Below are 144,179 nucleotides of genomic sequence, written 5' to 3' on the forward strand. Positions count from 1 at the left end.
AAGCATACTGAAATCAAAAATTTTGTTCAAACTCCACTGACCGTGTGGCTGCACGAACCTGCAGCCCCAGAAGGAATCTCAGAACCTTGGAAAAGCTTTAAGGCAGGTAGAGCTGTGGATGCATAGCTCTCCAGTGGACACTAAGCTGCCTTAAAGCTTTTCCAAGGTTCTGAGATTCCTTCTCGGGCTGCAGGTTCGAGCAGCCCCACGTTGGGCGCCAATATATGGAATATTAATCCCAATATTTCAGGGTGGGATGTGCCTAGGCCCGTCTGACCCTTGCTGCTGGACCAAAGGCGGCAGCTGTGGTGTTTCACCTCAGAGATACCTTTGGCTGGCTGGATGCTGCAGCTGGGCACTTGGAACAAATCCAGGCATAGTAGGAACTCAGTTTACCTCTGGTGGAAAAGGTTCAGGCGCCGGTGAAGAGAAAGGAGAGGATTCTATCGTAGAGTCGTAATCCAGAGTTTTATTGCAGGATGGTAGACCTCTGAAACAGCTCCCAATAGAATCAAGACCGCATGGTCCCATCTCCTTTTAAGCCCCGGGGACAGGGGGAGGGGAAGGGACAGGTGAGGGCCAACCAGGTGTGAGGAGGGGAAGGCTCAAGGGATGTAGATGCTTGGACAGGCCAATGAGCCCGGACCTGAGGGGCATCTTTTGAACTTCTGCCAACCACACGACACCCTTGCTGGAATGTTAAGATTGCTGGACAGCTCTTAGCAGGAGGGCACAAGGGGAAAGGAAAGGTTGGCACACCTGAGGAGTTGGGATAGGTGAAACAGGGAATGGCATCACACTGCAACAACTGACAAACACTGATTCTATAGTTATGAGTAAATAGATGTCTACTAGTTTTGGCTGGGGTAAAGTTAATTTTCTTCACTCTATCTTCTTAGAGATGTTTTTGTTATTGCTGAGCAGGGCTTACACAGAGCCAAGGCTTTTCTGCTTCTCGTAGTGCCTTGCTGGGGTGGGGGCTGGGGGCGCTTGGGAGGCTGGAAGGGGACACAGCTGGGACAGGTGAACCCAAACTGACCAAAGGGACATCCCAGAGCAGGTGACATCGTGCTCAGTACATAAAGTGGGGGAAGAAGGAAGAGACATTTGGAGTGATGGTGTTCATCTTCCCATGTTACACTGTTATGTGTCATGGGGCCCTGCTGTTCTGGAGATGGCTGAGCACCTGCCTGCCCTGGGGAAGCAGTGAAGTTATTCCTTGCTTTGCTTTATTTGCATTCTGTTCCTATTAGGGCTTTTGCCTTCCCCATTAAACTGTCTTTGTCTCAACCAAGGAGTTTCCTACCTTTTACCCTTTCAATTCTCTCCCCAGTCCCACTGGAGGGGGAGCAGCTGTTGGCTTGCAAGCTGGGGCTTGGCTGCTGGCTGGGGTTAAACCATCACAACATTCAAAACAGCTTAATACCACCAACTTTTCATTATATATATATATATATATATATAACCCATATAGATGGGTTTGAATAATGAAATTTCTCTGAATTAGGTACTCTAGCTACAATTTTATTTTCAGGACCTTTTCACCACCCATTGCAGAATTTACAGATGCAGGAAATGTTTGTCCATGTAAGCAGTGTTATTTTTAAACAACGTACTGGGAGACACCCTTGCCATCCTCTAAGTAAAACAGCCCTGCAATGAGTAGCAATCTTCAGATGAGTGAGGTTGCTTAGAACCTCATCTTACCTGACCTTCAATGTCTCCAGGGACGGAGTGTCTACCAACTCTCTGAGAAACCTGTCCTAGTGTTTCACCATCCTCATAATAAAGAAAATTCTTTCACATATCTAGTCTGAATCTACCCTTTTTTAGACCAAACTCTTCAGTGTAAAATAATACAGAAAGGTTTAATTTAAATAATGTTTATTGCCTTAAGCAGCCTCTATACAGACAGCATCTAATAAGATATATATTTTTTTAGCTTTTAGGTTTTTTTCTACATTTTAGTTAAAACCAGCATTTTCTTCATTCCTTCTGACTGGTTTGGGACTGCTGTTTGGTGTATGCTTGGTAGGTCAGCATAAACTAGTACTCTGCAAGTCTTTCTCTCATTAATATTATTGGAACTATCATTCACATCTGCAAATGTCCATACACCCATCAGATCCCCCATTTGGCACTGGTTGATGACTATGATGCAAAATGCCTTGTTTCTGTTTGCATTAACTTTGTGACAAAGAAGAATTATATTTTCCAAACTGTTTAAATTAGTTTCTTATGTGCCAGGAGCTGCTATGCATTTACATAAATTCCTGTTGCTTTTTCAGAAACTTCCAGCCACCACAGATAATATTAAATATGTCCTTAATAACCTACTAAACACATCGTTAAGTGCTTCATTGTAATGTCTGTTCTATCCTTTAAAATCACAGTTTTTACTTTCAGGAAGTAATGCTACAGTCAGACATCTGTTCTGGGATCTACTGTGTGGTAGGACTCAAATTTCAAAAGCATCCTCAATTAATTTCTCATGGAGAGGGGTGTTTTTAATTTTTTTCAAAAAAGCTTTTCAGAAGCAGAATCCTCCTGGGATGAATAAAACTCCCAGGTACATAAGCTTACGAGAAGCTACAATGCAAGTTCAATAAGTTACTTTCATAATGAAAAGAACCTCCATGTTCTGCACTATTAAGTAGCCTAAAGAGGCTTTTAGTTACTGCCTTCTGAAGTACTGATAGCTGATTTAGGCAAGAAGATTATCTAGTTCGACTTGATAAGATTATTGTAACGAAAGGGAAGCTGCTCTGAACAAGATTTTAGGGATTTTTGTGGAGCTATTAAACATAAAAATAATTTTTTCCTTCCCGTTAACATTGTAAAATTAAAATATGAGTGACTTTAAAAGTAAGAGCCTGCTCACTGGTGTTGCCAATAATGGCAAACGCAACCCACTCCAAAGTCCAGTAAGTAGTTTCAGAAATTTTCAGAAAGCTTCAGATTATTAGTGGAAGTGAAAAGTGTGGATACCATAGCCATCAATGAAAGTTTCCTGAACACTTTGAGGAAAAAAATGTAGAAAAAGTTACAAAGCTAGATCGACCCTGGAAAGACCCATAACACAGCAAAATATTTGAAAGATCCAACTTTCCCAGCAAACAGGAATAATTACTAGCCTATCATCAAATGATTTTAATTAGAAGTCTGTCCTCTCTTCTTTTTCCCTCCCACCTTTCACACCTAGTATAAGTGTACAACTAATAATGTCATGACTAATTAAAAGACCATTGGGACCCCTGGAAAATATAGATCAAGTTTAAGAACATAGCATTGAAAAGAAAGGGAACAGGAAATCTAAACCTGCCTTTTCTTATATTATCCATGAAGAAAACAGAGAGGTTTTACAATGGAATATGAAATACTGAAATGTTTTAATACAGGTGGAAGTCAAAGACAGCTATATACATTCTGTGCAACACAAACATATTAAAAAAATACTCTCTCTTAACACAAGCTTTATCACACGGGCACAATCCCTGGTGAACGCACTGCATTCAACAAGTTGAGTACTAGAGAGCACACGTTTTTCCCATTCTACTAAAATAATAAATTAGAAATCACAAAAATATGATTTTCTTAAGAACAGACTGAGTAAGATTTTCAAAAGTACACTATTTAAGAGAGACAGGTCTCATTCAATTGACTAAGTTACAAAATTCTTTGAAATTCTGTCTTGTATGTTGCAATATAGACTCTGTTTATACAGATATTTGAATCTGTAATAAATTAGTTTTCAATTTTTCTATTGCGATTCATCAGGATATTGAGTCAATCTTCAAATGCATGACAATAAAATACCAAAGTTTTTTTTTTTTTTCAATTAATACATAAATTGGGGGAAGAATTGTGGAACAACCGCAAAAATTGATACATGTATTTCCATTGTAAAGATAAACAACTTGTCTAGTGTGTTGTAGTCTGTAGTTTTAGGTACCAACAATGTCATAATGTCCAAGAGGAAAGGATTAATCACCAGCACATTACTGATCTGTCTCATTTTCCAGTTTTTGTATCTCATTTTGTCCAGCCTCTGCAAGGTGAGATAAGAGTCTCTTATACGCTTCTCTGTTGGGAGAAAAAAACCAAAACATATAACATGTTACATGTTACTTTAATAATCTCACACATCCTAGGAGTAAAAGTGTGTAATTCCCAAACACATTGTTTAGATATTGAGATATTAAAACATTTTAACTTCCCCCCCCTGCATTCAACTGCTTTTTTGCTGTGACTCTTTAGCATGGCCAGATCAGAGGAAGAACAGGGACTGCACTGTTTACAGCTAGAAATGTAGTGGAGTGGCTTAGAAGCCTACTTGATTAGTAAACTGCTGTGAAATACAAGTTCCTTATTTAAAAACATGGACTTTCCAAGGCCTAGATGATATTAGCATTCAGTCTTGATGATGTTTGCTCTCTCATTTCTGCCTAAGCAATCCCTGTGACTCTCACCACAGCACAGTGATGTGAGCCCCTCACACCCAACCAGATGCAGACCACCATCCTCAACCAAGGACAATAACTGTTTAAAATAAACCTGGAATTCAGAAGGGAACTGTCACTCAAGTGGATTTTCCAGAAGAGTGCATATGTGTTGATGAGACTTTTCACCTAAAGTTCATTCTAATACTCTCCAACCCAAACAATGTAATTATTGTTAAAGTACTGCCTCTGACATTTAGGTCTTTTCTAATTATCTATTTTTGTCATGAAATATTAACTTGAGCAAACAAAACTGCAGTTTTCATACTAGTTCCTTGCAATTACAACACTGGACATCACCACTATAAGCATTTAATGCAACTTCTGAACCTTACTTCTTTTATAAATACAGATTTGCACTTTAATGTCTACAGTAATTGCACTGAATATGTTAATATCATGTTATTTAGAGTCTAGGACCAAAGAGAGAAAATCAGGTGTTCTCGAAGAGAGAAAATTAGTGTTCTTACAATAAAATGCTCATGGATCACCTCAGGCTGCTGGGTAATGGAGCACATTCTAAATACAAATTACTAATAGAAAGCATCGACAACAGGTTAGCTAATATATATGGTTTAAGTGATGAGGATAAAGGAAATGGAGCTCTTCAGTAATCTCCAAGCATGTATTTCAGGAAGCTCAAACAACCTGCATGCTTTCAGCACTTTGTAGATAATGGGATGAATGTTACCATATTAACAGTATTTAGCAAAAGAAAAACAAGCAAAAATTTTAGCTGTGAAACACATTATCAAAAGATGAAAAGCAGGTTGTGTGGAAATCCTACATATAACGGTACATCAGGCTGATCCTGGGCAAATTCTCTTAAATAAAAGCAAATGCAGTTGTTGGTAGTGAATAGTAAAAAGTGAGTAATATAATTACAAATTAATTAAATACATTTTTCATTAAATGGAAGATGATACCCTGTGACTACACTTCAGTGTGTCATGAGTTAGTCTTGTACAACTCTGTTTTTTTATAGCCCAGGCCCTGCTGACACACCCCTCAAAACTTCCCCAGTGTGAGGCATGAGTGGATCCTCTCCTTTGAGTAGTCCCAGGATGTGCAGCAATGCAAACACTGGGGCCAGGGCCAGCTCCTTGCCCAGACCACAGGAGAGTCATGGGCAGCCTTCAAGTGAGCAGCACTAACAGGAAGAGCCCTTTTGGCTCAGGTGCCCCACAAGGCACAGCTTCCTGGAGTTTTGTAGCAGTACTTGCATAGATGCTGAAAGGTCAGTGCTGCATTTGCACTCAGACACCACCATCCCTGCAGAGCTGCTCCCCTCCTGTGCCATTTCTCCTAATGCCAGATGGATTCAAGTGTCAAATATTTCTGTCCTGAGTTCTTGGGGGACAAACCAAGGAATCGTGAGCCTGCTGTGCCTATTGGAGCCAGCCACAACTCTTCCAAGTTTAGATTATGAGAGAGCTCTTGATATTCAGTTGGGGGTATTTATTTTCCAAGCATCTCAGACCATACCTGATTATAGAATAATTTCACATATGACCCATAAAGTCCTCTAAAACAGGGACTAACAGGAAAATTCTTTGGGTAAGTAATTTTTAATTCTGTTTTGCAACGAACATTGTAGAGACAACTTGGCTTCACAAAAATTCTACTGTGGTCTGTGGACCCTAGTATCAAAACATCTCTAGAAATATTTAGCAAATATAGATGGCTTTAAACCATGAAAGGCTTGAGTTGAGGGAGATTTCTGGCTAAAACACTTAAAGTCACTCATTTTGAGTGTCTGTGCTGCTGTCTTATCACTGCTTGCTTTCAACAGAATAAACCTCTACTATTCATAGTCAAAAGTAATATTAAATGAAAATCAAACCTCTGTGCAGCATTTCTTCCAAGGCCTTGTTTGTGCTCAGAATCCTTCAGAGACTGTGTGATTGTGGGAATCAGGCTGGTAACTAAAGTCTGATCCAAGACTGCCACTGTCTCCAGTATGCTGAAAACCCGGTGATCATAGACAGCAGTGTAGTCCTGGATAAACTGCCTGGGGGATACAGGGGCATTTAATGCAGGGTCAAAACGAGATGCAGAGAACATGCCAACAACAACTGTAGAGTCTAATCAGAACACACAATCTGGCTGCATAGCAATTTTCACTTTGTTACACTGGAATACTCTACCTGGAATGCTTTCTCTAAACAAAGGATGGTTTTGAAGCCTCATGCTAAAAATTCCACACATTTATTTTCAAGTAATTTGGCAGATTCTGCTGTTGTTGCACCAGGACTACCTTGTTTGTAATGTGTGTGAATGCAAAACTAAACCATACATTTCTTATTTAATAAATAATAATTGTAATAAAAAGACTAACAAAACAAGAGTTTTAGATTCAAATTTGCAAAAACAATGTTGGCATTTCTTATAAAGCTCCCCTGGACCTTAAATAGGGCAGACCATTAGATGAAAGTACATCCATTTTCCATCCTGAGGACCTGAGGACTTTAAGGCTCACAGATTACATTCAAATCAAAATTAGCACCCTAGGGATGCCAGATCCCATGAAATTGATGTATCACATATAGACTGGCATTCCCACAAACACCCATTTTTTTTTCAGTGAGTCTCTCTCAAGGCTTTCACCTAGACCTAGCCCAATACAGCAGCAGTGCTTAAGGTTTGCAGAATGTCTTTGAGTGCCAGGTGATGCAGCTCTGCTACTGTATCCATGGAAGACACAGGATTCATTTTGCAGAGCTATGAAATAAGGATAATTTACATTATAATAATCTGTTATTGTCACAAAATCAAATAAAAAAAGCTAAGCTTGTTATATGAATATTAGCTGCACTTCAAATTAGGCACACACATCTTTCACAGCACCATCAGCATTCCTGAGGAGTTTTTCCCATCACAGGAGCAACACACCTCCCTACTATATGCCTCTCAAAATAGTACCTCATCCATGAGGAAGCAGGTATGCCTCTCACTTCTGTTTTTCTGCTCAGGCTTTTTGGCAAAGCTGTGTTCAAATCCAGTGCCAAAAGTATCATTACTAAAATACCATAAACAAGCAACAATGCAACATGTTCGGATAATGAGCTATTTTAAGAAAACATGTTTGCTGTCAATTGGCTTGCAGCAGCTTTGCTGCCAGTTGGCATATTTTCTGGTTACCTAAATACAGAAGTCAGCTGGGTGGCATGTTCTCCTCCTGACCCTGCTTGGCAGCCTTCTACCATGTACTGTACAATGTCTGTAGATATTTTTTTAACTGCAAAAGAAAAATCACAGGATTCACACAGAGCTCTTGAATTGACCATCTGGAGAATGTCTTTCATGAAGACAAAAATTTTTAAATGAGAAAAAAAAGGTTTAATATTTCTTTGATGCAAGTGAAATGATTGTGAGAGCACTTTGTTAGACTGTCTATAAAGAACAGAATGAGTCACGGGTTTATGCAAAAGTCTTATTTTCACCACCATTATCCTTTAAACACGCTATGTTTTTTTAGATTTAAAGCCAAGATATATACATTTAGAGGAAATAGAGATTTTATTTAAATCTAAGTTCTGTTTATATTCTTTAAGCATTCCTATTTGATTCAAAAGAAAGGTAGTTACAATATGACATTCTGCTCAAAGCTGTGTGGATCTACTCTGTAATTTCATTAGTGGAGATTGTTCTGAAATGCATCCTAACTCTGTTTTTTAAGGGAAAAAACCTCTAAAAAACCCGACAACCTGTCCCACTGTTTTCTCAGTAATTGTTTCCAAATAAATATCCAAGTTGCAAGATACAGCTCTTCATTTATAAATGTGGAACTGGGCTGCAAGGACTTTTCTAGAATGGTGTGGCAGAGCCCTGTCCAGGCAGGCAGGGAGCTGGTGGCTACAGCAGCCCAGGACTTCCAGAGCTTATTGCACCAGCACATTGCAATGTGGGTACTCAGATTTTAGCAGATATGGCTGGGATGGCAAAAGGGGGAAGAAAATTGGTGATGACTGAGCCAATTTCCTAAGCACATCTTGTCCCTGAAACTATTATAGACCAGATCAAACAGTACTTTATCAGAGAAAATTCCCAGAAGAAGTCAGAGGTGAATCCAAATTTTGCTTAATGCCTCTCTAGCAGCAAGAAATGGAAATTTTGAGCTCAGATACATTCATTATACAATGGTGGGGTGAAAAGAGTGCTTCGTTCTGTAAGTACCTAAAAATAAAGATGTTCTTGCTACAAAACAAAGCATGCTAAAAGAAGAAAGAAGACTCAAAGATACCTTCAGAGATGCTACTTTTAATCCATTTATAATGCCTCTATGGGGAGAACATAACACTAGTCTTATTTGGTCTCAAAACTTTAGGTGGAAGAAAAGTTCCACAATTGCTAATGGAGGAGATTATATGGGAAGGATAGGGAAAAAAGGAAATGCCTTCAGATTCCTGAGAAGCTGATTAGTTCATTAGAGAGTTAAATGAGGCAGGATTTCTCTGCCTGAGAGGCAAAAGTCCCAGACCAGTTAATGAAAAAAAAGCCTCATCCAGTTTATCTGGCCAGATTGTTTTATTCATCTCATCTGAGAGTCTTAAATACTGGGATGAAAGATGCTCAGCAGTGCAGAAATCTTGCAGGCGTGGAGAGATGTACTTAAAGCAAACAAACAGCTCACCTTGCAGCTCATTAACCAGTACCAAGCACTTCAACACAGCTGGGAGAACCAAGTCTATGTCACACAGTTCAGTGCTCTGGGTTCTCTGAAGTACTTCAAAAATGAAAGCAAGAACAGAGGCCAAGCGAGGAGGTGGAGCATGCCCTTTGAACTGCAGGTAGTTTTCCCTGGGAAGACAAAGCAAGCCAGAACAAAGTCTATGATTTGGGTTTTTTTTCCATGTAATGCAAGCACCGTATACCTTAAAATAACTGTGATATTTCAGCAGGAGGCCTATTACATAGATTTCTATCTTTATCTAGGCTTAAATAATGGCTTCTATTTATCTTAGTTGTAGCAATGACTCCCATTTGTCAGAGGACAGTGATATCTTCTGACTCTTCTGTTCAGAGAGGAGTGAGAAATAAGAGCCATCATAATTACAGTTAAAACCCAAGTGTGACTATTAAAAGCTAAATACAAAGGTAGCTTCATAATACAATTGAATTAATGAAAGAATCAAGATTCTAAAATACTAAACCAACATGCATACTACAGCTGTTATTTAATTACATTATTTAGCTTTATGTGCTTTTGCAAACTCACAATCATACTTGTGGTAACAGCTCTGCTGTTACACTGGTACTGTTATTTGATTTTTGTAAACAGTATGTTGTAACAGGACAGCCAGTGACTGATTTTGTTCTGTCAGAATTAACACAAACATCTCCAATATAAAATCTGGCACAAGGATAAAAGGTGACCTGTCAATCTGCAACAGGAGCAAATTTTAACATCACACACATGGAGTGTTCCAATTTTAACACATTGATTTGTTCATTTTCTACAAAAGAATACAAGAATATGAACTACTGTTGGTTTGGCACCACAAATTAATGGAATCTGAAGACACTAAGTTTTGCAGGTGAAAGAGAACACAGCATTTATTCATCAGTCAGCAAGAGCACTCCCAGAACCTTCAAAAAAACAATTTAAAATATTTAATATTAGGTACTGTTACCTAATTACCTAATTACCTACTGTTACCTACTCAAACAAGGCACATATATTGGCCAAGCAGCGCGTCAATTAAAAACCAGCATCCTTATTAAAAGCTCAGGAAAGAGTGCTTCTACAACTTTCTAATGAAATGTGACTTTCAGAGCTCTGTGTACTTCACTGGACTGCTTCAGAGCACTGGTGTGACTTGGCCAATGAAAGCTGTGACACCCACAGTTCTTGTATCATGTGGTCTGTCTAACTTTAACATTAGCAACTCTGAAATCTTCTGTCTCATTAATTGCTCTGAAAATTTCCCACTTTTTTTTTTGTGTGTTCTTCCACTACAACAGCTCTGTGAGCTGGGTAATACAATCCTGATGGTGAGGTTCCCTTTCCCCTGCAGCAGCAATATATTCACTGCTTTCATATGGCAAAGTGGTGAGCAAACTGCACCTATTTGTGTACAGACCCCATGACTGCCTCATGACCACCCAGCAATTTGGAAACCAGAGTGCTGCTCAGTTCTAACACATTCTTCCCAGATCACTAAGGAATGTTTCACATCTTAAAAATCACCAAGTGCATTACACCATTACACCTTCAGAACTTTCCACTCTTAATCCCCATGTTCACACATGCATGCACACATTCAAAAATAACTTTAATAAGATGACAAAGTTTGGGTATCCAAAAACATGTCAGAATTAAGATTGTGAAATCTTAATTGACTCCCTTAATAGGTGATAATACAGGCTTTACTTCAAGATTGCCTATCATATTTACCCAAGATTAGCACTGACATTATTTTTCTGATCAACATGTATACCCACTCTTTAACAAATAAAAATCCAATTACCATGGATATAGGCCTGTATTTGAGGGGGTTTAAATCCTTTCCCAACACAGAAAAAAAGTACAGATTGTTCACTACTCTGCAGTACATAAAACCAAGTGTCAGCCTCTCAGCAGCAGGAACAGAGATTTGTAGCTGCTGTTGACATCGTGCGAGTGGTGACAGCGCAGTGAACAAATAACGTCTCCCCGCCTCTCTGTCTCCCTCTTCTCAGTTTTCCATGTCCCCTGGGCAGCTGGCACACCTGTGTATGCCCTGACACTTAGAGAGCAACAAGGCCCCCGTGCACAGGTAACTGTGGCAGCTCTCAGCACTACAACTCAGTACCCCTAAATACAGCCTGAGACACACACATGATGATGTCTATTGGAGCATAATTTTTCTAGAAAAAGTCTTGCATTTCACATGACCTCCTGCAATATTTTTTGTTGTGGCCTAGGACTTTTATCCTTAATTAATCTCTCACAAATCTTTCCAATTTTACTCTTCTGATATATAAACACTGTCCTTCCTTTGCTCCCGGCCTGGCAACTCCCAGGCTCTTCCAAGAGCCACACCATCAGCTGAGAGGAAAGCAGAGGCCTGAGCTCATGAGCTGTTTGTGAAATCTGAATCTGAGACCTGAGTAAGTGATGATTGATACCCCACTGGTCCTTACCTGATGACATGCAAGGTGGTCCTGCGGAGGCGGAGCAGCTGGGGGGCGGTGATGGAGCTGCCTAAGGCAGTGAGCAGGGGATGCTGCCCAGCACCAGGCACAGTCGGGGAGGAAGGCAGGAATCGTCCGAAATAATGGCGAATGATGCTCCCAAGGAGCTGATTTAAATAGGCACCCTGTGTTTGGGACTGACAACATATGAAGGACAGGCCCTGTGGAAGAAAATTTTACAAAGTGAGGAATTAAATAAATCTTTAGCAATAGAGTTGAATAAATCTTTAACAACTGTATGGTAAACACTCACTACATGCTGTGTAAACTGCTGCACACAGAGTAACTATGCCTGACAAATAAGCATCGCTGATTTGCTGCAGACATGATGATCTGCAAATGAAGACAGAGGCAGGCAAGACTTGCAAAGCAGAGAAAAATCTTTCACTAGACTAATATATTGGTAGGTAAGCTTTGGGACATGCAAGCCCCCCTTCAAATTCAAAATAAAACCGTGGCATTTCAGACCTGAGAAAGCTTCTGTGCCCAAAAGCTTCTCATTTCTGCTTTCAACCCTGTACATGGTCTAACAAAGTATGTTAATCAGGTAAGATTTAAGATGGGACAGAAAGAATAAAAACCTCATCTGCTTGTAAAGGATTGTGTGAAATTTTGCATAAATGCTACAACAGAAAAATGAGCACTTAGAATTGAGCTCCAACAAGAAAAGATTTTCTCATAGTATGAACAAATTAGGGTAAATTAGGCACCATTTATAAGGGATTTAGAGGAGGTTTTAAACTCTGTTTAAGATAAGGCTAAAACTGCTGTGATTTATCCAATATAAGCTATATTGATCCAGAGAAAAATCTATAATGAAAGTACTTGCCCAGAAAGTGCTTATCTGAACTCTACCTGTAGTTATAGAACATATATATGGTCCATCCCTGAAAAAAAGAATATTCTTACTGGAATGGGTTCCCATAAGAGAAAGTTAAGATCTTGTTTCCTTCCCCCTCCTCTGACTACTGAGAGCAAGAAGAACAAATCACTAAGAAAAAAATAAAAAGGTCCCGTGATCTCCTATCTCAAGGGTCACAGTCAGCAGCACAAACAGAAGCCTCTTGAGAACTCAGCTTTCACAATAGTTTTGTCCAACAAGAATAATGCTGTAAAACAAGGTCAAGCACAGAGCTCCCTAGACAGCAATTTCAACAGTACTTCAACTTTCCATTAGCATTGCAATCCAGACTCTGGTTTTGGTAGGAGGAGTATCTGTCTGAATATTTATGGTTGCTGAGGTAAACTAATGCCCCTAATAGGAATGAACAGATCAAGTCAAGCTGCTTTTGTTCCCCAGCTATGGGAAAGGTGTATTTTTGTTGCTTTTTGTATAGAAGTCAAAAAACCCCCATTTCCTGACTCCCCATAAACATTTTCATCTGTACCTGTCTGTGTGAACATGACAGAACATTCAGGGGAACAAAAAAAAAAAAAAAGCAAAAAAGCAGGCTGAGGCATAGCTGAAGGTCTTGAAATGCTGAGTTCCCACCTTTGGTTCCACAGTAAACAAATACAGAAACATGAGATTTCAAGAAATGAGGTGCCTGAAGACTTGGTGGCTCTCTTGAATGCAGATTTGGCTTAAGGTTTTTAGCTCACATACTTTTGTGGTTCCTTGATAATTCTGGCAAATCTCAATGATAAAAAACCACACTTTCTGAACTGAGGCTTTGAGTAAAACTTCAGATTTTCTCCTCCTTTTGTGCACATAGAGTAAATTATTGTAGGAAAAAGCTGCTGCTGCTGTATCGGAATTCTTAAATAAGAAGTGATACTTCTTGGCAAGTAGCAGACTCAGAGACTGTTAGAGATGACAGACTATTTAGTGTATAAACTTAAGTGTTTGATGTTTTCAGTAAGATATTGCAGCAGGCATAAAGAAGAGTTGCCTGTGCTTTCTGTAGTAAAGCTCATACAGAAAGACAAAATGTACTCCATAATCCCAATATTGGAACTGGCACTCTTAAGACTAGACTGTTTTTAACACTAAAAGAACCCAGACATCTATGACAAAGTGTATTAATTTATGGGATAAAAGGGACACAAAGAACATCACAACCTTACAGAGGATACCTGCAGGAATACATGAAGGAGGCAGCACCTCTGAAGAACTAACAATGACAATTGCTAAAATGAGACAGTTCTTCAAACTGAGGATCAACAAATTATATATAGTATCAAGAAGACATCAGTTATTAACTAGTAAGAGTTACTGTTTGTAAGAATGATCCTAGACTTATTAAATTGTTGCAATAAAAAGAAAAGAATATTAGGATTTAGATATCTGAGGGAATGCTGACTAATTTTTGCAGGCCTAGTAATTTCATTTCAAACAAACCTAGCCTGATCCTTCATGAAAGCATTTTCATTTTTTGGGTTGAAAAAAATTGATTTGGAAACAGCATCCCAAAAAATTAGAAAAAAACCTTGGATTTCTCTCTTGGACAAAAAGACCTACTCACTTCAGGTCAGCGCTGTGTTCTTTATTTTGGACTCCTCCTTTTCCTTTCAAAGTGCAGAGAGCAACAGACCTGCCCAAGGTCTGACAACACTATATCCCAAGTGGCACAAGGCATGAATTACCAACACTGCACAGTAGGTGCAAATCTCCAGCTACAATGGCAAAACACCCTAGGCAGTGCTGGCCAAGGATGTGATTGCAAGGTAATCACACAGAAATTTCTTCTTTTAAATCCCACCAGTAATTAAGCGAGATAAAGGAAGCTGCTGTTCAAATGAGAGAAAAAAAGAAACACACGTGCAACTGGACTGCAACTCTGGAGCAGAGATTTGAAATCAATCACATCAGACCCCCAGGACAATCCCTACAAAGCAGATGGACTTTAAAGGGTTGGATAGAGTAGCTTTCTTTTCCTTAACTGTGTTCTTCAGCCATCTTCTGAGGTTAAGATTAAAAAAAAATAAAATTGTAAAGGGAGCAGAGAAGCATGACATCATCTGCTCTTCATTTTAGCAGAAAGGCAACGGATTCCTGTGTGTGTTCACTGCAGGAACCGTTTTGTGGCCAGAGCTGCCTCTTCTGATTTATCTGTATATCTGTAAATCACCTGTGGAGAGCAAAGAACTGATTAGTGTGGATTACTGGAACTATTCACTGCAGAAATGCCAAGCTACCTAATGATGACTTACACTGCAAGTCCCACTGTTGGAATAAATCTGCTGTCCACCAATTAACGTTGTACAATTGCTATTAAACACATATTATAATTCACAAAATGTACTGATAAGCTTGCTCAAATATCGGACCACAGATGTGGCTCATGGGAGGGCTTTCAAGGTCTGATCTCTGACAAATGCTGAGCCTGCACAGAGCCATTAAAATCACTGGGAAGTGCATGGGCCAAGCACTACTAAGAATGAAGCTCTTTTGCCTTTCCCAGTATTTAGACAGAAATCAACAAATTGTCTTCATTTGGACAGGATTAATACTGATAAATCAAGCAGTAATTAATACTGATAAATCTTACCTTCCCTGTCATTATGTATACAGTGCTTATTCCATGCACCCACACTGTATTCTGCAAGATGGATTTAAACTAATTTCTTCTCCAAAACAAGTTTCTTACACTGCTTCAGTCTTTTCCCATATTACTGGTAAACATGTACTGAAATTCTTCCAAATCATTCTCCAAGAAATCCATCAAGAGCAATATGAAACTTTCTATGATAGATTTTAGCAATCCACTACCACACAAATCAACTCAACTTCTTTTTGCAGTAGTGAAATACCTACAGTTAAATTTTACATACCTCACTATTTCATAATTAGGAACAGTCTCATACTATTGTAAAATGGCTGTTCATTCACATTCTTTGTGCTTTACTTTCCAAAGTCAGTAATTCAAACATATCTGAGGGCAATTTTTATATCTCAATAAAAATCTTACTTAGGTCATCAAGTATTACCAAAACACATGTGCAGTGAAAGAAATAGTACCCAGACAGTAACCCTTTAGGCAAGATAAAAAACCAAAAAATAGTTTAAAAGTTGCTAGAGCTAAGCTATTTTAGCAAGGCAGTATCAGTGACTGAGTTTGAAAAAAAGTCTTGATAAGCTCCCTGTACAGTAGAGACCAGACCAGCTGCCCAAAAACTGTCAAAAGGCAGGGGATATAGCCCAAAGTGCTATATAAGCACAAACATAACAAGTAAACACAGTCAATCTGAAGTGATGAGAGACAAATGCAACAACTAGTCTTAATTAGTGCCTTTGACAATTATGTGTGCTTGTGTAAAATGAAGCAAATAAATTTGTAGGTTGGGGTGGTGAAGGACGGTGAAATACAGCCATTGGTTCTGATGAATTGTGTCGTAATAAACTACACTGGGTGGAGAGAAGGAGCCTAAGATTAAATGTTGTCCTAAAAGATTAAAATATTCAGGAATTCTATAGAATTTCATAAAATTGTTGCATCAGTGGATATGTAAAATAAATTGCTACTAGGACTGACTTCAAACTCCTTTAAAACTCAAAAAATGGATCAAGTAAACTAGATTAAGATTAGCTGTTAAATACTCTGGAAAGAGGGATTTTTTTTCAGGTCATTGCTAGCAAAACTAAAATGTTTTCTGAGATCTGAAGCAGTTTTTTTGAGCAAAGCAGGAAAAGCCTACACTGTAGGAAGTGAAGAAAAAAAAAATGGAGCCTGGAACTTTTCAGAAGACTAAAGAAAAAAAAAATTAAAAAGGAAAGGCTGCTGAGTAGAAATTCCACTCAAGGGCTTTTATACTTTGACTATGAATAAAGAACTCGCATGTATAAGATGATGTTTTGCAGGGTCTCCAAATTCCTGTTCCTTTATTTTCACAACTGTGAAAAGATTAAGTTGTAAGCTGGAGTATGAACAGGGACAGATCTACAGAACAATGCTTGTCTAACACTAGGGTGAATTAAGACTCCTGTCCTAAAATACCAGTCTCTATCTCCACAAATGAGCACCAGGCACAGGGCAGCTCCCCAAGAGTGGCCTCATCACACATTTCACCTGCAGTTTTGTTAAGTCAAGGTGAGGTTATTCCCAAAGAATTCTGTTTCTCCATCTTCCCTTCCACATATACTGTTTGATCACTTTTCTGATATGCCCGTTTGGGTTTTTGGGTTTTGTTTGTTTTGTGAGGCTAGTTATGATTTGATTCAAGTCAAAAATTGCTATTCACAGAATCATTAAAGGAAATTAAATGAGAATGTGTATTGGGGTGAAAGGGAATGAATGTAACTTTAACCCAACTGTGAAACAATAACCTGAGATGTCAGAGAGTGCCTAGAATCCATTCAATCTCAAATGATCTCAGAAGAGTTATTTTTTTGTTGTTGTTTTTAAACTGATCTTGAAATATTTTTGAGTTGATTCGAAATTGGAATTTTCCCACTTTTCCACATAAGAGGAGGAAGTATTTTTGAATAAATGAAGCATTTTCAGACACTTAAAAATATTGGAACCTTGCAAAGACAAACAAAAATTAATAAAATACAAAAAGTGTCATATTGAAACAGGAAAAATAACTCACGAATTCTCCTCAGAATTGTTTATCAAATTTAAGAATTACTTGTTTTCTAGAAGTAGGGTCTGTCTAAAATATTTTGTCACACAAGATCATCTAGCATAGCTGGAAAGCACATGGACAATGCAGCAAACTGATGAAGAGTACAAAAGTGAGGTCTGGAAGTCAGAAACTGGCAAATAAAACAGGAAACAAGGGTACACAACACTCAAGACTTCAAAACCAACTCAAGTGGTTTCATCTGAAGGCTACATCTGTCTCTGCAGGCTCCAGAGAAACTGGCTCTACAACAGAAATACCAAATTAGTAAACAGACACTCACAGTCCATGCTAATACCATTGTCCAGATGGCCCTACATGTACACAGCTTCTGAAAATACCTACAGAGCAATAAAGCAAAACATACTGTACAGAGCATTGCACAACCATATTCACTTCCATATGACATGCCTTCGATCACAATGAGCTGCTTTTGAAACTAATAAATCCAAGTGATGTTTACAATGTCACCACTGCACTGTTTCACAATACAATCCTGCAATCAAAATGAAGACTAAGAGAGAAGGGGAAATGGTAAGCAAAAAAGACACAAAGACTTACAAGGAAAACAAGTCAACTTATTTATTTTCAAAATATAGGCCTTTCTCTTTCTCACCAGCAGAAATTAGTCTCTTTCTACAGCATCAACAAGCCTTACAGAGTTTCAAGAGTGACAGAGTAACTGAGAGAAGAGTAGGACAAATAATAGGGAAGAAGGCTTTAGTCACACAATCCGAAGCAGCAGGAACCTGATTTAGCAAAACATATTTTCCAAGTACTAAGACAAACCAATGACATGATACAGCAAGGATTTTCTTTTGTTCCCAAGAGCAACAAAAAAGGGGTATCTCATTTATAACTATCTACAGTTAGCCAAGTCAAGGATGATTTAAAATATTTGTTCTGTCAACTTAACAATTTTCTCACTCCATATAATGATTACTTGATGCACTGTTTGAGAAATCTGTCACATTGGAGACCAGTGTAACCAGCAGGTTGGCTAAAGGTTTTCCATATGCAGTGATGAGACCAGAAGCTCTGGAGTGTACCACAGCATAGCTGCCTGTAATGAGGAAAGCCAAATGGGTGGCAATTTTCCCTTCACTTCTAAAGGAAGAAAAAAACTTTCCTTACTGCTTCGGTAAATTCAGTCAATGCTTCTTGACTAGGGAAAAAGAAAACATCCCCTGCAATATTAACCTTTCCTGAAGATTCATTTGTGTGCTGATAATAGAGCTGAGATATTTACCTGGAGATAAAGAGGCAGGCTTTCCTGAATGGCAGACAGCAAAGCCACAGGCAGCTCCTTGTCCTGCTGGAGCACAGAGTGTGGCAGCAGTAAGCAATCCACAATGCGAAACAAGAGCTGCTGTGCCTTGGAAGTAGCCAGTATTGGTGCACAGAACTTTACCAGACATCCTGTTGAAAAAATCCCAAAGTAATTTACAGTAATTTAAGAAAAAAAAATTGAGAAAAGGCATTAAAAAATCCCAGTCAAAACAACTCAGAAGTCCATTTACAGTTCATCAAAATAAGATACTGTATGGATTCAACACAACACAGTTACAAGTTTGTAGGCAAGTGCAGATGCTTTAGGAAAAGTACAGCAACGCTAAAGATAGGATGAGTCTCTTAGATCCCTGCAAAAACTTAATTAAACTTGATCCATAACCCTACTTCAATCAGCACACGTGCACTTGAACATTTACCTTGCTGTGTGCACTCATCCCTTTTGCAGAGAAATGCTGCCTTTGCCTTCCCTTTACATTTGTCTAACATCACTGTGGCAACACCACATCAGCAACTACTCACACAGCAATTTAATGTTAGCAAAACATTAAATATCCTTCAAATTGCATTTAATTTCAGCAGATTAAGAAGAACAAGGGCCAGCCAACTCCATTAAATCTTGCCAGGTCTTTGTGGGCTCTCAGTTCACAAACTGAGAGCCTCAGAGAACATCTTTCTTGTTTTCAGCACAATAATGTATCACTTGGCTCTGCTTTGAGCCAGTTTTAAGATTGTTCTTTTGAATTTCAGAAAAAAAAAGTAAAAAGGTGTTGATGTGCAAATACCCCAACTTTGAAAAACATCTTTATTGCAGGCGAGGTGTAATTCTGAAAAACTAACTCCATACTCAGAAGTGTTAATACTCAAAACACATTAAATAAAACAAGATTCTTATGTAGACATTTTCAACTTTACATATTAGAGGGAGGAAGAAGTTTTCTGGGTTGAAAGTACAGGAATATCCCGAGGAAACATGTTTAAGACTTTGAAAATAATGGAAAATCAAAAGTAGGCCGTTAGAAGATATTATTAATCTATAAAAGTCATTCATTATCATCTCTAAAAACAACGCAAAACAACATTAATCTTGTGGAGTGAAAGAAAACACAATGATCAATCATAGAGAAAGGGAATGATCACCTAACAATACTTCTAATAATGTTGTCTAAGCTTCCTGCTTTGAAAGAAACACGGTCATTCCAGCTCAAAGCACTCCTTCTATTATCACTGCTGTGATGTATGGGACAGTACAAGACACAATCTGACTACAGACAGGAGGTGTTTACATTTGTTAAGTTTTCTGCTTTGTCCTTATAATTTAACAAGCCCACAGAATGTGAAGTAGTGATTGAAATACACTTGATTTTTCTCTTCTTTTAAACCTTCTTTATGTTTTCTTAAATAAAAAGAAAGGACATTTTCTTGCACACAACAGCATGAGTGAAGATTAATTGTTTCCTACTGCAAAGAACAAAAAGGACAATACCAATCTAAAAAGGAAAATACCAATCTAAAATTACTTTCCAAGGCTCTGACCCACATCTGGGTACCTAAAAATGTTTAATTTTATATACATCCTGTGTGTCAAAGTATGCTGGTCACACAATATAAAAACTGAGTATTTTTAAAAACTCTAATTCCAGTACATTTGGTTCACCTTCTGCATCTTGGTCATGCTTTCCCTGTGCTCCTTAAAATCATGATGTTAACTGTGTGTGCATGCAAATCATTATCTCTGTTCTAAGATACATAAAGTTTACTCTGTTTTTAAAAGTAAGTGGGTCAGACTGGCACATTTTAAAGCACTCTTCTTTTGCACCCTATTAGTGATTCCACGTTTAATGAATAAATGCTAGAATTGCATTTTAGTAAAGTACAGAGTGCTTGTCAGAGAAGGAGTTCCAAAAAAGAAGTGAAGTACATACCTAAGCCAATTTGGCCACTAACATAACTCCACTACATAGGATGTAGACTGTCATAATACTGCTTATCACAGAGTATCCTCAGATGAAAGGGATCCCCAAGGATCACCAAGTCCACCTCCCAGCCCTGCACAGGACACCCACCAAAGGTCCCACCATGTGCCCGAGAGCATTGTCCAAGCTGTGACCACTTCCCCAGGGAGCCTTTGCCAGTGCTCAATCCCCCTCTGGGTGAAAAACCTTTTCCTAAACTCCCTAAAACCATAGTCTTAAACTCTACCTTACCCCTCCACATTGGCCCTAACAAAATCTGCCTACAGTTTGCTGAATTCTACAACTCCTTGGCAGCACTTCCACTTCTACCTTAACTATACAGTGATTGAAAAAACCCATTCAAATCAGTGACTACTACAGTGTTTTCTTTGGTGAGTCAGCCCCATAGCGTGGATACCTGAACACCAAAGCTGCACGTTGTCTCAATCCACATGGCTCAAATCTTGGTGTTCTTTCAGAAGGGTGGACACCTACTTTTATGTTCTACAGGAAGAACTCAAGAGTTCATCACTTCTGTTTAAAATAAGTGGGCAGAGGAAGGAAACAATAAGAGACCTCATACAAAAAGATCTCATGACCCTCTCTGGGAAGAGCAGATCCACTGTGGGTATAAATTGCTGTAACTTCAGGAACTGCTATGACTTACAACAATCCTCACTACAGCTAAAGAGCCAGAAACCAGCTCTTGTCACTCTTTCTGGGTTTGTTCAGGTAAAACAGGTGGTTTTCAGTAATGAATGATACAAAAACATTTTACTTTTGAAAATACTAATTTGCAGGGGTAATTTAAAAAAACCCATAAAAAACACACAAGGAGGTTAGACATCAGGATCTAGAGAAAATCTGGAAAAAAAAATACAGATAGCATAGAGGGGAAAACGTATCATAAGTTTATTTTACTGATTCTTTAAAATTATTTCCTAAAAGAAAAGAGGTGTAAAATAATTACCTATGATCCAGTATGTAAGCTGCAGACCTTCTGGAGGTCCTTTTGCCTTCAGATAGGGTTTTACATACTTTAATACATCACCTAAATACTCCAGAGTCTTTGCTACCATGGCAGATTTCTCAGGGAGTGTCTGAAGACCACTGTAAGTTCTACCAACAGCCTGAGAAAACAAAAACATTGAAATAAATATAAATCAGTGTCTCATGAGACTTTTGTGAGTAATTTCTTTTTCAGCACTCTAAATCTGATACATAGTCTCTTTTCACTAAAACTGTCTTATGAAAATAATATGGGGTAGATGTACAGTACCTTAATGAACTGGACAAGAGCATTTTTTGGGTCTTGCTTGAAAACTGACTGTCCAACATTAGCCTTTAAAAGAATGTTTTCTACTTCTGAGAGCTTAAAAATCAGTCTTGTCATTTCCGTCAGCTGCTCCATATAGGCTTTTCCTGATTATTACAAGAGATCACATCAGTAAATATAGTATACAGTTATGATTTTACATTTAACTTAGTCCCAAAATCATAAAGTGAAGCATTTTTAAAAAATATCTAAACCACAAGTATTTGGCAACCAACTGCATCTCTCCAGACAAATAAAACAATTCTAAACCAGTTATTTTTCTGATATAATTTATAAGAAAATACAGAGTTTTAAGTATGGCTTAAGCTGATGGGTTTCCTTTTTTTTTTTTTTTCAAAATCCACAAAATGTGTATGAGAAATAGTGACTGGAAGACAAGTTCTACAGATAATTAGAACTGCAGTGGTTTTAGAAGAAGGGATAAAGTATTGCTCTAAGAAAGCAAAGTATCCATTGTAAAAAAGGGGAGAATTAATTGCAGCTAGATTCCCCCATCCCTCCCTTTTATTTTTCTTTTAGGCCATTCACAGCATGATTTCTGACTATTTACTTCAGATTTTCACTTTTTTTAGAGCAGTTTCTCCATGGGGGAAAAATAACTTGTCTCCTTGGGAGCAAGTTTTTATTCTTTGCTTCCAAGGAAACAAGCTCTTTTATCTTTGTTTGTGATAAATTTGTCATATGCAGAGCAGGCAAACTATCAATAAATAGCACAAGCAGTGTAAAGAAACACATTTTGTAATTAGGTAAAAGTAAAGGAATACAAACAAAAATACATTTTGTAATTAGCTGAAAATGTTTGCCAGCTTTGCAATATAGCCCTGTTACTGCAAACATGAGGGAAATGTGAGCACTTACCAACTGTTCTCTCAGCATCTGTCTTGGCCAAGGCGCCACTTGGTTGATCGAGGAACATTTGCAAAACGCAGCGAAACCACGAACGTACTGTCAAAGCTTCGTAGGATGTATAGCCCATGCTAGAAAAAGCTTCACACAGTGAACTGTGTAGGTGGAAGAGAAAGAAAAAAGGTACAAAGATCTAATAAAAGTAGGCAGAAAGGTGATAGAGTGTCTCATTTGGCTGTAGATGCACATATACTCGTGTATAGATGTTTTGGCTACAAAAAAAACAGAGGGAGGAAAATTCACACAATGGGAAATGCCTTACTGTAACAATGGATGATTTGACTGTATTGTCTAACTAACAATGTACAATGCTGGAAATAGTTTATCTGAATCAGCTTGGAACTTCATATTCACATTGCTCACGCTGCTCCAGCCCTTCATAAAGGCCAGCCCAGGTGTCCCACGCTACTCTGAAGTCTGCTTAGTTCTAACTGCATTAAAGATGGAGAAGGTCTGCTTTAGCAAATAAAGATATGCCATGTTCAAAACAGATGCAAAAGGGAAACATAAAAGGGCACCTTGGAGATAAGAAAGGAAACTGCTGTACTTGGCAGTACACTTACAGACATATTCATTTAGGTACGTATACACACACAAGTATATCCATTCCCACATAAACATGCTATATACGCTTTCAAACACTTGCTACCATTCTACCAGTCAGGTGTCAGACCAGAGTGACTCAATGCACAGTCCCTGTACTCTACTGCTCTGTAATCCCAAAATTTTATTTGCCTCACCACCATGAGTAGCTGCTGCAGTTGTTTTTCCTAAGCATATCAACCTTGCATCATTAATTCTGGAGAAACTCCTTGCAAAAAGACAGCAGGTGTGTGCTGCACTCTGTTCCCAATTACTATCAAATGAGGTGCATGTGTGCTTCAGGTCAGAGATATTTCTTGAAAATTGTTACACCTTTTATTTGAGAGACTTCTTCCCTGGTCAGTCCTAGATACTTCAGCTTTAATGAAATACGCTTGTACTCTTTCTTGATATGTGTACATGTAAATCTACCTATTTTCTACTCATTTTTACTCATGCTTACAACAGAATGTCAACAAAGGTCTAGATGGAAACCAAACTGGATTCTACTTCTCACTAAACAACATTAATGAAGTTGAGGGGGTTTTCTGTTTCACTTAAAACCAGCGATATCTGTTGTATATATTTTGTCTGAACATTCCTGCTGAAGTACTACTGACAGAATAAGTAAGGAGACCAATTGAAAGCAAATAAAATAAAAAAATTAACACTGAATTCCAGCATCAAAAGAGAACAAATAGGTTGCCTATGGACTTAATGCCACTTGCAGTATCACGTAAAGAAATTAATTCTTGTGTAATCTTGATGTACACAGCCAGTCTACTTGGTCCCAAAGGCTGACAAAACCACTTTCTGTGGTAGTCTTGCTCTTGTTTCTCTTGCTTGCTGGTAGGTGGGCCACTCAGGCATCTTCCTAGAACTGGAAAGGAACATGCTCCTAATCCTTAGAAAGGAAGGAACAATAACTACCTGCTGGAAGCAAGGCAGGTGGTCCTTTTAAAACAGTGAGATTATTCACATGCTCAAAGTTAGTTTGGACAGGTTCCAACACTATCATGCACTACACAACATGGATCTGGAGAGGAAGGTTTAGGCTCTACTGCAGAAGAAATTCCAAAGCTCACGCGTATGTTGTCAGAGCTTGCAGGGTAAAACAGTATTGGAAACAAAAGAATCTTTTTACTTTTTAACTGAGAATATCTGATGGGAAAATTATCACAGCACAGTAACCATGAAGTCTTAAGACCACAGCACTTGGATACTTTGATAACTTTTGCTATAAAACTGTGTAAGGTAATTAAGTACCTGAATCATGCTAAAAAAAGTGTTTTCAAGACAACAGTGCTACCTCTATATTCTACTAAAAATATATTACCTTAGGTACACACAAGGTAAGCTGAGCCAGGACAACAAGTATCTATGTATACATTGTTAACAATATGTCAGGTGCTTAATGAATATTGGTGAAAAATACTTAATTGCTTTCAAATACCTGCTTGAGTGAAGAGAATTGGTAATTTACCTTAAGACCTAAATAATACCAAAATTCAAGTTTAAGAATCAAAATTTTTTCTTGATCTCACCCAAAGAGCAACAAAATTCAAAATTATAAAATTCAAATTATAAAAGGAATTTAATGTGCCTAACTCTTTCATTCAGCACATGCTAGGTATCTGCAACCTTGAATGAAACTCTATAAAAATCATAAAAGAGAAATTTAGCAGAAGATTGAACACTCCTTTCCCAAGTTCCAAACTGACACACAAGGAATTAAATTCAACCTTTTCTAACACCTCCCTGCAAGAAGGCCATAGCCTCATCTTTGTCAACCACACTTAAATAATCTTTACCATATCCTGATTTACAGTTACTGTCCTTAGTACACTACATACCCTAAAAATGTGCAACATTTTTCACTTTCAAATACAGTCCAACACAGAAATACTCCTTCTTTCTCTCTCATTTCTCACCTCCCCTGCTTCCAAAACCTGATTCAGAAGCAGGCAAGGCAGGCAAAAAAAAAAGCACACAACAAAAACAACCACGACCCATCCATCTTAGGTTCACAGAGGCTTACTTAGTGAAAATAAAATATCTCAGGTATATAAAAACTTTACTGGATTGTCCTGGGCAATCTGCACTAGATGATCCTCTTGGAGAAGATGCAAAGCATCTGCACTATTATAATGAAACATTACATTCTGAAGCAAGATTTTCCTCAAACCTAATGAAGGATGAAAAGGTACTGGAAGAACAAATAGTCACAACTTTTCACCTGTTTTCAATTAGATGACTTAGGTATCTTGACACCAACTGAGGCCACACCATGTCATCCCACCCAAACAGCCGCATCATTGACAGAACAGGCTGTGGCTGCAGATCTGACAGGGCTTTGCTGGGTATATCCAAAGCTAAGAGAGTAAAACCTGTTTTTAAAGAGAGAAAAACATGGCACCATTTTAATAATTTCTCAGTATAACCCCTGTTCCAGAAAGAGCACTGAAAATTAATTACAATTACTAATGCGCAGTCTGGAAGTACCAGAAATCTCAATTAGAACAGGGCAACTGTTCTAACAGTGATTGTTTGTATCCATTTTGTTAAAAATGTAGTCTCTATCCCAAGCAGTTTGTAAATCATCAAGACACATGGGTGGCAAAGGAGGAAAAATAGATCCTAACACATGCAATTTTAAACAGATTCACAAAACCACAGTTTATAAATCCTGAAGGCATAGTTTTACCACCTCTGCAATGTCTTAAAACCTGCTTTTTCATCTTCTTGACTTTCTTTTCTTACCTCCATCCACTATATCTTGCCCTGTACACTTAAGTATTACTGTGCTTTACAGAGTTGAGTTTTATTTATTTGTTTTGTTGTTTTTACACACTTCTCACAGTGAAAAACTGTATCTGGGAAGAATTCACTCAGTAAAAGCTGGTACCTCTCTATTTTTAGAAGACTTTCATGTATCAAAAGTTACCATATAAATAAAGCACTACGGAAAAAAATTACTCTTGTCTTGCCAAGGATCTCCATATAACTGCTACAGATCTAGAAACTGGGGCAGTACTTTGTGGAGAATTTTGGTAATGAAGCATAACCTTTTGCTGTTTCTGTTAATTCCACTGTAGATTCTGTATTCAACAGTACCAGAATAAAAATATTAATACTGCAAATGACAAGTGCATAAAAACCTCAGAAATTTGATGTAATCTTAAATGCTGAGCAGTTATTGGGTTACAGGAAATGAGAAACATCAAATCAGCCAGGAAAACTGACTTTGGAGGACAATGAAAAAGGGGCTCATTAGTTCCCAAATTCTCCAATTCAAATAAATATAAACCTGCATACACTGACGAACTGACTTTGAATTAGACAGAAAAGGCTAGTTTTCAGAAATAACAATAAAATTGTTTTAATTAACAGTACAGGGACAGACTACCTTTAGCCATGAAAGACTTCCCATTTCCTTATGTGCCTCAGAATAAACAATAAGGTCATACAGAGTCCCCACTCTGCCTTAGGTGAGGAAACAATTTGTGCCAGCCTTCTTCCAGATTATCACCTCGTTTCTGCAGCATCAGCCTTAAGAGAGGCTGGGGAGAAACAGGAGGCAGAGCAGTGCTGTGAGGCCCAGGCTGTTTGCCTGGCAGGGGGAGCAGGAGAGCTGTGACAGCTGCTCGCTCTCTCCTCTGGGCTGCAACCTTAAGGCGAGAAGCTCAAACAGCATGGGAAAGGTTTGCCTGTCTCTGTAGTGCTACCTAACACATCTCTATAAAGCAGGTCACAACTGCACTCCCCTCCTTCTCAGAGGAGTTTATAATAGCTTGCTGCTCTTGCTATTTCACTGTGCTAATATAAAATAGAAAAAAATCTATGTCACTGTAGGAAATGAATGAAAGTTTTGACATTAACAACCTTCTCCTTTGATTTGTATTGCTGTTTCTCACACAGGTTTCAGCAGTGTGAGACCACTACTGTTGCACACTGCCTCTTTCATTAATGCTGCCTCCTAAGTACCACAGAGCTGCTTCAAATGAAGGGTCTTTTAGCTTTTCTATTACCAGCTCAGTACTCCTGAGCTTGTAACTTTATCTAATTCATATCATGACGGGAAAAAATATTTTATGTTTCACTCTTCTGAATTTTAGTTAACTGGATACAAGATTTCATTGTAACTGCAGAATGCCATGCTAGCTACTGATGTGAAAGATCAAACTGGGATATCTTTCTATTCACTGCTGAGCTGACTCGTTGCATGTGGAGTTCACACACATATGGAATGTTGTACTTCAAGATTCAAAGCCCTCAGTGTAAAGCAAGACAAATAATTAGAATGAATCGTGAAACAGTTTTATGACCACAAACACAAGGGTTTGTCAAAAAGTAACAGTCAACTCACTAACCTTTTAAAAATTGCTTTCAAATGAAAAATATTTTAGAAAATTTAGTTTGAATCTCAACCATTATGAACAGTTCAACACAAATAAACTTCTACAAAAACAAGTAAATTCTGAATATAGTGAAAAACAGTATCCTTATTTATACTGTATAACACTTGCATGTTGATTATAATTTGTGACTAGTAGTGAAAAAGAAGTCAGGTTTGTGTAGCTTCAAACCCCTTTGGCATTCTCAATGTGTTTGTACCCTATTAAGGAATTCAACACTACAATACTTCCTTCTCTCAAAACATTTAGCACAGATTCTACTTTTTTCATTTATACACACTGAAGTTACTACATGGAAGGAGAAATATCCCAAAGTACAAACTCCTTGAAAGTTTGTGACCCAGAGAACAGCACCAAACCCAGCAGGTCAGAGGCAGGGTCAGTGCTAACCTGCAGCTGTATCAGCAAGCTGTGGGGAAGGCAGTGTCTGTGACATTCTCTGGCTCTTCAAGTAGGGAAAGAAATTTCTCCAGAGAGCACTGGCGACAGCAAGGTGGTGCTCTTTAGCCACTAATGGAAGCTGTGCATCTGGGGCTGTGTTTCCCAGTTGAGGTCCCTGGCTTACACGTTCGTGCACGCTCCTAGGGAGAAACAAAAACAATGTTTACGTACAATAAATGAAAAATTCACATCTTTTTAAACAGTATTTACAGCTACTTTAAACCGTAGAGTCTGAGAACTGAAGGATCATTTTGAGCAATTAAAACCTTTATGCAAAGACATTATGCATACCAGTTATTTGATGGATGAATGATGGCATATTAAGCACCATAAAGTTAATGTTAATTACTAATGTCAACCATTAATTATATGCTTTTTAATATGTCAGATCAAAATGAGAAATTGGCAGCTTTAAAATTAATATCTGCATTTTGCAACTGTTAGCATGACAAGCAAGTCTGCTTCCAATCGAAAGGCAGGTGCTTCTTTAAAATTTCTGTCACTAGGATTTTTAGGATTGAGTTGTGTACAGCCAATAATGGCAAATGATTTTGATCAATTGTAAAGCCTCCTTCTGAAATCTACTTCTCACTTGTACAATCTTACTAGGTACGAGTTTAGATAAAAGATTCATTTTATCCTGATGCACTGCAGACAATTAGGTTTGACAGCAATGCCCACAGCTTTGTTAGTACAGTAAAGACAAAAGTTACCACTACACATAACTCCCATCTCTTCCTCAGACAATGTGGCATGAATTCAATAACACACTCAATTTTCTTTGATTCTTCTAGTACCATTCCTGCTACTTAATCTAATTTGGAAGTTGTGACTTTCTAGAGGTTTAATAGAGATATGTCTTCAGGGAATCAATGTTCTCTGAGAAATGGGGGGGGGGCATTAATAAATTTGTCTGGTAGAGCAGGATAGGAGGCATTATAGTAGCAGGCTGATCAACTAAATAACATGCTTATTAAAAACAATCTGTAGGAACGCACTATCATTCCTGTTCCTATTTATCTTCTGGTCAACCCAATTGAGATTGTGCATTAAAGCACAAGCAGCATTATTACATTTGCTTTATTAAATTCTATAAACAGCACTGTAAAGTCAGAGTCAAGATATTTATAAGATAATGGCAAACCGCAGAGGCATCGAGAATTGCCTTAACACTAACATTTCTAGACTAAAATGTTTTTTTCTTAACTGCCATTCTCACAATAGCAAGTGTTTCACAAAAATCTTCCCCTAGATCTTTATTTTATGCTTACCCTAATTTGAAATAGACCAAAACAAAAATAGAAAAAACTCCAGCTCCTAGTTCCCTTCTGGGAACGGAGGAAAATTATGAAAGAATTACACAACTCACAGCACTCATTAGGACATCTGAAATGGAATAATTTTAAATAAAGAGTAGGTTGGCTGCAAGGCCTTCCCGTACTACAGTTGATATTAGAAGCGCATCTCATTATATCAAATTAGTATCCAAAAATTCTGCCCAACACATAATTTAAAACATAAAACATACTGGCTGTCAAAGGTAACGATACCTTATGCCTGCCTGCAGGCATTCATTAGTTTCAATAGGACAGACAGAGAGAATTGAGTACCAGCTACTTTTCGAATGGCTACATTTAACAGACAAGGAAAGGTATGCAGCATTAGGGGGAATCAAGGATTTCTTTGAGAGATGGCATGAGTCCAAACACAGGAGCAGAAGCCAGGAATTCTAAACCCAACATTTATTCCCTCTGTGGCTTCACATAAATCATACAGCCTTTGTTAGCCTCAGTTTCCCAGCCATGATATTTGGATAGTGAGACAGCTTACCCTTTAAGGATGCTGTGAAAACAATCAATGCTTAGAAACTGAGGATTATATTCAGTATGCCAGTTGGTATTCCTATTTACAAGGCATATTCTCCAAGTCAACATGAACTGAAATAGAAGCAAGATTAGCATAAAAAGTCAAGCAACACTTCTTTGGGAGCATCCCCTTATGAAAAAAAATGGCAAAGAAAAGGGTATAGAAACAGTGAGGTGTAGAGGTCAAATGATGAGAAGGTAAAAGCAAGGCAAAAGACAAAATTTTAAAAAATTATTTTTGTCTGTTGCAAAAAGAAAAAGTTTAACAGTAAAAACAAAGGGCTTTTCTGTTCTATCTTGTTAGGAAAGGAAACATGATGCCTCATAATGCAGAGAATAAAACTTCTGAGACCAAATTCTGCCCTACTTACACCCAGGCTACACTGTAAAACTGCACAAAGACCTTTTTCTCTCCTCTAAATTGCCTCTCCAAAGACGGGTGCCTTGCATCTCCTTTAGCCATCTATGCAAAGTAGAAGGGTGTACAGACTTCCAAAGTAAGGTAATATATCTCTGTGTCAGTGGAAGGGCAACACGTACAAATCAGTATTTATGTTTATTCATAGTAACCTACACAAATGCTGGCAATAAGGTAAATGCTTGGAATAGATGGGGCATCAATATATGCTGCAGCTGAAGTAGCCAGCTATTTCTACAAACTAGCACATTTTTTAGCTCTAATAAAATATGAATAAATGAAATTTTACTTTTTATACAGGTTTCTACTTTTTTCTAACACTAGACACACATACCATCAAACATTACTCAATTTCTCAAACTTTATACATTTAATTTTCTATTCTGCTAAGAACTCTGGAACCACCAGTTGCCTTATTACATCGGTAATAACTTGGTGTGGTTTTTACTTTTTTTAAATAATGAATTTTCTATTTCTTAAAAAAAAAGTGTGGGTTTTTTTTGCTTGTTTGTTTTGCCATCAGATCAAATAAATCCTGGGTTTATTAAAGAAGGGAATGCTTGTGCTACCTGAATGAGGATTGTGCTGGATGTGTAGGTATAATACTAGCATACAGGATTATTTTCTACACCTAGGGTAAGGAATTGTAGTCATTTATCTGGATGTAGATACTGTAATCATAAAATATGCCCTTGCAAGCCTGCATTACTAAAATAGAGCCAAACTTTAGGTCAAGCCAGAAGAGTAAAACACAAAATGCATCAGCCTGCCTGTATAATGGAAACTTTCAAGTCACTACTAGTCTGTAATCTGCACTGGATGCATAATAGCATCCAGATTTAATGCAATGTCATTTAATTTTATCTAGAAGAGTTTAGAACTCCCCAACATGAGAGAAGACCTCTCTCCTACCAGCACTGCCAGGGGCTACCACCCTCAGGGTCTCACAGGCTATGAATACAGACACTGGTTTCTTCACAGACAGTATTCCCAGCTCCTCCACTCCCAGTCCAAGGCAGGCCAGCCACAGCATCTACAAATCTCAGCTGCCCAGTACAGCCTAGATTAAGCTCAAGAAAGTCTTTTTAAAGGACCTGAATGACCTTTTGATGTTGAAACAAATTAACGATGAAAATCCACCACCTGAAGAATCAACACGCTTGGATAAAACTAGGGAGAGTGGGAAGAGATATATGAGTATTTCTAAAATGGTGAATAGTTTTGATGCATAGAATTTCAACTACAGTCATCAGTTATTTCCAGAAAACTCAGGCAATGTGAAAGGAAGCAAGTGCCATCACAATCAGATTCAAAGAGAGGTAGTAAGTGCTCTGTGCCCTTTCCAAATCAATGGAACTTGCACAATATCTCTTTTATATCAATAAGATTATCAACACAGTTCATGGAATCATAGAATTCTTTTAGTTGGCTGGGACATTAAAGATGATCTATTTCCCACACTCCTCCATGGACAGGGACATCTCCCACTAGATCAGGTTGCCCAAAGCCCCATCCAACCTGACCTTGAATATTTGTGGGGCATCCACAACTTTTCGGAGCACCCTTTTCTAGTGTCTCACCACCCTCACAATAAAGAATTTCTTCCTAATAGGTAACTTAAATTTCCCCTCTTTTAGTTTGTACCCATTACTCCTTGCCCTACCACAACAAGTCCCTCTGTGGCATCCCTGTTGGCCCCTTCAGATACTGGGAGGTTTCCATGAGGTCTCTACAAAACCATCTCTTCTCCAGGCTGAACAGCTCCAACTTTCTCAGCCTTTGTACAGGAGGTGCTCCAGTTCCTCTTGTCAACTTTGTGGCCTCCACTGCCCTTGCTCCCACAGGTCAGTATCTATTCTCTGCTCAGATCCCCAGATGATGCCATGATTGACAGCTCAACCAGGGCTTGGGCAAGGCCTGGGGGTGGAGCAGGGCACTGCCTCACCTTTAGCAAAGCCTGGCGTGCCCCTCCCACCAGACACAGACACTGGGATTCCAAGGTGTTTCAAGAAACAAAACATCCAATTTCTGACAAGCAGTGTGATGGTGTTCACAGGGGTCTTAGGATGAGGGAAGAGATGAGGATCTCACTCCATGTTTCAGAAGGCTCGATTTATTATTTTATTATATATATTGTATTAAAACTATACTAAAAAAATAGAAGAAAGGATTTCATCAGAAGGCTAGCTAAGAATAGGAAAAGAAGGAATGATAATAAAGGCTTGTGGCTCAGACAGAGAGTCCCAGCCAGCTCACTCTGATTGGCCATTAATTAGAAACAACTCTATGAGACCAATCACAGATCCACCTGTTGCATTCCACAGCAGCAGATAACCATTGTTTACATTTTGTTCCTGAGGCCTCTCAGCTTCTCAGGAGAAAAAATCCTAAGGAAAGGATTTTTCATAAAAGATGTCTGTGACAAAGCAGTACACTCAGCTTTTAGCAACCAAACAACATTTAGCAAACAGCACTGCAGAATTACTTAAAAACTACTCATTCAATTTCACTTTCTTCAAATGCCATAAAACACCAATACTTCTTTAATACCTCTACTGACTTCTTCCTGTCATACCACGAGAACTGCTATTTACAGTGACCAGAACTGCAAGCAAGGTTTCAGAAGTCACACACATTTCCAGTAACTAAATCTATCCAAGATCAAGCTGAAAAAGTTCCTTGTGTGCCTTCCATACACCTTTGAAAATCCAGTATGAGTATGTATTCAATTAGTTGACTATTATTTCATTTAATTACATGTCATAGAAAATTGCAACTATAGCACCTATTTCTTCAATGCCTATGGATACCAACTCTCATGTGAACAAACTCACTTCTACTTGCTCACTTCTACTTTATTTATTTTTTGTCTCTGCTTCAAAAATGCAGTTAACACCAAATACACGCAACATTTCTGAATCACAACCACTTCCGATACCATAAAATATCATACAAAGTATAGATATATACTTTGATATATACTACTAGATATATACAAAGTATAGTATATACAAAATATCATACAAAGTAAAGAAAAACACACTTTTAGAGTGAGTGAAATACTTTTATACAGGATTTTTTTAAACATTAAAAAATAAAAACTAGTTTCAATCTGAAGTATAATACTGGCACTCAAAAAGGCAAAACCAAAATGGCTGCATCTAGGTTCAGGTCTGCTTTCAATGCAGTATCCTAACACTGTGCCAAGATACAAGTAACAAACTGTAGGATCCTACCTCTTACAAATGCAGATTCATGCAAAAGAAATGGATCTGGATTCACAGAAAAGGCACACTAACTGCATGGTGGTGCAGCTCAGAGAGTGGTGGCAAGTCACAGATGTGGGTTTCAGGTATCTCATGATAAAGGCTTCTGGCTCTCTTTTCACTGGTGAATGATTGTGGCCATCTGACCTCATGTGTGAAGAGGTGAACCTCCTTTCTCTTGGCCTCAGCTATGAATGCAGGTGTGCCAAGTGGCAGAGCTCCGCACTGAACTCCTGGTTATCAGCATGTTTAGTAAGGGCACTGACAGCATGCTTACAAGAATTTTAAGTGCTAGAACATCTACTTTATGGCCTCAAAGTGCCTAAGCTGGATGCTAAACAGCTAAGGTCTATGAAAACAGCCTTAATGCCTCTGGGCACACGTTTTGGTACCTAGGGAAGCTGGGTGCTTAAAACAGTGACATACATGCTGTCAGACACTTCCATATTCAGTCTGTATCAGTGAGACATGCATGAAGGAAGGTGACTAAATTCTACCCAAGTCTTATTCAAACATCCAAGCCTTCTTTTAAATATGTTTCTAAGCTCTCTGGGATACAGTTTACTTTTTATATCCTTTTATATAGCACCCAGTATATTGAGACTGGTATGACTGCAGTAGGAGCTCTCAAAGTGCACAAAATTTTCACCCACCTTTGTGGAATTAAAAACTACATTTCAAAAAGCTAAGCAAGACAGGAAACTTAAGACCAAACCCACATTTTCCCATCCATTAAAAGAAACATTTGGTAAAAGATCCCACAGTTTATATAATGTGTCAGCACTGTGCAAGCCATAACAATAGCACCACCACCACAGAGCTGTACCGCTGTACAGCAGTGTATAAGCAGAAGTGGAAAAATCATGACACAATATTATCAAAGATCAACTTACCCCTATCAGTTCAGTATTTATTAAATTATGTTTTAGTGTTCACCCTTCATTTTAATTTGCTTCTATAAACCATTTGTTTAAAAGGAAGTTGTTAAAAAAGGAAGTCCAAATAACATGCCTGGTTATGAATGTGTATGATGATTACTAACTTATGCAATGGAGTAGGGAGGGCTAACTAGGGAAGAGGGATGTTTCTCAGAACTCTCTCTATATAGCAATTTTATCAAATGCTTAAATTCACTCATGGTGCTCGAGTTCTTTATAGTGGATTTGCACAACACCATCAGCATTACAGCACACCTTCATCAGGAACAGGAAGCATACGCAACGTGATGTCTTAGATGTTGGATGAGATCCAAAGGGATACAAGGATGTAATGGTTAAAAGCAGGGCACAAACAGATATCAGACTCCTGAATAATAATTCCCAAACTGCTCACTTAGTTAGATCACCCTCTTTTGACCAGAAAGTTCCCTAGATACCTGCAACTAATCTACACAAAAGCTTGAGCTAAGCATCTGATTCAATCTCTGTCTACTGAGGCCTAGAAAATTTGATCACAACTAATCCAAACCAAAAAAACAGGCAGCTTGCATAAGGTGCAGCAGTAGCTACTTGTATTTTCAAACACAGAATACACTTTTTTTTATGTAGCAACCAATGAATCACAGCATCAGGGTGGAGGGCAGCTGGGTCCAGTTTTGATACTATTTTGGGCTCTGCTTTTGATTGAGTTCTACATTAAGTCAGTTAGTGGATAAAAATGTGAAATCCTAGAACAAGGAATGGACACTCTTCTCTCCCAATATTACATACTAATCACTAGAGAACAGATATTATCACTGCAGCTGCTGCCTGTGATTTAAATGACAAACAAACAACAAAACTAAACAAAACCCCAAGACACTTAAGCACACATCTTCAGCCACTGGGCTCTAAAAGTGGTTCCAAACATACAGATTTCTGTTTTCATGACACTAAATCAGATGTCTCTGGGCCCACCACACACACGCTGGATTCAATTCTTTACATTTCCTGTAGGTTAACAGGAAACAAAATCCCAGAGAGGAGGCAAGAGCAGTTTGTTGTACAAGACATATATACTACATGTGTCAAATGTGCTGCTGGTGAGCTGGACCTATTACTGTAGGTCAATTAACCATTGTATCTTGGAAGACTCCTACACCATTTGAGAGCAGGGTTCTTCCAAGTGCTGGCAACCTTTAAGCTCACCTGAACAGAGCTGTCAGGCAGAGAGATACCCAAGAATAAAAGGTCAAAAGACGCCAACATCACCACACTGTAGAAAGAAACTGATGCACAGAAAATTCCACCTGAACAGGAAGAACTTTCTTATTGTATAGGTGACTGAGCACTGGATCAGGTTGCCCAGAGAGGTTGTGGAGTCTCCCTCACTGGGGATACTGAAGAACTGCCTGCACACAATCCTGTGCCATAAGCTCTACAATGATGAGGCTTGAGCAGGGAGGTTGGACCAGATGACCCCACCATGGTCCCTTCCAACCTGACCCAGTCTATGATTTCAATTACCACTGCTTCCCTGGAAAAACTTAGCTAAAGGACACTCTACCTTTCTCCACCCATAACTCCCACTCACAGTGTTTGTTTGGTTTTTTGCCACACACATTAGGAATACATCACCCCCAAACATCTGAAAACATATTTTGCATTGTGTTGCCTTAATTGAAAAAATGTCTTTTAACAAAATAAAAAAGGCTACAGATCCTTTCAATTTATCATACATCGATCATTGCCTGTGTAGAAGCAGATCACATACTCTTTCTTACTAAAGATACAGCAGGTTTAAATAGAGCCATTCCAGTTCTTTCATTGGGGGTATAAATCTTCAAATCTCAGTGGAAGAGCCTAGTATATTCCTATTGTTAGTGAATCATTGACAGAACAGACTCAACAGTTAAGAAGATTCTAATGTGACAATTTATATAAGCAGAGTAATTAAAGTATATTAGAAATCCAGATAATCTCTCCCAATCAAGCCAATGAAGGGCAGCCCATGGGCATTCAAATTACACATTGCAATTTAGCTCAGGGTCACCTTCCCAAGTTAAATAATACCAACAGAAAATGCCTTCAACAAAATGATCCTTACTTCTAACTAAACCTATTCAGGAAACTACATAAAGCCCTTTGAAGATATACACATTTTAAGAAGTTTAAACCACTTTAAACCACTACTTTTTTCCTTCTGCTGATTGGAAGACTAGGGCCAAATTTAATTTCTCAGACATTACTTGAAATATTCACTAAAACATAGGGAAGAGAGGAGAAAATGTTTCAGATCCCTTTACATGTTATAGTGAAGTAATATTTTCTCATATTACCTGAGAGGATGTTAAAACAGATGATGCAAGATGTAGTAATTAATGAATTGCTCTACCAAAAGATAAGGAATCTAGTGCTTATGATTTTTTTAATATTCTCATAAGCAGTTTATTTTTACTGCTTTTGATTTTTTTTGTTTCATGCATCTTCTGCAAATCAGTCTATGGATTACACAATTAAAAGCAATTGATTACATTTTGACATAAAATTAAATCAAAACCAGTATATACAGTTTTCCAACTCTAAGGTTACAAAAACAAAGCAAACAGAAACTCCCCCACAAAACATAACAATTGCAACTGATCCCATAATACATAAAAAATTGCAAACATACACTATTTAAATTTTAAGTCCAAGTTCCTAAATTTTTTAATACACAACTGCTACTTCTTTACAGAAATACAATTCAAGAAATGGGGCTCTGTCTGAAACTAATACACATGAATTTGCTAGATTTATGTTCTTCACTGAATTATTTATATTTGGATGTAACAGAGCAAACAGTATGTACCACAGAAAAAAACTGAACTGGAAGTCTCAGGCTTCTAAGACAGCCATTTTTTCCACAGCAATAGGAAAACAATAATGTGCTATGATATATAACCAGCAAAGCTCTCACTGATTAAATGATCTTCCCAATCAAGGAATCACTAAAACTGGCAAAAGCAACCATGACCTAATCCTCTTCAAAATTTTCAAACCAAGTATTCAGACTAAGAGATGTTAGTTTGTCAAACTGAAACATTTCTGAACACAGTAATCCCTTGAAACTTCAAATATTCTTTGGGAATTCACCTTCTGGACTTTTAGAAGGAAACTGCACATTGGTGTGACAAAGACTCAAGATCTAGGTGTCATTCATACAGACTCCTTTACTTTTTTCCTACTGGATGGCAGAAGTGGCACAAAGGCCAAAGTGGTACTAGCCCGAATATTCCTGTCCCTCTCTGAAGAGCAGTGAAAGTTCCCAAGATATCACCTACAGACTTGGCAGAGACAAGAGAATAAAAGAAGATGGTATTTTTAAACTCATGAAATTGCAGGAAGAAATGTGGCTATTTTTCAAAGAGGAAAATGGGCACACAGCAAATTCAGTAGAATTTAACTAAGAAAGAAAAAAAAAATAAAACACACAAATGAAGTGTCAAGCAGAGACAGTTCTCCCTACTGTATTATACCACTTCTTTTATCCCATTCTTCCTGCAGTGACCTTTACCTCATGCACTTACAACAGGAGACTTGGATCCTCGGTGAGACTTGCAATGATGCAGGCCAAAGAGATGACATAATCATGAGATCCAAATGAATACTGCATATAAACACTTAAAATAACTTTCCACTGATTGCTTGATGAAAGTCTTATAAAAATGGAGAAATGGGTCAGCAGTCTACCTGAAGCAACTCCTACTAAACTACAAGAAACAGCAAGGTTTTGGAAAAGAACTACCATAATACAATCAGGGACAAACTAAAGGAAATCAAATTTGGAATTCTTTTCTACTGACTGGATTCTCTTTACTTTAAAGACACGAAGTACAAGTGTCACCAACATTCTGATTTTATAATGTGCAATATTTAAGATGAGGGGCAATAAGTTCCAATGATTTTTCTATGCATTTAGCATCAGATTTTAGAGGAAAGCTATTCATTAATGTATTAATGACAGAAAATGTCAACAAATCTTATGTTGCTCCTTCAATCCACTGATTCATAGATAATTTGTGGATGGGGAACACTAGAAAATGTTTTTTTTAGTTACTCCAAAATGTTCTCGTGTATTTCTTTTAGAATACATATTTTCCAAAAGTGATCACTATTCTGTAAACGATTAAACAGCACAATAACCTCATAGTTAATCACTAATTCATTCATCAATAAATTGTTTTACCATTTTTGAATGGCTAGGCTTGATGATTATTCCCCCTATATGCCTAAATGAAGAAATGTCTGAGGCAATAGTTGCAAGACTAAATAAATTTTTAAAAATAGAAAAATTATCTGCCCTTTGAGGGACTCATCTTCTGATATAAAAGATTCTAATCTTCACTGGGATTGAAAGTGTTAATGGTGTGAATAAAGTATTTTCAACTGCAAGTGAATCATGTGAAGATTATCAATATAGCAGCAATGTACAGAGGTGCTCCAGCAAGGTTACAGAGTTTAATATAATCCTCTCTATAGCTAAGCACAGGAATAGAGAACCCTGCGTTCACTGTGACAGCATGTTGTGTGTGCTCAGTAATACTTTCAAAATACATGGGGAGAACAAGAAATCCCCAACATCCTTACCATTCTCAAAGACAAAGTAAAGATATTAACAAGAACAGACACACAACCCTAAAACAAAGGTACAGAAAAGCCAAACATTCAAAGCTGCAGAATATTACTTAGCACTTTCTCCTTAACCCTTCTCAGTGGGTTTAACTGCATCACTGAAAAGACAAGTGGTTATGACCGTAATTTAAATGCAAGCAACAGAGCCTGAGCTTACTTTGTTTAGGTCTGCTGTGGGGGAAAATTACATCTGCCACAGCCACCCTAGCAAATTTGTGTTAGAGAGCTGTTTTCTTTTCCTAATCACATTTAGAAAAGATAAGGTTGTAAGAGCAGCAAAGACAATGCAACCTGTGTTAATTCAGTGCAACTAGTTCACATTTCAGTTTGTGGAATACTGTTGGGAAAAACAGACACCAGATTTGAGCCCAACTGCAATTTTCCTTCATTACCTTCACTGGTGTTCAGCCATGCTAGCTGCTCCCCTGTACTATGCAGGCATATGCTAAGATTGCAGTTTCCTTTGTGTCTGCAATGCAAAATACAAACTGGAAGGCATAATGCACACAAAGTGACCCTCTGCTGTCCCAAAATCTGAAGTCCTAGGAGAGAGTGTCCAGGTACTCATTTTAACAGAAGGGCTTAGCCATTCACAGATCTCACCAAGTGGTGTCTCCTAGATTCAGCACTATTCAAGGCACTGGAAGTCATCTTGTTGCTTTGAACAGGTGCCTGCTCAGTTCTTTTGAAGAAACAACAGAAAAAGTAGAGATAAAAAGACATTTAGTTTCCCTAAGCAGACTTTCAGTATAGGTCAGACACGGAATTTTTTAATCAACTGAAAAAGCAAAGAACAATAAAGAAAAAATGTAACAAGCTGCATTGAAATTGATACTATTCTAGGCTGTTGTATTCCCCTTTTTTAGTTCACATATATGCAAAAATCCCCACCTAAACAAAATGTAGTATCTATAAGTCATTGCCATATCACAGGACTTAAAATAGCTGCAATTCAATTTTTAAAAGCCTTATTTTGAATAGAAATCTTTTGCAACACTACAATTAGTTTTTTTAAGAGAAAATTCCCCAATAAATTCCCTGTCACCTCACAAAATTAGAGTTCAAAAGAAATACTCCTTCACCACTGATGGGAAGGAGAAGGCTTACAGAAATCATTGGAAGTTCTCTCATCTGCTCTGACCATAAGACACTTCAGCCTTTGGTTTTGAAGATTTTGTTAAATTCCTTGTTTAAAAAAATACTAGTAATCTTTTATCTAAAATATTTCTTAGAGAACTGAGAAACTGTCACTACACTTCTGTAACTTTAAGTTATCAGGGACAAAAGTTCTTCCTATTTTTTTTAACAGGAGATTTTGTTTCCAAGCTATTTTATATTTGAAAGAACTGGGAACCCACATCACTTCAGGTTATATTTATTCAAGTTCAGACTTCATTAGGAACATAAATTCTAATATCTGTCACATAGGGAACAGAAAGTGTTAGCTGTTAGGTGTCTCTATGAAAATAACACATCATTGCTGGTACCATGATTCTTCCTTCTTGCCATCAGAGCAGAACAGTTACAATGAAAGACTCAAGGGTCACTGCTAATAAGTTTAGCACCATTTGTTCCCTGTTTAAAAGTAATAAAATAGTTATTTCAAAATAATTAAAGGAAGATCTACTTCAAAATAATCAAAAGAAAGATCCACTCAACCCCATCAACACCTTCTGAGTGAACTCCTTGCTTGCAGAAGCTGACTGCCCACAACCACGTCCAGATGGCTTTTGAATAGTTCCTAGTATGGAGACTCCACAATGTCCCTAGACAACCTGTACCAGCGCTCAGTCACCCTCACAATGGAAATAAAAGTGTTTGCTGTGTTCAGAGGGACTCACCTGTGCCTCTGGTCTTGTCACTGGGCACCAGTAATAGTCTGGTTCCATCCTCTTCACACCCTCCCCTCAGTTCTATTCATTGATAAAATCCCCCTTCAGCAGTCCAGGCTCTCTCAGCCTTTTCTCACAAAAGAGATGCTCCAGTCCCAAAATCCTCTCTGCAGCCCTTCACTGGACCCTATCCAATATGCCCATGTCTCTCTTGTATTGAGCAGCCCAGAACTTCACACAGCACTCCCAGGTGTGGTCTCACCGTGAGCAGAGGGGAAGGGTTCCCACCCTGCAGCAGCTGGGAATGCTCTGCCTGCTGCAGCACAGGATGCCACCAGGATTCTTTTTTGGCAAGGGCGCATTTCTTGCTGAAATCCCCAATGAAGGCATATGGAAACCTTCCACATCACTATAAAATGACTCATACATGAATATAATTTATAGTGAGAATCAGAACACCAGATTATCTGAGAAACTGAAATGCTGAAGTGAGAAGCAAGTGTTTTTTATAAGCCATGTTACTTAATAAACAGACAAACTGCAGATTGCTAATAGATATTTTTCATAAAACTTCCATTTAAGCAGTACTTGTAAAGTTAATAATACTTTAAACATTGTGTTAAACAGGACTTCCATTTGTATTTTGTCACTTGTTGGTTTTCTTTTGTGTATTTTTTATTAAAAGCTAAAGTCATAGAAAAAACCCTTTTTGGAAGGGACCCCCGGAGGTACAACCCTTGGCTCAAAGAAATGCCAATCTTCAATAAACTAAGGAGAGAAATTCTACAACCTGTCTTAGAAATTTGTTCCAATGCCTGTGAAAATGTTATCCTTATTTCTAATAAAAACTTATTTCCTCACAATCTCAGTCCATTGATTCCTACAACCTTTGTGACAAATCTGAATCCATCTTACCTACTACTCTCCTTTCCTAAGGATGAAAAACTCATCTTTCTCTGTCTCTCCCTGTAAGAGCATTTGCTCCTGCCCCCTAATGATCTTGTTCATCCTCTGCTCAACTTAAATTGGTATGCCAATGCTTTTCTTTTACTGGGAACCCAATATGCTGCTTACTTATACAACATAATTTATTTGAACTGTATTCCTGCAGAACACCAGGAGGGCAATGAAATGTAGCTGTCTATAGTTACACAACAGCCCAGACACAGATACAACATATTTTCTGAATTTTTACAAGCAAAGTCTTTTTTACCAATTCCTTACTGTCTTTTTTTCTCAGGAAAAAAAAAAATCATGAGAAACAATAACTATATAGTATGACTGGAATGCCAAATAATGGTGCTGAAAGGCCAGCACTGACATCTAGTTTTAGGGAATTTCCAAAATCCTGCCTTTAGCTCTTCCATGGGACTCTGAGATCAGCAGCAGCTGACAGAGAATATAATGATGGGCCACGTTCATCTCTTCTCTAAACTATTGTTTACACTTTTAAAAGTAATTTCTTACACAGTACAGAAGGCTGAAATAAAAATTAAAGCTTAAAGGTTGACCCTAAACAAATAATTTCTTACAATTCAGACCCCAGTAGTTAATCAGACTCTCAGTGCTGGATGGACTCCCCACACTGGGGAAGAGACACCCAGACTGTACTAAAGTGGATCTCTCTTTCAGCTAACAGTGTTTCATTCAAATATATCAAAAGAATACAGATAATTTTGAAAGTTTACAATCTTAGAAATGTGATGGTAAAATCTGGCTATGCAAAGATCATTAAAATTCTATTTAGCCTTGCTATAAAAAATTTAAAAAATAAAATCCAAAGTTCAACAAATTGTGTGAAACATTCACTCAGGACAACTTCTCCAGTGTCTTCCATTATCTAGCACAGCTTTAGAAATGCAGTTTCTCTCACTGAGCATGTCCTCACCCAGGCTCAAGTACAAAGAAGCAAAGACAAACTGGTAAAATTGTTATTCTGGCTGCAGATATTCATATGCTGAGTTGGTGCCACCTCCCTTAAAACTTTCTGATGGGATCAGGAGATGTGAAATGGACTCTGAGGATAACTGCACAAAGTCCTGAGGAGAGTATCAAAGTATCAAATATTAAAACCCAAGTACTGAAAACAAACTATCTAAAAGTACTACTACCCACAGCTCTCTCTTCAGACCTTTTGAAATAATTTCCAGTAACAGACCTATCTTACCATTACACCTGTAACACTGTCAGTATTATCACACAACTTATTTTTAAGGCAGGAAGCCTGAAAAATACTTCAAAAATACTCTTAATTTAAAACAAGACTGTAATAGAGAGAGGAACTGCAGTTCAAATAAAGTTTTTCTTTTCTAAAATGAATCTCTCTTGCTCCAGCTTCTCTAGCTGTCTTTGCAAAAAACCAAAACCCATATGCATATGGATACCCTCTAGCAAGCTGCTTGGAGTCATACACCTTAAGTGGTTTAGGAAAATCTTCTCAAGAGAGAAAACAGATTTTGGAAGGCAGGGAAACTTGTACTCAAGATAATGAACTAACTTGTTTCCAAATTCCAAAACAAAGTATTTCATTTCCTTCCTGCAAAATCAATTTTGTTCCTTATGGAGTATCTATTGCAGGAAAGGATGCTGTTTGTGTAATACATCTTTTTAGCGGAGGTGATTACTTTGGGTACAAAACATCCCATAGTAACATTGTTCCCAACACTGCATAATACAGAGGTAATCAGTCATCCAGGAAGAATGGCAGGCTTGCTAAACTTACCTCATCATCCTCTCTGAAACACAGTAAAAATCACTGTTAAAACTGATCATTTATTAGATCAAAGTATCATCAACAATATCAATTCTGCCTGGTAGTGTTAACAGGAAAATGTTTTACAAGTTCTACCACTGGGCATCCATTTAACTTCCAGCACCAGCTCCGCTGTAAAACTGTGCACGTAATTTATCTTGCAACCTGTGTGTGTGGGAAGCATTATCCAGGCAAAACTTCTCACAGTCTGACAAAATGCTGTGATTTGCACTGTTCAGATGATTGAACAGACTTTAAGCAATCACCGACAATACTTTTTATCTCCAAACATGCTAAAGTGCAACACTACATGAGAGCAACCTATTGCTTTAAGACCAGATTTGATAGAATACAAGTAAATGAACAATTACTACATTTGAAACTTGTCCACATCTTATCCATTAGGCTTAAGTATTATTAAAGTTCAAATTTATATTTCACATCATTAGCAATTTTGCCACAAAGCACTCCTAATGCTTCTATGGTGTCCATGGTAACATCTTTGCTTACATATAGCTTAAATAGGCATTCATTCCAATTAGGTGAAGTAAAGAGAAAAGAGCCATTCATAATTCCTCAAGTTATTGTCATCTTTTCTTTTACATAGCAATCAACAGCTTTCCAGTTTAAGTTTCCAGTTTGTCACATGCAATTGATGACAGATAGGTGTGCCAACAAATTCTGTTTTCGGCATCGTGGCAAAAGCAATTTAATTACTCCCAATAATATGCACAATATATAAAAAAAGTATTTAGCAATGATTCCAACAATGTAGATTTGATAACTTACCATGTTTCTTTTCAGTGTAAGTGTATTGCTACTACTGTGCAAGGCTTCCTGAAGCTTAATCTAATATTTTTCTATACTATAAAAAACATTTGATTATAATGACACATGCTATAATGCCTTCCAAAAGACTCAGCTCAGATAGAAAATATGCACAATAAAATAGGATTGTATGAAATTGTGCTGGTTTTGCAATATTGTATTTAATATCAAAACAGACAGTGATGCTGTTTAAAAACTTGCAGCACGTAAATTTTTAAAACATTCTGATTTTATGTGCCTGTTTGTTACCTAATTTCTTAAGATGCATTTGCCTAGTTTGCAATATTTGTTTTTTCACTGAGAAAGTAGCTGATGAAGGTGTTTTCTGATTTTTTTTACATAAAAGCCACTAGAGTGAAAAACAGCATGAGCCCTGGAACACCTACCAGCTCCTACTACTCTTGCCTATGTTCAGCATGTCATGTCCTTGCCATGCAGCATCACTTAACACAGGTAGACAACACATTGTTAATAATGTCACAAATAACTTCAAAAGTTTTCTATGCAGCTGCTGAAAGAATTCAGAGACAACTCAAGACACAGAGTTAAATGCTGCAGCTGTTTTTCTTATTTTGCTCTTCAAAGCCCTAAACAAGAAAATCCCCTGAGTGAAAAGTCAGAGAAAGGCTACCATCCCTTCTAGGGTTAAAAGATGCTTTTGTAAGATTTTTAGGTCAGATTAACCTTTTGCTCACAATAGGGCTGGTTATTGGTTTTATTTTTTACTGTCTTTAACACAGGTAAAAAAATCAATATGAAGCGAGACAAAGGGCTCTGGAGGCCCTGGCTGCACCAGCTTTTGGTTTGGCTCATACACAATCCTACAACATGCTGAGGCTGGGAAGGATTAGCCTGCTTGTGTTGAGTAAACCGATGATACTCAATAAACAGTTTCTGTTGTAAACCCCTTAGGACGTGCAAAGCCACACTAGTTGGCATTAGACCAGATAAGCTGCCGAACCAGCTGTAATCTCATTTAGACCTGAGCTGATCCTCCTGTCCTTTCATTCCACAGGATCAAAGCAAACCACTGAGGAGGCAGCTGTATTATAGCAGCAGTGCTTGCTGGATGCAGCAAACATTTCATAAATTCCTCTCCTTGAAGCAAGCCTGCACATAATCTACCCAGAGCCAGTTCAATCAATGGATTTCTGAATTCATTAGTCTTATTATTACAGGATAACTGTTTTCTCCACATAGTGCTGTAGCTGTTGCAAGCCAACTTTGCAAAACAGCTCTTATTGCTGACCATTTCTTTCTGGTAATGTGCCTTTGCATTTTTGCAGTGCCACATGAAAATGATTTAAATCGCTCCAATGCAGTATTTTTTTTAAAGACTACAAATAAAAACCAATTCACGAATATTCAAGTAGGGAGTCTTGAAATATAGTACACTCTTCCAAGTATAATTACTGGCTACCTGTTTGAATGCTTCCATGCATCAGTAATAATGACCAATGTTTTCTGAGCTCAAATGATAACAGCAAAAGTAAAGATTATATCATTATAGCAGCATAAATACAGACAAAAAAAATACAGATGCGAAAGCAGTAATTCCAAGAAAGAGATTTCTATTTGTCTTTTACTCTTCGTGTTCTCTAGAATTAAAAAGAAGAAATATTTTCATTGTTGAAGAAATGAATAGCACAACTTAGGAAAACTGGAAAACCACATAAGCAACAAGTTTTTTTAAACTAAGCAAAAATGAAAACCAAGGCACTGGATCAAATAAGACTAGAAGGTGCTACATTTGATTTCTGTATCACATTTGGAGTTTTCACTCCAGTTGCAATTATAGATAAAAAATATTATAGTATAACCTTAGAGCTTTAGAAGAACAGAATGTGCCATTCAGAAAATGCATCAGCTGATCCATTTCCCACCACCAGTGAACTCTGAAATATAGCACATATTCATAGACAAAGTAAAATTAGATTTTTTTACTTACAATGGAATAAGGAAAATATTATTTTAAATATTTTTGAATCCTTTTAATTGCTAATTATATTAATCGTTAATGTAAAGACTTAAGTTTTCTGAAACAGCTGCACTGAAAAAAAAAAAAAGGAAATTGATGTAATATTAATTATGCACCACAGCAGCAATTTTTTTAGGTCATATACCAGTAACATTACTGATTCGTGCATCACTCCTTGAGTAATGAGTAGTAGCCAGAGAAAAAAAGTTTGGTCTGAAAAATAAGGACGGCCAGGTAACCCTTACAGTTAAGGTAAAAATAGCAGTGTTTGTGACTTATTGCTATTTACAGCCAGTATAAAAATGCAGCACATTCATGCACAAACTGAAAAGTCAGGAAGATCCCCCACAGAGAACTGCTCCGGGTTTACAGAGCACAAGGGAAAGATCTGTATCATCTTTGCAGGCACGCCCTACCCTACTCCAAACAGATCTATTGAACATCTGTATCTGGCTACTAATGTTTTTATAAGAGTATGAAAAAAAGTTCTTGTAATAAAAAGATTCAATGAAGTAGAATAAAATCAAAGTTTAACACCTACAAATGATTTTTAACAGATTACAGAGATGTTTAGTATGAAACTTTTTCAAGCACTACAGCACAGATGTGCTGGAGCATGTCATAGGCAGCTGGCAAAGATGAACAAAAGGTATTTGCACCTATCATCTACAGATGTGTAAAAAACTCACCACACATCTCTTCCTCAATCACTTAGAAACCATCTGATGTGCTAGTTAATGATTCCCCTCTCTCCACTTCATTCTTCAGACATAAAGGGGTCCCATTTAACATAATCACTTAATAACAGCAAAGTGATGGGTATCAGAACTCTAATTCTTCTAATATTTGCAAAATCCAGCTCTTTGTAATAATAATAACACCATGATAGCAAACTGTAAAACTGTGTAATTATACTTTAATTGTATTGTGAGGCATGCATTAATCACAAAGTTTAAGTACCAAGGATGGAATTATAATAATTCTGTAAAACAAATTTAAGCTAGCTAAGTAGGTCAGAACCACTAGCATGCAACAGGAGACCTCTGGGAATTTATCAGTTAATGGCTATTTATGTGCAAATGAGTGCCCTCCAACCCTCCCAAATCCTGTGTAGCTGAAGGGTATTTCTGTTAACCAGGAGCATGCTTAACTGCTGAGGCATAAATTAAACCATTTATTGGAATGATTTTAATTCTCTCCCCCCACCCACTCTTACTACTCCCCTCCACCCTCACTAGTAGCACAATTTACAGTATTAATTTACACGGAGATAGGATTGCTGAAGAGTTTTCAGAAATTACTGTTTCAAGAAAGAGCAGGAAAAAGAGAACGGGGGGAAAAAAAAGAGTGAGAGACAAACTTTTAGTAAGAGACACTAGCAATGCTACACTTAATCTTCAAGTCTTGGCAGGTTGAGCTATTAGAGATTCCAGAGGTTCAGTATCACAGAAGTGCAGTGCACTTTCATAATGAACTTTAATGAAATGAAATTCTGTTTTACATCCTCACAGAATCATAGAACCTTTTAGGTTGGAAAGACCTTTAAGATGATCAAGTCCAAACATTAACTCAGCACTGCCAAGTCCACCAGTAAACCATTTCCCCAAGTGCCACATCTCCTTTTTCTAAATACCTCCTGGGCAGCCTGTTCCAGTGCTTGACAACCCTTTCAATGAAGAACTTTTTCTTAATACCCAATCAAAACTTTCCCTGGTGCAACTTGATGCCATTTTCTTATCTCACATTCTAAATTTGGAGAAGACAAAGAAGCTCAAGGGGGACTGCATCCACTGTATTTTCTGTTGTAACATTCAGACTGTACACATATCAAAGGTTTTCTTTCAGGAAATAAAACAACAAAAATTTCTTGGCTGCAAGAAAAGAACACCTTCAATTTTTGAGTTTGACTTGGAAAAAGATAGTCATTTTTCATGTCTTGGGAAAATAGATACCTTTACAAACTACTCGGAATCAAGATGTATTGAATTTTCACTGTGATGTGAAATGGGGATGATTTACAGACAATATAAATGATTTCTCAACACTTATAATCATAGCAGTAATTCAGTACAGCAAGGCAAGATAATATGAGCATAACTTCAAGATTCACTTTTAGGCTTATAATTTCTTATGCTTGGGGTTTCTTTCTTTTCCTAAGTGCGTGCACACATTCTTGCAAAGCCTAGGGTCTCAGGACAATAAACCAGCAAAAATCTGATTATCCTAGCATCAATTAACCGCAGCTCCCTGTTACCCTAAACAGGGTCACATCTCCCCAGTGCCTAATAATTATATTGTAAAATCCCTTGATTGTCTGAATTTATTCACTCTCCCCTATGATGTTTGGATGATCATGGTTGTGTTACAGTTAATTATTAGATAAGACATGATTGCAGTACATGTTTCTGACATCATCTTTGCACCCAATACAGAAGTCCACATAAATGTAACACACTGGACAAATACACACAGTTTTTCCTCAGCAATTCAAGCTATTGTAGAATATCCCTTCAATATAAATAGGTGCAGTGTGAATCAGAGAAATTCCCTGGGAGCAAATCTTTAGCATCTAAAATATTTTTAATTGGGAGACATGTGGAACACTTACTGAAGTATTTCCAAAGGCACATCTCCAATAGCTAAACAATATATTCATGTCCAGAAAAACAAAAGAATAACAATGAAAATACAGTTTTATTCTTATGGCTGACTTTTTCTAAGGAAAACAAGACTGCAAAAAGCAGTAGAAGGAAACCTCATTGTCCTGGCAAGCACATCTGTACTTGCCTGTTCTTCCCTTCTCCTGCCCCTCAGTGAAGGTTGACACATCCCTGGCAGCAGGATGCTCCTGCTGTGTGCATAATGGCTGCTGTGGCTGCCTGTGCAGCCCCTTCATTACCACAGAGAGAGCCAGGAGCTTTCTGCCTCTTAACACAGATTTGCAAGCATGCACATTAAACCAGACACTTCATACAACTCTTTGATAACAGCCAGAAATTAACGAATGAACAGAACTATCTGACCAAAAATAAGTTCATGCCTGTATTTTCAGAAGCATTAGCACATGTGCATTATCAGAGCCTGTGACAAGCCCATGGTTACCTCCCCTTCCCCACAGTGAGGGGCTGCAGCCTGGATTATGTCTGTACCTTACAGTCATTGGCAGGGGCTCAGTATTGCCCTCAGGCTTTAATTAACCCCAATTAGAGATAAACAGGGCCTTCTGGTTGTGAAAGAAGGACTAGACAGCACCTTCAGCTTATCAGACAACTATGTAAACCACAAACTGCTTTTACCTTTCTCTACTTTTACCTTTCTCTACTTTTACCTTTCTCTACTCTTTCTCTAGAAGAGGTCCCCACAAGATCCTGAGATGAGGCACAATAAACATGTTGCAGAGCATGCCTTGCTCTTTCCAGTTTGTTTTTAGGGAGGATATATATGGTGGCCTACTATTTTGGGCTCATTTCCCATTAAACACATTTTCACTGTCCCTGTTTTAGTGCCACTGTAAAGAAAGCTGGAGCATTTAGCCACAGGCAATTAGTGACACTTGGACTTGCTCCAAGCCAAATAGAACATGGCAATGCACATCTACATGCCCTGTTTCAATGCCTAAAAAAGCATTTGCAAAGTGATTTTCTAGACAGATTTCAAGACTCAAACACAAAACCATTAAAAACCCATCACATTTTTCAGCAGGGCCATTGTCCTATGCATACAGTAGAAGCCATCTTTACACTCCCACCCCAGAAATTCCAAGAACAAGTAGGCTACAGTAGCACTAAACAGGTTCAAATTTTCTCCTCCAACAGAACAGGGAAATTTTAAGAAGATCTAAAAAAAGAAAATAAGTTAAGTTTGGTTCCACAAGACTCTCTTAAAGCCTGCAAGAGTGCTACATTTGCAGCCTACTCTGAATAACCACTTTAAACTTCTGTCCAAAATTAACCAATTCTGTCTTCAGTAGCATGAAGAACAGCAGAAAACCTGTAACATTCTTTTACATACTGACTGAGTTCAAGCATGTCTCCCCTCAACTCTTCCTAGCTGAAATCACTTCCAAACTTATAAAAACTTCCTACTCTAGTCATTAATTTCTGTGACTCTCTCCAATTTTCAGTTTATTCATAAATATTTTGTAAAAATGACATACCCAGAACTGCATACAGAACAATGCAGCTAAAGACAGAATAAGCAGCTCTTCCCACCTGCAGGAGTTTTATTAATACACGTCACAACAATATTTTTTTTTCTTTTTTGTTTTTTCCTAAAGCAGAGTCACATTAGATCCTGCTTTGTAATATCACACAGGCTGTGTGCATAAAAATGTCACTGTTAAAAGTTCGTCAGCCAATAGCTATCAGTCAAATTTGAGACTTTCTTGCAGATACTATCTTAGAAACTCACATAAATAAACATCCTGTGAACAGAGGTGAAAGCATAAGTACCAGGTACACTTCACACTCCTTGCAAGATGCGAGGCAATCAATCCACTTCACAAACAATTCCAATTCACAAACAATTCCAACTTTTCTCCCTGCAGTAGGTGGCAACCATGCTAGTGCAGGGACAATACTGACCTTGCAGGAATGTGTGCTGAGCAGGCAGGCAGCAAAGTCTACAAACAAGGGCAGAAATTGGGTAAGAGCAATGGCAGCTACCTCACTTCAACCAACCCCAGACGTGGAGATCCCCGGTTTCTCTCACCTCCCCATACTTTGACAATATGGCTGCAAGTCAAGCATTCCATGTTCTATTTCCATGTGTTCTTCCTAATTTCAGTACTCAACGTTCCCTATTTCCTCTTGTTGATGGCAATTTATTTCAAAATATCAAAGTAATTTTAAATCCTAGCTTTGTTTTCCATTTGAACACAGAGAAATACCCTCTAATTTCTGACTACATACAAACTCAAATCCTAATTTTTTACATCTAGTACAAGTACTTGTGCTAAACAGGTCTTCATTTTCAGTGACCTGAACAAATGCCTTAAAACACTAATTATAATAATACTAAGATTACACAAGTAACACTGAAGCCTTACACTACCAATAATTTTTGTGAAAATTTTCTCTCTCATTCCATAGTCACACCATTTTACAGAAAAATTGTTTGTACTTTTAAGGCTGCTGTTTTCTTTTTTCTGCCTTTTTTTTTTTGCTTAGAATACCCAGGAATGAGTACACTAGAAGTTGTTTACGTCCAAGAAGAAATTCAATCATAAGCAAAAGCATCCTAGGGGATGAAGAATCAAACAGTATATACCCAGAAAAACACTGAAGAGTAAACAGAAAACACAATGTATTGAGATTCATCCCTTCACTTGGTCATTGCTTTCAAGAAAATGCACCAAATTGTTTTTGCTGATTAGACAGTCCCAGAAGTTGATAGCAAGAGTTGATGCTGGTAGGTTACAGCTGTCAGTAACAGAATCTGAAAAAAATTTGGGAAAAAGGAAACAAGTGCTATTTCTCGTCACTGTAACCAGTTGTCAAATATGATGATGGTGGCGGGGAACCAAACCCAAAAGCTTGTTCTACTGAACCACTGAACTGAATCTTTCAGAACTGCACCAAGTGCTTCCATCTATGCTGTCTTGTCCAGCACCCAGCAGGTGCTTTCCTTACTTTTCAGTTTCCTCCATTAAGACAAGTACATTTATCTGTTTGGTTAGCATAAGGATTCTCCTTGGAGCTGGTTCAGATATTTTCCTCCACTTTAAAGGTCAACTTTCTTTAAAACACATAGGCACAAATTAATTCTCCTCTCCAGAGGTATCAGCTCCCATCTCAGGGGCTAGCAATGGAGAGAAGAGCACAAAGGGAAATATTCTGGGTGAAGCAGAGCCAGATGTGTCTGGTTCAGCGCACATAATTGACTCTTCTAAACATTCTTGACACATCCAAGACAGGGGTTTGCCGTTGTCCCAAAATGTACACTTGCTCTTTAATCAGTCAGGTTTCTGATTCTCTGCTGAGAGCCCAGGAACCCCGGGCACAGCTGGGCACAGCTGGGCACAGCCGGGCAGGCAGGGCGGCCGCCCGTGGCTGCTCCATCCTCCCGCGCAGGCTGGCAGTAGGAGGCAGCATCGGCTCTGCCAGCAGCGGCTCCGCTCCGCAAAGTACTTGGGAGCGGGCTTCATTCTTCTGTCATTATATAAGCAAGATGACACTGTTCTCTAATCCAGCCAAAGCTGATAAGTACCATCAACCTGTCACTTCCTACATTTCAAATTCTAACATTGCAGCATCAAAGAGTTTTTACATTTCGATTTCTTTTGCTGGCAGCGGTCGGTAGCCTCTCATTCTCCCACGGTGTTCTAATGCAGCATTTGCACACCGGGGTTACTCCCAGACTGAATAGCAGGTCATCCCCTACTCACTGAGCTCATCTGCGGCCCATGTGCTAGGCAATTTAGATCCAATCAGCCCTTATTTAGCTCAAGAGTAATGAGCAGCATAGTGACACAGACTTAAGCCTGACCCTCAGGACACTGCTCATCAAGCAGTAAAACTGTGACAAAATCATTCATCTTCCACCCGCTGGCAAGAAATAATACTCGCACTCACTGTATTACTTTTTCAAGACATAGAAAAAAAAAAGGTCCTGAATTTTCATGATGTGAGACATTAATTTGCAGAAAGCTGAATTCCCTTAAACCCCCCTGTTGCTATGAGCTCACCAGGGGGAAATAGGCCTTAGGAGACTGAAATGGAATAAAGAAAATTGCTTCAGCTTTCTGTTCATTTTAAATAAGCCTTAAATCTGACATGAGATATCCTAAAGAGAGAAGAAATATAGATCTTGTAAGGTAACGAAGAAACAATCAAAATTAAGAGATTAGAAGGCTACTTGCATATAATGATTTTATTGGCAAAAATATTTCTTTTGTTTAACATCCACAACAACAACAAAAAAACCCCACTCCATATGAAAAGCCATTTTCACACCTCATGTGAAGAATAAAAGGAAAACCGAAATGAAAGTTAATTTAGGGAAAATAGTTTCAGAAGTGAGACACTTCCATCAGAAAACAAATCTGTGCTTTATGTCCTTCAGGGAGCACATATTTCTCTAAACAACTGCAGGGTCCCAAGCAGCAGGTTCTCAGTACACCTGGATATGGTTTTACTCTTTTTTACATGGATTTACTCTTTCATAAGAGAAGTCTTGTACTGTTGCCAGGTAGGCGACAGAAAGCTTATGTGGATTAATTTTTGGAAGATAAAATGGATACAATGGAACAAAAAAGTGTTTCCATCTGTAGCACAGGGGACTGAACTGTGTATCTTTATGATTCATGTCTGAGTACTAGACTTGAGTGAATTTCTTTAGCTTTGGGTGTCTACCAAGACTGACTTTTTTTTGGGTATCAACAATTAGAAGGTTTTTTGATAGCTTTTAATGCCTCAATTTGTTCCAAAGTGATTCTAGAATAGAACAGTAGAATAGAATATTCTATTATAATACAATATTCTAATATAATACAAGAGATGTAAAATGACCATCTAGTCCAGCTGCCTAAGTAATTTAGAGCTGATCAAGAGCTAAAGCAAATTATTAAAGGCATTGCCTACTAAACACTGACAGGCTTGGAGTAACAACCACTTATTTAGGTTTGTTCCAGTGCCTGACCATTCTCTCAGTAAAGAAATGCTTCCTAATGTCCAGTCTAAGCCCTCCCCTGGTGCACCTTTGAACCACAGCCACATGTCCTCATAGTGGAGCGCAGGAAGAAGAGCTCAGCACCTCCCTCTCTACTTCCCCTTCTCAGGAAGCTGTAGAGAGCAAGGGGGTCATGCCTCAGCCTCCTTTTCTCCAAACCAGACAAGCCCCAAAACCTCAGGCACTCCTCACAGGACATGCCTTCCAGCCTGGCTGCCCTCCTTCCAAGGGAGATGCTCTCTATTACATCCTAAACATCAATGTGAAATTAATGGTAATTGTTCAACTTTCACTTGTCCACCTATTGATTCAAGAAAATGGGCACTGAGAAGGGGAGGTGAAAATTCTTGTAAACTTGAACCAGTGACATATACAGGAACTTTCTAGATGCAAAGTATTTAGGGACACATTTCCAGTGCCTGCTGCTGTCCCATTTCATTTCTTTACACAGTAATACTCTCAGAGCAGAAGTGAAACAATCAAAACACACATTAGTTTTAGCTAGTCAGCTTTGAAGGTCAGAATACAAGGGACAAATTCGTAGAACATTATTTTAGTCTCCAATAAAAACCTGAAAAAAGACCTCAAATCCCTCAAAGTAAGAAGAAAAGAAAATTCAGTGTTAATTACCAGAGCCACACCTTAAGGCAACAACTGTAGCTAAGAACACACACTATTTGCTCAGAAGGTGGTAACAGATTATTTTTAAGGATTTAGACATAGGAATCCTCCCAAAATGCTGCTATATTCTAAATCTGTGCTTGCTTCTCATGCATTAGAGCATTTAGAGATTAGATTTTCATTACACTCACTTAAACACCAGTTTTGTTAATGGAATACCTGAACTTCAAAAATAACCAGGAGAAATACTTTACAGATGGTTCAAGTTAGCATAGCAAGGCATGCTTGCTCCCCAAGCATAGGATATTTGCTGCAAAGTGGAAAAGGAAGGATTTATTTCCTTTATTTCACACAGGTGAACAAAGTTCACAGCAACTTCTAGTGGTCATTCATTAAGAGTGGGAGTTCTTATAGCTAAGCTAACATCTTCTGACTCTCACTTCAGTGCCTTAGTCACAGAGTTGCCTTCACTGCTTATCAGGACATCACAGCTGGCAGCTCTAAATATCCTCACAGGATGGGATAGGTAAGTGAAGACTCATGATCTTCCAAACTCTTCTGAATACAGTTTTCAGAAGCTCAACATCAGAAAAAAGATTTTACAAAGACTAACACTATAACCCCTGAGGGGGAAGAAAAGAAGGAGGGTGGACCTTTCTATTCTCCTCCTGAGCTTATCTACTGACTTACACAGTAACAGAGAGGGGGAGAGATGCTTCTGTTGGTCTCAAAAAAGCTTCCCACAGGCTGTTTTGATGGCAAGTATAACTCAAAAAAAAATTACAAATGACTGTACATTTCCATAGCAAAGATATACTGGATAATCCATTCCTATTGTGGTTTCTCTCACAACCTCAAGGCTAAACACACTCAAACAGATAGGAACATTCAGTTCTCCTATTACCCATGGCCCAATTATTAATGTAACTTTCTACTAGAGACAGTTTACTTGGGCAATATTGCTGTAAGAGCTTTTAAAATTTATACATTGAAATTTCCAAACATTAGCAAAAAAGTATAAATGGGCACAAATACAGTTTTCAAAGTAAAATTACCACTTATTATGGTATTAGGTTAGTGATACTTCTCATTTCTCCTGCAGGAATCAGAACCAAGTCTCCCTGAAACTAGGCAAAGATGTTTGGAGCACAGCAGGGTATCTACTCACATTTTATAGTCTGTAACTCTGTGCTAACACCCAACAAAACCCAAATGCCAGGATGACAATAATAAGAGAAAGCTCATGTCAAAGCAATACCCCATTACAATACAAGACATTTTAGCATGTTTCAAACACTTCTTTTAAGTATAACATATTGCAGTGCCAGCACCTACAGCCAATTTCTCTGAGCCTTGTATCCATTTTTACAGCAAGTTCTGTCAAATCTATTTAATGCCTGTATTTTTATTAACCTAGGGCTTCTTTTTGTGCCATGAGGCACTGAGATGACAGATAGTGCTAGAGATTTGGAACAAATGAAAGCACACATGGGCAAACATCCCGCATTTACCTTTCAGTAAACAAAAAGAAAATAAAACCAAAACAAAACAATAAGGATTTTAAACCATTGTCTAAAAACAGGGGGAAAAAAGCAAAAAACTTATGTCTGAGCTAGAAGCAGAATAAGTAAACATAGGAAGGAAACACTTCATGTTTTGTTTAGGGGAGTTTCTTGATTATTTACTGTTTATTTTATATGCTTTTTAAAAGGAGACTGTATTAAAACACAAATCTTACACTTCACAGTGAATCTTACTATGAAGATCAAATACTTGCAAGTGCCAGCAAGTAGCATTTGATTCCAATTACCCACTCACCATGTATCAAAAACCGATAAAAATGAATTCTCCTGCTAAGACATAGTTCTATCTAAATATATGGATCACAAAATAATCAAAATGATAACAGTCAATTAAAAAATTTGATAAATAAACCTTATTTAAAATAGTCTAACCATAGGTAAATACAACAATCAAAAGCTACCTGTACTTTTCTAGAAGACAAGAATAATACAAGAAAAAGCTGGAAAGGGTTATTTTAAAACACTGTGGTGTAAAAATAGTGAAGGTGGGGGTCTCTTTTCAGATGTCTTTTAAGAAAAAAGAAAGAAAGAAAACAAGTGCACTTTCAAATCCTTGTATGCCAAGTTTTAGCCCAGAGCAAGTTTTCACTGCTATGTTACAAACCCTTGAAAATAAAGGTTTATAATGGAAATGCTGACAGACCCTTAACCACAGCAGCATGAATAGCTATAATTAAAGAAGAGCTTTTGGCTACACCTCACTCTGACAATGAAAGACTAGAATTTTTACAGTATCCTCAAATAAAAACAACTGGGAAACCTGGAATGAGATTCCAGCAATCCAACAAGATATGTTAAAGGGGACTGCTAAAACTATTTGACATTTAAAGCTTTAAATATTGAGGCACTTAGTTAACACAACCAAGTCAGTATTTTCATAATGCTACTTAATCAGCAATAAAGAATGCTCCTGTGAGCCATCATCTGGGGTTAACAGAAAGTAACATATGAAGTTATTATTTCCTAACAGCCTAGAGGGAGCTGCTTGTCTCTTTAATCAGTGATCTCACTTCCTTCCTACCTGTAAATTCCCTGTCATACAGTTATAAAATTATTAAGAGTGCAGTGTACAGAAAAATTATATTTATGAAAAGTCTACTATCTTATACAAGCCTGGATTTTAAAAACAAGCATTTAATCTTTTCCTGAGTTTGAAAACAGACCAGGCCTAATCAGTCTGGTCAATTCAGTAACATTTTAAAATCTGGTTAGCACAAAGTCATCCATATCTTCTGAACCAAAAAAATGGTTTTAGTGTTGTTTTATTTGCATGGCAACAGAGGATTGACTGATTGACTTCAGTGAGTCTGTCGAAGCAGGAAAATCACTAACATTTTCCTTTTCCATACAACCTGAAGATCAAAATGTTTCCTAAGTGTTAAGGAATTTAATTCCTCTGAAGATAGGATAAACAGGCTGGTAGCAGTAACCAAATGTATAAATAAAGAAACTGAAATAACTGTTAAAAGCAAGGTTCTAAAAATCTCTGTCATACCAATTACTATTTGAGCGTGTTGGTAATTCAAATATTTCAGCAGAACTACTTTTTGCAAAAAAAGGTACTAATACTGTCCTGTACCTTGTCTGTGATGACCTGAGAAGTCTAGATTGAACTTCCATGCCCTCTTCTCTGTGTTACAAGAGGGCCACATAAGCCCCAGTCCTGGAAAGCTTAAAAATAATGCCAAGTTATAAAAAGAGGCAATTTTTTCACCAATCTGAAATTTCTCCCTATTTCATCTTTAAAAACAACACAACAAATGCTGTCTATTAGCTAATAGAGAAAATGTCAAAGTATTTTTGAAGTCTCCAATTTATTCCAGGAAATACATTCAGTTGAACTGAAATAATAAATAATAAATCAACTAAACTTAGTTTTGTGCTTCATCTTTTTTCAAAAGACTGCCTGAAAAACAGTTGTCTTTGGATCTATAAGCTATTGACAGCTGCAGTCAAACTACTAGACAATAACAAAGAACCTACTTAAAGTGAGATCTTGCATATGGGCCTCAGAATTCCTATTATGTACTCTTCCACAGCTCTTTACACATATTTCAGTCTTGCACATTTGAAGTAATGGCAGATCAATAGCTACCTCTTAATATCTTATGAAAAAAAAAACAGTTTGGGCTTCAAACTGGAGGACTGCTTCTCAAAGGCATCAGTAGAGAAAAAAATATGCTTATTGAAGGGCACTGTGGATGTTGAAAAATGAACTAGTACATCAAAGCAAAATTGCTTGAAAGTGGTAAAATATGATTTCCTTCTTTCCTATCGAACCCCAGACAAGTATTTAAATCTCCATAACTGTAGAATTTGAATGCAACCTTGGTAAAAGAGAAAAAAAATAGAATGAAAAGTCCAAAAACCAGAATACATTCAATGAAGAAACAAAAGCAAAAAAACCAACACCCTCCAATTAATGGAATTAACAGAGACAATAATTTCCAAGTTTCCTGTACCAAAGATGATATTTTCTGGAAAAGAAGAAACTGGATGACTTTCTAAAGAGACACTAATTCATAACAAAACATCAGGATGTCAAATCTAATCTCCTGAAATAATAAGGAAACATTTCAAAGATTCTGTATGCATTGAAGTATTGGTGAATTTTGAAATTTAACGTATCATTTGTAGCCCTTCAGAGATTTCTCTTTCCATTTACTCAATTTAGGTAAAAAATTTATTAGGAACTACAGTTTAACCCTAAAAACAAAATGTTAGTCTAAATCCACAACTTAACTAAATAACTTACCGAAGTCTGGCTAGAACAACCTGAAGAAAATTCAGCACCATGCTCAGCTCAGCTCCTCGACATGCAGGCAGCAGCATAGTAAAGCCATCATTTAGCAACTTTTCCTCAGAAAGGCTTAAGTAGCAGCTGGTCTCAAACACTTCCTGGACCCCATCAATGTAGGTTGATAGCAGAGTCCAGAGATTTTGTCTCTGTGTGTAGTCATTTTTGGTCACTAAAAACTCCTTTGCCCTCTCACGGAAAGCATTTGAGACTTTCTCGGCCAGGGCACTAATGTCCATATTCTTCTCAACATAAATTAAAAGGAAAGCAAAATGACCTCTCCAGATGAGAGCTCTCCGAGCCGTGGTGATGGAGGACGGAGTCAGGAAATCCAAAAGATCCAGCACCCGACTCACGATATCTTCTGTCTCCACAATAATTGCCAGCACGAGGAACAGGCTAAAAAAGTTCTGCAGCCCCACCTCTGTCAGCTCCTGCATTCTCTTCCGATGGAACTTGGAATAAATTCTACATTAGAAAAACAAAAAAAAACAACCCAGGAAAGAGAAAGTTTCTTAAAGTATGCAATTTTCTATCTTCTTGAGTGACTAAAATTGTATTTTCATGCTTTTAGTTTATGGTTACCCTCTTCCAGTAACCCTTAAATTTTAAATACTCTTTATTTCTTATTACTCTCGTGATTGCTGGAACAAACATGCTCTTTCAGTTTCTGCTTTTGATTTAAAGAACACATTGTTTCCATTTGGAGGTGCAGCCTAGCCCTTCCCCCTTATCTAACCTCTAGTACCAAGCTGAGCACAATGTTACTACTACTACTTCTCTCTCTGATGGATGTCCTCCCCTATATACCTTCAAATCAATCAAGTTTAGCCCATGAGGGCTTCTAGGAAAGGGAGCTGTCAAGTGGCATCTCTTTGCAGCAGCAAACCATTCCTGTACACCAACTTCTTTCCTGGAAACTTCTTCATTTCCACCTGGAAATCAGCTACTGGTTTCTGCTATTATGTTATAGTGCTGCAGCTGCAGTGATAAAAGTCTCACCTACCAAACCAGCACTGCAGTAAAAGGAAGATTTCTGCTGGAAAATTCCTTTTCTCCACAGTGCTTTGCCAAAGCCTGTATCAACTTGTATTGCTCACCTATGGTATGGACAGGTTTGAAAGAAAACAGAGAAACTGAGGCCTTTGGGAGAGAAATGTCTCTCCAGGTAGGAAGATGTTAGGAAACTTTATCTGCATTGCTTACAGCACAATGCTCAAGTCATACACAGCTGATGGTGACAAGCACTGCAACTTTGAAACTTTAAAGTGGTTGCCAAGAAGGAAAAAGCTTACACAAAGAGATCTTTTCTGGGACCTTTGCTTGGATGTGAACTTTAATTTAAAAATCACCATTCCTACAGCAGAGGAGTAAGATGATAATGGCATAACTTTTTGATGATTATGTTTAAAACTTTGGGTATATCCTTCACCTTTAATTTAAAATAAGTCCCACCTACAGTAGTTAAACATCCAGAAATGCTGTTTTCCTATTCTGTCACCTGGAAAATAGTTGGAAGTTGAGGTTATCAAATCTAGCCACCAAAAATTACAGCAAATCCAATTAATGTTGTTTAGTAGTAAATTACTACTGACAGGCATTTATGTTTTTCATGCATCAATTAATGCTTGGTTAGCTACTGAAAACAGAGTTCATCCCAAAATCATAGCTGTAGGCTGTTAAATTTTGCTACTTGTGTAATTGATTTTTTCAAGGTAGAAATGAAGAAAACTGGTTCAGCAGACTGATGCACTGCGTGTTGTATGTTATTACTCCCCCTCTTAAATTAGGGAAAGTAACAAGCTATAAGAGCACAAAATTGTAAGTATAATTTTATTTCAGTATGAACAGAGTAGGCTAATTAAAATTTAAAAAAAAAAGCAAGACACTGATACAGAATCCAACAACATATTTGTTTCTACGTAGTTGCAACGATTCATAAAGCCAAACTTTAGTGACTATAACAACTTCTGAAGTGTACATAGACATTAAGCATACTGTTCTTTTCTGATAGCCAAGATAACCCTTCTTTTCTGGAAGAAAAACACCACAACTTTGTGAGGTGTGTATATATGTGGGCATTTTTTAATCCTTATTACTTGTGTACATGAAGATCTTACTAATGCTTAATAAAGTTTTGATTAATTATATTAATATTTAACAAAATCTTTTCAAAAACTCAAAAGCCTAAACCAGAACTATTTCTGTTTTCTCTATCTAATGAAAAAAAATTTAACAAGTCTGTACTAATCATTACAACTGCCATCTCATTACTATAAGAAAAGTCTTACTTTTTTACTAAGCAGTTACTTACTTTTGTACTAAGATTAATACACATCTAAAACATCAAGGGTTTCATTTAGAGCATATATATTTTATGGTTTTTTATATCATGACTGACTGTACTTAATTAGTATGTTCCAAGATTAAGTGAAATATTAAAATCCTCACAAAAATATTATGAGAAATTTAGAAAACCACTGAAAAGAAAATATTTAAATGAAAATGCAGGTCTAGCAAGTGTCAGTCTGCATGTTCTTGAACAACACATGGCTTACATGCAGCTCAAACACAATTTCTGTGCTTTAATTACATTATCTGTCTGGCAACTGGGTTGTACCACTGCACTGGTTGCCAGTCTACCAAATTCCTGGCCAGTGGGACGAGGAATCATCCCACTCTATGGATGCCAAGGTGATTCTTGGACCCAGTTACAGCCTCAGCTGGCAACAGAAACTTCAGGGAACAACTGCTTCTTCAAATTATGAGTCACCCTGGATCCCTCACCCCCTTCATTTTGTCATGAGCAGAGTGCCCTCTGCTTCCCATGTGGCTGGAAGGGCCCCTAACCCACTACACTTGTTACAAAATGAGACAAACTAAATAGCATCCATACCGTCCTTTAATTTGTTTCCAAGGATGCACACCATTGTTTTCTTCTTTCATAATCCGTGCCAAGATGCTGAGGAAGATGAAGTAACTGTTGCTGGAGTTGTACAGAGAAGAGACCTGCTGTTCACAGCAGCAGCGCTTCACCAACTCAAGCATTGACAAAGAAGTCTTACTAATATTTGCCAGATCCTTCAGACCAAGCCAAGGAACAGTAAAGCAGCTGTTCTAAAAGAAAAGATGAAAAAAGAAAATATTATAAATAACAATAAATGCCAATATTACAAAGGTAGTAAGATGCACTCCTTCACAGGAACAAAAGGATATATACCTACCGTGGCTAAAACAATAAAAATGCATTGTAACTGTGTGGAAAGTATTTTTACAAGATCTTAAATTGTGTAGTCCTGATGAAAAATAGGACTTCAAATATATTACCATATTGTATAATTTCATAATGTAATGGACCATAACAAATTTACACATGATTTCATTACACAAACATAGCAAATTTAAGGATACTGTCATTGATTAGGCAGTTTTACACAAGTATAGCAATCAAGCTTGGCTACAGGAAAATCAGAATTAATCGGCAAAAATCAAGGACTGCCTACATGCAATTCTACATTTTTATATATTCCTCTACTTACCAGATTCTTGCTGTAATAATCCCAGAGTATGGTGACAACAGATAGGTTCAAATCCCAGAAACTACACAAAGTCAAACAGCACTGAAGGTGCATTCGTAGGTGTTCCTCCAACACACCAGCCTTGAACAGGAGGTAACAAATGAATTGTAGGATACATAAAACCAGTACTACCAGACTAATCAAAGTAATTTCTTAATATAAAATATATTTTTAATTATATACTGTTGAGTAAATGCATCTTCTAATACAAGCAACGAACTTGAAGATAAAAGCTGACAACTGCACCCCGCAAACCAGCCAATGCTGGTTCATCCCATAATCATAGAATCACAGCATCATTTAGGCTGGAAAAGGCTTCTGAAAAGGTTCATAGGACAATTTGAACACAGTGAAGCATTCAGATAGTAATTGTGGGATAATGAAAGTGGAGTTATTCTCATCCAGCTTTTGGTAACAAAACAGAACTTTCATGGGAGGTAGGATATTAAGAGCTTCATGCTCTGAAATAAAACCATGCATTTAACCCAGCCTATTTTAGGCAGCTACTTTAGGGTGATAATTCCCCTAAGGGCTTTATTGTCTCCAGTGCCTGCAAAAGTGGTTTAATGGACCAACTTGTGTGCAGCTGTCTTAAGAGTAGACTTTTACATGTGTGAGTCAGTCTAACAGCTCTACCCCATGGCAGGGGTGTGGGAAGTAGATGATCTTTAAGGTCCTTTCCAAACCAAACCTTTACATGATTCTATGATTTACTCACAGTGCTACTTCTTATGACTTATTATGTCTTGAGTGGTTCTTTTCCTGTTTTCAATGCCACACAAATGAGTCTAACTCCTTAACTTGTCTCTACCTGGCTATACATTCACGTGGAAAACTTGACTTGCTACACTTTATCACAACACTGCAAACAAGTATACAATCACCTACAAGATCCTCTAACCATGTCTGCCTTCTCTTCTCATGAACAATTAATGTAGGGCATATGGCTTCTAAAGTGGTAAAACAACATGAAAATTGAAAAGACATTTTCAGTTGTCACAGAAAATTATATATTCAAGACATTACATGTAAGATACAAAACCCAATGAAACAGGAAAGTAACTTTCCAGTAAAGACTCATTAAAAATATCCAGAATAGTAATTCAAATGTAATAAAAATGACTACAAATGAAAGGTGATACTTAAGTATTTTTTTAATATATGACATAACTATTAATTGAACAGACTTGCCAAAAAAACCCCAATCTTGCACGAAAAAACAAGGGACAGAACAGCTGCTCTTTTTTTAATGAATAAAAGCAAGAGTCTTGATGTAAAACAAAAAATCCTACAGCTAAACATACCTATTTCTCTAGAGGGATCTACCCAGTTACAAGGTTGTAAAAAAAACAACCAACCAAAAATGAAACAAAAAAACCAAAACATAAACCATTCGAAAATTCCCAGAAAGGGAATGCTTAGTCTTGAAGTTGTATTTTGAATCTAGAGTTATGTTTAGGTTCTAATTCAACAAACAATGACTCCTTCAGTTAAATTAATTCAACAATAAACACAGCAGTTGAGCATCTTCAATTTGAACCGTTATTTATCTGTCCAACTATAGTTTTAGAACAGTTTCCAAAACCATGATAGCACTGAAGGCTTTATCTCAAATTTAATAGAAAAGAGTATCCAGACTTCAAATATCCCTGGGATTAATGGATTCTCTCATTGCTCTTTTGCTTAAAATGGTCTCTTGCACTGCTGGAAATACTATCAGCACTCTTGAGGTAGTCAGCTTTTAATTTATCACAGAAGGGAGGAACACCTGATACTATCAAAATGATAGTACTATCTAAACATAACATTTTTCTCTTATGACCTCCTACTGTAGTAACAAAATTGGTTTTCCTAGAAACCCAAGAAATACTTCTCTATCTCTCTTAAGGCAGAATTAAACAAAAAATACAGTGAAAGTATAACAAAATTGAGGCAGAAATGAAACAGCACAAAGCATTTATTTTCTAAAATGAGAAGTCTAATAAGACAGACTGCTATTAGTTCTTGCAAACTAAAAAGCTTTTGATTCTCACAATAAAACTTCATAAACACAAATTCCTCTTATACTGACAACCCATAAATCTAGTCAGTTTGATGTTGCCTAGTAGACAAATACAATTATGATAATATTACTACTACAACAATTTTCATTTTGCAGTACAAAAAGAATTGTAAACCAGGTTTTTTTTCTTCTTTTGGATGAGAATTCCAAATTACAAAAATGGTAGGAAACACCTCATACAACTAGTTTCCCCAAAAATGCCCTTTTTTTGTGATAGACCTGGGAGTTTTTTCACATGAGCAATTTTCTTCAACTCTTATCTACCTGGAATTTTAAGAGAGCAATTTGTGGCTGAAGAACTCAGCTGTTGGTCAACTGTTGAGGCTGAAAGGATATATCCAAGGCAGAAGCCCACTGCATTTGCCCAGGTATCCATGACTGCTCCTATCTTCTCACAGGGTGCTTTTGGGTCCCATCACTACTGATCCCGTAGGATGAACAGCACCTTCACATCTTTTCCTTGCTCAGCAGCAGGCTGACTGAATCTTAAAGGAGCTCCTGTCAGGAACAGGGCATTATAGGGGCACTCCTCAACCACCTTCACCTGGACAGGCAGCACCATCTTCTGGAGGTCCTCATCACACCCAAAATGCAGCGTATCCTGGATTACCATGCCTTAGGCTCTCTACTGCCTGCATGTGGACCACTAAACACAACAGTATTATTGAAACTACCAAAATGCTGCAGATTAAACACTGGTTAGGCATTTTTGTACCCCAATACTCAGCTGTCCTAAGGATGTTAAAGCTAACTCCAGCTTCTGCTGGCTCACGATGCTCTGGTACCCTCAGTGGCTGCAACAACACCTACTGAACCATATTTTCACAGCATAGAATTTGAAGCTCACATGAAGAGACTTTAACAGTCATTGTTAGGAGATTATCAATTTACCTTACAAATGTATGTTCTGCACCTTTTTCAGATGCTTTTGAATACACAAAACTACACATACTTTATTTCTTCTTAATTTCCCCCCCCATTCAGTGTAAATTGCCGTTCTTATGAGCATGCACAGTCTACAAGCTATAGGGAAATTAGGGAGCAACAAGCACAAGATTATGAGGCTGATGAACATAGTACTAAATATGGTTAGTTTTTAAGTTGCCATATACCTAAAAATGAAGTTTTTTAACTACCAACTCCTGCCCTCTCTAGCAAACGGGCAATTCAGCACTATTATTTCTTTTAATTTATTTTGCACAGCTATTGCTGTGCATCTTTAGTAGATAACAGGCTATATGCTGAAAAGGATGGCTCAGATAGGATTAACTAATAAAGTCATGCCAAGTGTTAATAGGCAGTATCATCAATTCTGTCCTGCTGTTCATTCAAAGAATACTATTATCAGTTTTGCTTTTTCCCCCTTTTCAATGCTCCGTTTCACTACTGACTTCTTGATATCTCATTGTGCTTCTCATTACTACATTTTTTGGACTCAAAAATACTTAAGAGATGCAAAAGGATAAGATAAAAGGTAGGAGGGGCCACTTGAAGCTGACAGATCAACAGAGGAGATGGACATGTCTACTGGCAAAAGAATTTTCCTTCCTAGGCACTGTCAGGAAGGCTGCTGTGCAGGGTTAGGGAGCAGGATGTGTGTTTTAATAAAGTACTCCATTCACTCGTGCATGCACATATAGGAATTAATGCTCCCCCAGGAGCACTTCCCTCGGGCAGCTAACTCCATAATGCAAGAAAAAATAATGAACAAATAAAAAAGGGAAATAAACTAGATGGCTCCTTAGATGGTTGGTAATAGTTACAACCACGTCTTTAGCAAATGAGGATTTGTTTTAATTCCAACAGTGGTTGCCTTTGGAAATTAAAACACATATTTGCTTCATATTACTGTGTCATGACTGACTCAATATGCAAGTCTTCTGAACTTGGCCACTTAGCTGCCTTTCTAAACTATCTACAGTTCAATACTTTTTTAACAAAAGCATTAAACCCCACATATTTTATATATGTTCTGTTTCAAAGTAATCTTTATTCAAAATAATAAACACTCACAAGAAAAGGGGATTATTTTGAAGAAAAGGACATTAACTACAAATGTGTGTCTCAGGTTGCTGCCACACAGAAGATGCAAAGAGGAAGGTGGCTAATAAGCCACTCAGTTTTTATGCATCTTATCTAAATCTCCCCAATTTCTCTCACAGAATGGTAAGTGCATCCAATAAGTAATGTCATCACTTGGGGTTTTAATGTATATGCACAATTTGTATTTTCAGTCATATACTGTAAAATCATTCAAAAAGACTTAATCTTTTAAGCTGATAAAGTACAACTACATAGCCAAACATTAGAGTTTATGTTTAGAAATCTGAAAATTCATGCTATCATTTCAACTCTCCTAAAAGCCACAAATATTTTCTTGTCAAATAGTTGTAAGACGTATTGTTCCATATTCCAGCTTTAACTACAGTTGTTGCTACTCCGTGAGCAAGACAGTTTTATAATCCAAAAAACTGGAAGAACTGATTCCCTTTCTGCTTTCCAAAACAGAACTTTGCAGGATTTTTCTTAATTTCATATGCCAAATGAAAAAATAAACATGTTTATTCTTGTCTTAAACATACAGAAATAAAGGAATTATTTTTACAGGCATTGCCGATACAACATTTGCAATTTGTGCCATGCAACTTCAGAACAAATTTACAGAGCTACAATGTAACTTATTTTAAAAACTTGATGAACAGCATATTTAAAAGCATATTAAAAGGAGGTCAATTCTGACCTCTGGGCCATGAAGCATTGCATTAACAGTTCTGCAGAAAGAAAAATGATAAGGTATGAAATGAGTGCTCAGAAACTAGAACCTTATCAGTAAGAGTTTGATTCAAGCCTGTAAGACAAATTGCTCAGCAAGGCAAGTCACCTTCCTGCTGTGATGAGGATATAGCTGAATTTTCAATGCAACTGACTATCTCCTTCATCATGTCTCCTCAACTTGATATACTTACATTCAGTATCTGATTTACATTTTCTAAGCATCCAGTTCTTATTCTGAATACATCTTGTCTAAGAAGCCATATACTACCCTTCCAGGATAATTATCTTTTTTCTTTATCTGACAATTTAGCATCAAGCACAAGCACTTTAAAGCAAGTGGAACTGCTAACAAGGAGGGAACTGTACACTGTCATAGTTTAGCTATGTCAAGGTTGTTCATTCACCAGTGATAAAAACACTACAACTCCAAAAATACACTTGTTAGTTGGACTTTGTTTCATGCACTGTCTTTTCCTGAAAGCATCCCTGACACTTTCCTTGTTCATTATTCTTTCTTTTATGCACTTACTTGAGCATCAGTGGATTTTTTAAGCAGCTCCTCCACAAATTTCCAATTGGATTCCTTCTGTTTCTGAAAAATAATTATCAACATGAAATAGCATTTGTATCCCTTACAGGAAGCACTATGTAATTAACACAAATGTAAGTAGACGAACTATTTCCAGATATATTTAATTTTATGACAGAATACAGTAGTCATCACCAAAAAGAGCTTTTCTGTTCTATGAACGTAATTGATATCTGTCCTAAAAATTAGCCCTCAGAAAGCTAATAAAAGTAAGAAGTATGCAACTTGAACCACTTTAGGTGACTCATTTGCAATCCCAACCTTCACTTTTAATGGAGATGCAAAAGAATCAGGCATTTGTTATTAGCCCAAGCAGTATGCCTTAGTTTCTTTCTTTAATGTTCTGTAAAAAGGAAGCTATAAGGAGTAAGAAGGAAGAAAAGGTATAATCTCACAGTTTTTTGCTTTTTTCCTTTCCATCTATTTATGCAAAGCAGGAAAGAAAAGGGTAAAAGGCTTTGCAGCTAAGGCCATTTTCTCAAGAGAAAAAAAAGAAAGCAACAAGGCCAATATACTTACATTTCTAGGAGATTCAACAATCATCTCTTACATACAGCCACATATATAGCCTCTGTAGATAAGTAGATGTGTGAACATAGTACTTCCATCATTGTCCTGCCTTACTTGTTCCCTCCACTACCACAGCTGTTTAGCCTTGTACATTATTCTGCAGATAGCTGTCCTTTAAACATCAGCTTAGAATTTACAATAAAGAGCATTTTATGCTTTGGTAAATATAACTACTTTCCAGCAGCAACACCATTGCTCTCCATCATCCTCTGCTACTGATTAAACTGATTAATGGTGTGGCTTGGTGACAGATTCACACAGAACTCCAGAAAGTACCAAAATAATTTAAAAAATTAATTCTTTTAAAAAATGCACTAATACTCATCCAACAATATTTGACTACTTGGTGACTTTACATTTACACCACAAGAAAAAGAGAATACTGAACAGACAGACAGACAATGATAGCAAGTCACAGCCCATAGACTGTTTATGGAACAAATATAAATGAAAGGACAGATCTACAGAAAGTTACACTAAAGCTGAGATTTCATGATTCAGGAACTTGACCTGTATCAGTTAAGAAATTCCCACTGCTTCTTCCTCACTCTGAGCTCCTCTTTCTGCCCTCACAGTTATAGCACGCCACTGCTCAGTTGTTCTGGTACTTCTGTTTGTGGCACTACAAGCCAGAACAGTGAATCAACACAGAGCTTTAGGAGAGTAAGAAAGAATGAAAAAGGGAATAGGGCCTGACTTAGGTCACAGGAAATGGAGAGCAAAAATTGTGCCAGAACAGCAGAGGGCATATCATGCCTAGGGTGGGGAACAGGATTTAAGCTGTTACTGATGCCAAAGGCTCTGTATCATGAAACCAGAGCTAGCATCGTGTCAGGAGGACATTGCATCAACAGACAGTCAAGGAGTAAAGGCAGCACTTCAGTAACAGGTAAACCCAGGGTTAGGAACAATCAGCATTTCTGGACAAATCTGGCCATTATGTACATTCGATTTTTGACTGTGTTTTAGAGCCTGATGTTATGTAAATACCTACACACAGGCAACATCCTACTGCAGATTTCAAGGAAAGCTAAGGAACTGCTAAAAGACCAGTTTTGGCAGCAATAAGTAGCTATTAGAGTTATGCTAAATGTCTATGAGAGGACTGAATGTTTGAATCAGCCTGCTTAGAACATGTTTTTAGCAGTTCCATAGACCAAGGACACATGTTTTATACAACAGGTGTTTACTGCCAAAGTTCCAGCTTGTCTGCAGTATGCAGATCACCTTACAAGATCTTGGAATAATCTAGGCAAACTCCTGACACCAGCTGGGATTGATTACAAGAGTGCACCCAAGTTCAGTCCAAACTCAGGAAAGAAGGACACTAACCACCTGCTGCACTCTTTTTAGTTACAATTCTATCTATATTTTAACAGACTTGCTTCATTCAAATCCCAATAGATTTATATCCAAACAGTATTCCCTACTGCACTGGCAATATGGCACAGCACCTGTTTACCATTGTTTACAATCTGTCCCTGTCAAAACATACACAGAACCTATATCTTTGACTCCAAACCACATGTCTTAAAACATCCTCCCTCCACCCCAAGAGAGTCCTAGAAATCAACAGAACCCAGAGACCTCACAGTGCATAGAAGTGCTGCTAAAACCAAAAACTTGAGCTGAGTTTGCAGGAAGAAACTTTTGCAAGGACTAACAGCTGAGTACCTGGAAAAGCCATATTAGGCTTCTTAGCTGGAAGTCCATGTTTGCATATCTTGCCACAGTCATTTCAGATTATTCTATTCAAAGGCAAGAATTCTTAGCCCCAAGTAACTCTGCCTATATTACCTTAGCCTACAGGATATTAAAATTGACCCCTGCAATGTTCAGAAGTGGCAAATTTTCTCATCAGGTCCCATCGGAGTTTTAAATATACAAATCCTACTCTTCAGAAGAGTGAAGTGGGACCTGGACAGGGGAATATGGAAAGAGACACATACTGTACATCCCTCAGAACAGTCTCTAAGAAACCTGTCCAAAAGTTTCTAGTTTAAAAATGTGGTTTCATGTATGCGAAATATATATTCAAGATATATTAATCATTGCATATTTGAAATCGTGTTTTATGAGCTAAAGGGGGAAAAAAATAAAAAGAAGCAAGTCTGAAACCTATTTGGAATTTTAAAAGCTTTCATAACAACCTTACAGCCATGCAGACCACATTAAAAAATTGAAAATCTTCCACAGATGACATAGGCTTAGAGGCAATTTTTGCTACAGAGCACATGAATAACCATCACTATGACACATCACACTCCCACCTCTGATCAGAGTTAATTAAAAGAAGGCATGTGTCATAAAGCCATTGCATCATATGTTTAATCAACAAAACAGGACAACAGAGTCCTCATGTACTTGTACTGACTTCACAAATTCATATCACAGACTGTTTTACCTTATGATGTTCAAAAAATATTTTGAGGTTGCAATTCAAGGAGGGAACAGGACCTGAAGGGATGGTTACCATCAACCTGTCTATGACAGATTATATTACTGTGGTGGGTGAAAAGGCCCTGATGTTACTGGTAAGATTTTTTTTGTATGAGAACAGGGATCCCTGGACAAACTCACAGTAACTCAGAAATGCAAAGCAGAGCTAACAGTTTGAACATAAAGACTACTGGAAACGTCAAGAGAAGCAGGCACAGGATGGTCTCATGATTTACAAATCAAGACTTGGAAATTCTCTTCTCCCAGGTGGGGTCTAAAGGAAAAGTATTATTTAATCTTGGGCAAGTCACTTCCTGTCACTGTGTCTCAGATTCCTATTTTAAAATAAGAACAACAGGAATCCTTTTTCCCATTCTACATTTTTTTGGCTTGTGTAAATAATACAGTGCCTGGAGCAAAGAAAAAAATCAATCTCTCATGAGGCTAAATACAGAGTATCTATCAGAGTGAGATACAGGAAAAAAGCCCCAGTGATAAAAGTAATCAGTATCACTGTATTTGGATTAGGGAATTAAATATAAGAAACCCAGTATATATGTGTGCTTCACACAGATTTCTGCATTTCACCTGGGAATAACCTTTTCTCACTTTCTAAATTCCACTAAGAAGCAGAAGTGTAGTAATGCTATCTTGCAAGGTCCCTCTATAATCCGCTCTGGACTGTGTCCCTCTCCCCCACCAGGCAGTAACATGCAAAACCAAGGGAGGCTTGGGACAACCTTCAGTGTAACAATCAGTCCTGGTCTGCAACTTTACACTGTATAAATGTGCAAGAAGTTGCTTCACTTTGCCACATGATAACAAGCAGCCTTCCATGGCCTCCTAAAGGGTTTGTAAACTGGCAAACAGAAGAAGCATAAGCATGCCACATCCCAGCAAACAGACACGGTCATGAGTTTTTCAGTGAAGTATTCAAGAACTGAATTAACACACCTTTGCTACATTTAAATTTTTTAAAATAAATTTGCAAATTAGAAAATCCAAGTAATTCTAAATTTTTTTGAAAGTCTAATTTTACTTAGTATTGTAAGCATTCTCAAAATTTCAACACTTTTTCATTTTCTATTTACAGACTTACTGCATTTAAAGACAAAGAAAGGGATTTTAAGTTATCAAAATTGCTCAACCTGCATGATCATTCTTCCCTCCTTACAGATTTGCAGTTCACAAACACATTTCCAGGTTTTAAACTCTCATCCTAAATCAGGAATGGAAATCACAGTACCAATTTTAACATAAAGAAGGTACGTAAGAACCCATTTTAACGTAAAGAAGCCTTTGCAGTTTAAATATGCATTGTTAAATTACAAATAGTTAAAGACAACTCGTAATAAAGGGCAATTAAGCCTAGTTTGTGGAAGATGCCACACAGTTTATGCTTGGAAAATTAGGAAATATGGGCAATGCAGCCAAAAGGTTAAAAAAGCCACCATACTAAAAAATTCGAAAATCAAACAAAGAGACCTCCAACACCCCCCTCCCAAAAATAAAAGAAAAACCACAACAAAAAAAAACCCCAAAACAAACAGAAAAAAAGAATAACAGTAACAGCATAAAAGAACAGAAGGAGAAATGACAGAGGATGGCATGACCAGAGTCCCCCTAGTGCAGAAAACACTGCTGGGGAAAAAAACCCAAGCAAAACACACTACACCAAAACCACCCCAAACCCCCCAGTTTCTGGGTCCTCATCCACCTCACTGGCTTCTAACAAGCTTCCTCTATACACAAGTAAGAAAAATTGTCCACTTTTATACATCTCAAAATGGATGAATTGCCTCAGCATGTGCAAGCTTCCTAAACCAAAACTTGAATTCAAGTCATTAGACAGTGTCTATTGGTAGCATACCAACATAAAAATGAAGCTGGATAGACAAATATATATATATATATATATCTTATGATGTTGTGGCTGTGATGCAAAGGTAATGCAATTAGAGAGATTTAAATTTATCCAGAGCAGAGCTATCACTTTAGAAAAATAAGTGGCATTAATAATTACACAGTCAGCATTTAAGGTTTATACTTCATAAACCACAAACTCATGTGCTCAATTCCTAAAACAACAAATCCAGTGAAGCATTTATGCTACAGGCAGACAATCTTAAAACATATGCTACATCATTAAGTATATGTGCTACTGACTAGTTGGGACATTTCAAGTTTCCTTCACACAGTTCTCTACTGAATATTTGGTATGTAACATGAATATGTCTGGGACTCCTGGAACATTTACTGACTTGTACAAAGTACATCTTAACACTTCCAACCTAAAACCAACTTTTTTAAGGAGTATGAAAATTCCTGCATTACAAAATGAATTGCTTTCTGTCAACAAAAATAACCAAAGAGATCAAAATCAATTATAGTAACTCTTAGATATTTAGAAAAAGGCCATACCCACCTTTTCATCTAGATTCCCATTACGGTCAAACTGGTAGAGCGGTGCCAGATGACTCAACATCCACCAGCTAAAACTCAGTGGGTCTTTACATTGAACTGTGTCAAACCCAGACACACTTTCAGAAGTACTTGGCTGTTCAAAGATATTCTTTAGGGTTGTGTTCACCAAGCTCCAGAAACACTGTAGAAAATGCAAAAGGTAATTTGAACTGTCTTCAATAACAAAACCTATGTTAACAATTTTCTCTACAACACTGTCCTATTGATTAATTTGCTTTTACAGAGAAAAAGCAAGATGACAGTCATTTAAAGAAAATAACAAAAAGCAGTTCTGAGTATTACCACAGAAAACTCAAGGCTACCTTAGAAAGTCCTCTCTCAAATGTCAGTAGAAAGCATTGTGAAAGGACAAGCTTGGGACACCAGTGCAATACTTCACAGGCAAAACTACAAGCTGATGGACTGATGACATGCAGATAGGATGGTGCCCCAACACTCACAAGAGAAAGATTAGAGTTCTTTAATGGAGAATTGTTATAACACAATTCTGAAAAACTTCTAATGCCAGACTATCCTAACTAGGAGGAATACAGTAGGTGGTAGAGAATCAGTCTGAAAGACAGCAAACAGAGATTCCAGTTCCCTGTTTTGTCACAGTCTGTTCCAGGACTGACAAACTGATTAATTCGCATTGACTCAGACCCTTGCCTATATCACAATATTACTACTTCTTACAGCCTGTGCCTATCTTTCCTTCTTTTAAGGAAGCTCTCTGGGACTTCTTTGCATGTGTATTTCACCCACCTTATCTAGGTCCTGGTAACAAAGACAGAAACACAAGCTAGCTGGATCATTGTTCTGACTGTACCCATGTTTTTTCTAATGCCTTGAAATGAGTCACTGCATGACATATCACAGAAACTGCAAATAAACTTTTTAAAAATAAGTAACATGACTTTTTGTATTTTGCTCTTCCATAAAAAGAATAGAACTTTCACAGTATATTCCTTTGCTTTGCTTTCTTTAGCACTAGGAGTGCTCCTCATCAATGCCCTAGGTCATAACCCAACAGCACACTGCAAACCTAGAGTCAGGATTTCATGCACATTCAAGACAGTGACCCAAGGTATCACAGCTGGCATGCAGTTCTCCTGGAGCAAATATGAGTTCAGTTCTACCCTCAGATCTGTGCATTCATGGCCATATGGGAACATCTGGTGACTGCACGTGTTAACAGCATTCTTCCTTTACCTCTGTATTAGACCCTTTATTCCTGTGGTCCAGCAACTGAATAAGTAGAATCCATAGCTCTTTAATGCAGGTACAGGAATAATGGCTACTGGTAAGAGCCTCAGAAGGTCGCACCTGAAAGAGAATATAGAATAAAATTATTCACAGAGTGTTAATTTTTGAAATGGTGTTTTATATATCAATATTTCTTCTTGTCTTGGCTGTTTGGTTTGAGGGGTGCTTTTTCAGGTAAATAATACAGTTATAGTAACACATTAAAAGGCACATTATTTCACTAACATCCCAAATATCTCTCTCATACAACATAGACTCTTTCCTAATTCTACATAAATTATAGTTTGTGCCATTTCCTAGTTTCTTCTGATCTACTCTCAGACATTAAATAATCCCATAAAAATGGTATTCCACGTCCTAAATGAAAAGCAGTTACAATAAATTCTAATTCATTGTCTGAGAGTAGGGAAAAGAAAATGATTGATTACATTTTCTTGATGTTCTTGAGAAGAAAAAGATTTCAAATTATTTACCAGCTATTATTGTTATTTTTAACTGAAAAATCCTTAATGACTAGGCATAATGCTAGTAGAATATGTTGTTGTTGGCATGATGAGGATGTTAATGTTCCCACAACATTTCACAAAATCTGCTTTTCGGTAAATTTACTGCAAGGCATTCTTTTAATATGCAGAAAACAGCATATTTCAAGTCATGTACATTACTTGATTACTATTCCATATTTAACAAAATTCACTCAGACTGATGCATTCCAAATGCAAAATAGTCTTCTTGTGATTCATCTTTCAATTCTACATTCTCTCAATTATGAAACAAAACACAACAGCAAAAAGAAGTGCTAAATACATAAAGAAACTCTGTATGCTTTAATGATTTTAAGATCTACCAGACCTGTATTTGAAATAATCATACTATAGATAAAACTTCACTTACTCTGTCCTTAGACACATGAACCCACTGAACAGTATTCAGAAGTGGCAAAAATTGTGAGAAAAGCTTTGCTTAAATAGCTCAGTTCAGCACTTTTTACCTTCAAGCAAGGACACAATGGCAGAAATGTAGAAAGAAAAGAGGGAAAACAAAGCAGCTTATACTCATTTTATCCCTAAACAATGAGTAGTCCTAGATTGAATAATCAACCTACACGTCTCTAAAGCAAACAGAGGGGAATAGGTACCTGGAGAGATTAATGAATCTCACTGCAGAACAGTTGTTATCCTTCCATGACAATAAAAAGTACCTCAGGTGACTAGTTTAGCCAACTAACTCCTAGCCATCCACATCTGATGAGGTGGAGACTGAATTGTTATATCCTCATGTTTTTTCTGATCCATACACGCACAGCTATTATCAAATCACACTGGCACTTAAAATAATTTCTGAATTTGGAAACCTAACAGTGTAAATTAAAAATTAAATCAAAATATGCAATGCCAGTGACAGCAGTGGCTGTGTGAGACATTATAGAAGTGGGAGTGAATGACTAAAAACCTACACTTTTCTCAGTTGGAACAACAAGTATATCACCAGTAATTTCAAATCTGTATAATATTCTATTAGGATGCAAACTTCTTATTTATTATCCACCTTTAGAATATTTTTACAACTACAGTTTCATACAGGTTTAAATAATTTCAATTATAAATATGAATTTTAAATATGAACATATGAAATATGAAAATGTGCATATCCATTCAGGACAGAGTCTGGGTACTAGTATCAAAGCAAGACACCATTGCTTAGACTAAGGATAGCCATGAAACTGCTTTCTTCAGAGATACTCCACATTTCCTCTCACAACATCCTTGTTTCAGTGTCTTGGTAAGAATGTTTAGAACCCAAAATTGTGGTGCTGTTGGGACAATACAGCCCTGGTGCCAGAGGTGTGACTGCTGAAGACAGAAGAAAGATATCCACAGCTGGATATTTCTCTGCCAAACATGTCTCAGACCACACTGGAGTCAGTACATGATCCAAGTCAAGCACCTTGATATCAGAGCTGCCTAAGAAAGCAATCTGAGTCTGGAACACTAGAGTTTATGTCCCTCTTTCCAAAGATATCCACAAATGTTAAGAGCTGCACTCATGAACGTTCTCAGCCAAAAGCCCAAGGACATGTTTTTGTTTTAGTGATGAGCTGATGGTACCACCTACTAGGAGTATTAGTTGCATTTTGAACAATTTTGAGGGATGCTATTTCCATTATGGGATGAGAGAAAGGTTGCATACTATAGGAGGCATCAGCTCAAGTGCAAGCTTCACTTCAGAAATTAATCTCAAATAGAACTAATTCAAGCAGTGTGACCCAAGCCTAGAGAAAGCTTAAGAAAAAGCAGCAGCAAAACCATCTTCTCTCTTTGTAACGTGGCTCTTTGAAAGAATGTAGAATCTGTCATTTTATCATCTGAAATTTTCAAGCCTACCATCAAGCACTGTGTTCAACAGATAGATACTATTTGAATTTTCTGTTATAAAATATTACTCTTATCTATTTGCCTTTTGTCAGGGGAGAAGGTGGCAGTATTATCTGAATTTAATAGATCAAAACTGATTTTAAAGGGTAACAGTTTTCTACAGGAAGGTATTTTAAAAGAACAGTTATCAAAGGCTAGTACAGCCATTTCCCCCATCCTCAAAAGTAACATGAAGAAGAGGGACTTTATTTCTTATGCTTTTGTTCTAGGAAAACATAACTTATACAGTGGTCACTGCTATGTCTTCTCAGAGCTCAGTCCTGCATTCATGGATCATACACGTCCATCTAAAGAGGTTTCACAATGACACAAAGATTACACAGCTCTTTTACTGGCTGCTATATGGAGCTATTATGACCTTCTAGCTCTGGAGTGCTCAAAACAAGTGAGAAAAATACTGCAGCTATAGAAGGAAAGAAAAAGGAAAAGAGAAGACACAGAAAAGCTTTCCCATGACAAATGCAGAAGTGCTCTAACAGAAAGATGAGGTGGTGGAAATAGGCACACTGCAACAATAAACTGTAATATGACATTCTCTAAGTGTCCAGTTAGCTTACTGCCAGGATTGGAGTTATCCTCTTTTTGTTCCTGTTCAGAGAGTTTGAAAAGACTTTTTTTTTGCATTTATCTAAACCTTTTAGACTGTGCCATGTTTGGCATTAAACCTGGAACACTGAACTTAGAAAATGTGGCACTCACTTCTGCTCTGTACACAGTGCATTTCAATATTACTGTCTCATTCAACTGCCAGATGGTCATGAATAATTATAACACAATTTGAGCTCCTAACAAATAACACTCTTTAAAACATGGAAATACAAACCCATACGTAACATTTACAACTAAGCACTAAGAAGCCATCCATGCACTGGTGAGATACCCAATTCATATGGTTCCCAGTAAAAGCATCTAACTGCCCATGGCCTGTATAAGGAAAAAGAGTTACCTTTGTATATTTGTTGATGGCCAACCTTATTAAATCAGATATGAGATTTCCAGAGTGTTTTTCAAATAAACTGATATTGGTTAGATTCTCTCCAGTTAGATTAATGAAATGGTTAGCATATACAACTTGTCCTAAAATACAAAAGAAAAGCAGAATTGTTTAGTTCCAGGTTTGGTTCTAGCAATATAAAACAGACAGGATTTCACTTCTAAGATATATATATATATTTTAGAATGGGCTTGTTGACCTGCATGTAATTTTAATTTATAAATTCATGTGAGAAAGCTCATCCTAAATTCAAGCCAATCTCCATCATTGCATTGAAATCTGGTATTATTCAGGTTGACAGTAAAAAAGCTTGGCACTTTACAGCCTTTTATTGGCACAGATTTTGCAGAGGAATAAAGATTTATTTATCTGCAAGTTCCTCTTTGTCACATGGCAGTGCGCATGTTCTGGAATCATGACATGTTTTGCAGATATGCAAGTTGATGACAAACAATTCTGGAGAGGTCTAACACTTTCCTTTGGATGTGTTGATGTAGAAAGCTGGCATGATCATGCTCCAACTTGAGCATTTGTAGGCATTAACAGATAAAATGGTGAAGTTAAGAGGCTGTAAGATCTTATCCCACAAGCTTTTCAACAGTACATCTCCCTTGACATCAGCGGAGCAGACAATACGTAGAGCGAGCCTCTATGTTATTCCTGGAAATATAAGGTGAAGCCCTGAATCCACTATCCTGCCACTGGTCTCAGCAGTGTGAAGTTTCCACTCAGAACACTTTACAGAATGAGATAAAAACCTAGGAAATTCTAAGCACATAAGAATGCAAGATGATGTATGTAGAGATATGACTGTCTTGACTAGTAAATTTTGTTGTTAAAAATCACGAGCTTTCTCTTACAAAGATGACTGCATTATAACTCAGAACATTATCTAGAAATAAATATTGAATTCTGGAAAATAAATTGCCTCCAACAGTTTCACTATCCTTTCTCCAAAATGTTCTAAAAAAGGCAAACACACTATCCCACAATGGATCATAAGAGAAACTTAGAATTATGGAACAAAAAGCCAACCTACACACTATACAGTAATGTAGAAACAGAGAAAATGTGTTAATGGGAGCAAGGCTGTGTTGTGACAGCACTTGGAGCAGGCAAAAGCTAATCCAAGAGTTCACATTCAACACCAGTTACAGGGGTAAGCATATAGTGTGTTCTTTCTATACCTCAACATTACTTCAACTGTTGCAATTCCTATATGGAATTTATATTCACAACTTATAATCAGGTGGTGTGAGGGAAGGTATGGTTGCAGTGACATACCAATTGTGAAAGAAAACACACTTTTGTGATTTATTTTGGTAGAATGGACATGGAAAACAGATATAAGCCTCACAAAACAAATAAAGTTCTCTTCTCTATTTTAACAACTCTTCAGCAAACTGAACTCCTCTGAAATTGAGTTCTTCAATTGTATTCTATGACCTTTTTAATCTAACTTCTATGAACAGCTTACTCTTATCAACTTACTTTTTGCCCTTTTAAAGCCTTATAAATTTTTTTAAAAAGATATTGCCTTGCCCTTTTCCTTCTGTACTTTTATAAGCTCCCCAGATTGAGGCTTCTTCTTTTGCCCAATATTTTCTTAGTGTCACACATGCTTAGCAATACAAATTCTCTCCTCCAAGAATCCTTGTCCTGGTCCATGCCTGGACACTTTTCCTACATTGTTGTCATCAAATTGCCATTCATTGTTATGCATTCTGGATATCTCTAAATGCATTTTTATTTGTGATGTCAGGAAGTGCATTGTTATTAAATATTTTAGTATGCTGCATCAGTTGAGTATGAACTCTGTGATCTTTGTTTTGACAGAGCAAATTCCTAATACAATTTTATTTAATTTGAGCTGCACAATGATTCACAAAGAACCTACCTTTACCATATCTGAGTTTACCCCATTAAACACAGACAGCTATGCTTAAAAACTACCAAAAGTAGTTTTTAAATTTTAGTAGTAGTTTTTATACTGGACAAATCAAGATGGGAAAATTAGGTAAGTCATATGCAAAAGAGTAAGTTCAAGAAAAAGGCCTGCATACTTACTCTTCAGTTTTTCACCTAGTACATGAGAACTTCCAATACTAGCCAGTTAATATCCAAATGGAGATGTAGTAAGTGCCATGATGGAGGAAAGACCTGTGATTAGAAATATATTTACTAATATGTAACATTTCTTTAGTGAATTCTGGATACTGTGCTAAGACAGGGTGGTCAGGCTTTGGAACAAGCTGCCCAGGTTTAGTGGTGGAATCACTATTCCTGGAAGGGTTCAAAAACATGTGGATGTGGCATTTGGGGACATGGCTTAGTAGAGAATGTGGATACGCTGGAGTAATGGTTGGACTTGATATTCTAAGATGGACTGCAATGAACATTATGAATATTTATGATCAAATACAATGTAACATGAAAATGTCATTCAGTTCAAGGAAAAAAAAAACCAAACAAAAAGTTTCATTACAATTCTATCTGTAAGAGGCCGTTCATGAAGCTTTGATTCAAGCTTGACAAATTACAACATCCTTAGTTAACCTTTTTTTTTACAGAGAAGCATTATGTAGCACAAAAGTTGCTAAAGTGAACTTTAAAATAACTCCAACATTTTAGTACTCTCTTCCCTGAAGTTTACTTGAAATTACTGTTTTTAATCAGCTCAACCACTACTGACATGCTAAATAAATGTCCAAAATGCTGCTTCTCAGCAGATCATTCCTCTCCAGATACTAGTTTGTACAACATAAGCCTGAAATTCCTTTTCTGTCTTTATAAAAGATTTGAAAGCATTAGCTATGTGTATGCACAAATCCTAATGGTGTATACTTCAGTTGTATTTAATGCTGCTCTGCCTCCTTCCACATCTACACTTTTCTTTTATAAAAAATCTTTTCCCATTCTGTGTCAGATTTCAGAATGTATTTTTAAAGAAATGCCCCTCCTACTGGGATGCTCAGAAATTTTAAACATTACTACAGACAAACACCAAGGAATTTTTTAAACAAGCTATGCTAATTCAAGCCTACTTATCTACCTGTAATTGGTACTATCATTTGTATAATATAGGAAGAATTCTAAAGTTACAGAATGAAAATAGGTAAATAAAACAACAACAGAAAATCCAGATCTAATTAGTTGTGTTTACCAAGTACAGGATGGCATTTAAAAAAGAAAAAAATAAAAGCAAACCAAAAAGATTAACTTATATTAAGCCAAAATTTTTCAAGTTGAATACATAATGCCACATAAAAAAATAAAATTATAAAAAGACAACAACCTTTGCCTGATTTTGAATAGTAAATGCTGCCAGGACATTACTAGGAAGTTCACAAAGGTGACCAACATGCACAGTCAAAGCATGAAGCTCTTCCACCAACACTGATGGTAACTGAGCTTCTAGTTCTTCATAAGGATGCAGCACTCTATCATTTTCCACCTTAGGGGGTTCCAGATACCTGAATGTACAGAAAAATACAATACACACCATCAGAAAACAGTTAAGTAGCAGCTACACAAAGCTCAGTACCCCATTTAATAAAATGTGCGTAAATCTCACCTGAAGATGAAAACTTTCACATAATGCAAAAATTTAAGACATTGATGCCTGATGCTCTCTGCTTCAGAGTGCAAGTGTGCAGCTTGACCTGAAGTAAAAGAGACCAGAAGCTTAAAGCAGATGTCAAGCACACCATGACTTGTTTAACATTTGCATTCTCCACAGTAATTAGACCAGACCACTAGAAAGACATCCTCTGAGGGCAAGCTGGGAGGTGACTGATGGTAAATACCCACTTCTAAATGTCATTTTGCCAGAGATCCATTCTTTGTCTTATCATCTCAGGCATATATCCAGATACAAACAGAAAAGAAGACACTCAGGAAAGGTGAGGGTAAGTACTCTCAGTGCCAGAAGAAATCATTCAGCCCTACTACCCTGCTTCCTGACTGCTTCCAAGACACCTTCAGTAAAGACATGGGTAAAAGAATTTGTCAGTACCCTCTTCCCTGGACAGACTTAAACTGTGATAAGGTTCAATAATAAGGTACAAATAAGTTCAATAAGGTGAACTTATTTGTAAATATGCTTTGTAACTTTTCCTTGGAAGCATCACTGTTGCACAGAACCTTCAGTTGTATAATGCTAAGAGCCATCCATTCACAATCCTGCCTTTCACTTGCAGTTCACTTTCAACTGCTTCAGTTCTGGCTGTATGTCTCCTTTCCTTTGTTCTCTGAAGCTATTGTTCTCATGGTGTTACCATCCTCACCTTGCACCTACAAGCTCAAACATCCCCATTAGAGCAGAGATTCACTGGAAGTTATTGCCACTGTGTTAGAATCATTCCTTATTTATTCCTTTACCTTGCCTTGTAGCTTTTAGCTTGTATTAGTGCATAATAAACAAAATAACTGCTGCCCAACAATATATATACACACAAAAGCTTAACAAGCAGTCAGCCTGCAACATGATTACAACATATGCTGATTATTCAGAGCATCTTCAATGCAAGCATCAAATGAGGGCCTTGAGCAGGACCAAATGAAAGTGCATCACCCTAGAGGAGATGCATGGCAAAAACTCTTGGTCACCTACTACACTGGACTGCAGAGCCAGGGAAGGACAGTTCTTCTTGCTCCTCTCCCCAGCTGACCACTGGGGAGTCTTCCCATTTTTTTGATCTTGCTCTCACTCTCCCTTTTGTTTTCCCCCACCTCCTCCAATTACCTGGAAGTTCTGGAAGTTCATATATGACACTTGTTACAGATGCCAAAAATAAAGCTTTGTGCATACAATTCTACCTCAACATCTTTTGAGCAACAACACTCAGTGAGCAAAAGCAAACCATTCTGGTATAAGCACCAGAATATTCCAGTGTACAGCCTACCTGCACCACACCAGAAGCCATAGTATCTGCCATGGTAATGAACCAAAAGTTTGGAACAGAGTGAATTGATCCTCTTAAAGTAATTATTTATAGATATTACTGCTGATTTGTACAAATAACAAATACTGTATCCTAAATTCTCAGAAGAACTGTTTAAACGGAATTTTATATTACAGTATTTTCACATGCCTTCTTCATTACACAGTTCTCAGTACAAAGTCTCCAAAGGCAATCAAGACTGATAGGAAATGAAATTTAAAGTAAAATATTGATATCTATATAAATACACAGTACAACATAGATTTACTGAGCCAAAACTCTTAAATGGCGTTTCAACAGTGGTGACAGCACATTTTTTTAAGAGACATCAATAATAACATTACCCTCTGACCATTTAAAATACTTCAATCCTCATGACACCCTTCTACTACTAGCCCACTTCTATAAAGAGGGAACTGAGTCACAGCTGAATCAGTGACTTGCTTCTGATTCAGAAAGAAAGCCTGGTGCAAAGCACAAAATTCAAGTTCTTCATTTTACTAGCTTAATTGACAAGTGGAAGAATGGGATACAAAGAAGAGAACACAACCAAGCAGATGCTTAAATTTAAGTGAAAAATAACCCCACAGAAGAGTTTCTTCTGTGAGTTTCTTTCTGTAGTTGAAAACTGCATAACAGTTTCTTGATGATGAACTGCATATGAAAGAAGCTTGATGATAAATTCACATCAATTATTTAAATGGCAGAACATCACAATATTAAAAAAAACAATAGCAATGTGTAAAAATATTCACTCATAGAACACTAGCACATTATCTGTAATAAGAAGACACTATAGACAGTTTATTTCTGAGTAATTACTGAACTTCTCAACTTGCTAAGTAATTCAGCCTTCAACTTATAATAAGCCCAAGGCTGCAATAATCCTTCAGAAACATGCTGCTTCTCATACCTCAGTATTGAGTTGAAAGAAAGCATTTTGTAGTGATCCTGTTTTATCGATCCTGCTGCAAAGATAAACTAAGTTTGTAAATAACTCAAAACTAACCAAATCTAACTAACTCGTTTAAACATTAGCCAATGAAACACTGAAAAAAGATTCAAGCCACTACCTTTGTAACTAAAATTATTGTTGGGATGATCAATGAAATTTTCTGGTTTTAATTAAAAGAGTTAATAGTTTTGCCGAATCCTGCTCTAGGGGTGACACCTTAAGTCAAATTAATGCAAAATGCCCTACTAAGGATTGCTCTCTCCATCACCTTTACAGGCAAATCTGGTTTCAAACTGACTCCCAGCATTTCCACTCTATCTATTTCCCTACTATTTTACCTCACTTGGTTGCCTATACTTCTACCCTAACTGCAGTTTTATGCTGTTTATAAAGGAGCAGTTCTGAGGCACACTCCAAAATCCCTTGGTCAAGAGTCAAAGCACAAGCATGATCTGTGAGAATTTACTTCTTTAATGAAAGGTAGTCAGTTGCCTATTGCAATGTCAAATTAAATTCATAAAACTTACCAAAATCAGATGAACTCATTTGTACTAGGTTTTCCAGTCTGTGTATCTGTTGCCTAATTAAAGGAATACAAAGATTTATGGTATTTATAGAGGTAAAAGTTGTTTAACTCCACTTTAGTAAACGTAAAATAGAACAGAGAAAGGTAAGAGCTGTTTCTTGCTTTGTAGCTCTGAAAAAACTTATGCAAATGTAATTTAGAAAACAGTTTTAGTGAAAAGCAATGGACACATCCAAGCGTGAAGGGATGACATTGAATAGACTTTGTGCATGTTTATAACTCATTAAACACAGTAAAAAAAACCCCTAAACAATTGTCTGAATATTGGGGAACGCAAAAAACAACAATACAGACAAAAAACCCCCAAAAGCCATTCCCTGCAAGCGATCTTACCACAAGCATAACACAACTTCATATTTGACCACAGATTAAACCTAAAAGTTAGTTCTCATGGCATATACTCAGTACACACTAAATTAATCCACTTGTGAATGTGCATTAGTACATCCTGTCTGCAGCTTCTCCCGTTCCTGGTTAAGGTAGTCAGCTCCTTAACTACAGGACAAAGCATAAACAGCAACAAAAAGAGCAGAGTAAAAGAAGATGTCTTTAGAAAAGTTAAAGCTCAGTTCAGTTTTGGAGAGGAAAGAGAACATTTTTAAAGAAGCCCAGTGCCACTGCAAACGAAGATTTAAAAAAAAAAGCTGTAACATAGGTAAATACTCAGCCATATTCTGTAACAACTGTTATTTGCAAGTGGTTGTCCAGTAGAATCTCCACAGAGATAAAGCAGTACTAAACTGAATATATGAAAAGCACAACTGTGTCATACAGACTTTTGAAAGAAAATGCTGCATAAATTGAGGAGAGAGCTCTCTGCCTCATTTCTTATGCAGTCAAAGCAATAACTACTGAAGGATTCTAAAATAGGCTACTTGGATCTAACACAAATCAAATGTTCTTATGAAAAAAACCCTGAAAACTAGGAAGCACTTAAAAGACACAAGAAGCATGTAAAAGACAAAACTACAAGTTGTAACTTGCATATTAAAGTGCATACAGACAGTAAAATTATCTCACTTCACTCTATCTTGTTTTCTTGGATAAAGCCATGTCAGCTACCCTTCCATCATTTAGGTGGGTTGTAGAGTTTTTTGTCTGTTTGGAAATCAAAGTTGAATTTTTGACTGGATTTTTCAAGGATTTCAACCGTGTAAAAGGGAAGGAAGTCTGAAGCAGGAGGGCTTTATGAAACAGGGCTGTTGAGACTGGTGTTTAGAGAAGGAAGGTATGAGAAAGGAGTGACAGCAAAAAAAAAAAAAGAAAAATACTCTCCAGTGAATTGACAAAGACAGAACACAGTGGGCTGATAAAATTAAAGCACAAACTGGGCAAAAGAAACATAACAAAAATACCATTATTTAAATAAATCATTTTAGTTTCAATTTGCATTTGTACCTCAAGGATTGATCCTCATGGCTGTTAATCATTAAATCATTTGATTTGCAAATACACATTCTGACAGATAAACTGTTACTTCTGTTTTTTAATCAAAGATATATTATCTTAATATACCCACTTAAATGGTTACATAGTCTCATTCACTTTGACTCACACTTCTCTCACATGAAAACCCGTAAGTAAAATTTTTACTATGCAATTACTATTTTAACTTGCAGTTCTGCAGTATACTGTTATTTATTACAATATTTTAAAACTGCAAATCATTTTTAATTACAATATTAAGTATAATTTCAGATGTTAAAAGAGACTAGCTTTCTGTAGGCATATATTTAAACATAGATGTAAACTTTACTTCATAAACATAACTATTTACAGCCACCCTATCTTCAAAAACTACAGTAACTTGTACTTAACATATTCAATTTCCACAGTAGAAAAAGCAGAAAAAGCAGTTTTTCTACTTTTAGTTGTCAGCTGAAAAAAACAAATGAAAGTGTTCCATTTTATGACTGAACACATGAACTGAATGTCTCTGCAGAGACATCCCCCTTTGCAGAGGAACTTGTCACACCAAAAGACAACTTAGCAACCAAACACTTGGCCAAGAGTTAGCTGAAATCCATTATTCCAACCAGGTCAGTAGGTTTTAAAGAATGTACAGTTTGAATAACTTAAAAACCACATTATGACTTATGTTCATCTCTATTACAATTACAGAGCAATTCACATTACAGGAAAAAAACTTTAAAAATAGCCATTTAATTCAACATTCCTGTGTCACTGCCCAGTGATTCTATGTTCATGAACAGTTAAAAATCCGACTAAATACTGAAACTTTTAACTGAATTATACTCCTATCTCCCACTTTATCACTTTGGGTTTTTTTTAAAAACACGGTGAGGTCAAAGCTTGCATCAAGCAAGCAAAGCTAAATAATAGTGCTTTTAATACACTTCCAGTCATCTATGTCACCATGTTCCCATAAGCCAGACCCTATTAATCATGTTGCACATCATGCCCTTGGTCATACCCTAAAGGGATGGAAGAATCCCCTGCAAAGAAAGGAATGATGGAATACACCACATATATTTGTGAAATCATACAAAAGCTCCTCTCCCATCCACTCTCTGTATGTGCTGTACATCCTGAGGATTATCAGTAGCAAAGAGGATTATCAGTGATCTGTGTATTTGCATTGACCAGATTAAGCATCTACATCGAATTAGTCAAACACTGAGTAACTGTATCTGAAGAGATTGCTGAAGCTATCCTAATCCAAACAATTGAAGAAAGCACTGCAACTAGCATTTGTAGTATTTGATTTTTAACCTCCACTTTCCTTTATGCACAAAAAAGGACTAAAAATCTTCAAAAGACAACTTCAATTACATGGGTAGCACAATCTCATTCAAGGAAATCTTATATAGTCTATTCATAGAATTCTGAAGCTAGAGCCCTCTAAATTAACCCCAACAATCTGTTGTAATAACTATACTTAATTTTTTTTTATCTGGTGATGCCTCAGATATGCATCACACTACTTAGAAACTTAATAATAAGTCACATAATATTAAGAACCCGTGACACAATGCACTTCTTGCTGCAATTCCATCTGTGTCCTATCCATCACTTACTGGAGCATTAAACAGACAGCATTAACCATTTTTAGATGCATTGCACAGCCTAGTCTTTTATGATGTTTTAAATCTGAAGGTTGTTACACCCTTACAGAAGGTATAATTACAGATGTGGATTAATTATAAAATACAATGTTATCATACCCAAGTAATCCAAAGAGAAATCCACAGGATTCAACTAATGCCGTTTCAGTGACCCACTGAAAGCCAAACAATTCCACTGTATTTTCTTCATAGTCATTTGGAGAAGGATCTAGTCTCAGCAAAACCCTGCAAAATAGAGCCAACAATATTCATACATTTTCCAGTAATAAACCTATGGAGTACAATATCTACAGCTGGCTTATGTACCACCAATACTTTCTGAATACATCAGCAACGAGTACATGACAGATGTCTCAAAGACAGTTGTACCTTTTAGAGCAATATGATCTATAGAAATACAACAACTCCTAGCTTCAAAAGCATAAAAACAGGATATAGTCACAGGTCACAGCAGATTTTGGAAACAAAAATTAACAGGCTACTTCCTTGATGTATTTTCATACTTACAAAGGGGCTGAGACAGAACACACAGACTATGAGGAGAAGATGCTGCAATGTAAGATAATGCACTGCTCTGTATGCTGGAGTTCTGTCTCAAGGCACACTATATACTCAGTAACTAACACTAGAACCTACATTTATTCATTTACATATATTTAATAATATTTATACTGAACACACTGCTAAAAGCACACTTGAAGGCAGATGAACAGATGAGGCTCAAAATGGGACCTTGTCACTATAACTTAAGCTAACACTAGGCCATGATGATCCTCTGCTCTTGCTAAAGAAAATTTAAATAATACCAGAAGTAGCATTTTACTCAAAGTGGAGAAAAATCAGACACCTGTGTTAAAACATCATAATTGTACAAATAAAAAAATGTTTCATTACCATGCATTAAAAAAAATTGCAGCAAACTGCATGACAGCATAGTAAATTATTTTAGAATTTTCCCACTGCCTTTCATAAAATAATCCCACATAGATGAAGCTCAATTCTCTACTAAGTAAAAACTATCATTATTTTAAAAATTAAAAATATATACTTGGCAAGCATTTAGTTTCCATTATATTACACACCAAATTCACATTCTGCTTGAACTATGCACTGTTTCATTCTCAGAGGCAAAAAGACAATCTGATGAATAATTGGCTCAATCTCCCCTAACACTTTAGTTCACTTGGTAACTTTCTGAATACTGGACTGTTTTGAAGCCTCTAGCAACTAAATCCAGCTACTCCAGTTCCAAGCAACGATGACAGAAGAGTCCCTCACATGGAGGCTTTTCCAGGACTTTGCAATCCAGGTAGACAACATAAATACACAGTGGAAGAACCGAGTTATCACAACTATAGTGACTGGGAAACCTGTCTACATACAAGCTCCTCAGTGAGTTTTAATGACAGAAAAAATTTCAGGTGAAATGTTTCTTCGTCAATGTGGAATCCACTACTGATATATTCCTGCAGATACAGGATCCCTCAATCATCTGCTTGATGTAAATTTGAATGAATGTGCTCTGATGCAGCTAAAAAATATGATAGATAAGGCAGAGAAAGGGGGAGAGGTGCAGTGGACCCCCCCCTTAAGCCTTTAGAGAAAACACTGTGAAAATAAAGTAACAACACAAAATACAAAGCCTGGCAGGAAGACAGACAGACAGAAAGATTAAGCTTTTGTAGGAAAAACAAGACAATCCCTGTAAGATGAGCAAACAGCACAGAAAACTAAGCTGAATGACAGACAATAAGGCAAATAACACTTAAACCAAAGTGACATTTTAAAATCTCACAGAAAATACTTATTTGCTATGCCTATGACTTCAGAACCTTAAATCCAGAATGCATGGATTTAAGGGTGAAGGGTGAAGCTTTGAGAAAGATGGTCTTAAAGCTACTAACTAGGGCAAGCTCCAGCAGTTTGGGGAAGCCAGGCAGAGAGAAAAATGGTCAGCATTTATTAGAGCACATGACTGGGAAAAGCAGTACTGAAACCTCCTCAGAAATTCAAGTGATCTCAGATGCTGCTGCCCAACAGGCCAGTTTTGAGTTATCCTAACAGGCTTGTAAATGTCCATTACAGTATCTTAAAAGTAAGTTCAGAAAGCTAAGAACTGCATCTAGAGCACATCAACACAACAGCGCTTCCCACTTTGGTATCACCAAGTTGATTTCAGGATCAGAAGAGCTGGAGAACAAACTGATTTAGAAACCTGTCAGCACCAAACATGAGTGGAAAGAACATCTTAGAAGGCTTTTTTTATATTTGTAATTCAAAAATATCCCATACCTCTTAAGAGACCCACTTGCTAAATAAGACTCTGCAGAGAACCTTCTCCCTCCATTTTGGCTGTCAAAGGCACAAGTAAAGAAAGATGGCCTTGAGTTCTCATGCTCCACTTCCATCGCCAGCTCCAAGCTTTCAGTGAGAAATGAGGATGTGGAGGAAGCCCCACAGTCGTCCTCCATTGTTTTCACCTGGCCCAGAAAAAAAATAGTTAAATACAAAAATACTCTTAGCATTTCTTCAAATGAATTTCTCATTGTTACAACTCCACATCATCCTTCAGCTCAAGTGAGGACACAGATCCAACCAACCGTAACACTGAAGTAAAAGCTGAGAGACACCACCAAGAAGGGCAATCAGGGTCACATGCCCTCTCACACAATTCTGCACCTTTGTGCAACCACATCTTCCTCGTTGAACAGAGCCTGTTCAAGAAGACACATCAGTGACTTAAAAAAAAAACAACAAATATTTTCTTCTGGTTTGGCTCTCTAAATTAATTAGTGATGAGGTTCGACTAGTAGTAGGTTATAACATGAGGCAGGAATGCATTACAAAGCTACTTCCTGCAACACTTCATTTTATGACCAGAGTAGCCATGCTATGGAAGTACATCATGTACTACAGGCTCATAATATTAAAAACAAAAATCTAACTACCCAGGAATCTGAAAAAAAAAGAGAAACAGAACCAAAAAAGGATTACCATGTCCAAAAGAAGTTCACTGTACAGTTAATATTAGTGTATTCATACTTTATACAATATACTGAAAGAGCAGAATTAGGCAACAGGTGTCAGAGAGGCCTATAAAATATGCAAACAATATAACTAGAACGCTAAATTAAAGTTTTCAACTTCTTTGCTGGTAGATCTTGATATGGTTCTTACAAAACTAATCTACACAATGGCTAGAGGTAGGTAATACAGAAGCTTAACTAAAATATATGCTCAAGGGGAAAAGAAAAGTTTCCGTTCTACTTTCTCACATCCATTCCCATTCCTGTGGAACAGGCGGCTGGGAAAGTAGAAAAAGAATGACTTCTGTGCTCCAGTTTACAGCCAGACCCTCTGTAGGGGTGTCGGGACAGCTGATGAGAATGATCTCGGCCACAAGAGCTCCAAGGAAAGCCTGCTCAGTTCGGGGAACCAAAATCGCCCCACAGGACAGAAACCCCCGGGGAACAGTTACATAAGAGAGCAGCTCTTCCCGGCTGCCATCAGTTCCTTACCTGTCTACCACATCCCTGACGCAGCGGAAACAAACGAGCGCTTTAAGCACCTCAACCTCCTTGTCCTCCAAGCAGAACCTTCCAGGCGGCTGCAATCCGCGGGCAGCAGCTGCAAAGCGGCGGGAGCAGCGCTGTGGGCCGCCGGGACGCGCCCACGAACACGACCCGCACGCGTAACGCCTGGGCCCCGCGCCGCCCCCTCTGCGCGGAGGCGCTTCCCGCCGGGCCAGCCCCGGGCGGCCGGCACAGGGACTCGGGCGGCCGGCACAGGGACTCGGGCGGCCGGCACAGGGACTCGGGCGGTTCCGCCGCTGCCCCTCCGCGCCCGGGCCCGTTCCCGTTCCCGTTCCGTCCGTTCCCGTTCCCGTTCCGTACAGCCCGCGCGCCGCCGCCAGCCGCGCAATGCGCAGGCGCCAAGGCGCCCATTGGCCGCCGGCCGCTCCTCCCCGGCCGCGCTTCCTCCGCCCGCTCCGCCTCCTCCGGCGGCGCCTGCCCCGGCTCCCGCCCGCTCCGCCTCCTCCCCGGCACGGCAGCGCCTGCCCCGGCTGCCCCGGCTGCCGCCCTCTCCCTCCCCGCCTTCCGCTCGCCGCTCCTCCCAGGACTGACAGGCTGGGTGTCCCTTGGCGGGCCCGCCACCACAAGTGGTTTCTGGCCACCTCGCACATGAACGCCACCGTCTTGCCACTGCTGTTCAGCTGCCTCCCTTGTGCCCACAGAATCGTGGAACTATAGAATGGCTTGGGTTGGAAGGGACCTTAAAGATCATCTACTTCCAACCCTCCTGTGGTGACTTCAAATACACCAGGGCGTTCAGAGCCTCATCCAGCCTGGGCTAAAACCCCTCCAGGGATGGGGCATCCACAGCATCGCAGTTCAACCTGTTCTAGTGCCAAACCACCCTTACCGTAAAGAATTTCTTCCTAGCACATAATGTAAACCTACTCTCAAATTGAACCCATTCTGCCTTGTCCTGTCTCTACATGCTGTTATAAATTACTCTTGGCCCATCTTTCCTGTAAGTTCCCTTGTGCTGCCTGTCCCTGTCCCCTACCTTTCTCTGGTGTCTTTCCCGTCTAGATTTTACCTGAACCTCATTTCCCTTCTCCTCAGCTTTCTCACTTCACTCATTCCCATGTTCCCTCACAGAGATGGGCATGAGGTTCTCCTGGTCTTTTCTGATGCCTTACAAATGGAGATCCAACCTTCCTATGTCTGCAAGGTAATGCTCGTATCCCCAAACACACACAATTCCCATCAAGCTTGGGCAGTGGTGTTCAGTGCATTTGAAATTCAAGCTTGGTATCACTCCTGTCATTTACTGCAGCATCTCCATTGGGTGTCACAGCCACCACAGAATGGGGGCCAGGGCAAAAGTCCTAAAACCTGTGCCTGGCATAACTTAGCTTTAAGTGCATGCTGTGCACGTAGAGGCTTCTGGATCTTATTTTTTTTAAATGTGGTATTATTTTGGATTGCTGTGGTTTGATTTTGTTTCAAAATGAATGCTTTTCCATTTTTGCCTGGATTTTGGGTGCAAAATAGCAGCAGTGCACAAAACTTCCTTCTAGTAAGAAAGTTACTATAAAAAGTTTTGCTGCTGCTGCTACAGCTTGCTCTGAAAGCTTTGCTGTGATTTAAAATGCTTCGTTTGCTCCTGTGTCTGTAAGAATCTCTCATTTCCTTCTTTAAATTCCTGTCTAATTAAAAAAACAGTACATCATGGTTAAATAAAACTGTACCCAGGATAACCCTGATTTCCATATGCAGATTTATCTGCACTGACAGCCCCCTCTCCCTCTCTTAGTCTTTCTGTTTCCTCTCCCTCCCTCACTCTCCCTCTTTCTCTTCCCCTCTCTTTCTCTCCTTGTCTTTTTGTCTCTTTATGTCTATTGCATTATGCCTGAATAATTTTCAGTCTTTTTTTTCCTCCTCTCTTGCACGCACATGCTAAAATAACTAGACAAAGATGCAAGGTGGTTGCTGCAGTCCCTGTCTCTAGGACAAAACCAAGAAAGCTTGTGATTGCAATGCCACCTTTCCTTTTTTTTTTTTTTTCTTCTTTTTTTCTTCCCCAGCCATGCTTGGTGATTAAACTTCCTCAGGATGGGGAAGAAAAAGGAGCTGGAAATGAAATAGGGTTGAGGAAAAATCCCATTGCAGCAGCTGCAGCCAGTGGTGTCTGCTGCCAGATGTGCGAAGGTTCCTGGGGTCCTTGTCACTAAAAGGCAGTATTCAAATATTTGGAGACAAAAGCTGCATCCTCAGTGATCATTTTCTTTATTTAACATGGCAGCAGGCATCGTGTGGGGAAAAATCAACATGCTGGATGTTGAATCGGACTTTTCCCCTTTCTGGGATGAAAGGATGTTATCTATCCCGTGCCAAGAGGGAACTGAGGTAAGAGAGCTGATCCAGCTCGGTTTTTTTCCTAGTATATTTCCCAAGCATCTTTTCTGAAACGACCTATGTATATATGAGTGTGTGTGTGTGTGTGTGTATAGATGTTTCTATGTTTGTATATTTGTGTATTCGATTTCAAGGCAGTGAGCAGTAATGCTTTTTTTCTCTGCCTTCACATCAACCCAGAGAAAGTTAATTCACAATATATATTCAGAGCTTGTTCAGAAGGGTCGTTTTGTGGGATTTTTTTGAATACCTTTTTGTTTCCAGAGAAGACTTCAGCAGTGACATCATGGTTGGCTGCTGATATTAAACCCTATTTTCAAAGTCTATAAAAAAAAAAGCCAGTAACTTTGTGATAAGAAATTGTGCAGGAGATTCATATGCTCTATTTTTCAGTTGCACTCTAAATATTGGAAGTCTTATTAAAGCGATAGTGAGAATTTTTTATTAATATTATTTCTAGCACAGAAGCGATGAATGCTGCATAATTAAGTACAGTATTTAATTTGGCTGTTGTGAAGCAAAAGAATAAGGTAATAATTTTTATTGTACTAATCAGACTCAAGATGTTCTCTGTGTTAATTGGGTTAAAAAAATTGCAGTACTTATTAGAAATTCTAATTTCACAATGCAGCACTGACAATAAGCTCAGCCAGTGAATTATTCACATCTTTAATTTGCTCTCTTAATGACAGTGTTCTGTAATCAGAGTGCAGCGACTGCTTCCTATGCATTATGTATGATGTTCAGGACTTAAATGCAGGACATTATGAAGCCTCTCAGTGGCTCAGTAATTAGTTTTCCACAAGACAGGGCTTAGATATTCACAGATAAAAGTCTACAGCTGAGATAATGTTAAGGTGGTGACTCATGCTAACAAAAGCAGGGAAGTTCAAATTTAATGCCGAAAGTGCTCTCCATTCTCCCTCGTTGTGCGTAGGTGCAGGGGGAGGGGAAGAAAGTCTCCCAAAGTAGCCCGGCATGGTGAGTGCGCCGCGGACAGCCCGAAGGGGCAGCCCGGGGCTCCTTTCACTCCGGGCCCGGGGTTTTGGCAACTTTACTGATCGGAGAGTGGAGGCGGAGCTGCCTTTGGTGCCTCTTTGTAGTGGTTGTGAAAAGGGCAGTAGTGTACACACTGTCAGAGAGCAATCATGTATAGGTGAGATGTATTTTAAAGGATTTCATTTGAAGCACTGACGTTCCGTAACTTTGTCAAATTACGGGTGTTTTGAGTGGGAGCTACTTTGTTATGTGTAGGAACTTTGAGAACACTTGATACTCGCTATATTGCAGTTGTACCTATTTCAGCTGCCATGGTCTTTATACATTTTAGAAACTTTATTTTCTCGTAGTTTAGTTCTCACTATCCAAAAGATGAACTGTGATACAGGTTTGTTCTTTTTGCCTTGGATCATTTACCTGGTGTTCAATCAAGTGGTTTAAATGTAGGGAATAAGTATGGCTGTGTAACTTTCCTACTTCTACACGCTGCTTATTATAGAATATTAGGCAAGAATATTGAAATGAAGCTGGAAAATGATAGGTTTTCTGAACTTAGTTGCTAATCAGACTGGGAGCTGTACATTTGTCCTGTGTCTCCCTCCCATTAATCAGACTTTTTTATTGGAAGCAAAATAACTGAGTAGAGAAGGTTCTTTATTTTGTGTTAACTCTCCAAAGGCTCCAAAGACTTGTGGCCTTGTACAGGATTGTGATTCTAATTATTAAAGTTGATCTGCCTGTAAAAAGTTTAGGCTTAAATTAAAAACAAACAAACGAAACACTAAAGATCCCAACCTAATAGTGAAGTAGAGATATGATAATAAGAACTTGGAGTACATCTAGATTTTTAAAGCAAAATATTGTAAAACTAATTCCTTTAAATTTTTCAGCAGAGTCTACATCTGGAATTCAGTGTTACTAGCAGCTGTTGCTAGTGTTGTTTGGCCTCAAAGCCATGGGAGATGTTACTAAGTAATTGCTTTCAGCAAGCAAAATCCTATATCCTATGGCTGGATCAGATATTGGTTGTATATAGTCCAGCCCTGAAAGTCGTTATCATTAAACTGTCGAATAAAGAAGCTGCAGATTGGATCAATGTAGCTAGGTGATTCATAGTTTGTATCAGAATCCAAGTGATTGTATCCATGAAGAACTTGATTTGGTCTTTTCCAGAAAAAAGACTTTTCTTCCAAGTCGAGATCCCCCAGCAAGTGGGTCACTCACTACATGGCTACATTTCTTCAGTCACTTCAGCATGGAATCATACAATTGAAACTTATTCCCTAAAGGCGTCATACCTGCCCCCTTCCTCTTCCTCCAAAGCCACGATCAATAAAAGTTGTCTTTTTAAGTGAGCCCTTGCCTGTCTGTCTGAAGATTTGTTATGATTACTTACCTAAGTGAGTTATCTATTCCAGCATTTCACTAGTCTTCCCATTAGAATGTTTTTTTGTGCGCTCTGATCTTAAACTTAACCTGCTAAAAGTAAATTACTTCAACCCATTAGTTTTTGTTAGTTAGTGGTTACAGGGATTATTATTTTCCACTTTGCCCCAGACTCACATGTTTGAGATTCTCAGTCATGTTTCCACTGTGTTATTTTTTTAAACAATCCCTGGTTTTTGTTTTCTTCTTTATAGAAAAAAGCCCCCAGTATTATTCTTGTATTTCTTTAATTTTTGTTGCTGTGATCTGGACTCTCCTTATTTCTACTTTCTTGAAATGCAATGTTCTAGACTTAGATGTAGTTTCATATGCCATATAATTTCTATATTTTTGCTTAATGAAATGGGGTTGTCACTTCTTAAGAAAATCTAGTTTCCCTGAGAAAATGACTTGCACGTGGCAGGTACAAAGACATCTATTAACCCAGGGTACAGTCTGGGGTATCTACAGTACAATTGGAAAAGGTGCAGCATGTGTTTGAGCAGGTTTTTAATTCAAGGATTTATGCTTCTAGCAGGAGTCTTTATGGATATTGTTTCCAATATCCTTATCTCACAAGATAAGTACCTGTGACTGACCTGATTAGTGATGCCCAGATGTGAGCTATCCAGCTGTAAAGAATATCTGAAGTGTTCAATCCTCAGGATTGTTTCAAGTTGTAGAAGTACTATTGCAGAGTCAAAACTTTATAATGACTATTTTATAAAGTAGATGGGGGGTTAGCAGTTAAAATTTGAACTTTTGCAGTCAGATTAGACAATCTGAATTTGAGGCACTATTACAGGCAGGTGGGAATACTTTTTTACAAAAGTAGCAAGGGTTTTACTAGCCATCAAAAATAACAGTCCAGGGTTAACTGTGCAGCAGGATGTTTTAGATTAAAAAAAATTAGAAAGATATCCCATTCTCACTAGCCTAGAAGATTGACTCTACATCTGAGCTATGCATGTGGGAAAGGGCCAATTGTTGTCTACCCAATCTGTTAGGGTAAAGTGGAGGTCCATTCAGTTTTAGCTCGGAGAAGGGAAGGGCCCAATATCTTTCCTGGGTCAGAGGAACATAGTTCATACTATCCTTGAGTTGTCATGGCATGGGAGGAGAATAACATTTATGAAGTCAAAATGGAAATCATGTGTCTGAAGAGTTCAAGATCACTGGCTATGCTTCCAGAAGATCAAGTTAAATAGGTTAAAAAAGACATAGGGATACCAAGAAAAATTTTGAGGACCTTTACATGGTTACACAGACATATCTGCAATGTATTTTTAACTTTTACTGTCGTCTAACTGATATGTGGCTTCTCTTGTTTAGAAATATTGCAAGTCTTTTGGAGTGATCTGATCCATATTTCTTTATTTGTTCATATATCAAAAAGCAAGAAAAATAGTTTTAACTCTGCTCAGTTTTATTGAAAAAAGTTATGAAAAATCCATCCATAGTATATTTCCAGGAGTTGTATTTTGTACTTTTGTTTATATTGCTCCAGGCTTTAGTACCATGATAAATATTAGGTTCTGAAGTGGTATGATGAGTTAAGTATTTCTAAATGTCTTCTCTTAATCTAGCCTAATAATGCAGTCTTTTCATATGCATAAATCCCATGAAAGCCAGTGGGAGTACTACATTATAGAAGGAATGATAGATACATATGCCAAGATGTCTTCATTTTGAGTCATTGTTTTCACTTGATTGACAAAGAAGAAAGTTGACTAAAGGAAATATAAACTGAGAGTGGAAAGAAGGTTATTGATAATACTTTTAATTCCAAATTTATCTGTTTCACCACTGAAACATATATGCCAATAAAATGACAGAAGTCAGAATATCTGATGGAAATCTCAAATGAATTTATATTCACTAATGCTTTCTAGGAAATATTTCACAAGTAGAACATATGCATTCTAGTCTGTTAAACTCTATAACTGGCTCACTATGAAGAATTCCAACCTATATATAAACCTATGTATATATTATGTAAAATAGAATAGCAATAAATATTCATAATATAAACCAGTTTGGCTTTTTTTTGCAAAGTCAAGCTGGGAATAACATAATATACTGGATGAGTTCAAATACTCAATCTTCTGTAAAATGTAAATCCATAAAACTTAGCAGTTCTTATCTGTATCTGTAGTAGGCCAGAAAAAATAGTAGTAGGAATACTTAATACTGTACAAAAGCATCTCACTGCTTCCAAGTGGCTTTTCTTCTGTGTTATCATCTATACTTATTTTCTGTACTGATTCTCATCCAAGGAACTACTTCATATCCTCATTAAACCTGAGTTTTCATTTCTTGTGTGCTAATTTTTCTGCCTTTGTTTTTAAGCTTTTCTCCATACTCTTTTTGAAGCTCATGAGGCTTTTGCTATTCCTAAAGCATGCCTCCTTAAATTTCTTGTTTTGTTTCGACATATGTTTGCAACAATCCTTGAAATCTTCATATCACACTATCTTTTTGTCATTGTTTTCTTAAGTATCCCATTTCTTTTCTCTTGCAGTATTTACATTGCAAGATCATTGATGAAAAGAAGGGGTTTTTTTCTGTGCTTCTAGAGAGGACAAAATAAAGGAGTTGAGACTCTTTCTAATAGTAGGAATACAAAAAGTATGTGAAGTTAATTTTAACTGCAACCCTTCTAATCCCTAGTAACACAGGCTTTTCAACTTGTAACAACTTCTTTGCAACAGAGTTTCATCTGGATTCTGGGAAGTTTACAGGTTAGGGCACAAGAAAACTGAGAAATAAAGGGGCCAACTACAAGCAGAGCAGAACTTATCCTCAAAATATTCCAGTTCAGTGCCCTCTGTTTACTATTTTTGCTTCTCCAATATAATACTTTGTCAGAGAGACCCTAGGTCCAATAAAATTATTCAGAAAGCTTTTTGTCTCTCAGGTACATCAATTCTTTCTAGTATGCGGTACACAGAGACAATACAGACTGTTGGTCCAGATGAAGGATTGTGTCAGTCCAGCTGTAGACTGAGGGGTTTGAAGTTTTTTTTCCAGAAGGAATAGCTTTAACTGAGTGGTTGTGGTGCAGCTGTCTATCAGCATTTTGGTGTTCTGTGTTGGGAGTATCAAATATGAAGGTGTACTTGGAGAAGTTGAAGGCACAACTGTGCAGTCCAATATGAAGCTTAGTAGAAAGCTCTGGCTTTATTACAGAAAGATATTTTAACCATATCACAAACTTTTTGATGCAGAATTTTTTAAACCAGAATATTTGCTTTGCCAGCACTGCATGGATTTTTAGTTGACAGTATTTGAATGAAGGCAGCTAATTTCAAAGTGTGCAGTTCTCTGACTCCAGCTATCACTCTCCTCCTCATACTGTCTAGTGTTGAGACAAAAGGCTGGGCTCCCACTTTGCTAGTCAGCAAAGCTCTTTCTCCTGACTCGTCCAGAGGCTGTAAGTTTAGAAAGCAGATCAATGTTTTGTGTGGATGTGGATATCATACAAAGGCACACAGTGTAAACCATATTTTCAAAGATGTGTATAAAAAGCAAAATAGCTAGTTTTGACCAGCATAATTTGAGAATTACAGAAATCATTCAAGAAAGTGGATCTCCAATAAGTGTCAGATGTGGTTTCCAACACCACACTATTTTGTCCATTTTTGTGCAATCTCAGAAATATTCCATTTTCCTTTTCTCAGTGCTTTATGCTCTTTGCCTCAATGTAACCTGACAAAAAAAAAAATTCAGATAACTATTGGATACTTAGCATAACTTCAAAGATTTTGTATTTAAAAATATGTTGATTTTTTTTTGCCCCTCTGAAGGTTACAATAATATTTTTATAGTGGAAGGAGGAAAGTGCTCTGCTTATCTCAGGTCCTCCTTTATCAACTTAGGAAACAGAGATACAATTAGCAAAAATGATTGAAGGGTGATGGCTCATATTCAGTTTCTCATTCTACATAGTTCATCTGCATGATTTCTGGAACTCACTTCATTCTTGCATCTCCATTCCTCAGCTGTGTAATAGAAAAAGAAACCTTCCTGCTATTCACAGAATCTAAAGTTCAAATCTCTTTGGGCAGTATGAATTTTCATGCAGATTTTGTCTCTTAGTGTGTCATTAAAGCACACCAGTGACATCTTAGGATTGTTTAAAGGCTCCTAGATACTCTAGGACTTGAGCAAATGTATAAAAACAGTTTGGTATGAGCAAGTATGGAGATTAACCAGTATTTCTAATGGTCATCATAAAGGAGTTCTGATGAGTGTCTGTGTAGTGAGATTCTTGAAAGAGGTGGGGAAAGAGTTGATTTTTAAAATGATACACACTTTGCAGAACGGGTCATTTAATATACTGCCTGTGAAACATCTTTTACATAAAACATCTTTTTATAACTCTATTTCAAGATTTGCAAGAGAAATTTGTCAAAATACTAATTATTAGAAGGAGCTCTACATTGAAGCTTTCAAATTCAAATTGTGTTCTCTACTTTTATTTTGCTTTTTATTTATTTTAGGTCATGTTTTTGTGTTCATGCAAAGGCTTTGCACATTTTTAATATGATTTCCCACTGCTCTGTTTCTTAGAGCTTGGTAGGAACACCATCATATAGCCCTGAAGCTTTTCCTCACCCATTTAGATTTCATTAACTATGGTACTTACTTCAGTGTGTAGGATGAGGCTGTCTGAATTGTATCATACAACTATTTTTTAGCTACTTATACTAAAAATATGTTTATAAAATTATTTCCTATTCAGTTTGTGGGGTTTGTGTTGGTTTTTTTTTTTCCCTCAGAAAAAGTGATTAGTGAAGAAAGGATGACCTTTCTCTTTAAAGGCATTCCAAAACAGAACAGGAACCAGTAAAAACAAATGCTTTTAAAAATGTAGCTAGAAATCAGTACAGGTTGTCCAAATATGAGATGTTAGCCAGTACACTAAGGACACTGTATACAGATACTGTTTTTATCAGTTGTTATCAAAGCCTTTGCCAAAGTAAATGAACTTACCCTTCATTTTGCAGATGTCCTGGCTACCTAATTTGTAAAACATGGGTGTAAAATGATGTAATCTTTGTTTTGACAGCAACAACTCAAATAAATATAGCTGAAACAGGCATTCTGGCTGAAGAGTTCATAATAAAAAACTTTAACATGACTGTACAAAGGAGCTATTCTGCAGTGTCTGTCAGTCATGGATAAAAAACAGAAGAGTTCTGTTCCTCTATCTGGTATCTAACCTTGGAAGGCCTCAGTCTGTATGATAACTGCAAATAATGGTATTGTGATGATCCTATCTCCAGATATCCATGGTAGCATGTGAGTAGGAGTTGTATTATCCTTTTGGCAGAGAAAGGTTATACTAGATAGAAGGGTGAGGATGATGTTTGATGACTAGATCTGAAATCTCTAGAGGGAAATTTCTTTCTGGCAAGAGAGAAGAGGAAGTTTGTCTGTCTGAAGTAGTTTTCCTTTCTGAAAAATCTCTTAAATTTTATTCTGTCTCCACTATTTTTAATAAACACACGTGCAGAAGCTGAAAGGAATTATATATATATTTTTAGAGACTTCTCAGGTTTCCTGATGAGAGTTTTGTGTTGCAATTTTCCAGGTATCCTTGCAAGACTTAGAACTACATTAAACTTTCCTTGTTGTCAGTCTGACATATGCAGTTTAAGCTTGGAGCAATAAAAGTGGAGAGCAATGAGAATAAATTGACAGCTGTCTCACAGCAAGCTAAAACTAGAGAAATGAAAATACCTTATCATGAAAACTGTATTGGAAAATCCATCTCAACTACTGGGCATAAGTAATGAATCATACCTAATTGCATGTTACATATTCTAATAGATTTAACAATACTTACCAAAATAAGAAAGCCACTCTATTTGAAAAATGAAAATTATGCAATGGTGTCATATAACAGATTAGACCTAATAATTTCAAGTAGGTTGGTAAAAGCTGTAAAATTGTGCTGTAATTACATTTAGAGCTAGATGCTTTTAGTCAACCTTATCCAGTAAAACAACACTCCAAAGATATTGTAATTTGTCCCCTGCTCAGACTGATGTGGTTTTCAGTATATGGCTATCCTTTGTGGACTAAATTAGAAAAAGAACCTCTCCCAATTCCACACTGAGTACAAATTCAAGATAAACATTCCAGGAGATTGTGAAAGCCCATCTTAGAGGAAGAGCTGAGTCAATGGACCTCTCTTACCACTTTTTCTTTGGGAAAAAAAAAACCCAGGTTTTCAGAGGTGCATTGAGTGAATGGTATTTGTGTTTCACCCAGGGATGAATTATAAGCAGCCGTCACCACTCTGAGCACACACAGCTGACCCCTGCACTTTGATGGGAAAAGTTCCTGCATAGTCCTTTGTCCTGGTACATGAACAAATATGATTCTTAGTAAAAAAACCCAAACAAACTCTAAGAATTCACCATTTGCAATAGTAGTGAAAATTTACAGTTTTACTTCAGTGTGATGCACAGCTGCTCACTGAGGCAGACATTTGAATAGACAGATATTTGAGAAGAAATTCTTCCTACACTAATAAAAGGATAAAAGATTTTGTTTGTTTGTTTGTTTGTTTGGCATAATGAACAGAACAGACAATATTGTTGGTTGAAATGATTAAAATAGTTTTGACCTCATCTAGAGCCTAGTTAAGCTGAATTTTAATTTTTTAGTGGAAAGTATGATATCATGAATCATGCAGAAGCAATTAAAAAGAAAGCCAACAGAAAAATCACCAAGAAACTAGAAAAAGAGAATGAATGTCACAGTTTGACTGTCATTCAACTTTTTGGGTATTTACCAACAGAGAACACCTTTGTACTGCTCAGTAAAGCAGCTGGATGACAAAAACTTGCCAGGTTTATGGGAACAGAATGTGTTGGAGAACTTACAGTGAAAATCTGGCAATTTAATTCAAAATAGATTTATTTTAGAGTTTTTAAAAAGTAGCAGCTGGTTATTTAGTGACAGCAGTTTCAGATACTTCAAAATCAGCTTTTCTGAACCTTTATTTTGTGGTAATTGTTTCTTGTTCCTGACATTTTAGAATTCATATTTTTGACTGCTTTTGAGTATTTTGATTTTAATTTTATGTATTTAGCTAAGTTATACTTTAGATATTCACCGTAGAGCAGGGAGCATTTTTAGCTAAATGTTGCCAGTCATCTTTACTAATTTAATAATCTCTTGTATATTAGCACAGTGGTTTAATCTTTTTTAAAATCAATACTGTATCTTAATACTTCTTAGAGCAAGCTATTATTAGCAGGGAATCAGCTAGATATATGAGATTACCACAGCTACACAAAAGCCACCTATCCATTATAAATAAACAGTATGATAATTAACCCACAAGATTCTTCCTGACCCTAAACTGAGGATCAGTCAAGCTGGTTGTGTTATATTTGAAGTGCAGGTACACTGGCTAGGATCTCAAAAATAATAGCACTGAACTAGCATAGTATTTTTTCTGAGCTGCTGCATTGTACATCTTAACACAGGAGCTAAATTGAGCACAGCTTTGTGGTGATGCTGTCTACTTCTGCTTCAGGACATGCCTTCATCTGTACGAATTTTTGGGATGTCTTCCCAGTATACACTGTTGCAAATAAAAATTGCAATCTCTCTCCATATTCATTTTGAATAGTAGATTTTTGAACCTTGAGGTTTAAAATGTTAATGCTTCTTAAAATATTATTAGTTGACAAGACAAAGCAGTATTCTATTTTACCAGTGTTAACACTGTTTATGAACTTTCATTCCAGCTCAACTGTAAACATTGTTAATAAAGCCAAGTAAATTGTCGTGGGAGGCTCAGTTTCATACAACAGTCTGATATGAGATTTTTTCCCAAATAAATTCTGCATAGTTAAGTTACAGTAATAACAGAAGTGATATCATCCATGTCTTGTTACTAAGAGTGTTCTCCAACTGCTGCTTTCAACCTATATTGGATACTGAGCCAGTTGGACTTTTGATTTGATCCCATTGAAATGTTCTTAAAGCAACTGTTATACTTAAATCTGATCCAAAGAATAGATGAGCTTCCTATTGCAAAGAAAACAGTGTGGCATAGTAGCAAAATGCACATTTCCTTACACATTGCACATTTCGCTAGTTATTTGCAGCATTTTTTGGCAGAATGTTAGAAAAAGTAGAAGATATTAAAGATACTTCAATTCCATACCATTTTTGGACATTTTTTATGGGCATGATTCTTGATGATCAAGAGCAGTGAGAACTAGATTGCCTGTTTCAGTTATTAAAATGAGATTTGTAGAAGTTTGCTGCATAAATGCTAGATAATGGCAGTCAATGGAAATCAGTGCTCTTACAGTTGCCTAAACCAGCACATCCCTTAAACTCAGCACATTTATGTTACTATGATCTCAATTTCCCCTGAAATTTGGCTCCTTGCATTTAGCTACCTGGTGCAACCACTGCACTCTTGCTTCTCTTCAATGTCTGTTAAAATCTAGTGACAAAAAGGGTGGCACTGAAATGCTGCCTTCATCTTTGGAGGTGTCTGATATGTTTTGGGAGAGGTACTTGGTACGCTCTCAGTGCAGATGGGCAGCACTAAGATCTGCAGAAATCCCTAAGTGTGATCACATCTGTGTTTTCATGTAGCACGTTTTAACTACCAGGTTGTTCAATAGTCTGAGAGGGATGATGGGGGAGCCAGTGGGTGCTGAGCCACACTGCAGGCAGGAATGCCAGATTCTTAGTGCAAGGGAGAAGAAGAAAGAGTGGTGGGCTGCATGCCAAAGAGATGGAGAGAGTGGAATGAGCAGCATATTGGTTGGTTTTATGCCTTGAATTAGAGAGTTTTGGTTTAAGAAATAGTCCTGTAAGACTAAATTAATCCATATTGCCTATGGGTTTGGATTTGTGAGTTAATATTTTAATTGAGTAATACTCAGGTTGCAATATAAACTTAACCTGTATTAAACAAAAGAGAATCCATTTGAAAAGAGGGCCTTTAATGAGAAGTGAGGTTTACACTACTAAGTAAAAGTTGCATTCATGTTGCATTTTCTTTTTCTTGTAGCTAGCAGACAATCAATACAGCTATCTGCTTTCACAAAGTTTGTAGGAATGTTAAATCTTTGAGACCTTTTCCCATGTATTGGACTTAGATGGAATTGGTTACTGGAAGTGATCAAGAGGAGCTGAGCAAAGCAGCTCATTTTTTTTCAGGAAACCATGTAAAAAGGAACAATAGTCTTTGGTTCAAGGAGCTTTTTGTTCTCTCTGAGTCTACAAAAAATGCTGCCAAGCTTGGTGTCTTAGTAAAGATATGGTGTTTCTTTCATTTAAACTAATTTAAATATACTCATTATTTCTTATTCATAGAAACCTGATCCATATCCTGAAGAATCAGGTCAGGTGCCAGGCTTTTAGGAGTAAGAGCTTCTGATGGGAAGCTATTACTGATGTTTCTTTCTACTCTTACCCTAGAAAACTGAACCACATGCCCTGCATTCCTATTTCCTTACTGTCCTCTGCTCTTCATATCTCTATTATTTTGTGGTCTACAGTATTCACTGTTTTCTTTTTCCAAGTGATTATTTTATTATTTTGCAATGGATTGTTCACTTTCCTGGCCCCAAAAAATCAATTCCTTTTCCTCAATTCTTTCATCATCATTAGCAAAAAAAAAAAAAAAAAAAAAAAAAAAAAAAAAAAAAAAAAAAAAAAAAAATCAGCAATTATTGCCAGGTAGACATTTTCTGAGCTTTTAAAAAGCATCAGGTTTCTTTTTTATTGCTTTAAAGATCTTTAGAAATTTTACCTAAAATTATGTCATTTTAGGTTTTCTCTGTGTAATCAACTTTCTTAATCTAGGAAAAGAAAAAATATTGGAATATATCTACAAACATGAAGTGATAAATAGTAAAAAGTTGACAGTTGGTAGTAGTACTTTAATAGAATCATCTTTGATAACAACTCCTCTGGTACCTGTTATATGTGCTCATGAATAGCCACTGAACTAACACAAAACATCTGCTGCTTTGGCTGAATTTAAATGCCCCAATCTGATAATCTTGTTGAGAAATTTAGCAGTCGTCTAGAATGGAAATTCACGTACCAGTCGTGATCCATCAAAGAGAATGAGACTCCACACACACAGAAATATATGTTAGCAGATGCAAAGATTTTGTGTTGAGCATTATTTTGTATTGCTATGTTTTACATTGTGGTTAATGGTTCTGAGTTAGGGAGTATTGTAATTATACAGGTAAATATGCAGGCACTACCTGCAATGTAGCCCTGAAAAAATAGGCAGAAAAATGTGTTTATTTAAATTGGATTCACTGATGCATACATGCACAGATTTTATAGAGTAATAAAATTCTACATGCAAGACCTGTTCAAATTCCAGATTCTTAAAATTTTCTAGGATTCTTCACCTGAAGAACACTGAAAGAAATATTCCCTTTACAGTATCACAGGCATTTTCAGTGTATTTTGGGGGAGTATTTTATATGATGTATGTTGAAATTAATTTTCCAAGGAAAAAAGCACTCTTACATACTTATAAATTTCTGTGACTTTTCTCACAATATCTTTTTTTTCTGATTGTGTCAGGTTGTGCGACTGAAGCTTCTTATTCTTTTATCAATGAAGTGACTGATACATGCTTTATATTTAGAAATCATTGAGTGGACTTACTGCTTTCTCACTGCTTTTTAAAAACTGATTGTAATGGAGGTTCTGTTTTATGTATTGAAATCTAAGCTTTCTGATATTTCCATCTTATGCCTTTTAACTTTTCCAGTTATTTTTTCGAAAAAATCTTGATGGTATGACTTAAGAAATCTTAAGGTTGCCACAGTCACTCTTTTTAATCTTCAAGTGCCTTTTTTCCCCCAGGTCTTCCATCCTAGCTTCTTGTGGTGGGCTTGAAAATCAAATATACTGGAAAGTAAAATAAATAAGTCTTTTAATGTGTATTGCAATGTTATCTGTTTCAAATCCTTCAACACTTAGAAATAACTGTTTAGACACCTTTAGTCTGTCAAAGTCTATTTTTTTTTTAATCAAAAGAAACAGCATGGAGAAGAAGAAAAGTATATAAATTGTGTACTAAGGGGAGATATTCAAATCCAGTTTGAGATTTCATTCTTGAATCTCAATAGCACATATGTGTGACATGGTTCTGCAAATCCAGACAAGGTAATCTGTAGAAAAGTAATGCAGAGTCCTGCACCTGGGGATGAATAACCCCAGTACATGCGCAGGCTGGGGGCTGACCGGCTGGAAAGCAGCTCTGCAGAAAAGGACTTGCTGGCTGCTGGACAGCCAACCAATGGGCAGAAACTGATGCACAGGGGATTCCATCTGAATATGAGCAAGAACTTCTCTACTGTGCAGGTGACTGAGCACTGGAACAGATTGCTCAGAGAGGTTGTGGACTCTTCCTGATGGAGATATTCAAGAACCATCTGGGCAAAATGCTGTGCCATGTGCTCTAGGATGACCCTGCTTGGGCAGGCAGGCTGGAGCAGATCACCCACTGTGGTACCTTCCAACCTCACCCATCCTGTGATTCTGTGATTCTATAAAGCACAGCTTGTTAAATTCTAAGTTGTCTTAATACCATGACAATTGGAACAGACTTGAGACTGGATGTAGAAGTACCTGGGGCTTCTTTTTGAAGGTCCTTAGCTATTTTTCTGTGAATTTACATAAGTACTTTAAGTACAGCGTTTCTGTATTTGATACAATGTTGGCAAAAATGTAGCCCATGAAGGAGAAACAATTTAAAGAGCAACTTGAAAGTTGTTTGTTGTAGCAGCTCCCTGGCTGTCATAGACTTACTGCTACGGTCTTGTGGAAAAGTAGCAGGACTTATTTTTTACTGTATGTATGTATATGCAGAAGTATAGGATAAGTGTACATATTTGTAGATATGTGTATGTGATTGTGTATAGTTGGCTACATTTTTGTTCTCTAGAGAGCTCTGATCCCCTTCAATGTCATCCTAATTACATAATAGATAAGTAATTAAGACTTTTTTACTTATGTTCAGTCATCAAATTGCTCTTTTTTAACCTTTTTTTGTTTGTGTATGTGTGTTTAGGTGACCAAAAATTAAAAGAATTTTCAAAGACAGGATTAAGATTCATAGTATAACCACAAATTTTTTTTCCTATTGTCATCTGCACATCTTTCTACATTATCAAACATGGGCACTCTAAGCTAATTTTGCACAAATTAATAATTCTAAAAAAATGAAGTAATTCAATAATATTTTACAAGATACTTATTCTCCTTCTTATGTAATTAGTAGCTGTATTACCTACAAGTAAAATCTAAAGTAATCTCATGAGTTTCTTGATCAGTGGAGAATACTCTTAATTAAAAAAAGAAAACAACCCAGACCCAATGTATAATTGCTAAAAAGTTACAAAAGATAGGGAGTGTGCTGAAGAGGCTATATTGAAAGATCTTATAAACTTCCTTGAACATTTTATCTCTAAAATTCACAGATTTGTGAGGAAACAAAACAGTGCAATTGAAGGAAATGACTGATTTTCTTAGAAGAACTTAAGAAAAATAAGAATGAAGTGGAGTCTGTTTCACTTTTGGTTGGGAATTTTTTGGGGTTTTGTCCCTCCAACTGTGCAATTAAAAAAGAGTTGGCAGCAAATGAAAGAGTTTGAGTACCCAGCATAGGGACATGACAAAATGCAAGAATAACTCAAAGTTGCCAATGACTCCATGTCCTGATGGATGTTGGTGACTAAAGGTGTCCCTCAGGGGTCTGACTGGGGCCAGTGCTGTTAAATGTCTCCATCGGTGACACAGACAATGGAATTGAGTACATCCTCAGGAAGTCTGCAGTTGTCACCACGCTGAGTGGTTCTGCTGACATGCCTGAAGGATGGGATGCCATTGCCATCCAGAGGGATCTGGACAAGCTTGAGGAGTGAGCCCATGGGAATATCACAGGGTTCAATTGTGCCAAGTGACCTGGGTCCAGACTACATGCGATGGAGATGAACCTAAAATTTGTAGGATATTTCTACACTGGTCTGTGTAGTATTAAAATGCATTAAACTAACAAAAGGTAAGCCTCAGCAGGTAATACTAAAAACTTCAGTGAGACCCTGATGCTCTTAAATACTGTGTTAGACAGACTGGAACATCTGAAAAAAAAAAGGCACAAAAAGTGACTTTATGAATAAAGTTGTCATATATGTAAAGAGGAACAAAAAGTACAGAACTGAGGTTAGCACTATTTTCATTTATCTCTTCTCTTTTGACATTTTTGTTAGTGAGCTAGGAAATCAATAAAGACTAATTTCATTGGCAAGGATTAGAGAGTACATAGGAAGGAACACTATACACTCAGAATGTGTATAGTTGCTTTCAAGGGCATTTTGAATAAAATGTATTTGTTATAAAGTAAATTGAATGGTTCTTTTTGTTTAATTGGCTCATCTATCAAACATTATCCTTTGGAAGACCCACTACACAAAACTAAGTTTGCAATATTGAATTAAAGTATTTTGTTTATTTCAGTTATTTTTACACCCTCATAATAAATGCTTGTCTGGTAACCAAAGCCCTTTCATAGAAATAATAAATCATGTAACTCAGAGTATCAGTATAATACAGGAAGTGTCCTTTTAACACCCTCTTAATCAATAACGTTCAAAAATTAAATATATTCCATGTGCATCATCTGTGATGTAGTTTCTCTGAAAGAAAATGCAGGGATTTGTGCCTTCTGTAGGAGATTAACTAATCAGTGTCTGAAAAGTTGGAACTGTTGGTTCTGGAGTTAACAATGTGATTGCACACTGGATACCCAGCAACAGAAAACAGGCTTTGGCAGGAGTAAAAAGAGATTCTTCAAAGCTGAGGAGGATCCAGGTGTGCTTTCCAGCAAAGTTTCTGGGCCAGCTGACCCTGAGCCTATGAAAGGCTGATAGGAGGAAATGGGGAGTGATAGAAGTAGGAACCTCCATGCGGTGGGGGCTGGAGACAACTGTTTGCCAACCCAACCTGTCACCTAGAGAAAGTTTCTGCTTGCCTGAGGTCTGGATCCAGGGCTGTGCTGCCAACGCTTGTCCAGACCTGTGGCTGTTGTTCTTCCATGTGGGTTCCAGTGATACAGCTGGTGGCAACCTGGGGAGTATCAAAACTGACTGCAGAGCTCTGGAGGATATATTCAGTGATGTGGGGGCCCAGCTCTTGTTTTCAGTCTTGCAAGGAAAGGGAGGGCTGCAAGGGTACTGCACATCAGTGTTTGGTTATAGAGCTGCTGGTGGCAACGGAGATTGGGTTTCTATGACCAAGGGACCCTGCTTGAGGATCAACACCTACTTGGAGGAGGTTGGAATCCACCCCCATAAGCAGGCCAATGGTGTCTTTGCCAGCAGAACGTCTGACCTGATAATTAGGGCATTCAAACACCCATGTCAACAAGCACAAGAGTTACCACCAGCCCTGTGAGAGAGTGATGGTCAGGGTGAACAGCAAAACGTTTGGGGTGATGTGAAGGAAAGGGAGCACAAAATTAACAAAAAAAAAGGCTGAAGTGGGGACATTTCAAGCATTTGTGTGTAAACAAGGAAGTGCCTTATGGAAAAGTGGCATTATGGAAAAAAAAAACGACCCAGACTCTTTCTGAGAAATCAGCATGCTGGCATGTCTCTATGATGGTCTGTACACTAGTGTAGAGAATAAATATGAGGAAAATTAGAGATTTATTTGCAGTTGCAGGGATATTATCTTGTTGGGATCACTGAGATGTGGGATGGTTGCATGACTTGCAGTAGAAGAAGATGGCCCTGCTTAAGCTGGGGAGTTGGACCAGATGACCTCCAGAAGCCCATTTCAACCTCAGACATTCTGTGATCCTGTAAATTCAGCTAAAATCAATACATGTTCCATTAAACCTACTATTTATGACTGTATATTCCTAATAATCTTGGGTAACAAACACTGGCAATGAAGGGCATTGTAACTTGTGTTTTCCAGTGAAGTAATGCTGTCTTAGCTTATAGAAGAATGTCTCCTAATGGTTTCCTTTGGAGGAAATAAGCAGAGAAAAAGCTCCAGTGTCATGCATACCTGAACGTTTGATGCAATGCATTCCAAGGTGTGTGTGTTCTTTACTTAACGTCTCAGCTAAGCATTGCTGAGAGGAGAATTATGTTCTTCACATCTACTTTGAAAAGACTCCTGTAGAAGCAATAAGTCTGCTTCATACTTCTGGTCAGATTTATTTCAGAAAAAATTAAGTGTGCAGTTTAATTCCAATACATATTTTCCACAAAATCAAGATGATTTTATCATTGCTATAAGTCAGTATAGCTTCTAGTCATGAATAAAAGCATGAGTACTTAATTCATTGTTGACTTCTTTGTTGGTGCCCAGCTGATATAGAAGACAATAAGAGCACCAAGGTGTTTTTAGTGATGATTTACATGTTTCTCATATGGCCTCAGCCTAGCTGTAGGATAAATCTGTAAAGGCAAAATCAATTCAAAGATGAAAAATCTAGTTTTATACTTTAAGGTGTGCTGTGATTTCTGCTGTAATTGTGAAGGGGCAGACAAGGGAAAAATCCTAAAACATCCTTACTGTGCTTAACAAATTCAAAAGGAAATTTTAGCAAAAAGGACTCATTATCACTTACCAGTGCAATACACCCCCCCCTGCATCACATGACTTGATCACACTTTTGGAGTTGCATAACTTTTCTATTCTTCCCATTGCAAAATATTGAATAGAGTATGTATGCTGCCAGGTAGTTGTATTATGTACTTCTAAAGAACGCTGGAAAAGATAACGTAAAGAAATCTTTATTCCCTTCACAATATCAGCACCCTGCTGAGCAAGTACCTCTTCTTATTCTGGAATAGCTGCATTACATTAAGTGTTTCTGAGGGAATTTTCTAATGTAATTTCAACAGGAATCTAACAAATAAATGTCTTGGATAATATTTTTTCTGCTTTAGAAAGAGTTTTAAAAACCTAATAATTGTCCTTTAGAGAAGATATTATATTTTTATACCTGATTAACAGTATTATACAATATAAACATACTTTTGTTTAGTTTAGTTTGTTAAACTATTGAATTAAGCTTATAATTGCATCAATGTCCCACACTAAATCACTACTATACTCTAGGAGATGTTTATATAAAGATGTGAAATGATGATTCCTTTAGAGAGGCTGCATACTAAAGACACCCATATACCAAATACCTCATTGTGACTTCATTGGAGCTGCACTCACATTAAAATTAAGCACGTGTTCACAGTGAGCTTGAGACCCAAACAGAAGAGTGTCAGGAAAATGAGATTACAATCAAAATATGTAGAGTTATAGGCATATATTTCCCTGTGTACTGTGTAGATATATAAAACTTCAAATCATTAAATTTAGTACAAGCAAGAAATTTTCGAGGTAATGTTGTTTTAGTCTTTGTTGTCTCTAAATCCTAAATATTTTTTCTCTTTGGTTTGTGTTGTCATCTTTTAGATCTTTCCTAGTCTGTGTTATATATTCACTTACACATAGCATTGAGACCTTCAGTGGTTACATTGTCAGCCAAATAGCTCTAAACATTGGGAATCTGTTGGTTGACTGTCACTTTACAATAACTGAAATAACAGGTAGATTCAAGAAACATGTTTTATATGTCACACATTTATTGTGCTACATGATTTAATTATAGTGATACCTTTATACCTAGATTTTCTGTCATCAGAATGTCCTTTTTTTTTTGATACATGGAAGAGACCAAGCAAAGAATTAACCTGGCATTTAATTATACACTGAATTATTATAATGACAAGACTTAAACCCTGTTGTATGGAGTCCAAACAAATTTGGTTAATGTACATCATAATTCTAAACCTGGAACTTGGACTGAGCAGAGCTTGTAGGTCTTATCACTTAATCTCTGTAAAGCTTCATAAGTTATTTATAATAGTGTGTTTAGCATGGTGTCAAGCTTCAGTAGTTGATGTCTGCCTGTTGAGACATGCATCTTTTTTACCAATAGTTCTTTAGCTAGGAAAAAACCCAGATAACTTTTTGCATGTTTTGGAATTTATCAATCTGAATGGCATTGCAACAGAAAAGTAGATGACACAATTTTTATGAGCAACCGTGGGTTGATATTGAACAATTTTTGGGGGGAAATTCATCAGCATACTGCAATGTTCTCATGAGACTGATGATGTTGAATCTGCCATTTTTGATGCCCTAAAATCTGCTGCCACCAGAATTTCTTTTCTTAATGTCAAGGTCTGCTTTGGCAGTGAAACAGGGGTCATGTTGTGGAGCTGAAGAAAAAACAGTTTCAGTGCCAAAAGACATGAAACAATTGGTGCATAAGGTCAACCAATGTTCTTGCCAAAATGCTTCATGGCATTAGACCCTTCTAAACCTTTCTTTAAAAATCTTCCATCAAAAGATTGGAATACATTAATCTTGTCCTTTAGTGCTCCACAGAAAGGATGAATAGTCCAGTATTAAATTTGAAAGTAATTTTCTAATGAAAAAGAATCGAAAGTTTTTTAGAATGGCATTTGCATCTTTGAATAAAGCAATATTCTTTTATGCTTTCTAACCTGAGCCGATAGCTTTTTCATGAGTTTGTTTTCATTTTTCTACAAAAAATTGAGAACTATTGTTTTTGTTGTTAGAAATGTTTAGTTATGGAGAATGAATAAAATATAATCCTTTTAGTGTTAGAGAGATCAAACTATAGAATACTTCCTTTCATACAGTTTTATCTAGCACTTGGTAAAAATGGCAAACAGTGATTCCTATTTACATCCCCAAGATACATTATTTTTTTAATGGGTGTTATATGGCTACTTTCCTTGCAAAGCTCTCTCTAAATTGATTTCATTGTATTACTGTTTTTTTTGCATGCAGTTCTTCTAAGACAATACTTGGCTAAATTCTTTGACCCTCGTGTGCCAAGTATGGGTCTTAATCAAACCTGTAAAACCTGTATTATTTAATTTATTTTTAGGCTTAATATTTCTTATTAGTTTCAATGGTAAATTTAGTAGGATTGAAGCTGGAAAATTGGTGATATGTAATTTTATACTTCTTAATATACACTAGAAATTGTTAGAGAATCATCTTCATATCAACATCCTCTAGAAATTTTTTAAGGTCAAATCTGTGCAGAAGGTCATTTCAGGCACTAGTTTAACTCTCTGAATTTAAACACTCTGCAAAAAACATGGAGTTGAGTATAAAGGGGGAAAAACAGTATTGGCAATATTTTCAGTTGCTTTGATTGCCATTTTATACTGGCAGAATTTACTCAATGGCTTTGCTTTCCTTAGTTGTGGGTGCAAAACGGAGCCAGAATCAAGCACTCATCTGGAAGCTGGCAATGGATTTGGTTGGATGGCCCGTTTCTTTTGATAGGAAGAGTGTTTTTCCTTAGCATAAGGTATAGTTGACCTTGAGTGGTCTGGAACGTTGTTAATGCTGAAGAAATGGCTGACAAACAGCAATTATGGAGAAACATGTGGTTTGTTGCTATTCTTATGCTCTCATCAGGTATTGGTACACAGTTGAGGTCAGGCTGTGAGAGGTAACGTTGTGGATGAAACAGTGAAAAAGAAACAGTGTTATTTTCAAACTCTTTATTCACGACTACAGATATTTTCTATATGATTTGCCCTTTCTATCACAGTGACCTCTATGCATATGATGATGAAAAATATTAAGAAAAAGATAAGTACTAATAGCTGGCATAAGAAGTTATTCACAAACACTAATCTAAAAGCAGACAAATAATTGCATGAGTTGTTGTTGGCATCACAGGAAGTATAAAGTCAGATCTGGTTTTCAGACTTACTAATGCAAGTACTCCCTGCTGGAAGCATGTAACAGATGTAGGATTTTCTCAAGGTTAAATGTGATTATGGTGCATGCACACATACAAATTGCAGTCAGAGATTGACTCACAACATAATGAGATCTTTTCAGAAGGTAGCAAACTATTCTGATTATCCTTTCTACCTTTAAGATATGCTTGTGTTTTAAGTCTTTATATACTGTGTTTATTGGGTAACTGCATTTAAGCTGCTATTATGTGATTGAACTTGAAGGTTTCTGCACTTCGTTTTATTACCTGCAGAAAAAAATAAATGTAAAGGATCTATAGTTTTACTTCTGTGTGTCAGCAGTCAGAATTATCTTCATTTTTTTTTATTTTTTTGTCTGATTCCTTACACATCTGAAATGAGATAATAAAAAGCATAAGAACATATTAATGAAATGGAAACTGCTGTAAGAAAATGAAATAGATATGAATAAGTAACATTCTGTGCCCTGTACTGAAAACAGATTAGTTTAAATTTATTACTAACTGTCAAAATAAGTGACTTCAAAACTCCAAAATCCTGTAGTGAGGTGGATTAAAAAAATTCTTTTATTATCTAATATTATAAAGTGATGATTTAACTCAAATAGAAAATAATGAACTGGTTAGATTGCTGTAACCAGAGACCTCTGAAGGGTCTCTGCCCCAGTGATTTGTCTTGGTGCAATAAAAAATATTCTGTGTGAACTGCCCAATGTTATCCATTTGTCTTTTCTGGTTCAGGTTTCCGTGTAGTTTGATGCACAAAAATAGAATTCCTTTTTGAAGAAATGAAATCAGAAGTCGTGATCAAAATGTATTCCAGTGTAATACTTTGACATTAGACCCCCCCATTCTATGGTGATTTAAGAGAAAGTATCTGGTAAACACAACCAAAAAATTAGGTTATGCCAAGTGATTGTGAAAGTCATAAAATGATGGTGGAACCGAGGGCTTAAACTGGTTCAGTGTGATGCTGCAAAGAGTTAATTTTCAAATTAATATGTTAAACAAAGCAGTCTCTACTGTATTCTGTACTCTGGTCCCAGCTCTGCCTCAGAAAGGACTGAATGCTTCCTCCATTCAGAGTAACACCATATTGTGCTATCCAGAAGTTTTTCACAAGCCTCCACCAAAAGAGTGCTATGCCTTCAAGGCATAACTAGAGCTCACTGGAAAGCTGTTCCTTTAAAAAATGCTCATTGAAAGATGCAGTTTCATTGAAATGGAAATGTACACAGTTTCATGGATTAAAAAACCAGAAGGGAGTACTGTGATCATCTAGCCTGGCATACTGTACAACAGAGACCTCATGGCTGTCTTAGTTTCTTCCCATTTGAACTAGGTCATGTCTCTCTAAAGATAAAAAACCTCTCTACCTTTCTTTTTAAAAAGCATACTTCAAGGATGGGAGTGTCTGTCACAATTTTCAATGAGGTACTCATCATTGGTAATTAAGATGTTAACTCTAAGTTTGTCTGTCTTCAGTTTGTAGCCCCTGGGTCTTGTTATGCTTCTGTCTGTGAGATTGAAATGATTTTGTCTTCCTGTGTATATATTTATAGACTGTAATATAGCTATCCATTATACTAAGAAGGTGAAATTTCTTCATTCTATCACTTTAGGTCATGTTTTTGAGTACTTTGATGGTTATATTGTGAATACTTGGCTACTTACTGACGTGATTTTGATTGGGGGATGCAGAGATTGGATGTGTTACTTGAATACCTAAGTAAGTGATCCTAAGTAGTGTCTCCATTCCTGTTTGAGATTCCACTGTTAATACATCCATGTTCATGTTCTTTTTTAACTGAGATTAAGAAAAGTTTGGAGCTATCCAGATGGTCTAAACCTGCAGGGAGTTCTTTGCTTGACAGCTTGTATTGTAAGCTTTTAGGTGTTTGTAGTTTACAGCTCTGTTGTCACCTCTAGTGACACTAAATCATACGTTGTTTCATTCTTCCTTGATGCTAAGTCTTTTTTTGGCTACTAATTCTGGGAGAATCTTTCTTTTAAAAAATCAGAGACCTACTGCGTTTTTTGTTTACTTAAATGCAGTCTAGGTCTCTGCTTTTTTTTACTTAAAGCAAATCACAATTTGGGATGGACTTCCCCAAATAAAAGCCTTCAGAAAAAGTAGAAAAAATTAAAAAGAAGGGCAAGGACTGGACTGATGATGTTAATGATAATTGTGTTGCTCTATCAATTTTGTGTGAGATCTCACATGCTAGAATCTTAAGTTCAGATGTGGGAGACCTTAGTGCACTTCTTCCTTTGTGTCAGGAATGACAAATTTTCTTTTCCTCCTCTCTCTAAGAATACTTTTACTGCATAGAAAGAAAATAATTTTTTATGTCTGCCAGAATGACTGTGTAAGTATTTCATGTAAAGCTGAGTAGTGGCATGAGTTCATTAGTGTACTTAAGAGTATCCTCTTTTATTTCTTAACTTGAGCAAAGAATCACTTTGACCTCTCAATGGCACCTCTTGACCACCAAGACAATAATGATGCAAGTTTTTTCCAAGCAAGTTTTGCTAATTACCATTTTAAAAAACAAAATTCCTTATTTCTTGAAAAAAAATAATCTTAAATTTGTGCTCTTTCTCCTGGTGAATAAGGAATGTTTAAGAATTTTTCAAAAGATAGACCGTAAAGGATTTCTAGAATATGATTAAATTGCTTTTAAACTTATTTTGGAGTACAAATATGCCATCTCTGGGATCTTCATTGTAGCTTATGCCAATATTACAGGCAGGCATTGAAGTGAAATTAAAAATGAATTGCATTAAGGATAAAGTTATTATGTATCATGTGGTAAAATGTTTCTAAAACATTTTCTTTCTAAAAGATAGAATAAATACAAATAGTTTGGTCTTTGCAAAGGAACAGTTTTCTCAAGGAAGAGTGTAACAGATATGGATATTGGATCAGTAATATTACAGGCCTTTTTAATTTATTTGAAACTTCCATAAGTTTAAAAATTTGATGCAAAAATTTTCATGCTGATGTCTGCCTTAGCTAGTTTTTTATGGTCATTAGAGCAAAATGGCCCAGTCATTGAATAAAAAGAAACTAAAAAAGGGGGGGAGAAAAGGAAAAAAATTACTATTTTTAATTTAAATACTTTGTGGCTCCTGTGCATTGACATGGGACTAGCTGCTACATCAGGAGTATGGCTTGATTTACCAGTTGCAGATGTCTCTACTCAAACCTTCCACACTTGGTTTTTCCTTCCCTGTTCCCTTCCTTCAAGATTTATTACCTTTTGAAAAACTGCAGTTTGTGTGCTCAGTGTATGTATAGTCAGCAGAGACTGCCTGGAACTTAATTTCTCATTCTCTATCATAATCACTAAGCATGCTCTATACTTTCATAGTTTGTAATTGTAAGAGATGGCAGCTGAATATACTTCTCCCCTTTGCATCACCCACCCCAGATATGCTGTTGTCTCATCAGTTTGTACCTGGGCCATTCCTACTGAACTAGTTCTACCTCAGAATAAATTTCCTTCTTAGAGCAGTTCTGAGTCAGAATAGCAATGAGGCATCAGCTTTGTGATTTGCAATGCAATTCTTTTCAGCTGGGCCCCTTCGAGCCCTGGCCTGGCTGCTGATGCTTGGATCGGCTTGAGGTTGAAAACAACACATCTGCTGAGTCTTAAAACATTGAGGGAGAAACTGAATGGAAACTGGAGGATAAAGTAGAAAGTAATTTACTTTTTGGAAGGTAGCTTTAAGTTGAGAAGCTGAAACTGAGAGATGAGAAGTGTAAGAGTTTTATTTGCCTTTATCCGCCGTCTTCATCAAATCTCCTTTTTGCTTTGCATATACAGTTCCACATTTCCTATGTAGCCACTCTAGTTCTTACTCCAAATACTTCTCCCATTTTTTGGTCTCATTCATAGCCATGTTCAGTCTCAGCTTTTGCTAGCATCTTAGGAAATTTTCCTTCCTACTTTCCATGTGGCTTTCCGCTATACTACAGGTATTAAAATATGAGTGTTTATCTCATTTCTCCTTGTGGCTTCTTTTTTCCAGTTTTTGCCCAGCTACGCTTAGGCTTCTCCTCATTCTTTGTCAGAATGCTCTTTCCAGACTCCTTTTCATGTCCATCCACTACTTTTTCCATGACCAGACACTCTTGAACTCTTTGCTTCTGGACTGTTAAGTGAATTCCAGTGCTCACTCCCTGACTGCAATCTGTGCAATTGAGATTAAATATGTGGATATTAAATACAGGTCTCTGTTACAACTGTATTTCAGCTTTGTTGGCCTGTTGTTTGACATGTAACCTTCCGCCTTCTGTGTTGCTCATTTTTGCTCTGAAGTCTGAATTACTGCATTTTCATGCTGCTCAATGTCTGAGTCTTCATAATCTTAATTATTTTATTTCTATAATCTTCTAGTGAAATGAGGGAGGAAAGAAAGTGGTTTTAGCCATATGAAATAATCCAGGATATACAAATTGAAAAAATAAATAAACCATATAACCTAATTTTTCAGAGTACTTAATGTTATATGCTGTATATTAACTTCTGTATGTTGAAAGCAGAACTCCTCTGGATTATATTTACAACTATGTTATCAGCATTTTTGCAAAAGATATTTAAGGACTAGGTTGGAATGGGATATGTGTGGGCACAATTAATGATGCATCAAAAAGGCTCCATTTAAGTGCCTTATCAATGTTATTAAGGCATGCAGCAGGGGAACACCTTCCAAGTTTTCCAGAGAAGCTATCACTTGTTTTGATCATGATACCTTCTTTTCAATTGCACAGTTGTTTATTGCACAACTTCCAGGTGCTGCAGCAAATGAAATAAAAATTCTACTTACAATCATGGTTTTCTATCACAGCAGATTCCTCCTGAGCATCACTTGAACCTGGAGTATTCTGGGAAGGAATAGTGGTTGTTCATGAAGTACCATGGTGTTGTTAGTCAAAGGTACAGGGAGGCAGAATTACTTCTGGATTGATGCTATAAGTCTGTGTTCAATGTATGATGTGTAATCCCAATAGCATTGTATTAATTTATCAAGGTAACTGTGGCAGGTGAAGTTGAAATGTTCATCTGTGATAAACATTTAGAAAAGTTCAGAAAAGTATTTAATGCTAAGAGGACTTTAAAAAATAAGTATAGTGCAACACAGTGCAAATGGGTGTAGTTTGGATGTAATTGTTATTAAAAAAATTAGCTGCTATAATTTGCTGATAAGCAGGGCTTAGACAACAAACATTAATTATCGGAGGTTCTTTGACTGACAAGGGCACCAACAGCATGCTTTGACATACAAGGTGTGTTTGTTTACTGGCTACCAAACTCTTACCAATGGAAATGTGCTTAACTGTCATTTCAGACTCTGTAAACCTGAGCTACTTCTTTCAACATTTAAGGCAGGATTTAATAATCAAAATAGAAGTGCCTAGTCCTATTTGAAATGCCCTACCACATTTAAGCTAGCCTCCAGCTGTCACTCCAGAAAGACTCATTTCCTCTAGCCTCATGTCTGCTAGCCCCAGGTGTCAGATACCCTAGGTGTCTGAAATATCTGTGTTTGAGCCACTGAGTCAAAGTTCTCTATTTCAAATGTACATTTTTAATCTAAGTTGTATAGACCTTGGTCTAGGAAACAGAGCTTAGAGATCTCTTTTTCTTAGAGATTTTTAATTTTCATAGCCCTTGGTAGAATTTTGTTTCCCCATGAATAATTTGATAGTGTTTGAGTGAAATTTAACATCCCTGGTTCTATGGATGTGTTTGAAGGATTACTTTCTTCTGTTTGTTTTGAATCTCTGTTTGCTATTTTCCCTTATTTTTTTCCTACAGCTTCTATGGGGAGGGACAGTAAAAAATGCTTTTCTTTCACGTTCTTCATGACAGTTTTAATGTAAGGTCTTTGGTATGTCTCTATTTCTTTTCTAGGCTAAAGAATTCTGGTCATTCTTTGTACAGAAATTGTGTCAACTTTGATCCATTCTTTTTCCTTTTCTGTACCTTATCCAATTATATTTCATTATTTTTGTGGTAAGAAGGACCACCAGAGTTATACACCTTATTTAGATGGAGCTGTGCTTTTTATGTATTCTGTGGCAAAAATAGTAATCATAATAATTTTTCTCTTTGCTTTTTTTAACTACTATTAAGCATATTCCTAATATTTCCAGAGAGTGATCTAACTCCAAAGGTCTTGCTGTTTAAGAGTATATACTTCAGAGTCTATCACTGTGTATGTAAAGCCAGGATTTCTTTTCATTTGGTCTGTGCATTTATATCTGTTTATATTGAATTTTTGTCTGTTTCTTAATTGCCATAGTCAGACAATATAGTGATATTTAAAACAACCATTATTTTATCATCTAAATTGAGTAAACTCTATTAACCTCCAGCTTTCACATAATTTATGAATATGTTTAGCAGCACAGGTTGCAATACGGGTTCCAGGAAGATGCTACAATTTTTACAGTAAAAACTGCCAAAGTATTCCTACACAGCTCTCCAATGGACCCAGAGCTGGCCAAAGCTCAGCTATCCAGACAAATGTCGTGGTTTGACACTGGCCAAAAGCCAGGCACCCATGAAAGCTGCTCTCTCACTCTCCCCTGCTACAGCTGGGCAGAGGAGAGAAAATTTAATGAAGGGTTCATGAGTTGGGATACGGACGAGGAGAAAATACTCCCAGGGCAAAACAGGCTCAGCTTAGAGATATTAAGTAAATTTATTACTAACAAAATCAGAGGAGGATAATGAGAAGTAAAATAAGCCCTTGAAAACACCTTTTCCTCCCCAACTCCTTCCTCCTTCCCACTGATGGTGCAGGAAGACAGGGAGTGGGGGTTTTGATCAATGTATCACCTGCAGTTTCTCATGCTGCTCAGGCAGAGGAGTCCTTCCCCTGCTGCACCATGGGGTTCCTCCCACAGGAGACAGCTCTCTGTGAACTTCTCCAGCATGGCTCCAATCTCACAAGGAACAACCCTCCCAAAACTGCTGCAACAGAAGTCCAGCCCATGAACAGCAGTACCCCTCAAACTCCTGCAGCGTGGGTCACTCTTCCATGGGACGCAGTCTTTCAGGGATAGGTTGCTCCAGCCTAGGAGCAGGGCCTTCCTGTCTCTCCATGGGTCTCCCACTGGATCACAGCCTCATCCAGGCATCCACCCATTCTGGAGTGGGCATCTCCCCCACAGGCTGCAGGTGGATCTCTGCATCCCCTGTGGATCCCCAAGGGCTGCAGGGGCACAGCTGCTTCACCATGGTCTCACCACAGCCTGCAGGGGAATCTCAGCTCCAGTGCCTGGAGCACCTCCTGCCCCTCCTTCTCCACTGACCTTGGTGGCTGCATGTTGCTCTCCTCTCACAAATTCTCATTTCTACTCAGGCTGGACTTAAAACTGGGGCCTGAACTTTGTTTTAATTTCTTCTTAAATGCATTATCGCAGAGGCATGACCACCATCTCCAACTGGCCCAGCCTTGGCCAGCAGCACATCCATCTTCAGAGCCATCAGGGATTGGCTCTGCCAGACATGGTGGAAGCTTCTAGCAGCTTCTCACAGAAGCCCTTTCTGTGGCCCCCCCACTACCAAGAACCAGGCCATGCAAAACCAACACAACTTGTGTTTGGCAACTCCCCAAATGCACAAACATATTTAAGAAAGGGCAGAAAATACCAAACAGAAAGAGGAGGAGGGAGAAACAGTGAGTGAAACAGTGAGAGAAACAGTAGAGGCTACATCAAGGAGGAGGAGGAAGAGATGTTCCAGGTGCTGGAGCATATAGTTATATAAATATTTTGTCTGACTAAATCCGTATCACTACAGATGATCAAACACAACAGTATTCCAAACATGGCTGCTGATGATCCATCAACAATTCTTCCTTGGTTGTCATGTAGTAGAATCCTCTTTAATTTAAATATTTTTGGTAATGCAGCAAATGATACTGTAAGCATTAGATAAGTGCCAAGTTCTCCTTTTTGTGTTGCTCTTTTCCCTCCCACCCACTTTAACATGTAAGAGTCTGTGAAAATTAAAAATATTTTAGAGTGTAAATATTTTATTATTAATCAAACAGAGGTATAATTGCTAAATTTCTCACAGTAACTTTGAAATATGTATGCACCAATTAGAAACCACAGAGGGAACAGGGTAAAAAAAAAACACTCAGAAAGACTCTCCTCATTACATTATAATGTCTTTAAAGTATGTCACATGTTAGATCTAAATAGCTTGACAGGTAGCCATTTTAAGGACTTTTATGAATATAATCAATGTAAATCTCAATAGTTATATTTCTAATAACCAATTTGCTGACTTCGTGTTCTTGTCAGGATAATTTATATATATATACACCATATGTTCTGTGAAATTTTTCTTTGCCCAGGTGAGCATTTAATCTTCCTTTCTCCCTAAAGGAATTATCCACATCCCTGAAATCAGAGGATCCTCCACTTATTTTTCCCGTCTGTCAGACCTTCCAGCCATAAGACCTCAAGTCATAATGATCATCTTTTCAGCAGAGGGCAGCATATGGCATTCTCAGAGTCCATCAATTCCACTGTTTAATTGGCTGCAGAAATCACTGTTGAGCTAAAGCTGATTCTGAAGCCCTTCCAAGTCTTCTTGACTCTTAGGCAAAATTCAGATTTTGGTATCCTTTGTGATTGTGTGGAATATTTCTCAGGGGAATGATCTGTAGTAATGAATCCATTGAAGAAAATGAAAGTTGTTTTTCCTTTTTTTTTTTTTATTGTTACAAGAAAGGAATATTCATCTGGTTGAAATTTTCTTAGTAATGTTAGTAAAGATTATATTGTTCCAATAAATTGAATAGGTGCCAAATATTTGCATATCAGATAATTTTCATCATTGGTAATCCTAAACCCTTGTCTTCATAATAATGGTAAATCTGTAACAGGGAGAAAAGCTTGACAAACCATTTGATATTGGGAATCAGACTGCCTAACACTCTGAGCCACTAATTCTGTTATACAATAATTTCAAAAAAAGAAACATTTAATTTCTTTAACAAAACTTTTCCTCCATCCATTCTGTGTAGAAAGAAGAATGAGTTTTCATCATGTTTTGTTATTCATATTTTGATTTTAAATTATATCACATTTTATTATTTTTCTTTCCTTTTTTTTAACTAACAACAAATGCTTTCTGATTTACATATGTTCAAAAGTTCTCAAAATGGCAGTTCATTCTTTTTGCATGCTGCAAAGGCCTCTTGATAGATTATAAATTTTAACACAGTTTTTACAATATCACACAGTTTCTGTTTTCTGTGAGCCACAAAATCATAGAGTATTTTGGATTGTAAAGAACTTTTTATGGTCATCCTGTTCATCACATCTGTGATGAGCAGGTACATCTTCAACTGGATTAGATTGCTTGAAGCCATGACCAACCTGACCTTCAGTGTTTCTGTGGATGGGGCATATACACAAACCTGTGTGGAATGACTGATTCTTGTAACCTTGATGGTTGAATAAAATAAGAGATATAAATGTTTTAAGAACTGCTCCACATTTTTTGTTCAGTGACTCTGGGAGAATATATTTTTGTATGAGTCATCCTGAATTTCTGTTTTGCTGTTGCTTTAAGTATCTGTTGTTTTTCATAGAAGGGCAGAAAATTTGTAGCTGAACTATCTTTTGATAAAATTTCATGCCAGCAAGTGTCTTGGCAGTGACAACGAATGCCCAAAATTCAAATGCAGAAATATTTTGTTGCTCCATGTACCATAATACCATAAGCATTAACATGTAAGAGGTATTTCTGAATCACTTTAAGGGGGAAAAAATCCAAACCTAGTAATTTGCAGCTTTTAACTAGTTAATAGGTGGTGGTGTGTTGATTGAGTCTTACTATAAAGGAGACCAAAAACCTGTTGACTCTGCAGAAAGGAAAACCTATTCTACACATAGGTTGACATTTAAGCATGGTTGACATTAAAGACAATACCTTGAAAGAGGCTTGGTTTAGCTCACACTGTTTGGAGGGCCAAGTAGAGGTTTGTTGGTCTAGCAGCAAAAGGGTTTTATTTGAAGTGCTTAAGTTGTTCATCTTTGGCTGGGTATTAAGACTGCTGGTCTACATGAAAATATATTTTTTGGATATGATGGTTAATTCTCTTGGGAAGTTTCATTCTAGCCTCTTAGAAACTTTTGAAACATTTGACCCTGTCACTTAAGCATTTTCCCACTGGTAATATAATGCACTTGGACAGTTCCACTATGCCTCCTGTTTAGTCTGTTTTAATTGTCATATTTATTTAAAAACCTTCCAATTTATTTCTATATATTAAATGTGTAACATTAATTTGTCTGCCCCCACCTTTTTCAATTTTGTTTCTTCTTCTCATTTCTTGAAGTAGCGTAGTTGAGGATCTGTTATTTCTCCTCTTTGATATTCTCAGACATCTGTTTCCTTTCCATAGGATTTTTTCCAACCTTATTACTGAGTAGAAAAGAAGCACACAGAAGTGAGTGTGACAGCCTATGTAATTTAGAACACTTAATTTATCTATCATATCATCCATGGAGTGATAGCATAATTTGGGCAATTTTAAGTGTGGCATAACCACCCAGTGAGTGGTTAAACCTCTACAGTGTAGCATGTCTGACATACGGTTTAGCAGCTGAAATTTACTCTCTAAAAAACCCTAAAAGATCCCTCGAAGAACTTCAGCTTGGAATGCTTCCTGAGTACAAACACTGCTTGTGGTGCTTCAGTAAAGAAATCTTGGAGCCTTCAACTATTGTTTCAAAATGTTTGAAATTGTTATGGCACTGCATACACTGGGAAAATGTACTTCTAAACAAAGAGTTTTGAGCCATTCCTCATTTTTCCTGACCCTGAGGTTAATATGTACTCTGAAAGTCCTTTAAGACAAACCGAGAAGGTTATTGAACTTATGCTAGGGAAACTATTGTCTCAAGACTTTTTCTGAGTTTTCTCTCTATTTTGTCACAGCAGAGGACAAGTTCTCAATCTTGGGTATAAGCTTTCCATTTTCTATACTGGTTATATCACCATCATAGTTAAATAGTTTTCTGCTATCATTTAAGACTTGCTTAAGGCTATTTCACACTATTTTAACTGTTGAAAATTACTTAAGCAGGGGCTTTGCATCACTTTTGTTTCTGGGAGTGCCCACTTTTGGCAATTAAATAGAACCTTGAAGTAGCATAGCTATACAAACCTTATAGGATTTTGAATTCCAGCTTGCATAGCTTTGTCACATTTGCTTTAATCCAGAACAGCACTTCATCTTCAACCTCTCAGCACTGCTGCTCAAGGGAAACATACAAAATACCTTCAAAAGATAATTCTGGAACTAAAATTCATAACTCTGCTGGGCACTAAAAACCATGGACTCAACAGAGACATTGGTTTTATGGCACATTATATTTTTTGCCACCCTAGGATAACCTTTCCATGCTGCACAGACAATAAATTACTTGTGACTCTTTTCCTCTCCATCGCTCTGTCCCATAGGACCAAACAAATGTATTGTCTTTCCCTTTGTAATATTTCTCTGCCTCATATTTATGAGCTATATTATCTTTTAGTAAATTCAATTGGTTTGATTAAATTAAAAACCAAAGCACTTGTTCTTAACTTTTATTTAATTTGAAAGATTGGTATTTCTACTTTGGGCTGGAGGAAAGTTTTGAATACCTGAAAGCTTATCATTTTCCCCTCAAATATTAAATTTAGTCTACTAGAAGATAGCAACACTTATTATAAACTGCACATATTTGTACTCTTAGAACACATGGCTAGAGTAGTACCACTTACTGCACATACAACGTGATGATTACATACAATTTCTCCAATTTTTTCCTAAGAGTTCTATTGTATTTCAGTCTTTTAATAAACAATTTCACCTGTCCAAACTCCTAGGTAGTTATGTTTTTGTATTTTTAATATTTTTCATTTATTATTCTTGTGTTATTGTGCATGTGGTTTATAAAGCATTTTGAGACTGAATTGGCTGAGGATTGGTATGTGTTTGTCCTGTTTCTTATTTTCCAACAAAAATGGAAGCAACTAAAGAAACAAAATGCACTTGATCCCCAATGCCCCTGTTTCCAAGATTAAACACTCTCTACAGTTTGTAATTTCTTGGTGCTCAGTGACATCCTCTGAAAAGGTGGTAAATTTCAAGCTGTATAATCAGTAACACAACTCTATTCAGTTTCAAATACAGTCAATAGTGTTTGATAAAGCTGGAAAATGCTGAAATGCTGACAGTTTTTAAGACAATCCTTTAAATTTAAATGGTGGTTGCCAGTACCAATAAATTTTAAAACAAAAACAAATCGCTCAAAAAATGCAATAAAATGATGTGTGCATTATTACATACTCTTCACATCAGAGATTTCTCAGTGAAAAAAACCCCCAAAATAAATAGCATATGCTGTCTCTGCAGGTCTCAGACATCACAGGAGATTCTTCTGAATACACCCTCATGGTTTAGTGCTTATTCTTAGATGGGAGAAACAATGCCATAAATTCGAATCTTGTGCCTGTCTCTGGTTTTATAAAACTTCACTAAAACAAATGAAAGAAAACAAAGAAGGGACAGTATTTGGGCTCATGGCATTATGACATACCATCTGAGTAGACAACACAAATAGCCTGCAGCATAGATCAACTTTATCTGTGGTCTTGTCATGTTTCATAAACTGGAGCAAAACTGGGCTTGGTCAGCATAAGATACAAAGCCTGCAAGAAAACTGTTCATAATTCACAGAGTAGTGCATGTGGTTCAGCTGTTTTGCAGTGTTTTTTTCAAGATCTATAGAATGTCTTATTACAATTAAAGGGGATATTTTTTTTTTCTCAATGAAGGATGACAGGAGAAGAAAGCCAAATTTTGAATTAACACCCTCTCCTTTTTCTCTCTTTTTTCCCCTTTTTTTTCCTTTATTCTTTTTTTTTTTTTTTTTTTTTTTTTTAGATTTGGTTGTTTTTTATACATTTTTGCAAATGCATCTGGTGATATACAGTTTTTACTATTAAATATGATTGAACTATATTTAGCTTCAATCACCTTAATAAGTTTAGATTTTCATCTGGTTATTTTTCTTTATGTGACTAAACACAAGTACTGTTTTTTTTTGTGTTTATGGGCCTAACTAGCAAAATTAAAATTCAGAGACATAGGTGTGGGTTTTGTAATAACATCAGGAAGCCACTAATTTTTTGTACAGTTTATTATATCATATTTAAAATGTAAACATAAATCTCTGTTATAGCTAATCCAGAACACTCTCAAGACTAGTAATTTTTGAACATGATACTCATCTGCTACTGACCCTCTAGAAGAGATTCAGTGTTATTTCAAAATGCTCTTTGTTGTGACAAGCACTTAATGATAGAAACTACAAACAGAAAGCACTTAATGATAGAAAATTCCTGACAGAAATTACTGCCATAGCATTGGTCCTAGCTGGTCTGAGTAAAGACCTGTTAAAAATCCAGTCTCAGTCCTCTCTCTACCCTTTTGTTTATTTCAGAAACTGTGTATCATTTTTATTATATGATAGTATCTCATATTCCTAACCTAGACCCAAAATAACAGTGGAGTTGGATTTTTAAATTATTTTTTTATTTTACAATTAGATTTTGCTAATGGAACACAAATTTTATGCTTATTTTTTATATTTTCTGTATAATTTATATTTTTATTTTGCTCTTAAATATATCATGCTATTAAAAATAAACCTATTCCGTTCTTGCATATGTGCAGTTGGAAAATTCTAATGTTTTCTTTCATTTTTCATTTTGTGAAATTTCAGTTGCAAAATACTGCAATGTTTGTCGCACCAAAAGAAAGAATTAAAATCCGTCCTTGCCCTCCCTCCAGTAGAATTTGTTAAAATTATGAATCTTCTTTCTTGATAGGTTTGTGAAATTAAATTGTGTTCCAGTGTATATAAGCAAAGTTTAATCTTTGCTGGTGAAACCAAAGCAGTTTCTTAAAAATCCATTGCTGTAGGAACAGAGAATTAAGGCAGGTTGAAGCACTGACCTGTACAGGATCTCTCACCCTGTACAACATTAATAATGGATGTTACTATTTACTAGCCCTCAAGAGCCCACTTTAGAATATATCATATATACTGTGAAACTTGAATAAAGGCAGATGCTGAAGAAAGTGTGTTGTATAAAATCAGCCATGGGTGAGTTTATTATTATAAAGCCTGAATGAATCCTGACTACTTCCAGGACTTCTACTGTCCTTCTTCCTAGCCTTTAAAAATACCTCTTACCCTCTATTTACAATTTAGACAAGTAGTCTCAATTTGGCATTTTGTAGTGCCAGATTTAACAATTTTTTTTTAATGTGATGTGTTTTATGTATGATTAATTAATGCTGGTAGTTGTTTTAATAGGGTGGTTTGAGTGGAAGTGCCATCCTTTGGCACTTGCTAATTTCCTCATGGAATAGGGTTGGCATTCCTTACCTCCCAAGAAGACAATGTTGCTCTTTGAAGAAACAAACTCACATCCTTCCGAGAACAAAGCTTGAACTATCCCTGCGCCCAGCAGGTGGAATTAAGACACGTGGTCCTATTGTGTTTTCCAGTTTCAGTGGAATGGTGAGATTGGGATCTAAGGATTTGCTTCAAGGCTGTAAAGAGCAGCTAGTCTGAAGGATATGGAGTCTTCAGGTTGGTTCTGTACAGCCTGGTTGAGTTTAACTTATCACTTGTTCTTCCTCCTCCTTTCTTCTTTCCCCAGGTCTCTTTACCTCAATAATCTTGATTGCACATTTCCTGCATTTGTTCAGCTCTTCCCTTCTCTGATCTGTCCCTTCCCAAGCCATCTAATGCTGGACTTTTCCAGACTCACTATCATTCCTGACACTTCTTTTTTCCTTCTGTTTAACCAATTGTGCTTCGAATCACTTGAACCAGCTGACTTTTTCTCAGCTGAGATCCCACTCAGTCCACCTATGCAAATAATTTTTTTATTTCAATCTCTTACTCAGTTCATGGCATGGTAGTTCTTCTGTACCCTCTTTTGCTTTCGTGCAATAGTCCCACTGCTCTGGTGCTTAGTTCTCAGTCTTAGCCATTCTAATCAGTCAGTCTAAGGCCCCTAACATAAATCAGTTTTTCTTATGCCCTTTCTGGTCTTTCTTCCATTCTACTGACACATAGATCCTTCTCTTTCCAACTTATCCTCTGTTAGTACTGTCTTTGGAGAGTACAATCAAGACAATCTCTCTGTTCTCCCAAAACATGTGTTGGAATATAGCAAAAAAGTGCATTTTTAGAGAAATATAGGAAAAGTCTTGGGATGGTGATTACTTTGTGCATGTGGAATTGTTTGTGATTTCGGTTTTCAACTGTTACATGTCTCTCCTGCCCTTGTTGTGATTACAGTTTTCAAAACCTTATTGTCTTATGTCCAAGTTTGGGTAAATTTTCATATCATGTTGACATAGTTCTGAGATCAGTTCAATTGGTTAGTGCCAAGATTGTGAGTTCAATCCCCATATGGGGCATTCATTTAGAAGTTGGACTTGATCTTTTTATGTCCTGTCCTACTCAGAATATGCAGTGATTCTGTGGTTATGATTGAGACCCAAAAATTTCTGCAAAGGAAGTAGGCAGAATTCTTTTAAAGGTAAAATAATGTAGGTGTCCCCCCCCAACTTTCTTTTTGGGAGCAAATAATTGGTGTAGATGAAACTACACTTGTTATAGTTTGCTTCAGTACTGTTTGAAGTTGTCAGATTATTACTTGTGCCTGTGAAAAATTCTTTGAATTGCTGAGTTTGCCTTTGAAGTTGTTTGAGTGGGTTTACCAACTCTACTTTCTAGAATGGATTTATACTTTTTTGGAAAGCAAGAATCTACTGAGTTAGTATTTTTATGGAAATTTTCACCTTGAAAAAATGAGTAAGTTCTGCTAGTTTAGTACTAGCAAAATAGTTTGATTTGAAAAAAAGCAAAGATAATGTTGAGGAACATAGTTTCAGAGGATAGAAATGTCTCCAAAACACTTTTATCAATACCTCAGTGGTGTCATTCCCTTCCTGAAAAATATGGGGTTCTACCATTATGTCTCTCTGCAGGAGAATGAGCCTGTATTTTCCTTTTTCTAAAAGAAAGCTCTGCTGATCTAGGTTGTTCTAGGTAGACTGATTTTGATCTTTTGTCATGGAAATGTTTTATACTGTATGAATTATACAGGGTGGATGTACATCATCAATTTGTTGGGTTTTTTTCTTAATTCTCTCTGCAGTCCCAATTCCTCTACATCCTCCTCAGTCTCTAACTTATTTTAAATACAGATCAACTACAATGCCCCAACCTGGCTATGGAGATCAAAATGGCTTTAGGCTGCATTAGAATCAGTAGGAAAAGATTTTGGTTGAAATCCAGCATGAATCATGTTTAGAGTAGGTTGAGCAGTAATGTCGTTTGTGTTTTGTTTTGTTCTCTTCTTATTCAGTCACCATTTAACTAAATACCCATACAAAGTAGACTGGAATAAGCAGAAGAAATACCAAGCTGAAAACCCTTTAGCCTCATGCATCGTCCTGGATAGCACTTGATGAAATTTTCATCTTCTTAAAGGTGGGAGCTGAAACTTAATCTTTCATGATCTTCATGGCTTCCTTTCCACTGGTTACTGGAGTTCATTTCATAGAGCTGTAATCTGATTGCTTAGCTAGACAACAAAAATAAATTTCAGTTCCCACCATCTGAATCCTTAGCCCCAAAAAACACCATGTGGAAAATTGCTAGTGCCCATACTGCATAATTAAGATTTGAGGAGGGACTTTAGAAATTTAGATTGCTTTTGTCAATCTAAATTTAACCAATTGTGAATTGGTTAAAATGCCTTGTAAGGCTTTGTCTGTGCTTTTGATAATAATCAGCATCCAGAAATACTCTAATGTTGTTAGTAGGGATTCCAAATGATAGGCTTTACTCAACCTTATCAGAAGTATCTAGCTGGTAGGATCTCATTCAAGATCTGTTTCTAGATCTAACTGCGCAGATACCTTCAGTATATTTTTTCAGCATGGCAGTGTTTGCTAAAGATCATAGGCTTATATTATTAAGGACTGCAAGATATGAGATTAACTGTTTTTATCTGTTGCACCCTAATTTGCACCTAATGTTAATAAGAGCTACTATTTAGTGTGGAGTGGAATTCAGTCACTGGCTGCTTTGTCCTAAATCTTGGACTTTCAAGAAGGATGCAACTGAAAGATGTGGCTGAGGAAAGACAGAAGTGTATATATTCAGATTTAACTTAGACCTAACTGCTGTTTCAAAAGACTGTTTGAATTATAAGTGCTGCAAACACTACAAGAATATAAATGAACATGGCCACCCATAATGTGCAAAACTATATTGTCCTATACATTTCAAAGTTAATTTTTAAATTCTGATGTTGTACAGCTCTTAACAGGTACCTAAACAAAGGGGAATGTAGGTGGAAAAGTAAATTGGATCTCTACCATTGTTTACACCTAATATCACATCTACTTAAAAGATATCCTTCTTGTTGTTTTATTACAGATGCAACACCAGCATATTACTCAGGATGATTTTGTTGTTTGCTACTGCCATATTTTTAAAACCAGGATCTAGTGCCTGAGAGTTAGCATGTACAGAATAAACTTTCAACCAGATATTAATATTGCATAATTAAGATACATCTAGTATTTCTCATATGCATAATCTTAACTTTGTCATCTTTTCTGAAATTCATTCTTCTAGGCAATTTATGATCATATCATAAGACTCTATTTTAAACTGGTATTTCATAGAATATATCACAAAAGGACTTAGACCAGGTATTCAGATACTTAGATTAGTCACTGTTATTAAAATTGCTATACATTCAAGTGGTCATCTTCCATTTTGATATCGAACACTGAAATTTTTCAGAGAATGCCATTTGACCTTCAGATCTAGTGAACAGCTTGAGATTGGCAAACCACTGGATAAAACTAGTCAAACTTGTATAATAAAACAGGAGTAGAAAAAGAAAATAGTCATGTAAGTAAAGCTGCAAAGTAGTTTATGTTTTAGTTTTTGAATTTGTGTGAATAAAATCATATGGCCCAATATCACTTTGCTTTTAGATACTGTCAAACAGCAGAAGCCTCTTAGATTCCCAAAATAATGTTTTGTTTTGCTTTTATCTTTTTAGTTTAATATTGAAACTAAATTTTACAAAATCTAGGAGTACTCTTTTTTTTTATCCAAAGAAGAGGAAAATCAAATCCAGCCACCTCTGGGTAAATCCTCACTGTGAACAACAACAACAAAAGAAGATGCTTACACTTTTATCCCTTGTGGATTTCTTTTTAATATTTCAGAGCAATGAACATATGGCTGTTACTATCAGCACTGTTGTATTTGCGGCGATGCCTATCAACATCCACCAGAGAGCAGGGCAGCTCCAAAACCCACATCTTTTATGCTGTGGAAATTGATGGAGACAGCAACACAGCCAGCTTCTTGGCCAAACAACATGGAATGCAGTTCATTTCAAAGGTCAGCGCATATTTAAACTTGCTTCATTACTCCCACCTTTATGCTTGAGATTTTCATTTTTTTAAAATCAGTTTACCTAGAGGTTCCTTTAGAGACAGAAAAATGAAAGTGCTGAATCCTATTTTCATTTGGGGATATCAAGCTTTTTATCAAATTATAGAGGTGGCGTTTCAGAATATTTCATATCTGATCAGAAGGAAAATCCAAAAATAATTTTCTCTTTATTCAGGAGTCTTTCAGCCACTGGGACTGTTTTATTTATTACTTAATATTGTGCTCCAGTCAATCATTTTGAATTCAGACAGGAAAATGGAATTTTTATTTTTAAAAGGAAAAAATCAAGAGGAAAAATGCTATTGGAATAAAGGAGACTTTATTATTTTAAAAAATAAAAATATGCCTTCCCTTCTTCTGCTAACTGTTTTATTTTCTTTTAATCACAGTACATTAATATGAAGACATATATTAAACAAAGGATCTTACATAAAATCATATATTTGTTAATTACAGGCATTTTTTTCCAGGGCATTTCTACAGCATTTATCACTGAGCTTGAGAAATTATGGCCTTGTAACACAATAAAGGAAAAATATTTTTCTTCCTTTGGAATAGCATCTCAATGCACATATTTTCTGTATATGTACTGCATATATGTGTATAAACATGAAGTGTGTATTTATATTACATCTAGCTTTATTTTAACTTTCTGTTGAAAGGTTATTCCTGAGCTCTGTGTTAGTACCTTGGGACACAGCCCAAATAGAAGAAACACATCAATATCTTTCATTTACAGTTACTGGTCTGCAAAACTGGACATGTATACCAGTGATACAGTGTTAAATTTTCCTGTTGCTTCTAGTCTAGAAGCATATTGCATCAGTTGAAGTAGATCACAAATAAATTATTAAAACTTTTAATATGTTAATCTGTTGCAGCCTCCATTCATTGACCTGAAAGTTCTTTGCCAATTTTAATGAATTAAGCCTTGAAGTGCTCCTTTTGCTTTTATCTCTACTTCTCAGATGTGAAAAGTAGAGGTAGAGTAAGTAAAACAATTTGTTCAAGATCCACACAGGAAGTCTGAGGCCCAGTGAGAAATGGAAAAAAAACATTGTAAATTTTCATTTCTGTGCTGTAGCTGTAAGAAATTATCCTAAGAGAGAAAATGTGATGAGCTTCTGAAGAGGAGGCAGTGCATTACATGTGCTTCAACAGCCACTATGGTCTACCCTAGGCATGGAAATCACTGAAGGGCCCCCAGGAAAAACTGCACCCAGTTTTCTGTTAGAATGACACAATGACACAACCTTCCCAGTGTGTTCCCCTTAGTGTATAAATATTAAAATTGCCAGAGGCTGTTGTATCAAGGATGCTAATAAAAAAAGCCTAACAAACAACACTGAGGTATTAGACAGTATTTCTTTAAAGGGTGTCTTCAATGATAGGGTTGCAAAAAAGGGTTTCTTCAGGGTTTGAGTAGCACAGAGGTACTTTGTACAAGGGGAACAGGTGACAGTTTCAGTAGCTATATAATCAGGGCACTATTTATAGCTAGGTTGATGGGAAGATATTTGGTAGTATAACAGAGGGAGTCACACTGTGTTCTTTGTTCAGTAATATTTATCTAAAAACCCACATTTTTTATTACAGCGATTATGAATAAGAAAAAGCAAAAGATGGAGAGAGAAATGCAGGAGATGTAGGGAGGGTTTTCCTCCTGTGAATTTCCATTTTACAACCTGTTCTATAAGCAGATACCTTTCTAAGCATTCTTATTTCATATGTAAAAAAAAAAAGCTTCTGTGGTATTTAAAGCTTATGGTCTTTAAGCCATGAGGAGCAGTGGTAAAGTATTAAAGATTCAAATATGATTAAGCTTAATATTTTTTCAAACTTTTTGTTGGCTTCTAATAAGCTTACAGCATGTGCTATGTGATAAGATGATACTGAAATATTATTTGAAAAATAAACCTCTAAAACATGATAAAATTTGTTGTGACTAAAATTCCTAGGTAGTCAGGAGTATTAGTACTGCAGTTAGGAGTTTGGCTCCTCTTTTAGGTTCCCATATGACAAAGCATTTGAAACACATACTTGAGTTCAATCCTTTTTCAGAAAAAGAATTCCTAATTATGTACCTAAGTTAAATGGGATCTAGACTTATCCTTAAGTGCTTTACTGGATAAGACTGGACTGCTGAATAGGGCTCTTGGTGAAAAAACAGTTTTGTATGAGAAAAGTGACATCAAAGACTGAAAATGCTATCTTTTAAATATGCTGCTGTCACCACAGGAAACAGACTCCTGTAGAAATGGTAATTATGTGTAACTGTGACATCCTTGCTTCAGCATGTTAGCTGCAATTTAGAGTTGCAATTTAAAGGCCTAACTTCCCTTTGGCATCAGAGTTCACTTTTACTATGATACAGTGGATAAAGGCAGTGAGTTAAGTGTGTTGCATTGGATTTTTTTTCTCTCATTAAATGGTGTTACTTATTAATATGCGGATGCTTGGCAACTAAGTAGGAAAATTGCAAGTGTGAAAAAGGCTACCAATTAGGTATCACTCTGGAATACACTCTTGAATGGCATTTAGTGTATGAAATCCAAAGTGGTAAACTTTTGACATTGGTTGCAATAGTATTTCATTTCACATTCTGTACCAGCTCTAACTTACTAATGAAAACAGTGTAGTGAAGAGGTTTTTTAAAACTTAGTGTTATGATTTCTCTTAAACTTAAAACCACTGATTTAAAGTTTCTGTAAATCAAAATACTCATTAGAAACTGTGAAGATACCCCCAGCATGGAGGAGAGTCTCATCAGTTCTGACATAATCAAAATATTTTGCAAATAAATGCTTACTTTGGTTGTAACTTTTGCATTTCTAGGTCATAGAAATACCCTTAGTAAAGATTAGAGAAGTCAGCAGATATTAAATATAGTTATATATCAGAGGTATACATTAGAATTGAATGTATGTTAGTATTCTTTTGCACTGTTGAGATTTGAGTAAACCAAATTTCTTTGTTTTTATCACTGTTGTAATGTAGACTGTACACAAGTCTCAACTCTTTGCTTAAAGCCTGAAATTTAATTGCTGAACCAGTTTTGAAGACTTTGGTAAATACATGCACACATATGTGCATATATAAATGTATATCCACACACACACACATAAGTGTAAAGCATAGATGAGTTTGTGTTTGGACACACATCCCCTGTATAAACTTAGTCTAAGTGTACAAATGCAGGTATGGTACAAATTTAATTTTCAACAAAGTTTCCTAGATATATTGGGTATTTGTTTTTCATCAGCAAAACTCTGGAAAGTATGATTTAAAAGGTACATGGTATTTGAGTATTATATCTAAAAATTTGTTCTTGAAACACCGGCAAAACCTGCAGTGAACTTCAAGGTCTTGCTATTCCTAAACTTGTATAGAAACTCCAAGCAAGTCTTGGATTTAAAAAAATGAAGATTTGAAATGAATTATTCTGACCATGAATCAAAAATTGATTGTATGTCTGTATTCAGACATACATATATATGTATATATGTATTCAGAAGGTAAAGTCAAGCTGGGCAGAAAACCCCACTTTTAATAAAAATGGGTTTAATACAGATACTTTTTAGAAATGAAAGCAAGAATACTGAATGACATTTTGACTGTGAGCAAGGTTAGTTTCATATTTCTCTCCCTATTTTTTTTCTTATCTTCTTTTTTTTTTAATTGATCTTTCTCTTTGATTCTTCTTTTTTTTTTAAATTTCCTTTTCCAGTCCAGAGAAGTGTTTGGTGGTTTCATTATAATTTCTTTTTTCCAAGGTCTGTATTTTTGTTATTAAGCTTCCTTGGATATTTTGCAAGCTGTAAGCAGAGCAGATATAACATAATGTTTCTCAGTGTATTTATTACTTTTATGATATATCCCTTCAATATTATTGTATCTTTAAAAGTCAAAATACACAAAATCTAAGGAAACTATGGAAATGCTTCTTGCTGAGCTGGATATGGGTTTAATAGATCCCATTCAAGGATGACTTTTAATTTACATGACCTAACTCTATGGACAATTTTTTTGAATTGGTTATTTCTCTTTCAAGTTTTACAGCACACATTTATTAGATTGTATTTTCTCAGAGTAGTTATGGGATGGGCATTTGTCCTCATTTCCCCCCCCCCCCTCCACTCTAATGCTTTTATTTGTATAGAAAGAATATCTTTCATTTAAAATACTACTTAAAATTTTATTTTCTCCATGTGTGTTTACTATACCAAGTTTTTTAAATGGTGGAGGTAGGGGGCAGGGGGAAGATATTTGTTACAGGTTTTGATTATCAGCAGTTAATTCCTTTGCCTTGCACTGATGTGCAATAAAACCTAGGATTTTTTTAGGAGGAGGAGGATTCTGGAATTGTGAGAGATACTTCTGTTACTCTTCTCTCTGCCACCCTGTGAAGCTACTGAAGTGTCCAGAAAGTCTTCTTGTTCCACTTTTGGCAAAGTGAGGAACAATCCCTCGTTTTGAGACTTCACACTGAAGTCTAAAACAGTTATGACTGGGGAAAAGCACAGTTTGGGTGGTGCTGTCTGTTAACACCACTGATGAATACATGATGATTTGAAAAGACCATCAAGTTTTTTAAGACATATTGCAGAAAGAGCTTGCATTGTTTTCACTTGTTTACATATGTGATTATAGAATATCCTAAGTTAGAAGGGTCACACAGGGATCATCTAAGTCCAACTTCTGGCCCTGCCCAGGACAGTCCCAAGAGTCACAGCATGTGCCTGACAGCATTGTCCAAACACTTGATGCTCTGACCACTTCTCTGGGGAGCATTGCAGTGCCTAAGTGCCCTCTGAGTGAAAAAGCTTTTCCTAATATCTGGCCTAAATGTTATAGCTGATGTTTTCTTTAGCATGGCAATTACTAATTCATCCTATTTTTGTTAAAAGAAATTATACTCTCCTCAAATATTTTGCTTCTGGAGTCACGTTTGCTTTCAAAGAAAGTCACATTAGTCTATCTATGACATAAAATTAATACCCTGTTCAGCCAGCTATTGCATCATTATTATTTGGTACAAGTGTAAAGTGGCAGCATCTGCTCTTGTAATCTCAGCTGAAAATTTTCTAGAATATTTTGACCATTGTGAGCTGTAGATTCAGAAGGAGTGTACATCTTTCCCATGGTTTTGTCTGTGCTGTGCATCACTATTCAGTTGTGTATGTGGTAACAGTTAATGCATTCACCCATTCTACCAGAATGCTCCTGTGCTTGAGAAGGGCTTACAAAAAGGCAGAGAATTATGAGCACTCATTAGTTATTACCAATTTATGCTAATATACAAGGAAAGTAATCATTTAATCGTTCTGATTGAAATGATGGGCATGATTCACAGGAGATGTAAATTGGTATATCTCTATTTAAATCAATGAAACTATACTGATATGTGCCAGCTGAGAATCAGGTCCCTTATCTTTATTTGAATAATTTAATGGTAGGTTGACCAGACCATTAAAGAATACAGTGAATAGAAGAATCCCATATTGAAACTGGAATGTAATATTAGATTAATTTTTAATTTTTTTTCCCTCTCTATTGTCCTGTTTAGTAGACAGGTCTTAGGTCAAGTTTAAGCTTTGAAGTTGCTGGCATAGTGGTACATTTAACAAACCACCAGAATGTGGAAATATATTAGAAAATATATTTTCACATTACCACTAAAACAACCCACTTTTTGATGACTTTTGAAAAAAATACTTTTTTTACCTCTGTTTTCTGTCTGTCCTTAATCTTACCTGTTCTGGTGTTAAAATAGTAACTACAGTGCAAAACCAAGATGAATGAAAAAGCTAAAATTACTGTGACTCAGCCAGGTCTTGCTAATGAAGGAACATTTCCCATTATATATATATTAATTTCAGATTCTGGATATCAGTCATTGTAAGGAAATAGTATAAACATGGTTGCCAGTGTTTTATTTTTTTTTTAATGAAAATATCTTAAATAAAATTATGAAATTTCCAACTCTCCCTGGAACTACAACAAATATTTCTTCTCAGTTCATATACCTCTGGGACTGTAGCACTGGAAAATAGTTGCAAATCTCTATTAATTTTCCAGGTGCTTAGTACTGGGTTTCTGTCTTACATTTTATGCCTCACTATTTTTTCCCCTGAAATGAGAAAAAAAAAAGGCTAGATAAATTTGGTTTCGGTTAAATTTAAAACTTATTAGTAAGCTAATATATGAATGTCTATTTTTTTGATTATTACCAGAGGTGTTTAGCAAACTGATGTCAATACATTGTGTATGCATATATTACATGGGTTCCATGTATGTATGAACGACATGGAGGGCCACATTATTTATTTCTATCATTTTACTCTGGAAAGTTCATGGTTTCTTAAGAGCATTTTGATTTAAAGAAATTTGATGTCAAGCATTTGAAGTTATACAGTTTTCTGCATCTTTTAAGTTGTTTCCAGAGACAAAATCACACTACAGAGATCCAGCTTAGTTTTGGGGCTGCATCAATAGGCTGCTTTATTTGGAAGTTGATGTAATGACAAATTTAAGCTTTGGAACACAGATTTTAAGAGAGAAGTGAGACTAGGAGAAGAAAGGATTACTTCATTTGAACGGTCATTGCAATGATTTTGTACTTCACTTAATTGTTTTACCATTACAATACTTTTTATTTGTGTAGCACACTTCATTCAGTATGGTAAGGGAAATTTGCACAGTGTTTTCTTCAAAATTAAATATCCCAGCAAAAAGAAATTAATATTTATATGTGTAAATGTATTTGGAAATTATAAAATAAAAATAAAACATACAAGAAAAAAAGAGAAAAGTACCAATTTTAGAGTTTTTTTAAAATTTTTATTTTCTACAAAATTTGCAGAATTAGAGCATGATTGAGGTTGGAAGGAATTCCTGGAGGTCATCTGGTCCAACCCCTCAGCCCAAGCAGGGCCACATAGACTCAGTTGCCCAGGAAGATATTGAATATCTCCAAGAATGGAGATTCTACAGCCAGTCTGGGTGGCCTGTGTCAGTGCTTGGTCACTCTCATAGTGAAAATAGTATTTCTTGGTGATTCAGGATGTGTGTGTTTCACTTCAGTTCAGGATGTCTGTCTATTGCTTCTTGTCCTGTCATGGGGCACCACTGAAAAGAGCCTGACCCCTCTTTTCCATTTCCTCACTTCACATATTCCCCTGAGCCTTCTCTCCTCCAGGCTAAGCAGTCTGAGCCATTTCAGCCTTTCCTTGCAGGAGAAATACCCAGTCCCATCATCATCTCTGTGGCCCTTCACTGCAGGCTGACCGGCAGCTCCACATCTCTCTTGTACTGAGGAGCCCAAAACTGCAGCACTGCGCGTGTGGCCTCCCCAGTCTCCTCACCCAGAGTTCTCACTCCTTCTTCCTAATTCTCTTGTTCTGTCCAGCAAACCAAAGTTTCTTGGGTTTTTCCAGCTCTGGTTCTCACAGCCATTCTGTATCTTGATAAGATTCATTAATTTCAAGGACACACTATTTCTTTAATAGCAAATGATGGAGAATAAAGTCCATAAGTCCTGTTAACTGCTGTTTATGGGGAGACAATGCTAGTGAAAATACAAATCAAAGAAATTTTAAAGAGGAAGTTTGGACAGTAGTGAGGAGAGATTGCAGGGGTATTGAGAGGGTAATAACTCAGAAAAGTTAATGCTTCTTTGGAAATGTTGATTGAAATAATAGTATAAATATGATGTAATATTTTGTTTAATATTAAACTGCATTAACTAACTGGAATTTACAATGATAAGATAGATATTTTTCTTACTCCTTTGACTTGTATACTCAGAGAGATTTTTATATGTGGATTGCTCTTCTTTCCAGTGAAAAAGGTTTCCTAATGTAGTGTGACCTGTCAGACTCTGTATATAGACAAAAAAGAAGCAACAGGCAAATGAGGATTTTGCAGGTAGGAGTGCAATAATAGGTAAGGATGAAAATATTTCAGCTTCAACACACATGAAAGTTTTCTAGATAAAAAAATCCAGTAATAAATATCATCTTCTACACCTTAAATCATCATCATCATCACCACCACCATCATTCTCAATAAGGGTTTTTCAAGAACTTTGCTATGCAAGATAACAGCTGGGATTATCCAGCATTTCAGTTCCAGGGAAGGGGTGACTATGACATGAACACAAAATGTCGGTATACTTGCAGGTATTACTACTTTTTCTCATGGACTGTGGTAACCACTGCTTTGCAGTAGATGACACAGTGCCAGTGTGAATCAAGAGTTTGTCCCCAGGAATATATATAGGGCATGTCTGTAGGCATGTAGGAAGAAAAAGGAACAAAGGAGCCAAGAAACCTAAAAGGTTTTCCTTGGCATTGGTTTTCATATGCTGAAACCTTCCTGGAGAGCCTCAACTGTTTTCAGCATCACCTGAGAAAGCTTTTTTCCTGTCAGATCAAAACTATGTTTGTCTTTTTTTGGCATATGTTAGCATCTTCAAAGATTTGCATCATTCCTGATCTGTGTTTCTAATCAGTGTGCGTGTCTGAGTGTGCATACTGCAGCATGCACATGCACGCACATACAAGCAAAGGAGCACCTGTGTACAGCTTTACTTGCGCTTCTTTTGGGGACTAGCACAGCTTTGTGTGCCCTCTCTACATGTGATTAAATATTAATTAGGCTTCTAATATAAGAAAGTGAGTTCACAGGCCTGAGTGCCACATAAATAATGCATGAGGTACCCGAAGGCTCAGCCCGAGAAGCTGATTGGCCACCTTGGATTTGTATAATTATGAAGTTTCATTATTAACAGTGGAAGCAGTGGAGAGATTTGCCTAGCTTGAGGGACTTTGAAAGCATAAGCTGTCTCATTAGGGAAAAAAGGGAGTAAGGCATAATATGCAAACTTGTTAGTAAAAAAAAAAAAAAGGAATAAAAATTAAGCATAGCTTTTAAACAGGAGTATTTTCTATGTATATATAAACATTTCTAAGTTTATAAAAAGACTGAAATTCATATAGGGGAGGTCTATACTACAGCTGTTTAACAATTTTGTTTGTAAGAGCTCTTGGTTAAAAGCTTTTGTTCTTGGTATAAAACAATCTTTAATATTTTACAGAAAAATCCACAGGTAGCTTAATGGACTCTGCAAAGTGAGAGGTACGGAGGTGAAAGAGAATGAACACAGTCCAGGGTTCTTGCTAGAATGTGTGTTGTGCATGCAATTAAATCTCAAGGTCAAACAATTTACAGACAATTACTTTTCTAACATCTCCAGAAATGCCTGCTTACACGTCTTTAATTTTAAATGATACTGATATTCCAATTCTCCCCAAAGGTTAATGCTGACTAAATCCAGCTGTGACCTGACACGATGCGACAGCACAGTGCCTAATTATCCTCTGGATAGTCATTTACTTTAAACCATTAAAGAAATAGGCTGAGAGGAAGATTTAGGACCCAGAAAAAATGTTAGCCTGACTTCTTTCTTCTTGAGGATGGGGTGGGCTGAAAAATAAAAATAAAATCTTGCTAAATGTTAGCCATTTGCTTTGATGGCAGAAAATTGTTCATCCCACTCTGTTTTTTTACAGGTTAAATTGCTAACTAGTTCATTTTATCCATTGCCTACGGCTGGCGCTAAATGTCAGTGACAAATTTTGTACTTGTCTTGAAGAATGAATTAAGTTATGCACAAAAGCTATAATGCTTTTTTTAAGATGAGTGAATTGCAGAGAGGAAAAAAAAGTTGCTCATTTGAAAAAGGATTATTTCGATTAAAGGCCTTTTCTATTGTAGTGGAAGACAGGTAGTGGTTTAAGATAATTCTGACAGTTACCTCCCACAGAGGCTGCAGTCCTTTACTAGAAATTTCTGTAAGAGCACTTGCATCAGATTATGCACTATGATTGTTATTGTAAGACCATTTGTGACAGTAAAGGGGGGTGAACAATTACAGAAAATGGCAACTATTATTCATTAACTAAGGTAAAACTGGTCTTTCTCCAGTGAGGTCAGCATTCCATCACCTTCAAGAAACCTTTCTATGGTTTGTAGCAGTGGCAATTAAAAGCCCCATAAGTAATGTCTGCCAAATATTGGTGAGAAGGAACAGCTCATTCAGAAATTTCTATTGAGAAGACCTGGCACAGTCTTCACAATCCATCTGGTTTTCAATTGTCTGCCTCTGGTAGCACCCCATAATCTCCAAGCAAATAGTGTACCTAAGAATGATTGTTACCATCAGTGTTTGAAACTCTGTACTGGTTTGCTATCTGTAAGCTA

General features: G+C 37.0%; 1 protein-coding gene and 1 long non-coding RNA gene across 5 annotated transcripts in view; one reads left to right on the forward strand and one right to left on the reverse strand.

Moving 5' to 3' along the window:
- Positions 1 to 1,863: 1,863 nt before the first annotated feature.
- On the reverse strand, positions 1,864 to 91,899 carry MMS22L (MMS22 like, DNA repair protein). Its single transcript, XM_036380964.1, is given in 26 exon segments — positions 1,864 to 4,083; positions 6,343 to 6,510; positions 7,641 to 7,737; positions 9,133 to 9,299; positions 11,625 to 11,836; positions 18,490 to 18,659; positions 21,456 to 21,615; positions 21,765 to 21,907; positions 22,680 to 22,822; positions 25,546 to 25,696; positions 28,115 to 28,305; positions 59,323 to 59,832; positions 62,261 to 62,481; positions 62,904 to 63,023; positions 68,309 to 68,371; positions 73,803 to 73,982; positions 75,053 to 75,166; positions 78,488 to 78,618; positions 80,603 to 80,626; positions 80,629 to 80,695; positions 81,831 to 82,008; positions 82,110 to 82,197; positions 84,961 to 85,013; positions 88,205 to 88,330; positions 90,398 to 90,585; positions 91,624 to 91,899. Coding segments are annotated over 25 exon segments (3,741 nt in total). The 5' UTR covers positions 90,577 to 90,585; positions 91,624 to 91,899; the 3' UTR covers positions 1,864 to 3,998.
- Positions 91,900 to 93,434: 1,535 nt separating this feature from the next.
- LOC118684826 (uncharacterized) overlaps positions 93,435 to 144,179 on the forward strand; it is a 279,897-nt gene continuing 229,152 nt past the window's right edge. For all 4 annotated transcript variants that reach the window (XR_004979895.2, XR_004979896.2, XR_008508271.1 and 1 more), the window contains exon 1: positions 93,435 to 94,020. This is a non-coding gene — a long non-coding RNA (uncharacterized LOC118684826). The remainder of the gene's footprint in view (positions 94,021 to 144,179) is intronic.

This window comes from Molothrus ater, chromosome 3 (genome assembly GCF_012460135.2).
Source record: "Molothrus ater isolate BHLD 08-10-18 breed brown headed cowbird chromosome 3, BPBGC_Mater_1.1, whole genome shotgun sequence".
Lineage (NCBI taxonomy): Eukaryota > Metazoa > Chordata > Aves > Passeriformes > Icteridae > Molothrus > Molothrus ater.